Below are 113790 nucleotides of genomic sequence, written 5' to 3'. Positions count from 1 at the left end.
GGGTAAAAATGGCAAAGAGCTTCTTCTGTTGTCTTTGGAGGTGCCAAAATGGGACGGAGCTGATGGGCAACAGGCACCTGGGGATGAATGAGTTGTGCAGGGGGCAGCAGGAAGGAGAAGGGGCTGGGTCTTCACCTGAGGAGCCTGGTGCCCATGGGGTGGGAGCTGGCAGTGCTCCTGCTCCAGCTGTGTGAAGCCAGGTCTGCAAAATGGGGAGGAGGAGGAGAAGGGGGGAGTTAAGGGGAAGAAATCTGCATATGGTGTGTAATGCGTTTATGAATTGGGTCTTTAATAATTTACATTACCAGTTTAATACTTTGAATACAAATTATCTTGCCCATATGCTGTGCTGACAAACATAAAAATGGAGTAATCAAAGCTGTAATAGCACTACAGCAAAAAGACATAAAATGCCACTAGAAGGCTTAGGATAAATTATTGCATGCACACACCAGCTCTATGGCTCCCTGGTGCCAAAGGATGCATTGCAATTTCTTCCTCAGACTTTGCATTTGGGCTTGAGGACTGATGCAGTACCAGGGGTACTGCTCAAAATTCTGCAAGACGGGCAGCATTTAACAAAGGAGAGGGAAGAAAAAAAGGCTCAGACTTGTTTGATAAACACCACAATTTAAATTCTGCTCTGGCATTCCATGGGCTGCCAAGAAAATATAGCCCTCTTATTTGTAGGGAGCCCCTTTCTCCCTCCAGCAGGGTTATTTGCATGTATTATAAACTGCAGTGCTGGCTTGCCATCTTCAGGCAGATGCCACACACTGCACAGCATCCCTGTGCATCCCTGTGCTGCTTGGAGGTGGTGGGTGCAGCCTGGGATACCCAAGGGAAGAGGCAGCAGGTGACCCAGGCAAAGGGCAGCATCAGTGAAACACAAGTTTCACCTCATCCCTCTTCCCACCTGAAGGTGTTCCCCTCTAATGCCTGAGCTCTGAGGGGCAGGAGGAGGTGGAGAGGATGAAACAGCCCTTGGTGCTGCCTCTTGGCCCCTCTTGGGCTGCAGTTTAGGTACAAGGGAGCAGCATGGGAGGCCTTGGGAGCTCATGGATGCTGCAGATCACTTGGTGTTTGTTTTTAGCAGTCTTTTGGTGCACGTGTGTGTGTGTGTACCAGGCACAGGGTTCTGCAGCAAAAGGAGCAGGTTGGCAAAACAGAGATGCAAGTTGTGCTCACAGGGAGCAGCTGCATTTGTAAATGTCAGCAGAGCTTGTGTTGTACCTTGTGGCAGAGCCTCTGCTTTGAAATAAATACCAGCCTATTCATTGGTGCCACATCTCCAACACATCCCAGCTACAGGCAATCTTTCACAGAAAGAGCCATTTAGGGCTCACATTTGCATACACTGAATTTCTCAGCTATCAGGGTTACTCCATGCTGTAATCCATTCAGTGCTTCTAATACGATCAGTGAAAAATGAGGCTTCTTCCCAAATAAATCATCACCAATGAAGGAAATGGTGGCTTTTCCACAAGGCCTGAGGCTCCTGCAGCAGCAATGTCGTTTTTCCAAAAGGCAGAGAACTCTGGGCAGGCTCATTCTGTGCTGCATGAGCTCACTGCCACTCTCCCCAGGATCTAAGCCCTTTGCATATGAATGAGTTTTTCCTCTCTTTGCCTCTCCCAGGATCTGCTGCTGTCTGTCTCCCTGGAATGTGGTGCCAGCAGCTCAGGAATAGTGACTGGGGTTGCCCCTCTTTGTCTCATCCTTTATTCCATGCACTGGTGCACCTCCCTCTCACGTGCTAAGGGAAGAGGAGTGATGCCAGTGTTTGGCATCCTGTGTCCTGGCAAGGTGGGTGCTCAGGGCTGCAAGAAGTCAGAGAGAGAGGAAGAGGGCACCCTCCCCCTGCCCAGCCTGGCAGTTCCTGTGTTCCACCTTGCTCTGCTCCTTGTCTTCCTCCAAAGCCTGATTTTGCCTGTGAGCAGGGGCTTTTGGAGGAGCCCCACTCCATCCCCTGGCCCTGGGGAGCAACCACACGACAGAGCAGGCCTGTTACTGCAGCCAAAACCCCTTGGTGCAAAGAGGCAACCAGAGCTTTTCCTGCCAGAGCAGAGGGACCTGTGTGAGCCAGGATGGGGAGAAACAGGTGGGCATCCAGCCCCCACTGAAAGAACTTTTCCCATTGCCAGATCTTCTGCAGAATTAGGCCCTCACTGATCCTTTTGATCCACAAATAAATTGGATGGATCAAGATCACAATGAGAAATATCCCCATTCTCATCCAGAAGGGATTTTCAGCATAAAAAGGCTTTATGTGACTCATAAACTTTAACATTTATTTCTGCACACGAGGTAAATATTTCCCCCTCTGAACGTCTAAGCAATGCAATTTTGTTTGAAGCCTCTATTTGTTTAAGTCTGAAGGTGACAATAATTCACCTGTTTTCCCTTCATGTATTTCCCCAAGCAGTGGCACGAGCCAAAATAGAGCAAACTCAGCTCTGGCTGTTTGTCACCTGTCAGCTCTGTCCCTCAAATGTGCTCAGACAAGCTTTGTCCTGGAGTTTACATTTGGGCACCTTCTGACCTCTAGCTGCTGGTAAATAGCCCCACGTTCTCCTGTTTAGAGGAAGAAATACAGCATACCTGCAAGCAGCCACTGCCAGGGCAGGCAGGAGAGAGAGACATAACTTAATCTAACTCCAGATAAATCATGATTTCACAGCGATCTGCCTGCCACAGGCTGTTGGGAGTCCCATCTCCTTGGCACTAAAGCAACACTTGTCATCCAATGTCCCAAAGAGACCCACTCATGGCCAGAGATCACAGATGACTGGGAAGATGCCTGGAGTTGTAAACACCATCAATCTGGAGAAAACAAACACTCCTGAGACCTGGTGTCAGGTGGGGATGTTTGAAGTCAGCACTTGTCTCTGCAGAGCAACAGGATGTCCACATGGGCTGCACAGATCCCCCCTCACATCTCCCCAGGTCTGGAGCTCCAGAAAGTCCAGGAGACAAAAAGTGCTGTCTGTCCTCTTCCCTGGGAGGGCTTGGCTCCCCAGATTCTGGGGGCTGCAGCCCCCCATGCAGCCCCCAGCCCCTCGCAGAAGGGACCAAGGTAGGAGTGAGCTGCTGTGGGGCAGGGGTGTTGGGGCTGCCATGTGGCTGTGTGCAGCTGCTGTGGGGCAGAGGGGTGGCTTGCTTTGGGGCTGCCATGGGGCTGTGTGCAGCTGCTGTGGGGCAGAGGGGTGGCTTTGGGGCTGGCCATGTGGCTGTGTGCAGCTGCTGTGGGGCAGAGGGGTGGCTTTGGGGCTGCCATGTGGCTGTGTGCAGCTGCTGTGGGGCAGAGGGGTGGCTTGCTTTGGGGCTGCCATGTGGCTGTGTGCAGCTGCTGTGGGGCAGAGGGGTGGCTTTGGGGCTGCCATGGGGCTGTGTGCAGCTGCTGTGGGGCAGAGGGGTGGCTTGCTTTGGGGCTGCCATGTGGCTGTGTGCAGCTGCTGGGCTGCAGCCCCATGCCTGCCAGGGGCCCTTTGCCACCCTCCAACCTGCTCCTACCAGAGAGGGAGGCTGGTTTGGGAGAGGTGTTAAAGTTTTGGTTTTAGTTCCCCACTTAGAGGCAGAGATCCCCAGTGTGGGCAGAGAGCTCTGTGTTGTCCCACACCAGCTTTTGGAGAAGCTCCCCATCTCATCACAGGCAGTGTGTTTGCAGTACAGGTACCCCACTTGGTTTTTGTCCTTTTTGGTGTCCCTTTGGTGCCTTTCCTGGAGGAGTCCTCCTGTACATCAAAGGAGTCCTCCTTTTGGAGGAGTCACTTTGATGTACAGCTGGTGTCACATGGAATCTGAAGCAGGTGCTCTCCTTCTGCCCCGCTCCCACCCAGGACTCCCCTGCAGCTCCCAGTGTCTCCCTGGGTCTCTGCCTGTCCTCAAGACATCTTCATGTCCAAGCCTAAATTCAATGCTAACATGCACAGGCTGTTTCTTTATCTGTCTGCCCTTTTTTTTTCTTTTCCCTTTTTTTTAAAGGAAACTGAATCCAAGGCTGCCATGTAATGATGGCATTGTTGTTAGCAGTTATTTCTATTTCCATAGTTCCAAGAGGTAGAAACAGAGTCCCACTGGGTTAAATGCAGCACATGTTATAACAAAAAGACAGTCTGAGTGCCAAACAACTTGCAATCTTCTTTTTAATGCAAGGAATGTAAAATTAAGATTACTATAGCAACATCTTGCCCACGATGAACACAGATAGGATTTGTTGGTCTTTATAAATATATATGAGTGTGTGTGTGTATATATATATGTAATGTACACATACAAATCCTAAATATCTCTGGCAACCTTTTCTGTAGTTGAATTTATATTTAATTTCAAGCTCTCTGTATTACAGATCTAATTTGCATTCAGCTTTCTTTTTTCATAACTTCAGCAGCCTTGCCTTTTTCCTTCAGGCTCTTTTGTGCACACTGCATGCCAGGCTGGAGTGCCCACTGCCTGGGGCGAGTGCTTACTCCCTTCCTGGGAGCAGGGACCAACTCTGACTGGGGGAGCTAATCCATCTACTGGGATTTCATTTTAACTGTATACAACTCTGTTAAACCTTATAACTGACTTAACATCTCCAAATTTGCTTTCTTCAATCACATCTTAGGAAAGTGGGGTGAACCTGAGACACGCACATCCTTCCTTTTTCTTCCCATTTCTCTTCTCTGAAGTTATTTGTTCAACTTTCAATGAATTTCCTCTGAGGTATGAACTGAAGCTCTCATTTCTTCCCCATGCCTGAGTAAAACCTGGGCCCTGGTTTTATTAAGAAATGCCTGTGGGGAGGGCAGAGCACAACCAGGAGTGAGGAGCTGAGGGAAAGGCAGCAGGAGGATGGATGGTCCTACAGCTCAGTGTCACTTAAATTCTCTAGCAAAGCAGCAGAAATTCAAGCACTGTTTTCACCTTGTTGCAGAGGTAAGTGGAGTTACTGATAAAGAAGAGCTTTAACATCACCAGATCTGAAGAGAGCTGCCTTTGCTTATGAGCCTGCAACTGGGGAGGAGGGGAAAAGCAGGCACCAAACTGTGCTAAGGAGAGCTGGAGGATACCACTCTCTGCCAAAGAAAGACACACTGGAGGGATACCCTCTTCTCTCAAGGAGCAGGAGGAACTTGCAGCTCACTTGTAGCAGCTTTAAGGCTGTGAGTTGAACGTGCACAGTTGGAGGGTTGGTGGATCCACTGTTTTGGGACCAGACTGTAATGGAGATCTGAGAACCAAAACTGAAAACGTCTGCTGGCAGGTCTGGATGGAGAAGCTGGAAAGCAGCCTGGAGTTGCCAGCTGCAGATTTCTGGTGCCTATGACTTAGCAGAATTAAATACAAGGAAATAAATCACAGGCAGCTCTGCCTGCAGGGTCTAGAAGGAAAGCAAGGGGCTGGGGTGAGGAGGGTAAGCAACCCAGTGGGTCTGTGGGGATGGCAGGAGTGGAAAGGTGAAGAATGGATCTGCAGGGCACAGAGAGGCCCACTTTCAAAGCCCACCCAGGCAAAACCAGTAACTTTCCTCCTGACAGAACTGCTCTATGAGCCAGAATCAATGCCCTCCTGCAGAGCCTGCAAAGACACTGACAGGTGTAAGTGTGCAGGGCTGATGCCCAGAGGAGGTTTCTGGGTGCAGTTATTGCAGAGATGGGTGGGACAGAGCAAACACGAGGGGTTCTTCACACGTGCATTGGGTGTTGGTGTGCACCTTACAGTGGCAGGCTGAAGATACAAGGGCAGCTGAAGATCAGACCAGGCAATGGGGAGTGGCTTGGAGACCAGTGGAAGTTCATGAGCAATGATGCATTATAGGGCAAAGTGATTTTTGTAGGATGGGCACTCAGCTGTTTGCTGCAGGAAAGTTGTTCCTTTGCTTATTTGTCCCTGACCCTGGGCTGACCTGTAGGCAGAAGAGACTTTGCTACCTCCTTGCCCAAAGGAAGGAGTAAAGGCAGGCTCCAGGGGTCCAGCAGGGCTGTGAAACAGGCCCAGGAGGAGTCAGCAAGGTCTGTAGGGCTGAACAAACCATCTTCAAGACCACAGGTTAAAATCCACACACACTTTCTCATCCTGTTCACTGGAATGGGCACCTAGCAGGACAAGAGTCTGTTTATGATGGAAGTTAACCCTGGGCTCCCTCAGGTAAGAGCAGCTGCAGTGGGCAGTGTGAGCACCAGTGCTGTGCATGGGGTAAAGGTTTGTGTGCACCCCCAGCCCAGAGACCTGGTTGCTTGCCTCTTGGAAATGCTGCAGAGCTGTGCAGGTGTGCTGGATGGTCCAGTGAAATCAGAGCTTTTAGTGGGACTACAGCAAGAGAAGAGAATCATTTCCCATCTATGGGCTGCACATTGCTGATATATACCAAAGTGATAGCCTGAGGAAAGGGAATCTCTTCACTGCAGAAAAAACATTGGTTGTGGAGTCAACTGGCTGCAGCTCCTCTGTGAACTACCAGCACACTGGACTGTGGATGGCTGCACTTCTGCAGGGGCAGGTAGGTACCACATCCCCCTTGGCTCCACAGCACTGCTGTGCCAGCCACCATCACCTCTCTGCTTTTTATTACTCTTGACCCTCCTGTTCCCATCAGGTGTTTTTAAGCAGGCCTGCCACCAAGGCTGTAATCGGTTCTCATGTGCTCCTATTTATGCTCTCACCCAGCAATTTGCACAGGGCTGTCGAGCTCTCTGCTCGTAATTGACAGGGGAAGGCAATCTGCTTCATGAGAGGAAGCATCTCCACAGCTGCTGGATCTGAGCAGGCTATTTCCCATAATGAGGGTGAGGTAAAGCAGGATCTCACTAACAGCCATGGATGTAGCTGAGCCCTCATTACTGCAGGCACAGAGGTGCTGCTTGGGACATAATTAAGAGCTCAAAAGTGTGGCACTGTCCTTCCTGCACTGCTGCCTCATAGCAAGATGCTTAGTGCCAAGTGCTCCTGAAGTTTGCTCAAGTGACAATCCAGGCTGCAGGAGGGGCTGCTCCAGCAAAGGGAAAGCTCCTTGTCTTCTTTCTTAAGACAGTTCTTGAAGAGGACAGCCATGGGAATTCCAGCCTTAGCACTGGAAAGTAACTGCCAATGGCAATGGCTTGTGCATCCCCAGCTGGAGAAGCAGCTTGGATGTGGTGTGGGCAGAATGTTTGCAGGTGGGTGTGCATCCAAACACAAATGGGGCTGGGGAGGCAGGGAATGTGAAGGGGAGGGTCCCCAGAGCATCTCAGCAGTTTCCATCTCACACTGTTGCCCCTGAACAGTCAGGATAAAATTAGGTCCCTTCTCCCCATACAGGTGGTGGTGAACTGGGTAATACCCTGATCTTTCCAAAATTTTGGCCAGATTCCTCCAGCTGATCTCTAACTGAGATGAACCCTGGGCTGGAGGAGGGGGAAGTAAGGGGAGAGAGAGTGAGGTGAGGAAGGCTGTGAGAGCTGCACTGGGAAAACTGAGAGTAACTCAGCCAGCATCCCTGCAGGTGCTGATGTGGGAAACTGTGAGAACAGCAAGATTTTTGTGTGCACAGCATGTTGGGGCAAAAGGGATGGGCTGGAAAGGGAATGGTGAAAGGAGACCTGTAAGGAGCAGGAATGGGTTTGGTTTCTACAGGTAAGAAAAGGGACTGGGTGAGGAATCCCAATGAGAAAAAGTATGCAGTGCTGCTTTTTTCCTCCCTCTTTTTCTCCTACCATTCCAAGAAGTTTCTATGGAAGGGAAAAGTCTGCCCCAACCTCACTTGAGCACATTTGGGGGATAGTGTGAGGAGAATGAATGGTCTTTCTTCTGCTTGAGTCAAAGGCAGATCTTGAACACAAATGGTGTGAGGGGACTGGTCTGTCATGAACAAGCTTTCCTCACTTTGCATTATATTGATTTGCAGAAGTTTCTTACTTGGATACTAAAACAATTAATTGTTTAGGTTTTGTTAGCTATTAAATATATCAATTAAATCCTTCCCTGAAGGTTTTTCCCCTCAACAAACCCCACCAGCTGGACCATTTCCATATCTTTCCTTCAGCCATGATTGTCACCTGGGAGAGTCCCATGCTACCTCTCAATTGTCATCTGAACCTCCTCCCTGAGCAGCCTACACAGCAACCGGGCTGTCTTTGCTGGGAGCAGGCCCTCTAATTTGGTTTTTTTTTTGGGCAGGATTAAGTAAAGTGACTGAAAAATCCCACATTCTGTCCTAGCATCTTGAGACCTGCAGCAAGACTGGTTCCAGCCATGGGATGCTGCCCAATGTAGCTGGTGGTGAGAGCTACCACAAAACCCAGCACGTGTGTCCCCAGGGATGCAGAGCTGGGTTCGAGGCACTGATGATGCTGCAGGAAGAAGCCTGAGTTTCTGAGTTTCTTCACACATATTTATTTGTCAGCAGAGATTGTACAAATCCCATGCATAATTCAGCCACTGCCATACAAATCATCCCACCAGTAAAAGCCTTTTCTGAAAGCACGATTTGATTGCAACAAACTTTGACCTAAATGTGCTGCAGCCCCGTATGACAGGTTTTAAACTTTTGCCATCACTTCCTTCCGAGAGGCAGAGTGAATCTAGGTCAGTCCCCCCTTGCTTGTTTGTAATGAGGCTAATTCTGATTTCATTCATGTTGCATCCTCGAGTTTGAGATGGGGGGAAAAATTGGGATATTTGAAAAGGCAAGTCAGCCTCAAAGTAATTCTTAAATCTCATGGTGGAGCAGAGGAAGTGGCTTGATGTTGCATCGAAAGGCAACATTGATGGTGCCATTTATTATTCAGGGTGCAAAAGGAAGGCAGACTTTTCCTTCTTTCCCTTTTCATTTAGATGGCAGCGTTAAGCCGGGCTGGATGCAGGGGCCTGTGCCGGGGCTCTGGCGGTGATTAGCAGCCAGGGCTGCTCCGGCCAGCGGGAGCTCTGAGCGCTGCTCGCTGCTGCTGCCGCTGCCCGGGGACAAAGGGGGAAGCGGCTGAACACGATGTTCGCCGTTTGTCTGGAGCTCCTGGGCGAGCTCGGCAGCATAAACAGAGCCGCTGGTTTGCTGGCCTCCTCCAGGATGGCAGCTCAGGGCAAGCGGCTGCATTCATCTCTTTAGTGCAGCAGCAGCCAGTGCTGCTTTTCCCAGGACTGGGGTTGCTTTAGCCGTGCACAGTGCAGCTGTGCTGCCTCTCTGTACCACAGAAAAGTTTGGGAGAGAGAAACAGCTCCTGAATATGTTTGGCTAAAGAGCTGCAGGTGGGCAATAGTGATTCCCCTGTAAGTAATGGTTTGGAAATAATTCTGCCTGCTAGCAACGTGCTGGATTTAAGGGCACAATTGAGATAAGGGATGGGGGTGAAAAGTGTTTGCCCTTATTTTTATGCTAATAGTCATGATGCATGGCAGGACTAAATGACTTATTTTAGCCATGTTTGTGGGCTCAGTGAGTCTTAGACTGCACAGAGGAATGAACCTCTATTGTCTGGGAGGTCTAGATCAGAATCTTAAGCAAACAAACCAGACTGTACTGGAAAGGCATGTGCTGAAGCTCTCCACTGGCTGAGCACTGCATCCTTGTGGCCTTTCAACACCTGTGGGCTGCTGCTATCAATATGGGAGGCAGCAGAGACCTCTAAGCTCTCACCCAGTCTGTTCAGGGCTGGAGGAAACCTGCTCTGCCCATCACCAGGAGCAGCCTAAAGAGTGCAGGGGCTGAAGAGTGTGGAAGTAGTCCATGTGGCAAAGGATTTATCAGCGTCATTTCTGCTTCTGCTTAGTGTGTCTCCCAAAGGCCATTGCTTGAGTCAAAATGCCCATGTATTGAGAAACTACAACTTTCATTGCCTGCTGTTTTTGTTAGAAATAAATACAAGTACTTGGCTAGGCTGGTGTGGTGGGAGAAGAGGAATTCAGCTTCATTCAGCATCTTTGCCCTGCGTGTGTGTGGATCTGGGGAACAGAGCAGGTGTTTGGTGGGACATGGGCAAGGGAGACACCTGAGTGTTACTGCTTGGGGACCTCAGTGTCAGGAGTGACTACAGAACTGCCCTTGCAGCTCACTGGGAGTTCTTTTCAGTGAGGAAACCACTAACCTGCCCCATGGTCCAGCTGCTTCTCCAGCTGGGGATGGCACTTGGTGGTCCCTGTGGTCCTGGTGCTTTCTTTTGCAAGGAGGGAATGACAGATCAAAGATGGCTTGCCTGCACCCTGTCTGCAACTGAGACAGGCAGCGTGGAAGTTGAGACTCTGATTTTGTATCTCTCTCCTTTCCTTTCATGTCTCCTCCCTCCTTTGAAGTGGGACACCAAGATACCTTTGAATGAGCTCATGTTCATGTTGGAATTCTGAAATTTCCAACCTGGTGTTCCTGATTCAGTGCTAACCTACCTGTTCCAGCAGGTACCCAGGGGGCCAATAATTATTTTCCTAAGTGTGAGGAGTTCCCCAGGTCTGGCTAAAGGGAATGGGTACGTCACTGTCACTAAGCATGCTTAGTCAAAACAGTAAGAAAAATTGGTCTTAAATATGCCAAATTCAGTATAGTAGTGTTTGTAGAGAACAGCTATTATTTTTGTATATTTGACAAAAGTTAATTGTCTCTGTGACAATCAGGGTAGTAGTCAGCCTGTCCCTGTAAAGGAGGGGAAAAAATTCTTCATTTATAAGCGATTCATTAAGTAGCATTAAAGCTGTCTCTGAAGACAAAATAATCTTTTTAAAGAGGACTCAAGGTAGCGAGAAGGGAGATTAATGCCTCAGCTATTTTTCAATTATGTAAGCTTCCATTTATTACAATATACCTGGATTAACTCTTACTAAGCTGTGTGCCCTGGTAGGTAGGGATGTGAAACGGGGGTGTTTTGCTCAGGGAGGGATGAGAGGTGCTCTGCACAGGGCTGCTGTGAGAGGCATGGCAGGAGGGTGCCAGGCACTGCCCCTCCCAGCCTCCCTGTCAGCAAAGCTGTGACAATTTTGCACATGCAGTGTGCATTTATGGTGCTGGAATATTTTGCACTGATTACATTCTACTTGGTCTTCCTGTCTGCATGCATGTACCTACTCTCCCTGGTGTAGTTCAGGTACTGAAGGGTTCTGGTTTCTGGCCCTAATTCAGGTGCCTTCTCCTGTGATCATGTGCATGATCCTTTCAAATGAGCCTAAATTCTTCTAACACACTGGGGATACTCTTATTTCAGCGTGATTTATGTCAGCAATTCTGGTAAAGTGTAATTAAAAAGGTCTCATTGATACCTCTACCTTAATTTTTTTTCCCTTGCCACTGCTTCCTAGAGTGCTTGCCTTGTCTTAATTGAAGCAGTGAAGAGTCCATTTAGCAGGAAGGTGGGAGGAAACAGCCTGAAGATCATTCATCTAAATCACTCCAGTGATGAAAACAGTTGCTCACTACATCTATCATAATTTCTTCTAAGTTTCTTATAGAAGATTAGTTGCTGCAGCTATGCAGATGCACACATGCCTGGTAGAGCTCTGCAGACCTTCCTGTGTAGGGCAGTCACTCTAGGCTGTGGAAAAAGAGCTGCTTTTTGCAGGTATAAATTACACACCAAAAAAAGTGTGCAGATTAAAAACCCTTTTTATGTTTTTCCAGTTGCATTTGTTTAATGAAATGTTACACCCCCTTTACCTCGCACTGCTCTGTGAACCAGGTTTTTTTAAGTGTGAGGCTAAAATCTTTTTTGGGTAGCTTTGGTGCTTTTGCCAAGACACTTTTATGTAAAGTTCAGGTCCTTTGAAGTCTCATCCTTGTTCTCCACAGCTGAAACGCTCCTGAGAGCATCTTATAAATGGTGCAAAACTGACAGAGAAGAGCAGAGTGAAGGTGAAAGGGGCTGAAAGGATATGTCCATGAGAGTTCACCTTACTCCTGTCTGCAGGTATGTCCTGAACAGAGCAGCTGAAAGTCCATGAACAAAACTATTTGATTTACACGGAAAAAATATTTTCAAAACTATGCAGAATGTCAAAAGGAAGCCAAAAGAAGCTACATATCAAGCCAAACTGCTGTCTTTAACAACTCAAGGATTTTGATAGCTCTGACCCTGGGCCACCAGGCCAGGGCAGACCCTGTTTGCTGCTGGTCTCTGCTGTGCCTTGTGCTGCTTGCACTCTGCTGGCAGGGAATGAGCCACCAAAGGCTTTGCTTTTTGCTTTGTTATTGACTCACTCGACCAGGCAGCAATAAAACCCCCATGGTGGGTTGTGACACAACCTTAATGTTTGCCTGGATACTTTGACCCGCACACAGAGGGGTGGCTTTGGACAGGAGCAGGAGGTGGTGCTGGACAGACTGAGCATGGACCTGCCCTCTGTCCTGCCCATGGCTGGTGCTGAGCACCTCTGCTATGAACACAGGCTGAGAGCTGGGCTTGTTCAACCTGCAGAAGAGAAAATTTCAGGGACACCTTATAGCACCTTCCAGTCTCTAAGGGGGGCTACAAGAGAGCTGGAGAAGGACTTTACACAAGGGCAGGGAATGGCTTTAAACTGACAGAGGGTGGGTTTGGATTAGATAAAAGGAAGAAATTTTTGACTGTTGGGGATGATGAGGAATAGGTTGCCCAGAGCAGCTGTGAATGCCCCATCACTTGAAATGCTCCAGGCCAGGCTGGATGGGGCTCTGAGTTCCCTGGTGCTCCTGAAGGTGTCCCTGCCCAGGGCACTTGGAACTGAATGATCTTTAAGATCCTTTCCAACTCAAACCATTCCATGGTTCTATAGTATCCCTATTTTCTCTTTTCTGATTTTGTTTTCTAAACAAAGCTGAGAGCTCATATGGTTGCGGCATTGCAGCCACAGCCTGACCATAGCGGTTTGGTGTCTTCTTGCTCATGGTGGTGTGGAATAAAGCACAGAAAGGTGCCTGGAAGCTCCAGCCATGGGGCTGGGCTGTGGGAACGAGGTATCCCAGCTACGGGAGCCGGGTGTCCCGGCTGAGGGAGCTGGGTATCCCGGCTGAGGGAGCTGGGTATCCCGGCTGAATGCTCTTTTCCTGCGGCTGAGGAGCCGCTGAGTGAGAGGGCTGCTGAACTGACATTACTGCTGGGGATTCTGCAGTGCACACGTTACGATGGGTAAAAAGCATTAAACCCAAAGTGAATGGTCTTATTCTGGCGTAATTGGTTGAAAAAGTCCCTGTGGGGATGGGTTTGCCTGAGGGGTGGCTGGCTGGGAGCGGAGCCGCGGGGCGATGGGAAGCAAAGGCACCGGGAAAGGCTTCAGCGACTCGAGGTGCGAAACTTCGCCTCGTAATCTCTCCCTGCCGGCACCTGTGCCCGAGGGCGGGAGACGGGCGAGCAGCGGAGGCGGGCGGGGTGCGGGTCCCGCCGTGAGGGCCGGCGGGGCTGCGGGGACCGGCGGGGTGCGGGTCCCGCCGTGAGGGCCGGCGGGGTGCGGGTCTCGGCGTGGCTGAAGGGCTGCGGGTCTCGGCGTGGCTGAAGGGCTGCGGGTCTCGGCGTGGCTGCGGGTCTCGGCGTGGCTGAAGGGCTGCGGGGCTCGGCGGGGCTGCGGGGCCCGGCGGCTCCGAGAGGGGACCCCCGCCCGCCCCCGCCCCGCGCCGCCCGCCGCCGCCGCCGCGCGGTGGCGCCATCGGCCCGGAGAGCGCCTCAGTGCCCCCGGCGCGCACCGGGCACCCCCGCCCGGCCCCCCCGCTCCGCCCCGGGCAGGGCGGCGGCACCGCCGGGGAGGGGGCGGCGGCACCGCCGGGGAGGGGGCGGCGGGCTCGCCCCGGGACGGGCCGGGCCGGGCCGGGCTGGGCCCGGGGGTGAGAGCTGCCGTCGGGGCGGGAGGAGGAGGAGGAGGGGCCCCGGCGGCGGTGGGCAGAGGCGCGCATGGAGCGGCCGGGGAGCAACGGGAGCTGCCCAGGCTGCCCAGGGCTGGAGGGGGGCCCGGCGGCGGGAGCCGCCACCGGCCTGGCGGCCGTGCTTATCTTCACCATCGTGGTGGACGTGCTGGGCAACGCGCTGGTCATCCTGTCTGTGCTGCGGAACAAGAAGCTCCGCAACGCCGGTGAGCGCGAGGCGGGCGCGGGGCGGGCGCGAGGGGCGGGCGGAGCGGAGCGGCCCCGGCGGAGCGGAGCGGAGCAGCCCCGCACCTCACCGCACCTCACCGCACCTCACCGCACCGCGCCCCGGGCTCCGCCGGCCCGGCCCCGCACGGCCCCGCTGCTGGCGGGGCTGCAGCCCGCGGGCAGCGGCGGGAGCAGAACGGCAGCCCCGCACCGGGGCGGTGAGGGCACCTCCCCTGGGGAGCCCCGGGTCCGGTCTGCCCCGGCCGAGGACTCCGAGCTGCGCTGAGCCGGAGCAGTGCCCGCCCGTCGCTTCTCTCCGCTGGCCGGGCTGCCGCGGGGTTCCCGGCTCGCTCTCTGCCCGTCCCGTCCCGCTGCTGCTGCTGCTGTCCTCCGACTTTTCGAAACTTTTGTCCCCCAGAGGCAGCTGCAGACGGAGGAGCCAGCTCAGGTAAAACCCACGTCCCTTCAGCGACCCGCGCTGGGAGGAGCGGGGCAGAGGTGCAGGTGAGGACGACTCCGAGTGCCGCGTCAGGTGCTCAGCAAGAGTGCTCGGGTTTTTAAGACAAGTCCGTTACAACGTTGTACACTTGCTTTTGTGTTCCAGCCTTTCAGTGTTTTAGTATTTTTATTACAAACCTGCTATGCTGAAAGCAGAGTGTAGAATTTATGTGTTTTTTCCACGGGTAACTTGGAAGTCTACTTTGTAACCTTATGTACTGACCTCCCTAATGAATTCATCTGGGAAAATTGTTAAACTGATATTATTCAGTGTTTTTAAGAAGGCTGTATTATGCGAGGGTGTAAATTTCTTTCCTTCAAAGTCTTATTATTTTAGCAAAGAAATACTGGATATCAGTATTAACACAGAACTTATGCTGGATAAAAATTGCTATGTAAGGAGTTTCAAGTAATCTGTGTAGTGCTGCTTAAATTGTACCATAGAGTATGTTTTACTGAGGACTATATCACTGTCTGCTTTTATAGAGAGACATAAAATGACCTTCAGTTTTATAGCTTGTAAAATAGCTTTAATGAAATATCTGTGGTGTTTATGATGTGCAAGTTGCAAGTATTTTGAGATGCTGATGTCTCACTGTCTCTCTCAGTCTCCTGTAAATAAGCAGTAACTCAACAAGGTTCAGTAAAAGTACTGGATGGATAAGGCTGAGAGGACAATTTCACTCCAATGCCTCCAACATTTGATTGATTTATTAATGAAAGAAAGCACAGAAATGGCCATTGGCTTGGGCAGGCACTGGATGCAGTGACCCTGAATAGTGAGTGGCTTTTTAACTGGTACATAAAACGCTGCCCATAGCTACAGGCAGGCTGTACTGGATTTATGAGAAACTGCAATATAGCTGGAAAAGCTCCTCTCTTCAGCTTTGCTTTAAAATGTGGGTGCAGCAAGCCTGTAATCAGTGGTTCTGAGGAAGGAAAGCACCCTACCCTTCTCCCAAGATAACTAGCTGTTTATGTTATCTGGCTGCAAGCAGACTTGAAGCTATTAGCGGCTTTTATTACCTTTCACATCGTTGATCACTTGAATGCATTTCATGTTTTAAGACTGCCTCCACTGTGAGTTGAGTTAAAGCTGCTGTGAAAGTGAAAAAGAACAGCTTTGAGTTGAAGTGATCACGGAGATATTTTCCAGAGCTTAGTCCTTGTCAGTAGCCTGTTGTCTGCTCTCTGTACGAGCTGTCGGCGTGTGGGAATAAAGTCAACACAAGTGCAAACAGTGCTAATCTTCCTGATCTGAGGGGACGTGGCTCTTGTTGCACACAGAACGTGAGTGTGACTAGTGGGGAATTCAGTGTGACAGACTTTGAAGCTGTGGTAAGTCCCAGGACCCATCCTGTTTTGTTCACCTGAGCACTGTTCCTCCTTCAGTCACAGCCTAAACTGGGAATGCCTGTGCTAAATCATGAAGGTGTTCAGCAGCAGGAGGATGAGGTGGTCAGGCCAGTGGTGGTGGTTTTATTCAGTAAAGTAAAATGTCTAACCTGCATCTAAGTGTTGTCATCTTGTGTTGCTAAAAAGATCATATGTGCTTAGGGTATTCAGACAGTCCTGCATCTCTCTGTGTTGGGAAGTAAGCAGTCTGTCAGCCTCCCTGGATGCAGGACAAAAAGTCAGGAATCTCAGCTCAGTTCATGCTCCTCCTGACATGTGAGCAGCCACGTGAATGAGAGGGGATCCAGCAGCCAGATTGAAGTCCTTTGGACAAAGAGTTTATCTGCTCGTGTGCAAATACAGCCTAAGCCAGTTCAATAAATGAAAAGGGCACCTGTGATGGCTGTGTCAGCTCTTGCCAAATCCTGGAAGGACCAGGTCTTCGTTTCTGGAGCAAGCTCACTCAAGGTCACCCAGCTGGAGCTAAAACTGTATTGTCAGGCTAAGCTGGGTTCAGGCTGGGATGTGTAACTGGCACTGCTTCAGGAGCTCTGGTGGGTGGGCACTCTTGTGAGGTGGGGTTTTTGGTCTGTTATCCTGGATGCTTTTGAAGAACCTGTCCCTTGTCACTTCAGCACTGCCCACAGCTGCAATGGCACGTAGCCACAAGAGTGTGGCTGTTGGGCAGCATCTCACCATCAGCATTTGCCTGGAACTGAACAAAGAGAAGGAGGTGGGTGGTGCCTGTGGGCAGAGGAAACTGGGATTCACTGAAAGCCCCAGGTGTCCTTTGTGGTAGACAGTTCACATCAACAGCTGGCTGTTCAGCCAGTCATGCTGGAGAATGTCTGGTGTTAGGCTTTCCCACATCCAGCTACTTGGACACTTGGAGATATTTGTGTGGTCAGACAGGTTCAAAAACGCTCCAGGCTTTGGTCTGTATGTCCACAGTGCAGGGCAGTGACATGACTGAGGGTGAAGGGTGTGAGGAATAACCCTGCTCCTCTCACAGGAAAGATGTCTGTATGTCTTTATGGGAGGGGTGAAGTTTTTTGGCAGCTGAAAACTTTGACAAACCTGATCATCCTTCTATTGTTCTGGACACTGGGGGAGTTGGGAAGAACTTGCTCTTTCCAGAGAAATCACACTGCTTCTCTTTCCATCTGGGAAGGTGTAAGGTAAGTTGATGTGCCCAGTGTTGTTTCTGGGAGGTGCTCAGAGTGCTGAGCACAGATTAGGACCCAAGTAAGAAACAATGATAGTGAGCTGTGCATAATGGGGCACGTGCGGGATCAGGACCAGCCGAGGGCTGCTGGCATGGCTGAGTTTACAGCTTTCCATTCTGCCTCTGGCCAGCTTTACAAGTGTGAAAATCAGCTCTAAAACCAGCCAGTATTTTTCAATGAGCTAGCCTGCTCCCTAGGCAGAGGCTCTGGCAATACCCTCCTCTAGTTCTTCTGAACTCAGTGCAAACTCAGGCACGCAGCCCAAACATGCATTCCCTGGAAACCCATGTCTCCCAGCAGTGCTGCCTGGAGCTTTGTGTGCAGAGAGCAATTTCTGCTGCCTCACAGGACCTTTATGCTCTTGGGAATGTAATTTCTAGGGATCCAAAACCTCTCTAGGGGCAGGCAGAGCAGGTACAACTCTAATGAGGTCATTGGGCTCAACTGGCTTTTAATCCTTTGGATATACACTATACAGGGCTGTTTGCATAGCGAGGGGATTTTGTTCTTGAACTGTCACCCCAGCCAAAGTCGGGCGTCACGCAGAAGTCTGTATGTATTATGTCAACAGTTACCTTTGTCAGCCAAATGCAAACTCTCAGAAGAAATCCTAGATCTGTTTGACAAGCCCTCCAGCCAGAAAACTGTGTTGACTAACAGGAGTTGTGTTTCCATCCCTGAGCACGGGCAGGGAGACCAGCCTGCACTGCCCAGGTCAGCCGTTTGCCCTCTGGAAATACTGGCACTGGGCTAAGTTTTTGTTTGCTTGAGCAGGGCTTTTTATTTATTATCCCAAGACCTCTGGAACTTCCTGGCTGGCCTGGGACAGGCTTCTGGTTTGTTTTTTTTTTGAAGTCAATGTTAGGAATTTGGGTGAGCTCCTTCAGAGGCTCTGAGTCCAGGTTTTCCCGTTACAGATGTGAGGATGGTTAGCAGATGGTGTTGGGGATCTTCCCAACTTGCTTCTCAGAGACTTTTGCTATAGCTGAGATTTAAGTCATCCTTATTTGCAAAGATAAAAAGTAATACTTATACTTTCTGTATCATCTATATCAGGATACTTTCACTGTACTTTTTTAGCATCAAGCCTAATGTATTGATAGATGGTTGCTTTTTTCCTGATAGAACTATTGCCTCTAGGTTTTTTTTTAATATCTTTTAGCTTTCTTTATAAAATTGTATTGAATTGTATGAAATTTGCTCTAGTTTTATAGCAGATTTAAATTTTTTTTACTTTTTTTTTAAATTTGGCTCTTGTCTTAATTTCTATTTTAAACCAAATAATTTCTAAAAAAGATACTGTTGCTTTTCTTGGTGGGAAAGAGGGCTCTACTGAGGCATCTTTAAACATCCTCCAATAAGCATTGTCACACTTACTTATATTTAGATGTTTTCTCTCAGTTATTTTTGTGTCTGGTTCTTTCTAGTTTTGTGAAACTGACCTTTAGGAGATGTTGTTTTGGACCATGTTCTGTTTCCTTACCTCAGATGTAGTTGGGAACTGTGATTGGTTTTCTTCCAGCTACTGCAGGATTTCCTTGTCCTAGAAAGCTATCTATTATATGTAGGTGTTGAGATTTATTTTTTTAAATTTTTTTTAGCACCACAAACCCTCCAGCATCTGCCATAAGCCTGAAATTACATTTCTTCTTGCTGTACATTGTGGGTAGATGCTTCAGGAGCTGCTCATCTGTTGCACTGATTCACTTGTCTACAGCAAACTCCTACCAGTGCTGCTGGTGCACCCAGCCCGTGGCCCCTGAAGGGAGGGGGGCCCTGCTGCAGGTGGCTGGGCTTTCAGGGGGCTCTGCTGAGGGGAGCAGGCTGTGTGTTGGTTAAACGGTGAGAAGGTTGCTGGGTCTCCCCTTCCCCACCTGCCGAGTCCTGGGATGTGAAGGGTGGCACCCAGCACCCCCTTGCCTTCAGCAGGGATGGCACCTGTCACATCAGAGGGGTGAGCTGCTGGCAGATGTCTCTGCTCCAGAGGGGGCCTGTCCACACCAGTGGTTGCTTTTAGCTTTGTTACTGAAGCACCAAGAGCTCGGTGATGAGTTTGCCATGCCAAGCTGGCTGCCAGTGCTCCCCCCGTGCCCCAGCCATGGGAGTGGCACCGTTAGGGCTGCAGGGGAGCCTGGCTGGGGCTGGGGCTCAGCACAGCGACGGCCTGGGCTGCAGGGCTGGTGCAGAGAAGTTGTTGAGAGTGGTCTCTTGGGGGGTGTGGTGGGCTCTGGGAGCAGGAGGGCAGGGGGGGATGGATCTGTCCCTCTGCTGCAGCCCCCTGCTCCCATGGCTCTGCAGTGGGTGCTGGAGTGGGGCTGGGGGAGGTGGGAGAAGCAGGAGTGACAGTGCGATGAAACCTGTGAGAAAATCAATTTGGATTAAGGTGAACTGTGAACTTTAACTGCAATAGGAGCATAAAGTGGAGAACAATCTTGACCTGTCTTTTCCTAGAAGATGTCTTGCACAGTGAGACACAGAGACAGGGCATTTGTTCGGGCTGTGTTGGAGCCACAGGCACAGCCCCATGGCCAGACTAACTTGGAGAGGTCTCTGATGACATCACCTTCACCTTCACCTGCTCCTGCGTTGGTGAGGGCTCAGGCTGCATCCCCATCCAGGCCCTGGCACATCCCTCCTTCCAGCAGTGCTGCTCCGGGCTCCTCCTGGGCTGCGTCCAGAGTGCCAAGGAGGAGGCTCAGCCACTGCCCTGTCTTGCTCCAAGTGGCATTTCTGGTCCCATGCTGTGCTGCTCCCATGCTGTGCTCCCAGGGCTCTGGAGGAAGCAGCAGCTCACTCAGCCATGAGCAGCTCCTAAGTTGCTTTGTAGCACAGTAGCTTCAGAAATATTTCTAAATTGGTCCTTCAAGCAGCTCCATTGGGGTTCCCAGGGGGATTCCATCCTATCAACTCTCTGAGGTCAAAGCTTCCAATATTTGGGTTTGGTTTTTTTTCCTTTTCTATTTTTTTTTCCAGGGAAAAAAGTCTTTATGTGGATGTGAGTATTTTTAGGAACACTGGATCTCAGGAGCCCCTTTGTGAAACTCTGTGTAACTCCCAGCATAAATTTTTGCTCCTCCCACTCCCAAACCCGGGGTCGGAGCAGGACTTGAACACAGCACTGTAAATCATGGATGTGTGGCTGGGGAGTGGAGTTGAAGCACTGTTAGTCATTCAGTAAGTCAGCAGTGCTCAGCATGCACTTCAGGTGTACCAGTGGTTTGGGAGCCAGATGGTATGTGGTCAAGTGATAAATATGTGATTTGAGAGGAATTGTCATGGTTTGATGCTGGCCCAATGCCAGGCACCCACGAGAGTCTTTTGCTCACCCTCCCCTGCTACAGCTGGGCAGTGGAGAGGGAAAAAAAATTGACAAACATTTCGTGAGTGAGATAAGGACCAGGAAAAACACTTAAAGGACAGAACAGGCTCAATTTATGGTTGCAAAATTAATTTATTACTGACAGAATCAGAGGAGGATAATGAGAAGTAAAATAAGCCCCTAAAACACTGCTTCCCCCCAGCCCCTGGCTCCTTCCAACTCACAATGCAGGGAGACAGGGCGTGGGGGTTTGGTCAGCTCATCATGGAGATTTTCTTCCTCTGCTCAGGGAGAGGAATCCTTCCCCTGTGAGACTGTGGGGTCACTCCCACGGGACACAGTTACCCATGAGCTTCTCCAGAGTGGGTCCACTTTCATGAGCAGCAGCCCTACCACACCTGCTGCAACATGGACTCCCCTACGGGCAACAGCCCTCCCAAAACTGCTGTGACATGGCTCTCTCTTGCCATGGGGTGCAGCCCTCCAAGGACAGACTGCTCCAGCCTGGAAGAAGGGTCCCTGTTTCTCCATCAGGTCTTCCACTGGATCACAGCTTCCTCCAGGCATCCACCTGCTCTGGTGTGGGCACCTTCCCCCATGTGCTGTGGGTGGATCTCTGCATCCCCCTGGGATCTCCACAGGCTGCAGGGGCTCAGCTGCTTCACCATGGTCTTCACCACAGCTGCAGAGGAATCTCAGCTCCAGTGCCTGGAGCACCTCCTCCCCCTCCTTTTCCACTGACCTTGGTGTCTCCATGTTGTTTTCCCTCACATGTTCTCACCTCCTCCTCTGACTAGAAGCAAAACCTGTGACTTTGTTTTGATTTCCTTCTTAAATATGTTATTCCAGAGGCATTACCAGCCTCTCTCATTGGCCCAGTTTTGGCCAGCAGCATGTCCATCTTCAGAGCCATCAGAGGTTGGCTCTGTTGGACATGGTGGAAGCTTCCAGGAGCTTTTCACAGGAGCCATCTTTGTGGCTCCCCTGCTACCAAAAACCAGGCTGTGCAAAACCAATGCAGCAATGAATCAGGTTTCCACTAGAAACAGTAATTCTGGCATTTCTGAACTGAAGATTATGTGTCTTTGCAGTGTTTGACAAAAGTTCTGTTACACATGGGTAACAGGTCTCTATACAGTTGAAATTAGTTGAAACAAAACTCCTATTATTAGGCAGATCTGTGCAGATTTGTGTCTTGTATCATGTAAAATAACACCCTGCCTCCCCAGATGGCCATCCTGTGGACAAGAGAGCAAGCCATGTTCAGCACACTGCTGAGCTCCTGTTCTCCCTTTCTCAGTCCCCCTAGCCCTGTGCCCTTCCCTGTCTCTGGCAAAGGCTCTTCTTTTCTTTTCAGCCCCAAAGAGCATTGCTGCCCAAGGACTTGATGTTCCTAAAAAATCTCAAGAGCCAAGTACTGGCGTAGATAATGGTAAATAATTAATTACCTTGCAGACAGTCCTTCAATATGAGCTGGAACATCTTTCAGGAAAAGGGAAGGTGGGCATATGTGCTCAAAGTAACTCTTCCCTGTGATTACTTAAAAGGCTTAGAAGGACAACTGTCATGTCATGGCCTATAAATAAAATGGAAATTAATTCAGGGGTGGGTTTTGTATACTTCTATCTTTTTTTCATTTTGTTTGCATTTGTGCAGGATGTTTAATTCCTTCCAAGTCTGTCCCACAGCAGAGAGCAGGGTTGGAGGAGGACAGGACAGTCCTTAGGAGAAGGCTGTGCCCCAGTCCCAGGACAGTCATGTCCACAGCAGCCCCAGTCTGATGGAACTGCTTTTTCTGGTGCTGAGCAGGCACACAGCCTGCAGTTCCCATGGGCTCTATGAGCTGTAACTTAAATGGAGTTTAACATATTTCATCTTACTCTTAGCCCATTGTGTGGCCTTCTGATCTCAGCTGTGAGTTTTATTTCTGCAGATACCGCAGTAGAAAATAGATCAAATTGAATCTTAATGGGATGGGTGAAATCCACAGCAGAGTTGCATTTGGATGCATTAGGAAATGGAGCCCTGGCTATGTTGCCCCAGGGAATGCTGCCTGACAGCCAGGTGGGAGGGAGCAGCCTCCCCAGTGTGCCCACAGCATGAGCCAGGATGGGGGCACAGGGCTCCTCTGCTGGCCTCAGCTCTGCCCTGCTTGTGGGGAGATTCAGAAGGAGCAATTTAGGAAAGGGAGATGTTCTCCAGGTGGTCCAGGATTTTCCAATGACTTTTGCAGAGTAACTAACTTTCTGTCCTATGTCTCTGAGGTGAGGAGATCCTATTTCTTTAGGTGACCACTGCAGCTTAGGCTGTCCCTGGACTTGGATACAAACATGGCATAGGAGGGTTGTTGGAGTGAACAGCACATAGAAGGTAAGAGGGAGTAGAAGACTGGAGTCCTGGTGCCTGGATATGGATTTGGGCTCTGCTTTTAGGGTAGAACTATGCCGGGAAGACTGGGAGATGATGATCTGTGCTCAGGGGTGGTTCTTCTGCACCCACCCAATCCACCTGCTTGTCTCCTGCTTTCATCTGCTGGCCGGTTTCAATGGCAAGAGCCACCCAGATCTCAGTGTGCCAGTTCTTTGGCCCTCAGTCCCACCTGCAGGTTGCTGAAATACCCCTGCCCAGTCCTTTTTAGTGGCTTGCATTGGCCTTCCCACTGCATTTGTCAGCACTCGGCTTTGGGGCTTCCATGGGCCGATGGAGGGTCCCTGGCTCATAGGGGAGCAGGGTCAGGATCAGCAGGAGGGATCCAGGCTTGCCTGGAGAGGGAGAGCTGATGGGAGCTGTGTTTTTAAGGCACACTGATGGAGGAGGGAGGCGTGTGAGGCTCCTGCTCGTGTCCCTGAGGGAGCAGTGAGACAGGGATGGCAGCATGGTGGCACTTCCCTTGTGCTGCTGTCAGTTTTTCTTGGCAGGTTTCTAGGAAAATGGATTATACCACATTCAAAATATTCACTAGTGGATTTAATAATATTTCAAAAATAACTTAAATACATTTCTTTCAGAAGTGGTATTCCATGGAAATCCTTTCTGTTTATCTGCTGGCATTGCCAAGCACGTACTCCAAAGCCAGCATCCACACGAGTCATTGCTTTTTCAACAGAATGGGAGAACAATAGCCTGTGTCATTAGCCTGGCCCCAAGCTGTCTGAGGACAAGGGCTGTGCATTGTGTCATTCCCTACCTGCAGCTTTTCCCTGAAGTTGTCTGGGACATATCTCTGTGTTGGCACTGCCAGAGGTGCCTCAGGGAGCAAAGCCAGGGCTGAATGGCTGGGCAGTCTCCCCCTACTTCTACAGCTTTGCCAGCTGAGTTTGTTCTTCAGCCTCAGTACCTCTAGAGATAGTTCTTCAGTCTCTTCATGTCAAGGTTCTCCTTCCTCATCTCTGAGATGCTCTGGAACTTTCTGAATGTCTCAGTTGTGGAGTGCTGGGAAGGTGGTGGAGATCTCTCAACACTGGCCTGATTTTCTACTGTACCTAAGATGTGAGCATTAAGTCAGTGGTGAGCTCTGCCATTATGGCTTGTGTCTTAAACAGTCTTTCTACTAACCAAAAGTGATTAGTCAAAATTAATTGGACTGAGTGGAAAGCTTGCTGACAAAACACTTCAAGAGTAGGTGTAGCTGACAGGCACCAAAATGGTCAGACATTACAATGTGGATTGCAAACTCTGCCTCTGCCGTGCTCATCCGTGGGAGTTTCTGTAGGGAAGAGAGAAGTGTGGTGTGAGGATTGCAGAAAAACTCAGGTGTGATGGGAGAAGGAGGGGCATGTATGGAACAGGAGGGATACTTGTGGTGGGAGGCTGTGGGTGAATCCCTGCCTTGGAAGAGGCAGTCCTGGCTGCTGAGAGTTATTGCCATGGCCAGCAGTCAGAGCAAGGAGGAGCAGCAGCAGCCACAGCTCTGCTGGCTCTGACCAGGCACAGGTTTGCAGCTCCTGCAGAGGATCCACCTGCACTCCCTGCTGAGATACATTTGGGCCAGAGCAGTTCAGCAAACACAGCCTGCTGGAAGGTGCCTGACCTCAGGTCACTCCTCACCTAGGTTAGGAGCATTGAGCATCTCAGCACGTGTACTGGAGGGATAGAATTAGAGAATGCTTTGTTTTGGAAGGGATTTTAAAGATCATCTCATTCCAACCCCACTGGCACAGGTGTTACCCTCTTAGGAAAACAGAGAATTTGTAAGACAATGCACTCTTGTTCCTGACAGATGCTGATGAGCCAGTTCCTAATGACCCAAGACCTTGCTGGGGACTCGAGGGGCCCCTGTTTTCAGAACAGCTGCAGTGAACAAAACATTCCCTGCCTGCTCTAGGCTCTCATGGAAAGGTGAGGCAATGCTGTCTGCCAGCTCCTTGCTCTAAGTCCTTCCAAAAAGCAAGTGAGGACAGAGAAGCCAGGACCTGACGTGAGGCAAAACCTAGGTGGGAAAACCAGGGTTTCCCATACAAGACAATGAGGAAGTAAAAGTGACTTGCCTAATTAAGACAATAGACTAATTAGCTAATGAGAGAAGTCTTTCCAGTGTGGATGTACCATTGGAAGCCATTAATTAAGTCTTGCTAAATCCCAGACTAGACAAAGCCTTTGATAATAGGGAAGAGGAAGAAGTAGTTAGCACTGTGTCCCTTAGCACACACAACGCCTTCTCCATGGAGTCTTTAAAATAATAAATTTGCTTTGGAATAAATTATACAGATACGGAAACAGAGGAGTGGGGAAGCAACAAACAGGGCTTACAAGGAGCTAGACTCTTTCAGTCTTGCTGTGGCAGCATCTGTTCTTCCTGTTCTTCCTTACTGGTATTTTGACTCCAGTTCTCTCATTTGTTATTTCCTTTTTGAGATAAATTTCTCCCAGGAGAGGTTGGATTTCTCCTGATTGATCGTGGCATTACAAAACCAGTTGCTGCTGCTGGGCTGTTTCCATTGCTTTGGCAGACCAGTCTTTCACAGTTTCCTCTTACCTTTAAAAGTGATTCTTTTAATTCTTTCTAACAAATCTGTAAAGATACCAGTTTTTCCTCCCATGTAGAATGAAGACAAATGATCAAACTCTGACACCTTTTTCCTGGAATATGATCCTGGTTTCTAACCAACTCTTCTATTTTTCTCTTCCCTGGTTTTAAATGAGTTTCAGTTCCTGGTAGTCAACAAAACTGTCTATGGCCTGGCCTGCAAGAGAACTCGAGAGGGACTTTTTACAGGGGCTGTGGGGACAGGAGAAGGCAGAAGGGCTTCATGCTGACAGAAGGCTGGTTTAGATGAGATACTAAAACAAAATTCTTCAGTATGAGGATGTAGGGGGATAGAATATAAGAAAATAAAGATAGTGTAGAAAGTAATCTTACCCCTAAGGAGTTGCAGCTGGGCCAATTATCAAGGATTAGAACAGGCCTGACTCTACCAGGCCACAGCTGTAACCAGTGAGAAGAAGATGCTATAAAAGAGTGGGGTGGCTGGGTGAGAAGGGAACTGGAGTCAGTGGCTGCTTTGTGAAAAGAAAGAGTCAGTGCTCTGAGGAGATGCCCACGAGAAACACCAAGAAGGTGTGAAACTTTTGTGATAGGAGACAACAGTATGGAACCTCTGCAATAAGATGACAACATGAGGATGGTGAGACACTGGCACAGGTTGCTCAGAGAAGCTGTGGATGTCCCATCCCTGGAACTGTTCAAGGCCAGTTTGGACTTGGCTTGGAGCAACCTGGTCTAGTGGAAGATGTCCCTGCCTAGGGAGTTGTTGTGTCAAGCCCTTGGCCACAAGCTTTCCTTAGCAGGGCTAAAATTGTCCCCAAACTGGAGTGGGAGGATATAGCATGTCAATGAAGAGGAAGTGCTCAGCAGCCCTCTGTTGAGTTTAACTTTCTGCCATGGACATGCAAGACAAATTCATTCTAAAATAGCAAGCTGAACAGTTATTCTGCACTGTGTTGTTCTAGAAAAGCACTTCTTTTTTTAAAGAACAGACAGAGAAGCCAATTTCTGCTAAGCATTCATTTTGTATTTGTCCTTTCACTCACCCTTGCTTCTCTAATTCCACTGAGACTGATCTTTCACCAGGAAATGAGGAAGGCTGGGGAAAGGTGCTGTGTGTGGGGCATCTAAATGCACTTGGTTGCTGACTGCAGGTGGATGAGGATGCCAGCACAGATGAGCACGTGGCAGTGGCTTGCACTTCTTCAGAAACCAGTGGCCCTTTTTGTTCTGAGGGACCTGTTTTAACTCCTGGACTTTCTTGAAAGCAGGGTTCTCAGTGTGTGCTGAATCCTTTTAGAGTAACTGGGTTGGATTTGAATTGGGAGCCCTCTAAATACTGTGAGTAGTTGGTGGTACAGCTGTATTTGTAGTGGCATCCTGGCTGCAGTGTCATAGCTCTGAGCTGCCACACCAGCAGGGACTGGGAACTCCCTGTTGGGACCAAAGGCATTGGGCACAGTGTGTGTTGTGTCTCTGTGGGGTATTGAGTGTCTGTCCTGTTCTCCCACTGTGCTGAGTGGTCCTTGGGGGCAGCAGAGTGGGGGAAAACAGAGTGGAATCAGGAGAGAGAATGACTCCAGTCATCCTAGAGCTCAAAGCAGAATTGGAAAATCTCCAGGATCACTGAGTCCTACGATTGACCTAACACTGCCAGGTCCATCATTAATCCTGTCCCTAAGTGTCACATCTACACATTTTTTGAACGTTTCCACCAGCCTCCTTGTCCTTCTTTGGACACAAATCACTTGAACAGCTCTGCTCTAATAAGAAGATAGATATTTTGCAATCATGCTAAAACAAGACTGTATAAAAGTCTTCTGATTCTGGACCTTTTGGCCTGGCTGGTGCCGACTTTGAGGGTGAGGTCTCTGCTGAAGTGGCCCAGGAATAGAACAGGGGAAGCTGTTGTGGAAGTTCCCTGCAGTGTTGGTAAAAGGACAGCCTGAAGCTGAAGTGTCCTTCAGTGGCAAAAGAGATGAAAGTAGCTTTTGCTTGTATACAGCCCCTTTCATATGCCTCTGCCTGTGATCTCTGTGCCTGTGTGCTTGTCAAAAACAGTTTTCAGTTTCCTTTGGTGGAGGGTGTGAGTGGTTAGAAAGCTCTTGTGCTGGCTTTCTGGGCAGCTGTGAACAAACCCCAGTGCTATTGATATCTCTTCCACAAAACTGGGCCTGGTAATGTTTATTCTTATCTTTCACCCTTGTAAAAGGAAGACCGAAGATGGGATTTCTTTAGGATGATGGTGAGCTGTGGACTGTAAGCCTCCTTTCCAGGGGACTGCTGCCAGACCAATACACTTCAGACAGACCATGTGCTGCTTTCTCTGTCCTAGACAAGGAGATTTTTAGAGCTGTGGTACCTGAAAGAAGCTAAGATGTGTTTGTGTCCATCTGTCCTGGTTTCAGCTGGGATGGGGTTAATTGGAGCCCGGTGCTGGGCGTTGGATTTAGGATGAGAATAGTGTTGATAAGACACTGATGTTTTAGTTGTTGCTAAGCCTGAGTTAGTGTTTACACTATCTCAAGGACTTTCCAGCTTCTCATGCTGCCCTGCCAGCAAGGGGGGCATAAGGAGCCAGAAGGGGCATGGCCAGGGCAGCTGACCCCAGCTGACCACAGGGATATTCCAGATTGTGTGGTGTCATGCTCAGCCTAGAAATTATGGGCAAAGCTGGCCAGGTGCTGCTGCTCAGGGACTGGCTGGGCATCAATTGTCAGGTGGTGAGCAATTGCATTGTGTATGATTTGTTTTGCATATTCTAATTCTATTATTGTTATTACTTCCCTTCCATTTCTGTGCTATTAAACTGTCTTTTTCTTAACACAAAAATTTTACCTTCCCTCCCATTCACTCTCCCATTCCACTGGAAGGAGATGAGTGAGCAGCTATGTTGTGTTTAGTTACTTGCTGAGGTAAAGCATGACAATAACCCACCATCTGGTTTACTTTATTTCTGTCAGAAGTGCCCAGTTTGCACTTTAGGAGCTGCATCAGGGACAATGCTTCTTCCTTGTGAGAAGTGCTGGTGGTAGGATGTGAGACCTGTGGAGCTATAGTTTCCCCTCACATTGTATTATTTGCTTTGTCTCATTCTTTCTCCCTTCATCTAAAATTATTTTAGCTTTTAAGTGCATTTCCAAGCTGTGGAAAGCTACTGACATTCAGAAACTCTCAATCTCCCCCACCAAGAGCACAATTCTGCATTTTCTATCAAAAAGTGTATTATAACTCATCAGTCCAGTAACACCTAAGTTTGCAAAGGTTTATGGGTTGTTTAAATATATTAAGTCTATGAATCCCAAAAGTAGATATCTGCTAATGCATCAGATCTGTTCCTTATGCCTCTTGTACTTCCCTGCCTTCCTCACAATCCTGCTGTAGTCATTTTTTTCAGGGACTAACAGTGTCTGCCTGTAATTGTGTTGTGAGTATCTTGAGAAGTAAGAAGCCAAATAAAATTCAAAGCAGGACAAGGCAATCTTCTTGCAGGTTTTGAAAGTGCTACAGGATTGTGCATTAAAGAGATCAGGCACCTCTGCTTTTGCCCTTTCCCTTCTGTAGTAAATGATCTGCATTAAAACAGTTTAGCACAGCAACAAAACACAGCTAGTTTTAAGCAGCAAAAAGGCAGAAATAGAGCAAGAAGAGTCCAAAATTAATTTGTGAAGCTGCTTGTTGTCTTCTGACTTAAGATCTGTGTTCTGAATCATTGTTCAGAAACATAAGCCATTGTCCATGTGAGTGGATTTATACAGGGTTTAAAAGGAAAGGGTGAGATCAAGTCTGGTGTTTAGGTTTGCCTGCCATGAGTCTTCATCTCAGTTTCCCTCTCCTGTGACTCTGCCATGGAAGTAGGCCAAGACAATTTCACTCTGGGAAGCAATGTAAAGCCAATGGGCTGGGTTTCACAGCATGGAAAATATTTGCTCTCTTCTGCCAGTCTTCTTCCTTAATCTCTGAATATCTCCATGCACAATCTTGTCTATAATTACAGCTGCACTGGAACCTGAGAGTGTGATACCTATTACTTACTTCATATTTATTTATTCATATAACATCTATTGTCTTTTATCTGTGTTGAAAACCAGATTTTTATTTTCAATTGTTCAAAAAAGTCAAGTGTTTAAAAAACACACAAAACCAACCCTGTTGGCCCAGGCACTCATACACCAACACGAGTGTGTCGTGTGCCTTGTCATCTTACCAGAAGTTGTAACTTCTAAAAAATAGTAAATTGTTTTATCACTGATTCTGGCAGCTCAGGCAGGGGTTTGTATGAAGAGATGCTTTAAAGGCTAAAGGGACCAAACAAGGGTGCATGTTTCAGTGCTGTTCTGAGACAATGGAGATATGACCAGCCAAGTTGTTTGAGCTAAACAATGGACTTTTTGCATACTAATTGATAGCCTGATGTTTTCTTGAAATGTGCTGGTTAACAAAAATAATGACTGCATCACTAGGATACCAATACATCAGAGAATCATAGAGTTGTCTGGTTGGAAAAGACCTCCAAGATTCAACCATTAACCCAGCACTGCCGTGTTCATCACTAAACCATGTCCTAAATGCCACATCTACGCGTCTTTGAAATCCCTGACAGGATAATGACTTTACTATGTCCCTGGGAAGTGAGTTCCAAAGGTTGCCCACCCTTTTGGTAAAGAAATTTTTCATAATATTCAATCTAAACCTACCCTGGAGCAACTTGAGGCCATTTCCTCTTGTCCATTGCTTTTTACCTGGGAGAACAGCCTGACCCCCACCTGGGTACAACCTCTTTTCAGGCACTTGTACAGAGTGATAAGGTCCCCCCTGAGCCTCTTTTTCTCTGGGATAAACATCCCCAGCTCCCTCAGCTGCTCCTCATCAGCCTTGTGCCCCAGACCCTTCCCCAGCTCTGTTGTCCTTCTCTGGACACACTGCAGCCCCTCAGTGTCCTTCTTGTGAGGGGCCCAAAACTGAACTCAGCATTCCAGGTGTGGCCTCACCAGTACCCAGCACACAGGAACAATCACTGCCCCATCTTTCCAGCTTATGGCTTTATCTAATTCATGTTTGATTTAGATTCTAATTTTTCACACCATTCAGAAAAAAAAGGTTCCAAACAAGCAGTGCCTCTTAACATACATGTAACTTCATCTCCTGCTTTGAGTAGAGGAAAGGAGTATAACAGGGAGCAGGTGTTGCTTCTCCCAGCTTTACACATACTTGACTGTGATGCTTCTTTTAGAAATGTTTCCTTCTCCAAAGAGCCAAGTAAAAACTGTCATCCTGAAAACGATGACCAATTAAGAAATGGCAACATGGAAATTCCAGGAGAGGGAACAGCATATGACCCTTATAAAGTGCTGTAAGCACTGTGGAGAGCAGACAACTGTACTTGGTTCCTGGCAATATCTTTAAAAATTAAAATACGAAGTAGTCCAAGAGGAGCTGGTTGTAGAGCTTTGTACATCATCAGTGGTGTAGTCTGGTTTTTCTCCAACACCTTCAAGCCAGAACTTTGGATGAATTTCAGTACAAAAACTATATTTTAATTTCACAGTGGTTAAAAAGGTATCATTTCTTGACAAAAGTCTATCTAACCAAATTTTAAAGACTTTTTTCTCTTCTTCCATGGCTAATTTTGATTAAGACCTGCCTTGCAACAATGCCAGTAAAGCCAAAGCTTTTTTACTTCAGAAAATGGAGAAAGGTACAGCAGGTTTATTGGCAAGGCTGGATGTATTTTATTAACACCATGATGGGGAAGTCTGATTCTGATTTATTTGCAGAAATTTCACAATTTGGCAGTGCTGTCTGGCAGACTTTCTCTCGATAGTTCATTGTCTGAATATTAGGATTGGCCTGAATAGAAAGTTTTGTTTGAATGGGAGCTTCAGTGTGTGCTGAATCCTTTTTAGAACCTGTGAACATTTTTGAGAACCTAAGGCACACAGGTAAATGTTAGAGAGTTTAGAAGAAACCCGTAGCTCCTGATCAATGCAGTTCTAATTCACATATCTGTTAGAAATAGAACTTTTCCAAAAGCTTCTGTCTAAATTTAAATGGACTGTTTATAGCAACCAGCCAGTAATACAATATCATGAGCAAAATGTGCTGAGCATGTGGAGCAAACAGGGTTATTAAGCCATGAATAAATCATTGGTTCAAATCAACTTGCACTAACGATGGTGCCCATTTAAAGAAAATGTACCTCGTAATTCCAAGTGTTTCAGAATTTATAATAATAATTACAGTCTTAATCACCAGGAGGCAATGTTTCTTTCCCTTGCTGGCAGAGGAAACCTTCGTAATGTAGGGCTTCTCATTCTCTAGATACAGGACTCTAATTTCCCCATGACAATCATATCAGACATGTGCCATTTTATGGGGTTTTTCCCCTCTGCCAAATGGGGAAAGGCAGAGAAAGATGACAAATTTGGCCTTGTATATTGTTTTAGGGAGTGAATGTCTTTGACTCTTAATTTCTGTACTATGGGGAATTTTCATGTCCAGATTTGGGTTTTGGTGTTTAAAATTGGAACAAAAAGTCAAAATTCACTGTACACTGGAGGTCGATTGCAGCTTGTCAAAACACTCTATTAGTGCTGAAAAATGTAAATGTGCATATAAGGTAAAATGGAACTTTTCCATGAGGCAGCTCCTTCTGGCAGTGGTGGTGCAGGGCATGGCACCAGATGACCCTCAGGCCTGCTTTGATGTGGCTGTTCTCAGGCTCAGAGCGTTCCTCAACCCTTTGGTCTCCATGAGGTATGAGAAAACACTGCCTCAACAGACCTCTGTGCATTAATTCCATGTGGCAAATACTGACCTTATTTACCTGGCTTTTGAAAACTTCTTGCTTCTGGTGGCACTCAGAAAGTCCAAGGCATTTTTTATAGAGAGACCTGAAAATGCAGGGTACTGAACCAAAAGGAAAACAGTCAAAATGTAAGCTTTCTACAGCTCCATGTATTGCAACCCCTTGCATTATTAAACCTTTTATTTATTATATCAGACATAACTATGTGAATTCACACACTTCAGATGTATACAAGTATGTTCCCAATCAACAGGAAGAATTTTAAGATACTTTATGAGTGGGTACTTTCTGCAGTTTTTATTTTTTAGGGTGCTTGATGCTCTTTATCCTCCTTAAACTTGAAACCAGGACAGTTAATGCTGTGGGATGGGATGAGATGGAGTTTGAAGAATGGAAAAGCACAAGAAACAATTTCTTATAAGGTTACCTATAATCCCCTGCTAAATCTATCCTTCAGAAACATCTTGAAAGGGATGGTGCTGATGCTGTTGCCACGGAAGCAGTGTGAGTGTTCATGCTTGCTTCAGCACACCAGGATCAGCCCTGTTGGGAATGTCCCTTCCCATAAAAGGGGAAGGAGGGAATTTACCCTTGAGATTTGCCAGTAGTGGGAAGGGAAGTACCAAATGGGTTAGTTTTCCTACCACATCAGGTTTCCCACTGCACTCACTTTTCCTATTTTTTGCTGAAAAATAGAAGAAAGCACCAAGGGGGTGGGGTAGAAATGAGAAAGAGAGGAATAGTAAGGATTCCCTTGTCTGTGGGATATGGATTTATGAGTCTCATAAAATGCTTTTCTGCTTTTCCTAGTGAGAAATAATCATCCAATTCTTTTGTCTTTAAGAGCATGATGATTTATGCTCTCAGAATGAGTGCTCTTTCCAGTTTTCCACATTTTTTCAGTGCCTCAAAAATGTCTTGGGGAGATTTCTTTTTCCCAAGAAAGGGTGGAACAGATGATCCTTGGGGCCCCTTTCCAGCCTGGTTTTCTATGATTCCATGATAAAGTGTGTTTAATTTTTGTTATTTTTACCCCATGTAGTTGTGTGGTGTTCTCCATTAAGGGCTCTGTGATTGTGTCTCAGGGAAATGTGTGTAGATAGATAATCATTCACATGATACTCTGTGCCAGAGTCAAAATCTGTGTAATTATCTGAACAACTGCATACTCTAAGTGTTACAGAGTTGAAGAAATTTGTGGCTTTCAACCTGGGCTTTATGAAAGATCTAGTTTTGTCTTTGATAGTATGTGGGTAATTCACATGATGTCATTCAAGTTTGCAAAATACATCTCCAGAGTATTGGTTCTGGCATCATTAGTAATGAACATTAATCATAATTAAAGGAATGTCATTATTTGAACTTTTGAATTTTTGTCCTTTCGATGTTTATGTGACTGTTGCAGCAGCTGCAAGTATTGTTGTAAACATCTGACCACATCCATGGAAAGAAATCTGTAAATGATCAGAAGACTACTAAAGTAGGGCTTTCTTTTCCTGGACTTTAAATGGTGTCAGCAGCATAGTTACCTTCCCAACGTGTTTTCCCTTTTCTTTTTAATATATTGAGGAGCCAGCTTTGCCTTCCTTTACAACCCCTGTCAATGGATAACAATCCAAATTAATCCTGATACCATCTTTATTTGCACATGGCAGGAGAATGTGTAAGTGAGGGAGGGTAAATATTTGGAGCAGGTACTGTCATAGTGTGCAGCCAGTGGGTGTGGGTTGTGGACACGTCGCCCCAAAACGTGTTGTAGGATGCACTGTGGTGAGGTAAGGCACAAAGCATCTTTTTTATCATGTGCCCAAAGAGGCTGGACCCAACAATCCAGGAAATAGCAAAGTTGGGTTTGTTTCCAGAGGGCTTGTTCCCATGCAGTCTCCAGCACGCTCACCCTGGCTCAGGCTGCGTGTACTGGACAGAGCATTCCAATTTCCAGCTCTGCCTGTAGGGAAATGAAGGAGCATTTTAGGACCTACTGCTTCTCCTTGCAGAGGTCAGACTAGTTCAGACTAGTGAGAACTGGGTTTGGCTTCCCATGACACAGCAATCCGAGGGGAAAAAATATGTGAATCCTGGCTTAAATGGATAATGTGAAATGCAGATGTGTCATTATGCCTTGCCCTGCTGTCTGCAGGGGCAGGGCTGAGCCTCGTGCTTCTGCTGACAGGGGTCTTGCATGGTTCCCAAAGTGTCAAAAGTTGAAGACAACTGTACTTTCTGGGTCTCCAGAGAGAGTGTGCAGTGCCCCCACCCCCTGACTCCCCTAGCATTCCATCCATCCTGGTCCCCTTCCTCCCTCACAGCCTGTCTCCTGGGCTTTGTCTGCCTTCAGCCCAATCCTGTATGAAAACAACGGAGGGAATTGGGAGGGGCTGTCATTTTCCTTCTGCTGTCACATCCCCCAATGAATCTGAGGGTGACTTGTGGGTTTAAAGTGAACTAGCAGCAGTTTTAAGCATGGTCCTGCACGTTCTGCTCTTACTCCTGATTTTTCTCTACTCATTGAATGCAGCCTCATGTTAGAGAGGGAACTGTCCTGCTGACTGCAGCAAGCAGGCACTGCAGACAGAGGGGACACTTCACTCATCAGCTCCCACTGCTTTCATTGGTGATGCCAGGCCTTGCAATCACATCTGGGAGTTTTGCAGGAGGGTGGGAATTCCACACAGTTGTATTGATGAGGCGTGTAGTCCAACCTATGTGTTTTCATCAGCCTTTTTCTCACTAAAACCCTTTCAATTGAACTCTTTTTGTTATTCTTGAGCGTGTTTCCTCCTGCCCTACTTCATGTCCCAAGGTAAAAGTTACCATTAAAGGTTTTACAGATAATTGCATGTTTTTATTGCATCCTGCAGGCAGAGCTCAAAGGTTGAGAGGAAAGATGTGCCAAACTGGGCTGTCCCTGAGAGGATTTCCTTTGTGATGGAGCATTCTGGCTCTAGCTGACACGTCAGCCAGATTTTCTTTGTCAGCCTTCATTTTAGAGTGTGACCAGGTAATACTAGAAGAAAATATGGCCTTTAGTTCTTACTCCTAGGTTTTTCCCTGTTGGCTTTCAAACCAATGATGTTTCTGAAATGTTGAGATGCAGATGTGTTTCTGTGTTTTCTTCCAGGGAGTGAGCAATGGCAGCACTGCAGGTCCTCAAATGAGTGCAAGGTGATAATATTTTACAGAAGAAACCTTTGTTAGTGAAAAATTATGTAATCAATTTCCTAGATTCTTTTTTGCAGAAAACAATTTTTTTTTGTGTGTTATGAGGAAGAACAAAATAGTGGTTTTGACATCTTCAGAAATTAAGGTTTTCATGTAAAACTTTCTTGAAAAAAGTCCCAACTCAAGACTTTAGTTTTATAATGAAAGTAAAAGAGCTTGAAGTCACGGTGAAATATTCTGCTCCCAAATTTCTTCTTGTTTGGTGCACTGGAAATTACATTTTCTGAGGTAATGAAGAACAAATTGTGTAGTAGCAGGAGCCAAACACTCTTGTTCCAAACAAAAGGTTATTTTTACAACCTGTGTGCTGGAGTGTGCCAGGAAGTGTGTGAGGAAAGAGCAGTGACACTCCAGATGCCACACTTTACCAATCCTTCAATTTTCAGTTTTTTTTGAATTGCAAAGTTTATCTTGTGTTTTGGATGGAATAATACAGACCCAGATCCAACAAGCAGTCTGTCTTCAGTGGCTTGATAAATTGTTCTTAATTTTCTGGAATAGGTTAATTTCATTTAGGTAAGGAAAGGCAAAAAAGCAGACTTTTTAGGGCACTGCCAAAAAGAAGATTAAGTCAACATCAAATCCATTAGTCACCCGATTTATCTGTGTTGGCTAACGCCATTTCAGCCTCTTTGTCTTTTTTTTTTCCCTTAGGTGACAATTTAGGTAACTCAGAATTTCACTGCTGTATTTTGCAGCATTACATAGTGGTTGCTCTGCATAAAACTAGGTTTACTGCCCACTTAATTTTTTTTAGGCAGATTTTGTTTAATTTTATTTTTCATGGCAACTTTTTCTTCTTCTGTGAATGTACCAGTTCTTTGAAAACTAATTTCTGGGACTGTGCAATCCTAATTATTGTTGTAGGCTGCTGCAGAACATGCCTGTAGTAGAAGTTGCCTCTATTAATTGTGCATTTTTATGTGCCCATCATTATTCAGTGCTAGTTCTGGGTTTCCTTTCAGGATGCCTGTTCCAGGCTCCATGTTGTGCTTCCTTGGGGTTGTCTTGGCAGCCTTTGTTCTCCTCATTTTAGTTTCTTATGACAAAGGATTGGAGATTCCTCATAGACAGAGGTTCTGGTGTTAGTTGAAGTCTAATCACTGATGGAGACTTTTTTCACCTTTGGAATATCTCTAACATGTCCATCCTTTGAGGATTCTTTGCTAATTCCCTGGTGTTATATTTTTCAAATTCTTCCAAGAAACATGTATGCCAGCTATTATCCCTGCCTTTGCTGGTGTCACTGAAGCCATTAGGGATTTAGGGGAAAATACTGGTTTAGAGGAGACTTCTGCTAATAACTTCTTCCCAAAATGAGTTTTCATCTTCTAACCTGAGACATTGAAGGTGAGTTAGTTTCACTTGAAGTCAGCAGCAACCTCTCAACAGGAAATGTTCCTCTGGCACCACGGTGGGAATGACTCCACAGAGTTGATGGGAAGAGTGTTGCCTATGAAATTTAAAGTTGCATGTGCTACATTCAGCATTTCTCATCTAAACTCCTCCCAGTGTGGGGGACTGTGGGGAACTCCAGGGCTGGTGAACAGGGATGTGCTTCTGCCAGTTATATCCCATTTCTTTGGTTGTTCTTGCTGTCACAGCCCCTGAGCCCGCCCTGCACAGAGCTGTGCACAGAGCTGTGCAAAGTGCTCAGTGTGGGAGGACTCCCCAGAGCCAGAAGGTGAGCATGCTGGAAACGTTTCAATTTCTGTTCTGCCTCCCAGTCAATGACATCCTCTTACTTGTAGATACCAGTGAATCCACTGGAGGCAGATCTTTTGCTGGCAGGGCAGGAAGCTGGAACATGCAGAGGCAGCGGTTTGCTCGTGCTGCGTGGCGATTAACTGGAAAAGTCCTTGCTTGGAACAAGAATGTGTCTCTCGTTTGTCCTTACATTCAGTTCTCCAGTATAAGACTATCTTTTACTAATTAAATGCAGAATTACACAGTGCAGTCACCTTCTGTCCTCTAAAGAAATAGAGAACAAAATGTGTCAGCGCTGCACTCTCCTGCTGTGGGATAATCTGGAACTGGCTGTTGGTTATGTACTTAATTTGTTTGGGTTGTCAGTGTTTATTAGGAGCCTGATTGAAGCAAAATCATTCCATCCGTTCTGGAAATCAGCATCCTTCTAGCAAAATGTACAGCTTGGCTTGCAGGATACTTTTTAGTCCCAAGTATTTCCCTGTGGTTTCTGTGGTACCTCTACAAAATCAACTCCAAGTGTGACTTAATACAGTCCTGTTCCCCCAGCAATCCCAGCTGCTTTCATAGTGTAGTCACCAGTGCCTGGTGGCATGGAGAATTTGGGAGTGCTGAAAGGTGGTGACAGGAGTGGCCTTGACCTCTCTGGGAAGAAGGAAATGTATGGTCTGTTCCAGGATGGCATTGCTGCATCAGGCCCATCAGCATCCTCCATGTTGAATACTTCCATGTTATAATGGAATATTGTAACACCAAGTGAACAGCAGTAAAATTCAGTCTGGTAAGATTTATTACTTTAATATTGGAGGGCTTAAGCTGATACCAGATTAACATATTCATAGGGTTTTAGGAACTGCTTGGGTATTAACTGCTTCCTTTTAAACTGAAAACTTTGCAAGGGTGTTGCATCTCCTCTGCGCTAATGACTCAGTCTGTCTTTGTAAGAGGTTGAATTTCTTTACATGATGTTTTGAGACTAAATATGAAAGAGGGGAAATGGCCCTTAATTTTAACAAGTTCCCATTTGGTTTAACAGCTGCTGTGAGATCTCTCTTGTCTTTTTGGCTGTGTTTGCCACTTTGGCAGTGTGTTTCTGATTGTCAGAGTCATACAGAGTTCTAATGAAGTGCAACACTTTTTTCTTTTCCCTACAGCTGTTATTTGTCATTTGATATAACTCTGCCTTGTGAGAGTTTTATTCCTGTATAGATGATAAAAGGACAGCTAGTATCAGAAGGCAGTGCTGGCATGAGAGTTTCTGCTTTGTTGCTAACATAGAAGAACCCATCGCTCTCCTTTTAAAGGATGTGTTATGTGGCTGAATTTGGGAAAGCCTTTCAACTCCTGAGGGAGCCAAAGCCAGCCTCGTCCCCTGTTCTCCCCCTTGCTGCTGTCCTGTCCTAATTAGCAGTTAAACTCCACGCCCTGTGCTCCCAGTGCCAAGACACTGACTTCTGGCAATCATGGGAGGTTTGTTTTTCACTGCAGTGCAGTAAACACTCTGTGTTTCTGCACTGTGCTCCCAGATCAGGGCTGTCAGACCTGCTGAGTCAGCAAACATGGCCCACACTCCGTGGGGTTCATCCTCCTCCTCTGCCCCAGAGGGGGAGATGTGGCAGCCAGGGCTGGGTGATGTGATGGCCTGGGCACAGCGTGACCCTGGAGAGGCTCTTGGGTGGTCCAGACTGGAGAGTTTGCTGCAAGAGCTGGGCTCTGTTATTTTGTGTAAATCTATTATTGAAGCTGCAAATCCTGGTTCTGCTAGGTCTGACGTTACAGATAACCCCCTGATTCCTTGGAGTACATACAGAGCTCAGCTGAGCTATTTCAGTGTTGCACATTTCACGTGGCTCTTGCACAAGGGTGATCCTGCTGGGCTGAAGGTGACTCCCATACTCTCAAGATGTTTCTTGAGCTGCCTAAATGCACGTGCAACCAACACTGGTGTGCTGCCATGCCTGACAGGGAAATACACACCATATCATTGCATGCTGCCAGCTCTGCTTGGGAAGCAGACTGTTTGCTGGACTCCACTCATTAATGTGCAAAGCTGTCATCCATTGCTAGAAACGTGCCAAGCAAATTTTTGGATGGAATTTCTGCAAAGCTCTTTGTAATGCACACTAACCTTGCCTTATGTCTCCCTGTTCTCTCTGTGTTTCTGTGCTTTTGGGGTTCCCTTTGAAGGAGGTGGTGGGAAACATGCTGTGAGTTTCCATTCCCTGCCTGGATATGTCTGTGTTACACTGCTGCTGAGGACTAGAAACCCTCTAACCCTGCCAAATCAACCCCCTCTTAGAAAAGTATCTTTAATGATATGTGATATTCCCACTGCCCTGAAGATTTCATGGTGAATGTATGGCATTGGTATTTGTTACAAATACTTCTCCCTAGAAGATTCTGTATTGAGCCCACGCTTCATTTAATCCTTAGAACTTCTCTTACTTTGGAGTTAGTTCATAAACAAAATTGCTTTACTGGGGACAGATAACAACATGGGGTTTCAGCAATTAAATGAAAAGTAGCAGGGAATCCTAAGGAGAGGAAATGGAGGGTCATAAATGGCTCTGAAGAGACTTGAAGGCAGGAATTAATATCTTATGCTTAATGAATGACAGCCCTTCAAAAATGCTGTTAGATAAAGCAATATAGGAGTGGAGAAGAGGACTTTTCAGAAATTGCACAGACTGATAGATGGTTTTTCTTTTAGAAATTTAGCAAACTTGACCATTTCTCTTGTCTTTGGGGAGGGTGGCAAATGAAAGCATGACCTCTAAAACTGATAGAAATTCCAACACTTCAGGAGCAAAAGGCAGTGTGAAAAGCTATAGCTTTTTCCTCTATTTTGCCCCTGCCAGGGGAGAGATCTCACACTGACTGAAGGTGCTGAGTTATTCCTTTGTTTCTGACTTTATTCAACCAGCACATGCCTAAAGCTTTTTTTATGGTCGCAAGTAGGGTGGAAGGTAGCTTGGATTTGAGTAAGGGCAATGTAGTTACAGAAATCATAGAATCATAGATTCATTTAGGTTGGGAAAGAACTCTAAGGTCATCAAGTCCAACCATTAGCCCAGCACTGCCACGTTCTCCGCTGAGCTATATCCCCCAGTGCGACATTCTCACACTTCTGGAACACTTGAAGGGATGGTGATTCCACCACTTACCCAGGCAGCCTGTTCCAAGGGAAGAAAGACTCCTCCTTTTAGCAGTTTTTAAGAGCTGTGGCTGAGGGGGATGATCAGTTGACCTCCCAGGGTCCCTCCAGCTCTGTTGCTGCTGATGGTTTTATAGTCACACCCTCGGCTACATAAACATGGAGGTGGAGAGCAGATTCTCCTTTACCAACCTCCAACTGGCTTGAAAGGTCCACTCAGGGTTAGCATTAAAGGGCTGCATGCAGCCCTCCCCTCTGGGTTCCTGATGGGAATCATGAGGCTCAAGTGAACACATTATCACTTTGAAGTATGGAGGTGTGGATGCGGATGCTAAGTAGTTTCAGAGAGAAGAAATGTCGGTGATTTATTTCTTGCTGAGAAATTTCATTAGGGAGAAAAAGGAAAAGGAGGAGAAAAGTTTTAGGGGGACACTGAAAGCATCATCAATTGATGGTGGTTATACAACTCTAAAAGTAGGCCTGCCCTTATCACTACAGATTAGAAAGTAGGACTCAGGGGTATTCCAGGATTAGGCAATTTAGCTAAATACGTCAGAGTTTCTTTGCCTTATGTGGATGGCCTTTTTTACAGCATCTTTTATTCTTTATGGAGCTTTTTTTTTCTTTTTTGCTGAGGGCAAAATATAGTTTGTAAGAGCAGAATCCAGCAATGCTCTTCTACTGGAAGCTATTGATAGCAAAGTGTCTGCCAGCCTTTTCAAGTATTATCCACAAGTGTGAGATCTGCCCTTGGACATATGTATTGCTGTCTGTAAGTCTGATTCCTTACTTCCTTCAGTAGTTTAGGTGTCACTGTCCCATGGAGTCTTATTTGCCTTCAAGCCACTTGGACATTATCCACCACTGACTCCCATTGAGATCAGTGTTGGAGCATACTCACTTGAACCGTTTGTTCACACAGGCTTGTGCTGGAACACATTTACTCTGGACTTTACCGCAAAAGCATCTTTTCTCCTTTTATAGACCCACACATTGCACCTCAGTGTTTTGTAAGTCTTTAGGAAAAGAACAGTAGCAGATGCCATCCAGAAATACATTTGGGACTCCCTAGTCCAAGTTTCTCACATCATTGATTGTTTCTTGTTGTTCATCCTGTACCCAGGCTTGACATGAGGTCTGTAAACCCTGTGGAATATCTGGAGTGAAACTTTTGCTGATGTTCTGGGAAACAATGTTTTTGGACTCCTTTCTGGGAAAATGAAGGCATGAGAGCTTTTTTTATTTTCCAGTATCATTATATTCTTACTGAACCAACTTTAACTGTTTGCATTGGACTTTTGCCTATGTAAAAGGACTTATGCCTCTTTGTATCAGAGTCCCTAAAGTGTTTCCAGGTGAAAGTAACTCTCCATTTCCTGTGGGATTAGTAAATAGTTATGAATGAACCAGGAGGTCCAGAACAATTTTCTTTTACTTTCTTTTCTCCTATTTGCATGCACTGTGTCTCTCACAGTTCACACAGTCTTGATGAAGCCATGACATCTTGGGCCTTTCTTTGCTTGTCCATTTTGTAAGGAATATTACTCCTCTTCCTAGCAGATTGTGAAAGCTGGATGAGCAGTACTTCAGGTATCTCAGCCCTTTTCATTGCCCTCAGTCATGCTGCTTTCCTGTCTCTCATGGCATCATTTCTCTTCCAGCCTCACCTCCACTGCTTGTGTGTACTGTGGCTGTACCTGCTTCATGCCAGGTTCAGCATGAGGCCACAGGAGAAAAAAATGTGGGCTCTAGGGAATTCTATGATCTAAATCTAGCTCATGGGGTTTTTTTGTTGTTTGAAAAAATATGTTAAGGTCTTCTGAAGAAAGCCAATCAATTGGGGCACAGCACTCCCTGTAAGGCATACCAGGACTGTGCTGTAGCCTACAACTAGGCTATCACCTTGGAGATAGTTTGGATCCAAATTATATTTCTTTTTCCTAAGTATAGTGGCAAATGCTGTGCAGAAGCACAGGTGATCATCACCCTGCTACTGCCCTAACACCCAAGCCTTCATTTAGGTAACCTAGAATTGGTTCAGAATGAGTTAAACAGTGAATGGTCTTCATCAACGGAAACATTTTTGTATAGTGAGTGTTTCTTTAGCGGCTTCATTATTTCCATATGCAATTCAAAAGAATTGTATGGGAAAAAAAAACCACCTCCCATTCTCCCCAGCTAAGAAGGAAGAGCTGGGACTGTAGAGAGAATCATCCCTGCTTTGTCAAGACAAATTGTTAATTGTGGCATCTGCTCCTTTGCAGTGGATGTCCGTGGTGGTAGTGACTGGTGCTGGCACTAAGGTTTAGTCAACAAACTGTGCTGGTGAGGCACAAGGAGGAGCAGGAGCAGCTCCCAGGCTCAGCTGTGGTGGTTCAGCAGGGCTCTCCAGGGCAGTCAGACAATGTTTTTAACACTGAAATGAGCTGTGTGTTCATAGCTGACTGTATGCTCTGCCTGACAGCTGCCTAGGAGTTGGTTGCTTGCACACAGCTCCTTTCTGGGAGCACACTTTGACCAACACCAATAGCAAAAGAGCATTATTAAGTCTGTTAAGCCTGAGTTGGCAGATTTTTTTTCTAGAATAGTAACAGATGGCAAATGCTGGTGGTACAGCTGCTAGGACTGGGAGAGGACGGATGTTGGTTTGTCATTTCAGTGGATGCTGGCAATAATTCATATTTATGTTTATACAGGGTCTTTCCTCTTTGAGAGCACTTTACAAACCAGGTGATAAATAATGGCCTGGAGTTAACGTGGGCTGGTAGAGCTCATCCCTGAGCCCATGTGGCCAGTGTGGGAGGGTAAACATAAGGGCATTGGCCTGTGCTTCCTACACAGCCTGGATGTGGATGGGGCAGCTGCTCTACATAACATAGTGCCACTCAGCAGGGGTTTCAGGCTGAAAAGGGGGGCAAACAGCTGGAATTCAGGGGGTGACACTGGTATCCAGGGTGTCAGGTGCTACTTTGGGTACTTGGACTGACCTCTGGCTGTGTGGAGTTTTGTGTAGACTCTTCCCAAAGACATCTGTGTCCCACAAGAAGCTGCCTTAGGGTTGGGTAGCCACCAGCCATGCTGTCCTTGTGGCAGCCTGGGCTCTGCAGATCACCTGGCTCTGGCAGAGCTGCTCAGGCTCCCTCTCACTCTGTGCAAGTTGGGGGGTGGCCCCAACGCCCTCTTGACTCTGACACTTGCTCTCCATCAGCCTTGCTGGGATGTGCTGTGAAGGCAGGCAGGATTTCCAGGCCCATCTTTAATCCAAGCATTTGGAATTGATAGGAGAAGGAATCAGGATTTTTTGTGGATTGGCTCACTGTCTCATGGTGTTACTGAGGGTGATGAGTTTGGTGGATATAACAGTGAAATGACAGAAACTGGGGCTCATAAGCAGAAAGAGCACTTTTTTAGCACTTCTTTTGTATTTATTAGGAGCTGGATCAAGACCACCACTTACTCCTTCTTCATTACTAGCAGATTCACTTGCCATAATTGCATTCAGGAAAAAGATCCCACTAGCAAGAGCTAAGTATAGAAATCAATAAGAATTGCAGCACTGTGGTTTTCCCTAATGCGAAGGGTCAGAACTTCCAGGAAAACACAGGAAGAAATCATTAAAAGGCACTTAAATGAACATTAAATGGTATTTTAGAAACTTGAAAAATGTTGAAGGTAGGTAAAATGTCAACTTTATATCATTTTTCCTTTATTTATATTATATTCAGATCACCTTTTCAGGAAGGAGTGCCTGAGGTGAGCAGGATGTGTGAGGATTAATGGGTAACAACATTTGGAAACTTGCCAAATACAGTTTCCCTAGGATGGTGTAAAAGCTTCTTTTTCTTTATAAAGTATTTGAAATTCTGAAGATGGGGAAGTTGCTCTGCATTGGTACCAAAAGAGGGCTGACCATTTTTTAAGTGTTCAGAAGAAGATAGAATTTAATAATTTTTATTCATCTGAGAGTGAATGTCCAGCTACCATTTGTGTAACAGCAAAAGAAAAATCCTCCCCTTTACATTGCTTCCAGTGTAATGGTAAGTGATATAAGGAAGGATATGAAATCATGTTAACAGGGCTGTTCTCTAATTTCTAGCTCATTTCCACAGACTTCTGAGCTCAGCTGAGGCTGTGAATCTGGCTGATCTTAGCCAAATGAGACTTATGAATCTCTGGGGTGTGAACACTGCCAACTACTGCCCTTTTCTGCATTCAGTTAGAGTGGCTGAAGGCACGGCTCAAGTTTTGGCTCTAATTGTTTTGGCAGCAAAACAATTAGAAAGTCATGACTTAAAAGTCTAAAATCCAGTAAATCCAGTCCTTCACCTGGTAATGTAAACAATTCTTGAGCCATCAGCCATGATAATATATGGTGCATAACAAATGTAATTGAAGCCCTACAGGGCTGGTCCTTCCTTCTCCAGTGAATACTCTGAGGTTTTTCTCCTTCTCTCTCAGAGTCCAGAGGGAAGGGCAGCTTTCACAGCTGAAATGATGTACTGATGAGAGGGCTCATGGAGTCAGGGGTGCCAAACCTACACCAAAGTGTAGGTCACAACAAGGCAGAGGAGGAGGAGGAGAGTTTGCTTTGTGGACTGCCTTGGCCTTGCTCTGTGCATCTGCAGGGCTGGCACAAGGCAGGAGCAGCTCTAAGTGCCCCCAGTTTTCCCATAGGGAATGATGCCAGCAAACCAGATAACAGTTGGTGGCCCATACCATACTGCTATTTTCTGGCTTTGTGGTTGTGCTGAGAGATCTCAAAGGACTGTTTTCAGGACTGAAATTATTCTGGCGTTTAATGCATTTTTTAGGACTTTCATAATGTCCTTAAATTGGATATTTCCACATTGTCTAATCTTATATCCTAAGAATGCTGTGGGTTGGCAATACCTCCTGCCCTTTTTGTTATTATCCTGTGTATCATTTTATGCAGCACAGTCAGGATTTGAGAGCAGCTGACAGCCCAACTGCACTGTCTGTTTAACTGCAGGAAACCACACTTTATCCCTGTCTGAATGCTAATGCTAATGGAGTAATGATAGCAGATAATTATTGAATGCCTTTTCCTTTCTTTTGTTTATTCCTCTCTTTGAATATACTCCCTAAATACACATATAAAATCCTCAATTAAAATTTATGGATTAATGAATTGAACAACAAATTTTTTTTTTCTTTTTTTTTTTTTTCTTTCTGCCTGGATCTCAGTGAGAATTTTGCTGATTTTCACTTGTGCTCCCCTGTCAAACATTTTCAGTTGTCATAATGGGTAAGTATACACTGGGCTGTCATGTGGGTACATCAATGTATCAGTGCTTATCAGAATGGTGGAAAGACATGACAACAGTCTGGGATTCCTCCTGTGTCATTGTGTGTGGTGTGGAAGCCAGGAGCTTGTAAGGATCAGTGCAATGGGTCCCAATCCTCTACAGAAGGATCATTCTTAATGCACTTTGATGGGATAAATATTGTCCACCCAGGAATGACCCTTTAGAGTTTGTGATGTAAGAAATGCTTGTCAGAGTGAGGGCTGCAGGCTCAGCATCCCCCAACACCACAGCATGGTCATCCACTTAATTACAGCAGTACATGAGCAGTATGATTGCACATGCTCAGTGGTATCTTTATGTCATAAAAAGAAGAAAATTGATCTGAAAGCGTTTCCTATGAACTGCCACTTAGCAGAGCTGAGCACACACTTTACATCTGCAGGCTGGAGGTTAGTGACATACAAGCTATCACACAGCAAGTGGCAGGTAAAAACAAACAGGAAAAGGAGGCCATCACGGCTAATAAAGAGTCTTGCTGCATGCTGAATAAAGCTTTTTATGACTTTATTTTTTTTGCTTGAAGCAAATAGTACATTTTGTTTCTGTTTTGCAGTGAGCATAAGCTTTGGAAGGTTAAACAGAGTATTAGATTATGGTAAGTGGTCATCAGAGGCTTGCTTTACAGTCATGGCCTGTTAAATTGTTTACTGAACCTCATTATATATATGTCTCTGAGGCTGATGTGTGTCTTAAATCCCATTTTTCTGGAAGACCTGAGTCTGTTGATTTTTTCATAAAGCCTGAATGAACAAACATAAAATTTAAGATTCTCTTTATTATAAGCTGTGATTTATAGTATAATTATAGTCGTAAGAAGTCACTGCAAACATAACAGTTTCATCAATAAACTTCCAGAATTTTGTTTAATATCTTCACTGACAATCTGGATGAGAGGATTGAGTCCACCATCAGTAAATTTTCAGATGGCACCAAGCTGGGAGCGTGTGTTGATCTGTTGGAGGGCAGGAGGGCTCTGCAAAGGGACCTAGACAGGCTGGATGGATGGGCCAAGTCCAACAACATGAAGTTTAATAAGTCCAAGTGCCAAGTCCTGCACTTTGGCCACAACAACCCCTGCAGTGCTACAGGCTGGGAACAGAGTGGCTGGACAATGCCCAGGTAAAAAGGGACCTGGGTGTGCTGGACTGAACATGAGGCAGCAGTGTGCCCAGGTGGCCAGAAAGACCAATGGCTCCTGGCCTGTGTCGGGAATGGTGTGGCCAGCAGGCACAGGGAGGTCATTCTGCCCCTGTTCTCTGTGTCCAGCTCTGGCCCCTCAGCTTAGGAAGGACGTTGGGACACTTGAGCGCGTCCAGAGAAGAGCAACAAGGCTGGTGAGGGGCGGGGAACACAAACCCTGTGAGAAACCACTGAGAGGGAGCTGGGGGTCTCCAGCCTGGAGGAGACTCAGGGGTCACCTCATCACTCTCTACAACTCCCTGAAGGGTGGTTGTAGTTAGGTGGGGTTGGTCTCTTTCTCCAGGCAGCGACTGACAGAATGAGAGGACACGGCCTTAATATGTGCCAAGGGAAGTTTAGGTTAGATGTCAGAAGGAAATTCTTCACTGAAAGAGTGATTGTGTGCTGGAATCAACTGCTCAGGGAGGTGGTGGAGTCACCGTCCCTGGAGGTGTTTAAAAAAAGACTGGACATGGCACTCAGTGCCTCCTAACACCAGGAGGTATTAGGTCATAGGCTAGAATAGATGATCTTAAAGGCCTTTTCCAACCTAGCTCATTCTGTTATTCTGCAATTCTGTAATTCTGTTATTGTGTATCTTAGCACATTTTCATAAATACAGGTTTTTAGTCCTCCTTTTCTACAGCTGTCAGTTAATCTGGCAGAAGCTGGACAGAGACCAGGGTCTGATCTCACTGCTGGGAAGAGGTTGGAACAGCAAGGTGACCAGTCATGCAGTGAGCCCCATGGCACTCATCCATTGTGCTCATGGGTCAGCTTCTCCCTTGCTCCCTCTGAAGCTGTTGTGTGGGGTTTTGTTTGCCTCAAAATGCTGTGCTGGGCACTGCCTATTTGGGAGCAACTCAAATCCCTGAACAGAGAGGGGGGAGGAAGCAGCAGCCTGGACAGCAGGCTTACCTGGAGTTAGACTGTTCCAGGTGAGCAGAAGTTGATCCACAACTGTGTTTCTGCTTTGGTGCAAATCCTGTCACTCAGGACAGTTCAGTTTGAGCACTGGGTGTACAGGTAACAGTGCTAACTTCAGGTTGCATTGAGCATCTGTCTTGTTCACCTGAAGGAAACAGATTTGTAGTTCTGTAATACTTCAGCAACGAATGTAAAAGAACTTCATATGAACAACAAAGAAACAAGAGGTTTGGATGTTTGGACATTTTGAGATGTACAAAAAGTGACAACTTTCAGAAAGATATTTTATCTCCTTCTCCCCCCTCAGCTTTTAACTCTGGTTCTAGGTTCGGGATATGCAAAACCACAGCCTGTAAAGGACAGCCCACAGCTGCTGTGTGGGAAAAACAGGGAGAGGCTGGATCTGTGCAACAGGAGCTTGGGCACCAGGGGATTTCCAACAGCCTCTTGAGGCAGGCAGTGCCAGTGACCCTGGTGTTTGCACAGTGATGCTCAGTTAAGCTCTGTAGAATGATACCTGTTTGGATGAGTCAGGTGCTGTTGGGGCAGCCTGCCAGTAAAGACTTTTACGTATGTGGTTTATTGATTTGCAGAATTCATTGAGGTATTTCCACATTTCCTAGAACCAGGGCTTGACAATATGTCCTCAGATAACCTGTGTTGTTGGATAATCCAGGCAGAATGAGAGGTAGGGCCGGGGAATTGCTGGAGTACAGGAGCAGACTGCTGGAGTGGGCAGAAATAGGTTTATGGGAGCAGAGGGAGAACTCAAAGAAGTGCTAAGGCACGAGATGTTCTGGGATAAATTCCCTTTTGCATCACTTGCACATGCCTGTAATCTGCTCTGCAGCTGGGCTTCAGGTTTCTTGGAGTTGTTGTTTTCCCCTAAGCAATTGTGGAATACACTGTGAACAGTGTGTTGTACCTCTATAATTTGTAGCTTTGTGTTGGACTTCTGTAATGTAAAAGAATTTGTAATTTCTCTGAAAATGGGGAGAAGTCTGTGTTACCAGTGTTACACTTGCCTTTCTCCCCCATTTCTGCCTCTTCATGTATGACTCTGTAACTGGGGGATGGAGCACAGTGGCACATGAGCCAGTTTATAATAAGTAGAAATTAAAAAAGGGATGGAAAATGTGAAAGCTAATAAGGAAATATAGTCGCATGCCAACAAAGAGAAAAAGATTCATCTGAAAATATTGTTGCAGAAGCAGATAAATTTAAATTGGAGATAAAGCCCTACTGGTATTATTTATGGGCCAGGCTCCTTTGTTTTACAGTGGGAAAATGTAAAAAAGCAGTACTGGGGATCACTGGCAGGAGACTGCTCTTTACCTTTTCTAAAAGCCACAACATATTAGATGGCTTCCCATTCCACAGTGTCTTTGGGAAGGGGGGTCCCACCTCATCCTACAGAGGGGAGGACACAAGCTGTTGGGGCAGGGCTCAGCACACGGTGGTCTCACAGCAAACCAGGGACTGCAAGGCTAAAGCAATGTTTAACTCAGACTGCTCCTGTTTTAATAATTAGCCAATAGCCAGTTCCCATACTTTGAAGGGCATGTTCTGCTTTGGTGGCATGCAACGTGCCCCCTCTTTTCAGTACTCAGCCATTAAAAATGCACTGATTTCCAGGACTGACCTGCAAGTGGCTGTTTTATGGGTCTGCCTTGCCCCTTCATGTCACCAGAAGAAAAGGATGAAGTTGAGCACATTCCCACCTAAACTGGGAGATGGGTTTGTTTCTGTGAATGAAGTGAACCCTTCTGGCTGTATTTCAGGCACCCAGCACCCTGCTGGGCCATAGGTCTGGTGGGTAGGAGAGGTGAGACTGTGCCATTGAAGGTACAGAGCAGGGCAGGTTTGCTCCCTGAGTGGAGGAGATGATTATTTTCTTGATAAAACCATCTCATTTTCTCCCTGCAAGGAAGTTGTGTCAAAATAGTACACACAATACTGTGCTCTTGGATTGAATCCAAACTATGAAGTTCATCCTGTGAATATTATTTCTATAGATTTTTTCTTTATATTTTTGCTTTCAAATATTCAAGTTGGTTAAGAAAGACCAACAGAAATGGCTTATTTCTTCCAGCAGCTGGCAGTGAAGTAAGATAGTAATTTTCCCTATGATTTTCTAAGCTTTGGATTAAATCCATGGATGTGGTGTTTTAAGTAGGGAATATTCAGCTTTGTTCTGCTCTGCCTAGTTCAGAACTGGACGTTGAATATGTCTCTTTCATGCCCAGCAAAGGCAGAGACTTGCTTTCTAGCTGCTTGTGTATAAATGTGTATCCAAGCTGGACAGGTCTGGTGAAGAGGGAGAGTTGTGGTCCAGTTAGTGGAGTCTGTCTCCAGTATCCTCTGGAAGTCTCCTAAACTGGATTGCTGATCCCTCTCTGTCTCTGTTTCGCTCTCTTGAAAATTGTTTTAGAAAAGGAAATTCTGGTGCTGGGGTCACATTTTCTTTTTGTTGAAGTGCGTGTTTTTGATTGAGTGAATAAAAGTTTTGCTGCAGAAGAGCATTCCCTCTCTGGGGTGCCTGCAGCCTCACTAAGCCTGGCCACAGTTGGTTCTGCCCTTGAAAATGGGCATAAATGGAATTAATTATATGGGGGACCAGGTTCAGTAACTGCATTTTAAAAGGCTCTCAGTAAGTTATTAAATCAGCAAGAAAGCAGCACTGAGGCCCAGCAGATGCAGAAGCTGTGTGCTGTGGTAAACCTGTGTACGTAAAATTTCTCTAAAAAGATTTTAGCACTTCACATGACCTCTGCTAATACTTATTTTGAAGTGACAGTCTGTGTCAGCTGCCTCAGCTGCACACTGCCGGGGGCTGTTCTCCAGTCTGGACTGCTTTCTGGTCAGCATGAAGTGCCCTGATAGAAGCTGTTGACTTGTCCTGATAGTTTTTGTTGGCACAAACATAGCCATGACCCAACTGCAATGGCAATGCAGCCATGCTTTCCAACAGCCCTTGCATGTTTTTTCCAAATGCTAAAGCCTGTGACCTGGTTGAATCAAGATGTAAGAGAGTCCTTTCAGGGATACTACACAAAAATACCTCTTTTTAGTAATTTTAAAAATAGATATCTACTCCACTAGACAGCGGGATATGAGGGCTTGAAGAGGAGGTGTAGGTGTGATCAGTTGGATGGGACGTTGCCTCTATCACATAGGGGCACAGGTCTTCACACCTCAAATGTGTTACATACAACTGTATTCTCTATATATATTCTCTCTATGTGTATATATATTTGCTGTCTAGTAATATTTTTCTTCCCACTGCTGCAGCTACACCTGAAAGTTGCAGAGTTAGGAAAACTGTTTTCTCTAGCATGCTGTCCTCTAACTGAAGTGGTGAGCTCCTGCTGAAATGACACTCTCTGTGGTCATCAAAATGCTGAGTATTGACAGGTGTCCTTTTCAACATTATAGCTAGTCCTGTAGTTACACCAGTTCCCACAAGACCTCAGGGTCCTTTTCTTAATGCAATCCTCTATGCTGACTGGCAAGCTGAACAGAAAGGCTTTTTGCCTCCCTGAAAATACGCTAGACTGATGAAATGAGCAGCAAGTGCTGTTAGAAGGTCACTGGTCACCCAAGTCATTGGAGGCTGCTCCTCACAGTGGAGCTGTCCGGTGTTGTCCCACACAATACAGCATTTTCAATTCAATAAGGCTTAAATTATTTTATACTTGCTGAGACTCTCAACTCTCTGGTGTAGAGCCTAAATGAACAAGCTTCAGCACATACTCTGCAGAGATGACTGACTGCAGCTTATTAATCACATTCTCTGCCCAGGACCAGAAGTGAAAAAATGACTGGCCTTCCATATTGAACTGGACAATTTTAACATTAAAAAGACGGGAAAATATGCCAAATAAGATAAGCACATCAAGGCTGCCTGCACCATGATTCCTTGAAAAACACACAATTATTAGCATGAACAGTGCAGAAATTCTGGTGAATGCATACCTGCTTACATGCAAAAGAACAAAAGAGACTTTTCCTGTGCAACTGTTGTCAGTGAAATGAATACACCACATAACCTGCCTACCATACTCCTTTGGCCCATGACGGTCAGAGAGAGTCAAGCTGGCTGGTTAACAAGGAGAACAAAATCCTTCTCTCCTACACAACTTAAGAGGACCACAGGTACCTGACTCCCAGCTGTAGCCAAGAGCCAAGTTAAAGGTAACACTTTTAGTGCAGACTGTTCCTAAGAAGGAACGTGCAGGTCAATCATGCCTAGTTACTCTCCATTGCTGTCACTAGTACAGCAAAGTCTTATTTTCTAGGGTTTCACATTCCAAATGGACAGTAGAGTGAAGCCCATCAGAGGACTTAGGGCTAAAGAGGAGTTTGGAATTGCAAGTTGTCCATCTGGACCTACACTAACCTCTCGTGGTCTCTTCTTTTTTGTAGGCAACATCTTTGTTGTCAGCTTGTCTGTTGCAGACCTCGTGGTTGCAGTTTATCCATACCCCCTGATCTTAAGTGCCATCTTCCACAATGGATGGACCATGGGAAACGTCCACTGCCAGATAAGTGGGTTCCTGATGGGCTTGAGCGTCATCGGGTCCATTTTCAACATCACGGCGATCGCGATCAACCGCTACTGCTACATCTGCCACAGCCTTCGGTACGACAAGCTCTTCAACCTGAAGAACACCTGCTGCTATCTCTGCCTCACCTGGACACTCACAGTGGTGGCAATTGTGCCAAACTTCTTTGTTGGCTCCCTGCAGTATGACCCCCGGATTTACTCCTGCACCTTTGCGCAGACGGTGAGCACGTCGTACACCATCACGGTGGTGGTGGTTCACTTCATCGTCCCACTCTCTGTCGTGACCTTTTGCTACCTACGGATCTGGATCTTGGTGATTCAGGTCAAACACCGGGTGAGACAAGACTGCAAGCAGAAACTCAGGGCGGCTGACATCCGAAACTTCTTGACTATGTTTGTGGTTTTTGTCCTTTTTGCTGTGTGCTGGGGACCATTAAACTTTATTGGCCTTGCTGTTTCAATTAATCCTTCAAAAGTGCAGCCACACATTCCAGAATGGCTTTTTGTCCTGAGCTATTTTATGGCCTATTTTAACAGCTGCCTCAATGCTGTGATCTATGGGCTTCTTAACCAGAATTTTCGGAAGGAATACAAAAGGATATTGCTGACACTGTGGACTCCCAGGCTGCTGTTCATTGATGTGTCCAAGGGTGGGACAGAAGGGATGAAAAGCAAGCATTCTCCAGCCATAACAACCAACAACAACCATGCTGAAATACACCTATGAGTCAGGACTACTATTTATTCTGGATTACAGTTGTGTATATAATATATAAGAGCCTTTCTAGCTGTGTTTATTGCACAGCTGGTGTTGCCCTCATGCAAGGAAGGAGTCTGCAACCTTTCATGCTTAGCTTATTGCTGTGACATCAAGGCTTTGAATAAGGATTTCCAGAACGGAAATAACTGATTTTTTTTTTTTTTTTTAATATGTCATCTTTCACTGTGTGCCTAATTAATCGGTTTGGTTGCTTTTGCCACAAGCATGCCAATACCCGAAAAGGGAAGTGTTCAGAGTGCATGGAGAAATGCAGTTATGCTTGAAATGCAACCTTCAAGAGGCAGCAAAATTGCCATTTATTACACACAAACCTTTCTCCCCTCCCTCTGAATTCTATTTTTCTAGCATTAACTTAACCTGAACTGTATCAAACAAAGTGTAAACTGCATGGCTTTTTACATTATAGATAAGTAACCGTATTAGCCAGCAGGTGTATGTTTGGGCATGCTGTGTGTTTTTCTTTTCTCTTAAGGTTTAGGAGCTAGCCTGGGCTAGATGTGAGGCAGGCAGAAGCCAGACCAGTGTGTGTCTGATGCACTCATTTTAATTGAGTATCTACAGACATTAAGTACCCCTGCACTCTCCTTCCCAGGCCATGAGTAAGTATATGACATATGACATAATCTAATTGCAGTAAGATACTTGGAGCCTGATTCTAATTTAGGCAGTATCCTATCATGGCCAGCAGTCATTCCAAACATCTTCAAAAGTCACTGCTACATGAACATCATAATAAGAAAGATGAACATAGCACAGTCCCATTTGTCTAACTCGGATTGAGACTTTTATGTACAATTTACACTTGTAGACAAAGGCAGAAGGGGAAGGCAGTGTTGTTACAAAAATCCCTCTTTTTGCCCATCACAGAACATGAATTTGCTGATTGGAGAAAAAGTGGAGGTTATTTTCCCATTTTATTCATGTACAGAACTGTAATTAACTCACAGATTGGGGAGACAAAAGCTGCTTAAGCATAATTATGCATCAGTTCTGTTTGAGCCTGGACTGTGCTATCTGTATCACTGGAAACAATGTCATGAAGTTCTGGGGAGGCCGGTATCACATTAGACATAAGCACATGGGTGAAGATAAGGCTGTTTCTTTAATGGAGTATGAAAGGGGTGTGTGTGTGTGATGGCAGCTGTCTGTAGATAGGACTTCTTTGTTTCCTTAGCTTCATTGTGAATTCATCTCTTTATGGCTTTAAATGTGGATCCTGCTTTGAAACAATCCCCTAAAATGAACAGGTAAGACTCCCCTGGTGCAACTCTACCTTCAGGTTGTCACCCCTGCCTTGATGCCGGTGTGCTGAGGGGCACAGCAGGGAGAGGGGCAGGTCTGAGCCCTGGGGGTCTAAGGAGGACAAGCAGGCAGCCCTGCCCCTGGTCAAGGACTGCAGTCTTCTCTCTTTGGTTCTAGTCAAGGCAGGACTAGTTCCCAGCACTGAGCCCTGAAAGACTGAGACCAGACTTCATAGGCTCCTGGAGATGGAGGTATGTAGGATTTCCCCAAAGCCTGAGCAGGCAGTGTGCCTAATCCTTAGTGAAAATAATAAGCCATTTGTGCACTGCTTTCTGAAACCAACTTGCTGCTGATTGTCCCTTCTGATGATTTTTTCTGGGGGGAGAGGAATTGAGAGAAATTAAGGCTCTTTCTGAAGTGGGCCTAAGAACTTTGCATGCTGCATTGCCTCCATGAGGACTGAGTGTCTCTGCTGCTCTGTTGCCATGTCAAGGTCACTGCTGTAACAGGGGGGCTCTGCATTAATAGGGTGCCCTGGCACTTAGAAAGTTTCAAACTTGAACATCTCAGCCACTTCAGATGAATGTTGTTTTAAAATGCACTGCAGCCAGCCTCCCATAATAGGAATCAAACTGAGTTCTGTTTTGGCCTCTTAATCTGTCTCAGCATGGCCAAATAAAGGTATTTTGACCCTCAGAAATAACTGTTGTCTGTTCGCCTTCCAGAAAAGCCACCCTGGATGAATTCACACCATTCCATGCAAGCAAAATAATTTTGAGTTAAGCTTGGATAAGAAAAGCACTGAGGGCACATAACTGCAGGGAGTGTTTGTCCCCTCACGCCTGGGAGATGTCCCGTGTTCCATGACTAGTCTTCAAAGTCATTTGCAATTAGCCACAACAGTGTTAGTTAGAATCACATTAGCAAATAATTTGAAGCATCTAGTGCCAATTGAAATACTCTGCTTTAAGACAATTGTGAAGAATCTTGTGCAAGTTTGCCAAATATCTCAAATACCCCAAAGCTGGGGATTCATCTTGGGATTCTTGTCTTTTTAACTGAATGTTCAGTGGAAGAAATGTGGGGGGTTTTTATTATTATTTTATTCCTTAAGCTTGTATTTGCACTATTTCCTATTCAGGCTCCAAATTTAACAGCCAGCAAGTATTTGAACCAAACCAAGTCCAAAGAGGTCCTGAACAGGCAAGCTGTGAGAGTCCCTTCTCCACCTGGCAGGAATGGGAGCAGCAGGAGCACGATAGGGCATCTCCCCAGGACTCACTGAGTCACCACTCAACCAAACTATGCAAAACGATCTGCTCCTCTTCTGCCACAGGCTCTGAGCCCAGCTGCTGCCCAGATCTCTGCAGGGGCCAGGCAGAGTACCTGCTGTGCTGGGGTGGCTCTGGCAGCACAGGGAGCACAGCCCTGGCACGACCTGTTCAGAAGGGCTCTGGGTGTCCCAGGGAGGTGCCAGGGCTGGGTTGGTTCAGCCACCATGGTTGGAGGCTTGAGCTGAGTCCTGCTGGAGCTGAGGTTTGCAATATGAACCATGGGAAGCAGGGAATGTAGCCTCAAAGAGGAAACACTGTGCTGTTTGTTTGCACTTTGAGAGAGGCAGCGCTTAGGATAGGATGGAGTTTTATATTGACTTACTTTAAAACTACCCAAGCAGCTCCTTATTTTTATGTTAGGAAATGGTTAACAGGGTACAGAGAGTTTATTTTTGTTAGCATTTGTTTACAGAAAAAGGAAAGTGTGTTTTAGCTGAGAATTCTGAGCAGTGTCACAGTTTCCCTATGGGAATCTAGCTTTAGTCCAAATTTGAGATTTCAGTGAGATCCTACAATTTCAATTGCATTCTGCCAGTTCCACCTGTTGCATATCTGGCCTTAAGTCTCATTGAGATCTCATATAAACTAATTTCAAATCACTTGCTCTGGGTTTGATATGGTGTGTTGAATACCTGTTCTAGTCCCAAGCTCTAAAATTGTTGTGGTGGAAACTTATGGAGAGGCAGTATTGCCTAATATTGAAGAAAGATTAATCTCTCGCCACAAAGAAATATTTTTGGATGTTGCTAATGAATGTTGTTTCATCAATTTAAGAAGAATGTAACCAATATATTTATATATAAATGTATATTGTATATGCTGTTTCCATTTTAATGTTTAATTGAGAATCCTTCAGTATACTTTCCTATTGCCATTTTTGTTCATAAAATAGACTAATTCCCTTTACCTGTTAAAAATGTAATAAATCTGCCATTGGACTACTTACTGATTTTTTTTCTCCACTAGCAGTTACTTTTTAATAAATATTTGGAACATCAGCTTGAGTTTTGTTGACTCCCAGAAAGCAGATTGAATTGACAACCGTGTTTGAGTTCACACATATCTCAGCAGCCCCGCTTGGACCTGGAGGTGAATGACCCAGGGCACCTGAGACATCTCCTTGGATCCACATGTTTTCTTCCACTTGTCTTTGAGCCAGCTGCCTGATGCACTCTGGCCTTCCTCATCAGGGAAGAAACCTTCTCCACACAGCCATTGCTCTTCTCACTGTGTGCCCCTGCAATGTCTTTTGCCTTTCTTGTCCCTGTCCGTGTCCACCCTTGTGTCTGTCCAGGGGTGCTATGGAAGCAGAGTTTGTCATATCCTTTCCCCTGCTCTTTCCTGGGAAGGACAGCACAGCTGAGCTGCCAACAGGAGGCTGTGGGAGCCAGGGTGGTTGCAAGTCAGGGCACAAGGTGGTGTTGGCTTGTAGGGAAGGGATGGGACAGAGAGGGTCACCCTGGGCTGGGGGCACAGGGAGGGCTGACACACACGGAGCTTTGTGAGGATGCTGTGTCCAAGATGTTCTATTTGTGCTCTTTTCCCCACCTCTGTTTTGGAGCAGGTTTTGCTGTACTCATTCAGTTCTTCAGCCAATAGGTTCTATCCACAGGTTGCACTGATTATATTCCCATGCTGACTTGACTGGAGCTGTTCTGGGGGAGTCTCTGAGCTGGTTGTGAAGCAGGGAATATGGGAGTATGGAAAGGTCCAATGGTTAACAGCAACTTGAGCTCCTGTTTCCTAACCAGATGTCACATAGAGTCATGGTGTTAAGGTACTAGAGACTGAGATTATCCAGTAAAACAAAGAACATCTGTTAAACCAAAGAACTGCTGAAAAGCCATGGAGCAGACATGTTGAATGAACAAGGACTATTCATTCAATTACATCCCCAAGCAGTTTTGTTACTTTTTTTCCTAATCTTTTCCAACACGCACTGGATTTCCCCTGCTGCTTCTACAGTGAAGCCTGCAATGCTTGGTGGTGTGACATGCTGAAAACAGTGTTTATGATAGTGGCAAATCTCAAAATGGTTCTCTGTGCAGGGCTGCCAGAAAACCCTTTCATGGACTTGTGTCTGCTGTTTCTACCATGTGGAACAGAATAAATTGAACTGTCAGAAGTAAGGCAGTGTTATTTATTTACTTACTTGTCACAAAGTATAGTAACTGGGAGATAAGACAGAGATATAAAACACAAGAGGTGTGGAAATTTAATACCAGGATAAAATCTCACTCATAGTGACTATTTAGAAACCAATATTTGTCCTAATGTATTTACCTCCAAGCTTATAATTTATAACATGAAACCAGTCAGTAAAGAGCTACTGCATATGTATTTAGAATTTTATTGAAAAAATGTAAATCACTGGACTTAATGTAATACTTCTTAGCACAAAAACCCTGAGATAAGAAATGCAGAATAGGTTCTCGTAAGAACTCTGTGATGGGATATGCAAATTTTTTTCATTGGTGATAAGAACCATAAAATTCATATCACCCATGAACTACACTTGTGAATGGAAGCTCCATAATATTGTTAACTGAATTTTCATTTTCAAGTGCTTGTTTATAATATCCATTATTCATGGGCTATAAGTACTGTACAGCAGAGATAGAATTTACAGTACAGGGTCGATTTCCAGAGCAAACAAGGTGGGTCTGAACCATTAACTGAAATATGTTTCCATATTTTCTGCCAAGCATGGTCTCCTGATAAGGTTTTTAACTCAAATGATTGCTTCTAAGAGATCAGGGAAACTTTAATGTCTTTTGATTAGGTGCAATGTCTGAACAGTCATGGCTTGCTTAGATTACCTTTTAAATAGACTTGAGCCCTCAAACCATTTCATGTCTGTCCAGTTGAAGCACATAATTTATTTTGTATGTGGAGTATTTTATACATAGCACATTTAATAAACTGTTATGTCCTTCCTTCATCATTGTGCTTCTCCTGCAAGCAAAATTTCTGAATTTCACTGGAAATAGGATGCAAAATTGTTTTCTCAACTGTAAGCAGGTTGCTTTGCCTTGAGGTGGGTTTCCACTGGTTTTGATAAGTGTGTAGGATAGAGGTTTAATGTGGCATCAAAATACAACCATCTTTTGGCTGAAAAGTGACAGCTGTTTGCAATTTTTAAAAAAAGGGTGTGGAAAAAGCACCAAAACAACTTGCAGGAAGTAATTGTAATAGACATTTCTGGTTGAAATAAGAGAGAAATATTTGAAGGGATTTTACTGAACTGGGACCTGACCAGGACAATGAAGTTAAGAAACCCTGTAATATAAAAAATGACCCAAGGATTTTTATGGCACAGGGACATGCAGGTGGCAGGGAATGTGTGTCTGGCTCCAGAGTCAATACAGTCAATACAGTAAGGAAAACGAAAGAAACCTAGAGAAAACCAGAGCACATTTTGGAAACTATTAAATGAACACATGCATTGGTAGTTTAGTAAGATTTTGCTTTTGGTCTTTCTTCTCTTTCCCTCCCCAGCTATGATTTTGTTGTAAATAAAATGAAGTGGTTACTGTCAAGTGCTCCCAAAAGACAATTTGCTTTTGGTTTGTGTCTGGCTCTAGGGAGCCCCAAGCTGTAGGAATGGCAACCTGGGCACAGCTTGGCCAGCAGGGATAGGATGGGGCTCATGAGCTGCCCCTGGGCAGAGTGGAGCCCTCAAGGACTAAAATCCCCCTGGGGAGAGGCTCTGCTTTCCCAGGCAGTGAATGGCTGGAAGAGGAGGATGGATTGTAGAAGAATAAGAGATTGAAGATTGAAGAATAAGAGACAGTGCAGCAGGCAATCTCACCCCTGAGGAGTTGCAGCTGTGCTAATTGCCAAGGATTGGGAACAGGCCCCCTTAACAGGCACAGGTGTATGCAATGAGGCTGAGTGTTAGAAAAGGATGGGCTGGGTAGCTCAGAGAGAGTTGGGGTCGGTTGGCAGTGCTGTGGTCAGGAGGAAGGAGCCAGCTGGCTGTGAGGAGCTACCTATGAGACTTCACAAAGAAGGTATGGAAGTTTTACAGTCAGACAACAATGCCAGGTTGCTGTGCCAGCCCCAGGGGCACTACAGGGCTCCAGCACCTTGAGGTGGTGCAAAACTGGGCCCACATCCAGTTCCAGTGGAGTCTGGTGAGACTGAAGCAGGAGAGAACCACACTGAGGTAGGAGGGGGCCGTTCTGCTGGGGGTGAGAGGGAGGATTGCTTCCTTGGCACAATGCTCTTTGTGGGAAAGTCAAAAGATGTTCCAGAAAGCAGATAGCTGCTGTGGGAAACAGAGCTGCTCTGTGCTTGTGGCCTGAGGCTTTCTCTGCCCTGCTGGTGGTGATGGAGGAATTAAAGTGGTGACAAGGGGTGTTTTTCACACCCAGAACCTGTCTGTGCTGCCCTGCCCAGGCTGTGCCCCTCCCAGCCCTCCTGTCCTCACAGAGCTGCTGTGCTCCTGACTGAGCTGATGACACCAAGCCCTGCCTGGGGGGTGTGAGAAACATTAAATATTTAGGCAATGACACCGGTTAAACCCTGCTTGGGTTAGTCATAACCAAGCCCTGCGTGAGAGTGGTAGCAGGGCCTTTGTCTGCAAACCTTGAGGGCAATTGATTCCACGTGAGACTCTCCTGATGTCTCCTAGACCAGAAATTTCCCTCCTTCCTAGGCTCATCCCTTCCCTGTAGGCCACCACTGAAAGAGAAGAATAGACAAGTGAAGGAAAAAGAACTGTGCTTTGGCTTGAAGCCCTTTGGATTCTAGAGTAGCCCTTATACTGCTTTCCTCGTTGAATAGACATGTGTATATGTAGGATTATTTATTTATTTATTGACACAGCCTGGGTTTTCCTAGAGGAATTAAGACCAGTCATACATTTAAAATAATTTGCTACACAAAAGTTCTGGGTTTTTTCCTCCTGGGTACTTCAGAACAGATGGAAAACGCAGCAGGTGCTGCCAATGTTTTTCTACCCTTGGGAAAACTTGTCACAGTTACCTGTTTATCTTGTTTATTTTGACATTTTGCTGCCTGAAACTGCTCTGTAACATAAAAGCACATGCAGAGTGGTTAGAGGTGAAGTCTTACAGATTCACATATTCTTGAACAATTGAAAATCAATAGCTTACAAGCAACAAACAAAAATGTGGGGTTTTGTGCATGTGGAAGACAGCTGGTATTTTTATTTTTACTGAGGAAATGCCATGGAATTATTTGTGTTGGAAGGGGCTATAAAGCTCATTTAATCCCAACTCCCCTGCCATAGGCAGGGACACCTTCCACTGGACCAGGTTACTCAAAGCCCCATCCAGTCCTTGAACAGTTCCAGGGATGGGGCAGCCACAGCCTCTCTGGGTAACCTGTGCCAGGGCCTCACCACCCTCACAGGGAAGAATTTCTTCCTTATATCTAATCTAAGCCTGTCCTCTGTCAGTTTGGAGCCATCATTCCTTGTCCTGTCATGCTATGCCCCTGTGAAAATCCCTCTCCAGTCTCTTTTGGCTCCTGTAGCTACTGGAAAATGCTCTAAGGTCACCCTGGGGACCCTGTATTTCCATCAGGGAATGCAGGGGTTTGCACTTTGTGCATCACTGACTGAAAAGTGTAAAATGAGCTTTGCTTTAGTTGCCATGCACAAGCTTTTCCTTTGCTTTTCAACAGGAAGCTGAAGCCTCAGTTTATTTTTGCCATGTTCTTAGGACTGTGCAGAAAAAGAATGAGGAGGTTGGTAATACAGACACTGAAGGGTTTCCTGTGCTCAGCATGTTTAAAAAGTGACGTTTGTGGATGAAAAGCAAGGCCAGTTGTGCTGGCTGCTGCTGAGTCCTGTTCGGCTGCAGAGCCTTTGTAAGAGCTCAGGAGTGGGGATGTTCCTCCCCTGCTGATCCCTCTGAGGCCTGGAGAGATTGGGCCAGGCTTTACTGCCAGAAGGAAATAAAGACTTTGTTTTAACTGTGGGTCCTTGGGCTGACAGAGTCATTTCAGATGCCAGACCCTTCCCTCACTCTGTTTTCTGATGCTGAAATTTTGGAAAACAATGAATAGTCTTTACTGCTCCCACCCTAAGAGGCAGCTTCTTGTGAATGCCTGGAGCTGGTTGCTGCCTTAGGGTGTGTTTGTGGGTATTGTTGTTTGAGGAATTGCTGTTACCCCTTTGAAGGGGCAAGGGGCTGGGCTGGAGCAGCACAGCTGGGATGGCAATGGCTCAATGTCTCCATCTCCATGCTTTGTGCAATATGGTAATCAGGCTCGTGGGTAAGGAACAAGTTGCACCTCTCTAACTTCAGTGTCCCCTGGGGCTGCAGCAGAGAGTACCTATTCCAGCCTGAGATGGGGGTGGGATGGCCACTTTGGAGCAATTTCTGTAGGGCTTCTCAATTCTGAGCGTTGGTCTCTTCATTCAGACTTCTTAGTTGTGCAGTTGCATCTGAAATTTACCTTTGAAGTGAAATGAATCCTGAAAAACTGTCTGAATTCAGAGCTTTCAGCTGAGTTATGTCTCAGTGTTTAACACAAATTAATACTAGCCATTAAACATCTCAGCTGCTAATTAAATGGAGTATTTCTATGTTATATGTAAATCCATCCATATCTTCACTTTGCAGCCAAATAGAATTTCATTAAGACACTTCAGTAACTGTAAAGGGACAGAAACAGCATTTTGGGGTGTTTAGTGAATTATGTAACTGTCTTGTAGTGATTACTAAATACCTTAATGGTATGTCTGGTGGAATTTGTTCTAGTTTTGGCAGGGTCATTAGGATGATAAAGAGCTCAGCAAGGGAGAGTAAATTACAGCTGAGTTCAGAAATGGTGCTTGAATCTTTAAAGTCCACAGTTGCTGTAAGTTTTTACAAGGATGTGTAAAAAAGAGCTAGATAGCTTTGCACACAAGTCTATTTGTCAGACATACTGCACATCAAACACTGCCTTCAGCTGCAGTTCCTTTATATGACCAACGTGGAAAGGCTCCTTTTCCCAGCCTCTGGTCTCATATTTTTAGTTAGCAGCTAGCACTGGCTTTGGTGTCCTGGGTTTTGTGTCAGCTTGAAGAGTGGATGCTACCTAGTGGTTGAAGCAGGGGACTGAGTGGAGGTGACAAGCCAGGACATCTTGCCTCTGTTCTTGCCTTTTTCTTCTTGTTTTGTGACCTTGAACTGAAGTGTGTTTTACCTTTGGTTCTGAGATTTAGTTAATTACACTGCAAAACACTGAGGATGAGACAATTAAGTTATCTAAGGGAATTGCACAATGATTAATCCTTAATTTGCTTTGTGGTTTCATTGTTTCTCATTAAGCCTGCTGAAGCAGGACCTTTGAAGTGAAAATCAAAGGTGAGTATTGGTTTTAGAAGTGTGGAGGACTGAGTAAGTCAGCTGTGAGAAGGCTTTGCAGAGCCCATGGTTTCATATTGGCCTGGGACAAACCCCAGGGCCTGGGTGTGTAACAGGTTGGCACCTGCTGCAGTCCCTGATTTTTTAATTTTTTTTTTTCTGTATCAGAACTGTTGTGAGAACAGTTAAAAGCAGTGGGGGAAAGATCAGATCTGCAGGCCATGCTTGATTTGCTTAGATGTGCAATTATCTGTAACAGATTAGAGTCCAGTCAAGCTCATTTATCATTTCCCTTGTGGGATTTGTGGAGTTGTTTCAATGCAGATGTAGGACTGATTTTATTTTGGTTTATTTGGTGTTCATACTAATGTCTGCTGTCTAATTCTAGTGTCTGCAGGTGGTGTGATAACTGAAATGAGCCAGTTTTCCTGGTGAAAATACTTAGTGACAATGAAACCTCAGATTTGCTGCAATATTCTATGTCCATACTGATTAATTCTCCCTCCAGCACTGGATCATGCATATGTGTTTGTGGACTAAACTCCTCCTGTAAGTGTATAGGGAGGAAACAGTAGGACTGATTCTTTTTCTTTGTTTCCCAGCAAAGTGAACAAGACTAATTTCACTGAAAGCTGTAGTTATGCTAATGTAACATTAGTGTAGGAGGAGAACTGTGCCCAACCCAGAATGATTTGGTTTTATCAGTTAGAAATTAGGACTGTTGGTGGTAAAAGTGGCAATAAAAAAATGAAAGTGAGAAGTGATTTAATGATAGAAATAGATCTTTTTTTAAATTGGAGATTGCTCCAGCAGTCCACGTGTAGGCAAAATTAACAATATCCATGATGTCTCACTATACCATTAAAAAATAGTATATATATAAAAAAGGTATTAAAAATTACCTCTATGCTCTACAAAACTACATCATGTCTGTATTGAATATTCTTAAATGCAATGAAAGACTATTTGGAGAGAGAAGTCAGAGATATTACATTAATGTATATATATACACATATAAACTTGCACAGGTCATATTGTTACTGCTAGAGCCTCTTAATTTGAGGAAAAATAGCAGTGGCTGTGTGCACTAGTGAGAGATGTTCATGTAGAAAATGTGTATTTTAAGCTACAGTGAAAGCCTGTCAAAACTGAGGCATAGGAGCTTGTGTTCTCAACAAGAATATCTCATCACTTAGATTAGAACCATTGTAACTTGGAACAGACCAAGTCCAACCAAGCTCTGCCAAGTCCAGCACTAATCTGTGTCCCCAGGTGCCACATCTGTGTGTCTTCTAAATCCCTCCAGGAATGGCTGTGTTGGAGGTTTTCACAAACTGGGATACATTCTTTGAGTTTTATTGTGTGTGTCAGTCTCACTAAATGGTTGAGACAACTGAAAGATGGCAACAGCTCATGTCTTGCTAAAGATTTCTTTGTTATAGAGTATTTTAAATACTTTCTAGCCATTGTTAAAGCTTACAGAGGATTGTTCTAGCTAATCACTAAAAGCTTATGTGCACTTGCTTCAAACAATGCTTGCTTGTCTGCTTTTCTATTAACAATACACAATACTCTATTATTAAGTTTAAAACCTTCTACTATCTTGTTAGGCATATTTTTCTACAGTCTTAAGGTCTATCTTAGCTAAACCTAAAACTCAAACTATTGTTTCATGTCCTTGCTTGCTATACTATTGTAACTTTTCTATTTCAGACTTTGCAGCTCTAAGTTCTCTGCTCTTTCTGAGCCCTACTTTACAGCTTTCTGAAAATCTTCTTATCTTTACTATGTTTCCCACAACTGTGATTCCACCACTTCCCTCTTCCAGTGCTTGACAACCCTTCCAGTAAAGGAATTTCTCCTAATATCCAATCCAAACATCTCCTGGAGCATCTGGAGTCCATTTCCTCTTCTGTTGCTTGTTACCTGGGAAAAAAGACCGTACAACTGCCTGAAAGGAGGTTGTAGCCAGCTGGGAGTCAGAGTGATAAGGTCCCCCTTAAGCTGCTTTTTCTCCAGGCCAAACACCCTCAGCTGCTCCTCATCAGCTCCAGCCCCTTCCCCAGCTCCATCCCCTTCTCTGGACAGGCTCCAGCCCCTTCCTGTCCCGAGGGGCCCAGAGCTGAGCACGGGATTCCAGGTGTGCCCTGCCCAGTGCCCAGCATGGGTGGATGGTCCCTGCCCTACTCCTGGCACAGGCCAGGTGTCACTGGCCATCCTGGCCACCTGTGCACACCTGGCTCTGTTCAGCTGCTCTCTACCAGCACCCCCAGGTCCTTCCCCTCTGGGCACCTTCCAGCCCCTCTGCCCCAAGCCTGGAGCACTGCAGGGGTTGTTGTGTGTGTAGGATCCAGCCCTTTGCCTTGTTGAGCCTTCCACAATGGCTCTGGAGCCACCAATCCAGCCTGCCCAGAGCCTGCCTGCCCTCCCGGCCAGCTGGGTGTCAGGTGCAAACTCAGTGTGCTCTTGATCCCCTCATCCAGATAAGTGATAAAGAACATAAACAGGACTGGCCCAAACAGAATTTGTCACAATTAGCTGTAAAATTGCATCCACTGCTTTGGTTTGTCAGCTAGACTGAGTTTCTGCTGCTTCTAAGTCACTTGGGTTGGGTTTTATGTAGTTGGGATGAGACACATGAGGGGTGAATGTTTTGCAGGTGATTTCACAGCTGCTGTGAAATTAGATATTCAATTATATTATCTGCTGGGTTTCATTATTCAGAAAGATATCCAGAGCCTTTGTAACTATCCTTTTCTAAATAATCTAACTGATTTTAGGACTTGTTGTCTGTGTGAAATTCCACCTAAATGCTCATCCCTGGCCAGCTTCAGGTGAGCAGCTTGTGCAGTGACATCTTGACTCTTGGGCAGTGCCTTAGATATCTGTTCCCTGCCCTGTCACTGGGCATGGGTGACTTCAGTGCTCAAATACAGCCCTAAAGTGATAGATGGAGTTAGGCAGCAATCCTGAGAAATACAAGCCTGAGTTAGGAGCACCTCAGTGCTGGGCATGGGGATATTTGAGCACCTGCCTGGCTCCCACTGCACTGCCTTTGGCCCTAGGTGAGATATCATATTATTATGTCAGTAAAGAGTAATTACTGTGGTGGTATTTCTTCTTGTAAAGGGAAATGCAATAATTTCTTCATTTGTCTTATTTCTAAATAGCTGGTTAAATCAGGTGAAATGAAGGTGTTGTGTTTTAGGCCTGTTTTAAATTCTGTTAGCAGTGTGGAAGGTGTCATCAAAAGGGAAGGGTAACACCATAGAGTCTGCAGAGAGGATGGTTCATGGTGATTGCTCTGAGGACTCCCTGGTCACAGGATTCACGTGCTCAGGCAGGCAGAGCTTGCAGCCACTTGTGCCAGTAGCACCATCACCCTGGCCTGGCCTGTGGGATGCAGTTCTGCACAGGGCCCTTTGCAGGGCCCAGCAGCTCTTGGGAAACTGAGGTTTATCACATCAGTGATGCCACCACCTGATGTTCATTTTTGGGCACTGTTGGAATAAAATGTGCTTGCAAATCTAGTGCTAGGAAATGGGGCTAAGGAGTCTGACAGAAAGACTGAAATACAGCAGGACTACTGCTCCTGTCTTTCCTTGTTTCTCCATCTGTCCCAGGCCACTTGCAGATTGAGGGGATGCCTAGAGCATCCATGACCAGGTGGGTCACTGCTGTGGGACTTGAACAAAGCCAAGTGCAGGAAAAGCTAAAAAATACCAAGTAGCTGTTTGCAGTGATGAAGTGAAAAAATGTGTTTATTGATTACTTTTTAAGGTGAATCAATCCTAAAAAGAAGAGCCATAAAAACTCTTTTTATTATAACATTATTAAGCCTTAATGTGGGCAAGCTGCCATTAAAACAATTACTGTACTTTGGTACACTTAAGGCTGCCTATTAGACTGGTTTGAGAGGTGAAACCATTTGTTATTTCCTCCGCTACCCAAATATAAATTGTGTCCTGTAACATTTGGTAAGGCTAGATTTTCAGAGAAATCAGGAGCTCAATTATTCATGTCCTATATTAACATCAATATTTCATGGTTAAGAAGAGGCATTTATGTGAGCCCAGTGAGATTTTTAAGCCTCCTTTATTTTGTGTTGTATTTAGGGAAAGACTTTAACTCTGGAAGCAGACCAGTAGGCTGATGCATGGGCTTAATTCATGTGAAGTTGTTCTGCTCAGCTGGAGCTTTAAAAAAAGATGATGTGGCCATGCTGTGCTTGATCCTCACCCTGCTGCAGATCCCTCTTGTGGCTATGGCATGGGACATGGAGCTCTTGAGATGATGGGGAGTCTTGCTGTTCACTTGTTGGGATGCTGGAGCAGGTCCCATCCTGGCTGATGTCAGCTCAGCACCTCAGCTTTGAGGGTTTTGTGCACACAGCTACAAATGATGAAGGTGCCCAGGGAGAAGCTTCACTGGAGGACAGGTCACAGAGCCCAGCAGTCTCACTCAGACTTGCCTTGTTCATCTTTGGCCTCTAATCTTGGAGAGTCACAGGTCCCCTTGGCCCCCATCTGACAAATGAGATGGAGTTTGTTGCTCTGCCCATGTACAAAGATGCTCAGACCCATCTGTGCTTAAACTTGTAGCCCTGAACTTGAATTTGAGTGCCTCCTGTGAGGGGAGATTTAAATACCTGGGCTAGCCTCAATTTGTCTGTGGGTGAGCACCATAATCAAGTTTAGATAAAAGGAAAGAGCATTTCAGACAACCCAGGGGAATTAAAACCTGGTAATTTCTACAGGGGCAAGATTCATGGATTCATGGAGGTAGAGAGCTTTCACTGCAGGACTTGTTTTGGTGTTTTATCATCCCTACCATGAGCATATCTTCCCTCTGGCAAGCCTTGGTCCTGCCATAGTGACGTGTTGAGGGGACAGCTTGTGACACAAGAGGGAGATGAACCAAAGCACTTGGTCTCTTCTACTGAAACACTCCAGCATTTCTATTAATGCAAATATTTCCCTTTTTTGAGTTACCTTTCTTGTCTGCACTCTTCTCTCTGTTATATTAAGGAAAAACCCCACCAACTGATTTTTGGCTAATTTGATTATGATCAGGTCACAGCCATTCAAAAAACAAAACAACAAAAACCAAAACAAATCCTCTTTTTGAAATCTTCCCTTTGTGGCATGATTCAGCTTTGATTTTGATGTTTTATTAGAGCAGCGGAGCTCACACTGCTGTAATCAGAGGCCAATTGCTAATTCAGTACAAAGCTTGATTCCCAAGAGTCTCATAACTTGCCTGCACAAGTAAATAGCTGTTGTCCTGCAAAACTGAGGTTATTTTCTTAAAAGTATTCATGCCTTCTCACTTCTCCTTTCTGTTCACCCCATCCCTTCCAACCACCAAGGCTTCCCCAATACTCTTGCTCAAATTCAAGCACACTTCAAGCAAGGAGTTGCTGTTGGCACAAGGAATGTACAAGAGGTCACCCTGCTCCTGGGTCCTGCCTGTGTCCCTGCCACTCACCACTGCATCCAGCTATGTCACACAAACTATCACAGGCAGAATAAAACTCTATCTTAAAACCAGAAAGGCAACTCCAGCCCTTCCTAGCTCCCAGGAGGCTGTTCTAGTGACTCTCGTAGTTCCCAGTGAAATTCCCCTGCATGTCAGTGCTTGGGAGGTTTTGCACTGTTCATCTTACCGGGCTTTTCCCCCTTCAGTGAGGTTGTCTTTGTGCTGAATTCCAATAAAGTCACTGTTCCTATCCTTACTCAAGCCTTGGTTCATGCTGGCACATTCTGCTTCCAGGTGAGGTAATGCCAGAAGTACAAACCTGGAGAAATGAAGCTCTTGTGCTCTGCCTGTGCTGTGGGAAGCCTTGCTGGGAGCAGAGTCTTTTCCTGCCTTTGGGAGCAGGTGAGGGAACAAAGAGGAACACACACAACTGGAACTGTTTCTGTTCAGTAGAGCTGTCCTGTGCACATTTCACTTGGTTTTAAAAGTGTCTGTGGCATCTAAACAATTTATGGCAAATGGAAAAACAATTCAAACTTGAGTATTGCTCTAGAACTGATAATGGCTTCAATCTTTTGGAGGCCTCTTCCTGCTCTAAGAGTTGAAGGCTCCTCAAAGGGTTGGAGAAGAACCTCCCAGTGTGCTTTAACTGACTTCTCAGTGATACTCCTCAGTGCTTTACATCATTTATGCTTCTAATACTCTGCAGTGTCAGAAATGGCACTAAACATTAAACAGAATCTCTGCAATGTGCATACAAGTTTGCCCTGACTGCACACTTCACCTGTAATTTTGGTTAGGTTAGGTGCTTCAAAAAAAGAAAAAAATTTGTTCTGTCAGTCTGCTTCAGAGTCAACTGAAATGTTTAATAAGTCAAATAACTTTTTAAAAATTATCCTTATTTCTGCTGGTGTCCCTGGGGTTATATCTGTATGCAATACTGACTGACTACAGCTGTGCAGTCTAGAGAATCTGCACTTTTTTTGTCAATTTTCTATTCATTAGCTGTTGCTGCTAACAACACTTTCTTCACATCCTTGTCTTGAGTCACTGTACTCTATTATTTGGAATAGGGGTTGATTCTTGATGTGTTTTTGCAACAATATCCAGTGTCATTAGGCTTGAACTTAGCTACAAGTCTTGTTCTGTGTTCCATTGCTAGCACTAATTGATGTCAGTTTTAATTCTGTGGATCCCTGACTATTTGGCTGTGTCTGTATATATATAAATATAAAGAATGCCTGGCCTGTCTAAAACATCATGTACTGGTGTATGTGGGAAGCGCTGGGATCTCCTGTGAAGCATCTTAATTAGTTTTGCCTTTCATGTTGACATCCTAAATTCTAGGCTTGATTTATGGATCAGATTTTTTTTCTCCCTCGTTTGTCAAAACAGAACAACTTCTTTAGAGCAGAACATAATGCAAATACTAATTAAAACTGACAAGTCAAATTGATGTCACCTATTTTTAAGCGGAAGAAAAAACTGACTAAGAAAAATCTATTCTGCCCTTGTTGAAGTTGGCTGAAACATGATTACTGAAATCTAGGAGCACAGAATGAATGTTCTGCTTTTGCCATTTCTTGAGGCAGGATCAGCCATCCATGGGCTGAGAGAGCAGAGCTGTTGCCTGTGGGGCAGGACAGCAATCCCAGCTTCTCTCCAAGCTGCTGTGCTGCTCTTGCTGACAGCTGGCCTGGTGCTCTCTGCTTTTTGGCCAGATGTGATCCCAGATGTGATCTCTGCAGATTGAGCACTGAGGCTGGCAGTCATCAGCCCTGTCTCTGCAAAGTGCTCTGGAGATTGCTGGGCATGAGCTCCTCAGAGTGAGCCTGGCAGTTTGTGTGGTGCAGGAGGAGGGTGGCCCATGCCAGAGTGGTGGAAGCAGCCTCGCTCAGCTGCTGCTTGGCAGGGGAGAGGACAGGTGCTGCCCACAGAGAACTGGCTCTTGTCACAGATGACAGGAGCGTGGGAGCCCTCTTTGTGTAGCAGGGAGTTTGGATGGCTGATAATTACTTCTTCCCCTCCCTCCCTGGGAGGCAGGAGATGTTACAGGCACCTAATTATCATGAAAACTTTAGAAGTTTTTTGGTTTAGATCTGGTTTTCTTCCAACAGAGAGCACTGCATCATTTCCAGTGCATCCTGGTGCTGTGCTGATGGTGTTCTGCTGCTGAATAGCCCAATGAGAAATAAATACCCACACTTATCTGGTGAGGTGCATTTTCTGGATGGTGAGATGCATAGATGCTAACAACAAAACTATTTTCTGTGTGGATAGACAACCACTAGGGTACAGTGCAACCATAGTATGCATAAACCTTTATAAAAATGGAGATATGTCAGATATATTCTCATCACATCTTAAAATAACATTTGTGGTATGGTGCATTGCATTCCCTTTCAGTCTGTATGCATCTGCTAATGATAGCTACTATTTATATGCTTCCCCCCCATGTCTTGTGAAGATTCTTCTGCTGCTCTCCAAAAGCCTGAGTTCCTTCTGATGGCCTTGCTCTTTTAACCACTCCTGGGACCCCTCAGTCTGTCAGTGCAGCTTCAGTGCTCAGCAAGTTGCTGAGTGCTGGAACTGTCCTTAGCTCAGTGGGTTCTTTTCTTATTCTACTCCCATCCCTGTTTGCTTGGGGAAGTAAAGGCTGCTAGGAAAGAAAGCCATTGCCTTTTACTTCCTCCAAACCAAACCCTGTTTTTTCACTGGAATGATGGAGTATTACCTGAGAAAAACTAATTTTTCATTTTTGGCTTTTTATGGTTTAAAAAAAATTCACCACCCCTTTTTTCCTCCTGAACCCTTGTTGCTGATTGTGCTGGCTGAAATGGGTTGGCTGTCTGTAGCTTGAGAATGAATTTCAGACAAATATGAGTATCTTTTTAACTAGAACTTGTAAAAATCTTTTGACAAGAAGTACAAGAGTTTTAGACTAAAAATCTTGTAAACAAGCTTTCCAGAGCTGCTCTTGCTGAGAGCTGGCTTGGTGCTGTCTGCTGGTGGATGGGCTTTGGCCAACAAAACACTTGAGAGAGGCTCCATGACCCTCCAGGGAAGCAGAGTGGTGTAATCCATTTCCATGGATGACACTCAGAGGGCAATAAGGAGGCAATCTGCTGAAGGCAAGTAATGGCTCACATTTTTTTGATGTCTGGGCTTCTGTGGGGTGAATGGAGTATCTGTGTTTTTCAGATGAGAAATAGAGGCCAGATGCAGGGCTGGGCTGGTGCCAGTTGCAGTTTCTAGAGTTTTGGTCTGGAGCATGAGATGAGCTGCAGTGAGGCATGTGGAAAATCAGATGTCTCCAAGGCAGAGTGGTGATCAGTAACCTGATTAGAAACCATGGGAGGTACTGGGGACACAGAGATCTGCAATCCTCTCTCTGTGGAAGGCAACCACCTGTGGTTATTAATTGTTGCAATGTTGTTGTTGGTCCCAGGACAAGGTGAGAGATGAGAATTGACTCCAAGTTCTCAGAAGGCTGATTTATTATGTGATGACATTATATTATATTAAAAGATAATGATATACTAAAACAATACTAAAGAAAGAGAAGAGACAGCAGAAGGCTAGAAAAGAAGGATAATAGAAAACCCATGACTGACCAGAGTCCTGACACAGCTGGACTGGGATTGGTCATTAAGTAAAAACAATTCACATGGAACCAATGAAAGATGCACCTGCTGGTAAGCAACCTCCAAGCCACATTCCAAGCAATCAGATAATTATTGTTTACATTTCATTTCTGAGGCTTCTCAGGAGAAAAGTCCTGGCAAAGGGATTTCTCATAAAATATGCCAGTGACAGCCCCCATTCTGGGGTTGCAGGAGAAGCTCTCTGCCTGGGACATGAGGCCTGTCTGGCTGTGCAGCAGGCACCACCCAGCTCAGATCTGGCTCTCAGCTCTTCCCACCACCCAAGCTACCTGAGCGAGGCACTGTCAGGGGTGTGACAAAGCAGATGTGAAGTACCTGATGTCAGCCAGCATGAATCCACCTCTTGAAATGCAGCAGTGAAATTGAGGAAGAGGTGGGTAGGTGTTCATGGACACCTTCTTTAGAGCATGGCAACGATGCTGCAGCTGAGTTTCATGGGGTAAGATGTGGTGGTAAGAGGCACTGGGGAGCAGGAGGAAGAGCAAATGGCTCTGAGAACTGGAATATACATGAGCAGGTTAATGGGTCTGTAAGGACCTTCCCAATGGTTTGTGTTTAGAACAGACAAACTGCTCCAGCAGCAGCAAGCAGCAGGAGAATGGAATACTGAGTACAAAACTAAGGAGAAAAAACCATTTACTGCAAATGTACTCTTTGTGATCCTTAGGGAGCTGATTTGTTCCTAAGTGAAGCCCCATGGGACTTGGATCCATCTCCAGGGAATCACTGCAGTACAAGTGTGCCAGACTTCATGCTGCTGATCACCACAGGACTGGTGACAGCAGCTGTAAGAACTGGTCAGGACCTGATCCCTCTTTACTGGAATAAGGTGGCAGTGCAGCCATGGTTCTTTACATTTTTGAAATAGGTGAGCACAGAGATGTGGGAGTTGTCTGGGCACTTCCAACTTCCCATCCGTATTTTCCCAGTTTCAGCAATGAGAAGTTAAAGCTTTTCATTGTTTGGTAGCAGTTACCAGTGTGATGTGAGCCTGTGTGACTCTAACAATTAGTATCACATTAAAACCAACAGGCAAGAAACCTGTTTTAAGTAATAGTGAAATCTCTGGTGAAAGTTATTGTGACAAAAACTTTGTTCTTTCATCACTGGCTGGGCTGGGGCTGGGTAGGGGCTGGATGCCCACCCATGACACAGGGCTACCCTCCCTGGCCTGAGCTGGTGGCAGGGACAGCCACAGGACTGATGGAGGGAGCTGCTGCTGTGTCAGAGCAGGGCAGGCTGGGCTCTGGCTGCTCTCCCCACCAATCCCTTCCCACTGCCTCCAGCCCAGCATGGCCTATGGCAGCTGAGTGCTTTTGCACCACAAACATGTCATGGGGAGCCTGGATGTTATCACAGCAATGGCTGTGAGCCCACAGCTCTCCCCAGGGCTGGGGCATTTTCTGGATGATGATAATAACTGGGTGAATCACTTGGCAGGGAGAGGGCAGGTCTAGTGCAAGGAGAGCTTCATGGCAGAGCATGGCTGCCACGGCCCAGGTGCTTTCAGCTCCCCAGGTGCTGGACCCAGTGCCTGTTTTATCCCAAGACATTTTTTCCAGGCTCTCTAGCCCATTGTGGTGGTGCCATCCAGCTGACAAGTCCCACTGGGATGCAGATAGATTTGTCTGAAGCTGCACTTAGTGAGTGCTTTATTCTGAATGAGTCCTGGCAAGGAGCCCGTGTGCTGTAGCTTGGCCAGCTGACAGCAGGCTCAGTGTGTGTCAGCTGGCTGGGTTAAACCTCAGCAAAAGCAACTGGAAGATGTTCCTAAAACATACATAGGAGAAACTGTCATTTTCCCATGGAACTGCAGATAAGAGCATTATTCTTTGGCTCAATTTCCTAAAATATGAAATTCTGAAGTGTTGTCATTGCCGGTCATTTTTGAGTAGCTCAGCCCACCTATTGTCAGCCCTCCCTTTTTGCCAAAGTTGTACCAGCACCTTGGTGAAGGTCTTGGTTTGTGACTGGGTGAACCAAGGAATCCATTTACCAGAAGCAGAAAAGATTTGTTCCAACATCTGTCCAGTGTGCCAGTCACACAAAGCAGATGGAAATCACATAGCTTATTGAACTGCACTGGGTAAAGTGCAGTTACATTGCCAAAATATACATTGCCCAGCTTTGCACTTCATGCAATTTTCCAAGGTTAATATTTCTGCTGTTGTATTTGATTACTGGAGGTAGTGAAGCAAAGATTATCTAAACCTGCAACATTTTCTGTTTTAATCATCTTTGACAATTTGCAAGTAATACTGGAGATCTGAGACTACTGAAATGTTGCTTTTTAAATCAGTTTCATAACCAGCTTTGCACATGTAGCCCTACTAACAGCCAAGATACTAAAAATTATGTGTAGTGATGTCTTCTTAGAGGTGGGGGGTGTGTAGTTACACTGTGGGTTGGATGCTGTTATTTTCTAACTGTTTTTTCTACTGTTCAATTACAAGTTTTCTGATTCTCTCTTAGCACTGCTTGCTGCCTTTCTTGCTCTCTGATGTTTTACCTGGCAGAAACCTCCAGCTTTCTTTGCTTAACAGCTCAAGTAATGTTCAGAGTAGAATGTTGTTAATAATGACACCAGGGATATATCTTTCTGAAGGGAGATACTGGAAATTCAAAACTAGAAGACACAAGGAGAAACCAGCAATATTTGAATCTAAACTCTGGCATCAGTTTAGATGATGGCTTTATTGCTGATAATCTCTCAGCATTGTTAAATGGTGAGATCTTGAGGATAGTTTTGCTTTTACTCAAGTTGAAGGGACAGGTTTGTCTGGAAATTGAGTACTTAAATATTTAGTACTGATTCATACATTGTTTTTTGAAGTGAGAGGCATTTTACCATCTTATTTTTGCTCATGTGTACAAGTGCTACACAGGTGAAATCCAACTTCCATCTCCTAAACTGAGAAAGTTCTTTAGCAGTCAGTGTTGGCAGCTGCTGAGGCCCCAGTGAGCTACAGCAGGAGCTGGGGCAGTCTGAGAAACAGCAACGTGGAGCTGCTCAGCACCTGGGGGCTCCTTCAGGAGGCTCCCTGCTCAGCTGAGACACCCTAATGACTCGACCTCAGTCTAGTTTCTAAAGACTTCTGGCTCAGGATCAAGGGTGGGTGTTGTTTTGCCCTCAAAATGCCTGAATTACGTCAATGACTCGGATTTAGTTGAAAACTTCGGAAGGAAATGGAGCAGTAGCAAGGGGAAAGGCAGCTGAAAAATAAGGATGTGGCCCGGGGTCAGTGAGATGTAGGGCTAATCAAGATAATATTTTTGAGATTACTATTAATGCTAGAAAGCTGTGTCTACACTGCCCCCTGATAGTTAACCCTGAATCCCCCAGTAAATCAGGACATGGTGCTTGCTGAGGTGCTCACAGCGAGGTCAGGGATCCATGGCTGACCTGGGGGGCTCAAAGGCTGCCTCATGCTCAGGCTGGGCTCACCAGAGGAGGACCATGCCCCAGTGATTCAAACATGAGGTTAATGTAAATCAACAGTAGCAAATTTTGTTGTTCTATGGTTTTATGTTTTCCCCTTGGCTCCTCTATGAGGAATTGGCTTGGTTTTTCTGAAGGAAATTCACAGCACTGACATTTCTTTTGCAGGGGACATAATTGTCATTTCAGCCAGCTCTGCCTTTGAATGTCACAAACATCCAGAACCTTTCTTCACTACCTGGAACTTGCAGGATCGCTCTGCAGAGTACACATGACCTGTGCCTCAGAGAGGGTTTGTTTAGACTGAACTCTTCTAAAACAATAAAAGGAGCAGAGCTTATGATGTGAATGCCTTGGAGCACACATCCACTGCATGTTTGCAGTGAAGGGTCAGGCTTGGGTGGAATCACTTGACTGGGTTAATGAGGCTAAAATCATCTTTTAGTCACAGTTCAAAATTCTGGATGAACTTTCTGCAAATGAATTTGCTGTAGCTTCTCCACCACAAGGGGTTGGAAGCTTAGAGTGGCCTGGTGTGCCAGTCTGTTCCTTAAGAATTATTGGAGACCTACAATCAAACCCTTGATTTGATTTCCTCCCATTTGCCTCTACTGGTTCTATCCCTGGGCTCAACCAGGGACCAGCAGTGATGGAGATGGAGATTAGTGGTGATCAATCTAATTTACTGGTTGGCACATTTCCAGTGAGCTCAAATGGACTATAGTTAATCTAGTTTTCAACTATGCTTGTGTTGTGAGTGCAAGTTAAAATTTGCTTTATATCTCTCTTACCAGATGGCCTTACAGCTAAAAGTATCAGAGTGGGAGGAAGGAGATCTGGCATTAGTTTGTAGCTTTTCTGCAGCTTTTCTATATCATCCTGGCATGCCTCTGTGAGGAATTCTCCCCAACACAGTGACTGAAGACCTTTTATTTTTTTTTTTTTTTTAATAAGAGCAGCACATACCATTAGCACAGCTCATCTTGCATGAAGCCAGAGTCACAGAAGGGCTTGGTTGGAAAAGACCTTGAAGATGATCTTGTTCCAACCCCTCACTGCCCTGGGCAGGGACACCTTGCCCTAGACCACGTTGCTCAAAGCCTGGAGCAGGCTTGACCTGGAGCACTTTCAGGAATGGGGCACCCACAGCCTGTCTGGACAGTGCCAGTGCCCCAGCACCCTCACAGGGAGGATTTTCTTCCAAATACCTAATCTGAGCCTGCCCTCTATCAGCTTGAAATCATTTTCTCCTGTACTCTCACTCCTTGCCCTTGTCCAAGGTCCTTCTCCAGCTCTCTTGTGGCCCCTTCAGGTACTGAAGTTGCTCTCAGGTGTCCCTGGAGCCTTTTATTCTGGGATGTGTGGCACCACTGCCCATGTGCAGCACAGGGTGTCCCTCTGGTAAGGGGGAGTTTGCTCTCTCTTTTGCATTTGATTCTGCATCAGATAAGTTTTCTTGTTGTGCTAGTAGCTGGTATTTTTAATTAGTTTATTATTATTCCTTTTTTTTTTCTTTGTTACATATATTCTCAGATAAACCTAGAATTAACCTAGATCATCTTATAAACATCCAAGGCTGGGTTGGATGAGGCTCTGTGCAACCTGATCTAGTTTCAGATGTCCCTGCTTATGGCAGTGACATTGAACCAGATGACCTTTAAAGATCCCTTTCAATCCAAACCATTCTGTGTTGCTCTGAGTTAGCTCAGTGTGAGGAGGACTAAATCCTGGAGATGCCAGCAGGGTCACCTCTGAAGCCTTGCAAAACTTGGCCTTGTATCTGGCTTTCCAAAACCGCCAGATGGGAATGAGAACCATAAGAGGCTCCTCATTCCCTTTGTTTAGCAAGCCCTTGTCAAGGACTGGGATGAGTAAACCACTCCCATGCATCTATAAAGGTGCTAAAGCAACGTGGGGCTTGGCTCCATCTGGTAGCAGATGCCTGCATGTGTACAAGTACTGTGGAAAGAACAATCTCCTTTTAATGCTGAAAATGAAATTCTATATTGGAAACAAAAGTTGTCATGGAAGTTGCTCTTCCTCAGTGCAGCTCAGTCATTGCTGTGCTCCTGGCTGAGGCAGTGAGTCACAGCTCCCATGCAGCTCCAGCAGGAGAGCCTACGTGATGACATCTGATTATTGTTTGGTTTAAACTTTTTTTTTCTCCTGCTGGTTTTCAGCAAGCAAAATGAAAGGTTTGTTTCAGTGCATGTGTCAAGCATGGAGGTGGGGGCAGTGGGCTTGTTTGCCCTCTAACATTTCTCACTATACAGAAAATACTGTCTTTTCCTGGGAGATGCTTCATGTCATCCTGGGGTTTTTTTCCAAGAATCACTTGAGAGCCACAAAACAATGGGCTTCAGCAGTTTGTGTTTGGAAGTTCCATCAGGCAGGAGAAATATGGATTTATGAGCTTCTTTGGAGCCTGGTGTTTCGGGGCAGGGGGTTTCCAGGTACTGGGATGTGAGGCAGAGGCTGCAGAGTGGGGTGTCCCAAGGAGCAGCTGGCACAAGCTCTCTGTGCAGGTGTGGGGGGACCAGCCTTGCCTGCCCATCCTTTCCAGGCTGCATCTGTAGGAAACCCTGCACTCTTCCTGCAGGCCCTGGTGAGGTCTTGTGGAGGATGGCCATGCTGCCAGGCATGGCTGTTGTGTCCATCCAAGGCATCCTCTTGGGCAGTGTGGATGAAGGCTTTGGTAAGGGCTACCCTCCATTTCTGGCATTTTCTATTATCTTTCTCAAACTATCAGTTAAAACACTGGGTAATGGCACTGGGTGTGCACGTGGATTTTCCTCAAGCTCACCTAGAGAACAATCTACTTTCAGGTGTTTTGTACATTTTACCTTGTTCTTAATATTCACTTTGTTATTCATCAGTTATAAAGAAAAACATAATACATTAATTATTCTGCTGGTTTGGGGGTTCAGAGCCAGGTAATGAAAAAGCTGACAATTGTGCAACCATAAATTCTCTTAATTCACAGTCAGTATTATTTAAAATATTTAAAAATAAAACTCCACCATATCATTCATTTTAACTATCTCTCATATGTCATGATTTGGTGCTCATGTCTTCCTTCTCAGCAGCAAGTCTTCACATTTTATTGTTTAGGTCAGAAGGGAGTAATAAAATAAAATCTTTTTTCAAAAATAACTGGATTGTATCATAAGACTATCAGCCCTGATTTGCTTTATGGCTAACCTTACTGAAAGTCACTGTTTCAAATGGTGGCATGAATTATAACAGCAAAAAAAAAAAAAGTATGTCCTGAGGATAGCAAAAAATGATGGCATGTAAAATGTTTCTGGGAATTAATTTGCTGACATTGTGTCATGTTTCAATAAAAAGTAAATCATATGTCTAATATAAAAATAATTAGGCAAGGCATGCAAATGATTATGAGATCCAAATCTTGTGTATTGATCCTGATTTGTTATATGGTTGAAAGGGTCTGGAAAGTTTAACAAAGATAGTTGATAGTGGTGAACTTCAAAGTCTCAGCCTTTGCTGAGATTTCCCTTGAGAATTGTATGTGATTCAGAATTTACCACCTTAAAGAGATTTTTTTCACCTGAAAAACCACTTACATGTAACTTTTAGGGGGTTCTCTATGCTGAGAAGGCTTCTTCCAGGCTTTTGTTTCTGCATGTAAACTCTTTGAACTTTTTGATCCATGGAAATGGTATCAGTAATGCCAGCATCCCCTTCTTCTCTTTGAATCTCTGTCACCCCCTCAGTGCCCAGGGCAGGGGTTGTGTCCCTGCAGGAGCTGTGCTGCTTTCTGGGCAGGGTTGTGTCCCTGCAGGAGCTGTGCTGCTTTCTGGGCAGGGTTGTGTCCCTGGGTGAGTTGTGCTGCTTTCTGGGCTCCTCCCAAGCTCACAGTGACAGCCAGGCTTTGGGATTTGAACCTGACCCCGACTTCTCCCCACAGATTCCTTATCTCCAGCCTTCAGTCTGGAGGTGTGGCTGCCCTGGGAGGATTTCTGCATGGCCCAGCACTTGGGTCTGGCTGGGCTCTGCACCCAGCACAGTCACCTGCTCTCCTGGGGAGCACAAACCCTTCAGGTTATGGCAAATGTTTCATGTGAACTCAGATGTTTTCCTGCCTGTGTCTCCTTGGGGTCTGCAAATTACCTTCCTTTGATGGATTCCAACATGTTGTACCACATCCATTCTGACATTTTAATTATGTATTATTCACATTGTCAAAGAAATTAACAATTGGAGCAGTTGAAGCTTTTCAGGATATTTTTCCCCAAATAACAATTCTGTATTTTGAGCACCGGCCAAATTCTCCATATGGCTAAAATGTGCTAGAACAGAAAGACATTAGCATGGCTTAATAAACTTCATGCATGGTTTGTTATTGCAATATCAGAAAGAAAACAAATATAGCCACTAGTTCTTGGAATAACTCTGTTAAATTACTGTTGTTTGAAATGAGCTCTTTTATGGCTTATGGCTGATATAATTTGCATTGTGATAAGTAAAGCAGCATTCTGTATGTTTAATACCTTTCAATTTGACATAGGCCTGCTTGGGTCTTGCATAAATCTTCTCCCCAGTGGGAGGGGAAGGCAATAGCTTGAGTTTAGGCATGCATCAGGAAGCACTGGGTTTGGGAGACACAGGCTCTGTTCCCAACTGTACCATGCAGCACGAGTTTTGTTGATAGACCTTTAGCCTGTTTTCAGTCTTTGTCTATTTACCTTTCTTGGTTAAATGTTCTGAGAGCCAGACCTAGCAGGGTGCACAGACTGACTTTGCCCCTGTGTTTCACCAAAAGCTGCAGTGCCCATGGTCACATTTGTGCTGGGGCATTTTGTCTGTCAGCAGAGGAAACTGCAGAGCACTCAGCTGCTCATTGCTCCTGGTCAGCACCTGAGCCTGGTATGTGCAGTGTAGCACTGGGGGAAAAGGGTGATCCCTGTGTGCCTGAACTGTGTGACTTCAATGAGCCTCACACAGAGGAGCCTGGCACTCCAGTGCTTGTGAGAGCTCGTGTTTGGGGTTTAGGCATGCATGGTCTGGAGACAGCTTTGTGTGTGTATGAGATGTGCAGGGCTCAGTGTTCTCCTGTATGTTATGGCCATGAGGGTCCTGTGAGATCCAGGGATAAACTGTGCTCCTGGAACATCACTGACCCCTGGACATGGCCTGCCCACATTCAGGTCATGCTCTGCTAGGAAAACCTGCTCTGCTCATCACAGCTGATGCTGAGTGTGGGCTACACACCAGGAGCTTCTAGTGGTGAGTGCCACAACAGAGCTGCTGCTGGATCTTGTGCTCCCAAACCACTTGACAGCAATTGACACTGGAGGAGGATAAGCTTGGGCTTTTTCCACCTGAAAGAATGGCAGATATCTCCTTGCTAGTGATGCCGTCTGTCTATGTTTTCATGAATGAGAGTACCTATGAAAAATGTTTATTTACAGACCACTGGTTTGGAGGCACTGGATGTTTTAACTAACTTTGAGGGGTTATGGTCAGAATGGTTCACACATTCCCAGTCTATTCCCAGTCTGATCTGCACCTCTCTGGATTCAGAGCACATCCACCCCAATGCCTTCAGAACACACGAGTGAGGTTGGATTGCTGATGTGCACAGGATGAATGTTTCTATTACCCCATGATCGTTATCATCAGCATTTTACTCCTTGCTGGAGAAGTGACAGTGTGGCTGTAATTAGCTGTGATTGTGCAGGATGGCAGCAGTAATTGGGAAGGTGTTACACGAGAGGGGCAGGCTGTGGCTCCCTTCCCCTGCTGCTGCTGGCAGTCTGTGAGTGCAGTGCTATTTGCATTTGTATATTAAAAAATGAGGAGGAAAATGCTGCTAGAAAGCAATCTGCCCTGGGAACACATTTTCCTGGCACTCTGGGTTAGGAGTTCACAGTTCAGCCCTGGCAGGATGTGAGACTCTGGGCTGCCACCCACGCCATGGGCTTGGGAGTATTGCTCTGCTGATTTCTGTTCTGCAAAGGAAAACACTGCAGGTAGGAAAGCATCTTGGTGAGTACAGTAACTGTGTAAGGTTCCTTAGCTCACCATGCTGAAGGCCTGTCCCAGGCTGGTTTTCTTGGGCAGGAGATCTGCACCATTTCCATGCTGTGCCTGCTCATATCCCAGTGAGATGTCTGGTAGCTTTTCCCTGCAACAATTGTATCCTGATGTTTCATAATACATTTGGTGGCTTCATTCCTACTGCCAGTATGAGAAGTAACAATAGCAAAGTATTTTCTTTTCCTGCAGGGAAAGCAAGCTGGCACCCCAGCTCTGCAATGTCTGAGCTAAACTGCTCACCACCCCTTTGCAGCTGCTCTGGAAAATGCTGCTTTGGCACCAAAAATGGTGTGATTGCCACATGGGCAAACCTGTAGAGAGAGTCCAGAGCTCTCAAGCTCTGTCTCTGGGCCTCAGCTGTAGCCATGATATTTTCTGAAAAATCTCTTTGCCAGGATTTTTCCTCCTGAGAAGCTGAGAGCCTCAGAAACAAAATGTAAACAATGATTATCTGCTGCTGTGGAATGCAACAGGTGCATCTGGGATTGGCCCATATTGGTTGTTTCTAATTAATGGCCAATCACAGTCAGCTGGCTTGGACTCTCTGGTCAGTCACAAAATTATATTATCATTCCATTCCTTGCTAGCCTTCTGATGAAATCCTTTCTTCTATTCTTTTAGTATAGTTTTAATATATCATTTACTTTTAATATAATATATATCATAAAATAATAAATCAGCCTTCTGGAGTCAACATTCTCATCTCTTCCCATGTCGTGGCTGCCTGCAAACTTCCCCACTCAGCCTCAATGAGTCATTTAGAGATGTCAGGTGGTGGAGCAGAACCCCTCTGGCTTCATGCAAAAGCAGAGCTGTGGGGAGGAGAGGCCACCCAGTGAAGCTGGTGAGGCTCTTGTGATAGTGCTGGGCTGAAATCTGCCTTCACTGCCTTGGCATTGCTCAGCAGGGGCTGCAGGATGGATCAGAGCTGGTGCAAACCAGAGGAAAGTGTGGCTGAGTGTGTGTTGGCTGCCTCTGTGAGCCACAAACCTGCTGGATGGAGAGCAGAGAGATAAATGGCATGTCTGAACACAGAGCATAAATAATTGTATGGGAAGCTTAGTGCTCCCATGCCAGCATGTATAAATATTCATATTATTCCATGAATCTGTCATTATGTGCAAGTGCTTCATCTTCCCAACTTTACTCCTGCCAAAAGTCCTCACTCATGGAAACACTCTCACTGGAGGCAATCAGATGATTGATGTGAGTAAAGGGTTGGGGGAGCTCTTCTAACAGCCTGATTTACAGCAGTATTTCATTCCTAATTTCTGCACACTGGGAAGCAAAACCCAAACACAAACTCAGCTGTTTTTGAGAGACTTTCTCACTGTAGGGTTCTTACTTCATGAGGACTGAATGAAACCACAGAGCTTTTTCCCAGTCACTAATCATCTGCATCTGCTTATTATTATCAGTGATGCTGGTGAAGGAATTTTTGGGGGCTGAATTGTCTCCTGAGCTGCTGCTTTCCATGGTCTCAGCCAGGCTTCTGGCGTGGCCCATAGGAGTGGCTCCCCTGTTATTGCTTGTTGTAGTTGTTAGTGCAGGGCAAAATAGCTCTGAACTCTGATATCTCAGGAGCATTTATGGGCACAAGAATGCTAAAGCTTCTCTCACTCCTGCTTAGAGCAGAGCAAAGGTTTGCCTACTCCAGCAAGTGGCTTCTCTTTGAGGTTGGCAGACACAGAGGCTGTGGTGGAGCTGTCCCCCAGGTCCATCCATGCCTAGAGAGGGGGTGAGGACCAGACCTTCTGTTCTCTTGCCTCCTGTTGACAGCAGAGCTTCAGCAGACCCCTGTCTGCCACCCTGGACGTGGCATTTTGAACATAAGTTGGTCCAGCCATATTCTAAATGATGGCATGGGAGCAAAGCAGGTGTTATTACTGCCCATCAGCTGAGGTGCAGCATGAGTGTCTGTGTGCTCCTGACTGACTGCAAATACCATCTTTGCTGCCTTTGTGTAAACCTTGAGTTGCAGCAGAGACACTGGAATACATGCAGGCTGGTACTGGAGAGAGAAGGGCTCAGCACTTTCCCATATGGCTTTCATGGTCACATGCCTCATCTCTACCATTTCTACGCCTTCTCGTGCTTAAAGATTCGGTGTTGAGTGTAGAAAAGTGTGGCTCAAAATGAGCACAAATGCTGGTGCCAATTAAAAGTCTCATTGGAGATAAAGGGTGTTGGCAGTTCTCCCAAAAGTATCCTTTTCTCTGTTTTCATGGTTGTATAGGGCTGCTAATTTTCCTGTGATGAGTCACTGAAAGAATTTATAGAGGTAAGAGGGATTTCATGCTCTAAATATAGCCTCAAGTCAGCCCACAAGGAGCAGCCACAGGAGCTGGCTGCTGAGCTAGTAAATACAACTCAGTGCTGCTCCAGCTCCTCCTGACTGCTGGAGCTGGAGGGGAGGGAATGGAGAGTTAGAGCAGGAGGAGTCAGCATGTGTAGGCTGGGGCACAAGACCTGAGATCACAACACGGTGAGGCCAATCACAAGGGCAGATGAAAGTGCAACAATGGGACACCTTTTGAGATGGCCTGTTCCCAGCTCCTCCTTCCTGCAATAGTCAGATTCCAGCTGGCCCCACCTTTCTTGGCAGTAGCTGTTACCTTCTGTAGTTTAGTTGGAAGAAAGGAATAAGGTGATTCCTTACTGTTGACTCAGTACCTGCTTGGATCTTGGTTTTGGCAATCCAAAACTTTTCCCAAGTGTTTTATTCACCAGGATTTCATTGCAGCTGCTTGCTCACATCCCCTACATTGGAATGGGGGAGAGAACTGGGAGGGTAAAAGTGAGAAAGCTGAGTGGGTTGGGATAAATGCAGTTTAACAGGTAAGGCAAAGCAAGGCACTCATTGCCCACGTGCCATGGCAGGCAGGGGCTCAGCCATCCCCAGGGCAGCAGGGCTCCATCACCTCTAACAGTGGCTTGGGAAGGCAAACACCATCACTCCAAAGGTCCCCCCTTCCTCCTCCTCCCCAGATTGCCATGCTGAGCTGGTGCCATATTATGGGATATCCCCGGGGTCAGCTGGGGTCAGCTGTCCTGGCTGTGTCCCCTCCCAGCTCCTTGTGGAGCCTCTTGCTGGTGGGGTGGGTGAGGAGCAGGAAAGGCCTTGGCTGTTAGTGCTGCTCAGGAACAACAAAAACATCCCTGTAATATCAGCACAAATCCAAACCCAGCTTCTACTATGAAGATAATGAACTCTACCACAGCCAAAACCAGCACAACAAGACTACAGGTGATCTGAATGCTTTTTTTGCTTCAGCTTTAATGGACTTTTCAAAGTTACCTTGAACTTAGTGCAGATAAAAAATTGGCTGCTTGCTTTATACTATCTGAAATCCATATGATGATTTTAACCAATTTAGAAGTCGTTTAGGCAGAACTGGCTGTAAAATAAGCTAGAAATATTTCTGAGTTTAGGCAGGCCCTTAAAATCAATTTATAGGAGCGTTTATCAATGCAGAAATTATCTACTCGTGAACAAACCCAACAAATGCACGAAACTTTCTTGCCACTAGGAAAGAATGAAACTGTACATTGAAGTAGTACTTTATTCTTCATTAGTGCTGCTGCATTTTCATCCCTGGCCTGTGACTGCTCCTCCCAGGCCAGGGCTGGGCACAGGCAGCTCCTCTATCTCCACCTGCATAGCTGAGCTGGCTTTCCCAAGCAGGAGTGTTGCTGTGATCACATGAAATCTGTGAGCCAGAACAGACCATTACACAGGTATTTGCACACATCAGCTCCTCCAAGAACATCACTTTTGCTGTGCATCCACTGGAGGGAGGGTGTTTTGAACTACTTAGTGAAGTACCTGATGTGGGGGACAAAGGCCAAGCAACTGCTTTTTCCTGCTCTCCTATCCCTGGTGGTGTGATCTGTGAAGTGTGAGCTGTCTGCAGCTTTGGTGGTGCTTATTTTGGTTATTTTGGTTTTCCTAATCAGTTTGCTTACTCTTTGGCTGTGTAACGATGTGGGTCTCGGTGATTTTCCAAAGAGGTTCTCTCCAGGCTGCTTTTGTTTGCTGTTACAAGGTCTCTGTGCCTGTCAGGAGTGGGGCGGTTTTCCCCAGCCCTTTGGGGTGCAGGCTGTGTTTTGTAAGATTTTATCAATGTTCTTCAGCAGAGTTGCTGGCCAAGGCTAGCACATTTGGTTTTTTCCTCTGAGACCTCAGGTCAGACCCTTTTGGTGCTGAAAGGTCCTGAGCTGTGAGCTCTGGTAAGAGCAACACTTGCTCTGCTTTCACTGACCCCTTCCCCAAGATGTGGCTTGCTTCACACCCGAGGTCTGAGCCTGCTCCCTGCTTGCAGAGCAAATGAAACCAAGGATTCATTGATGTGTTTAATTTCAGATGAAGCCAAGCAGCTCAAATGGGAGAACCTAGCAAGCTGTGAACACAGGGGGCTGAGGGATGCTCCACCCCAAAGGTGTATTGTGCTCACTCAGGTTTAGTGCCAGGAGATGAACCTGGTGTTGGACCTGTGTCCTGGGGAGCTTTGAGCCTCCAGACTTGTTTAAATTCTGAGCCTCTCACTTTAGTTGAGGGTAACACCTGTGTCTTGGTTCAACAAAAGGTAAAGGAGGGAAAAGCATTTTATTCAATTCAGTTTATTTTTCAGGCAGTCTGGTGTTGGCACAAAGACAATGCTGGAAACATAGGTGGGGATGTGGGGCTCCTGTTCCAGCAGGGAGGGCAGCCAAGGTCAGCTGAAACCAGTGTCCAAGCTCAAACTGGGAAGCCTGCCAAGTCTGTTCTTCACTGCCCATGCTGCTCATTGCTGCCCTGGGCTCTCCTGGCACTGGCAGAGCTGTTGGGAGGCTGGGCAGGGCAGGATTGTGCTGAGAATCTACTGAAAACCAGCCTGCAGGGAAAACAGTTGTGATCTGAAGAAACTCTTTGGTGCTGTTTTTCTCAGAGTGCAGGAGGGGAGGACAGGAGTAGAGGGGAACCAGCTCTTTCCTTTAGGTGCTGCTTTGTGTCACTCAGGAAACTCCAGGGCAGGCAAATGCACCTGGCTGTGATGGGAGCTGCCAGCACAGGACAGGGACCAAGGAAATGTGCAAGAAATGTCATCTTGGGGAGGATTAGGGAGGCCTGTGGTGGCCTTTGTAGGTGTGCTGCTCGTGCCCCAGTGTGTGCATGGCTGGAAGTGTCACCTCTGATCCAGCACTGATAGAGTCCCTTGCTGCCTGGGGGGCTACTGTGACCATGTTCACAGGGGTCTGAGGATGAGGGAAGAGATGAGGATCTGACTCCATGGTTCAGAAGGCTTGATTTATTATTTTATGATATATATATTATATTAAAAATATACTAAAAGAATAGAAGAAAGGATTTCATCAGAAGGCCAGCTAAGAATAGAAAAGGAAAGAATGATAACAAAGGCTTGTGACTTGGACAGAGAGTCCAAGCCAGCTGACTGTGATTGGCCATTAATTAGAAACAACCAATATGGGCCAATCCCAGATGCACCTGTTGCATTCCACAGCAGCAGATAATCATTGTTTACATTTTGTTCCTGAGGCCTCTCAGCTTCTCAGGAGAAAAAATCCTAAAGAAAGGGTTTTCAGAAAATATCATGGCTACAGGCTCCAGCTGCCCCACTGGTGACATGGGCACACGAGAAGTCCTTGAGCTGCAGTCCTTGAGGGCTGGCCTGTAACTGCAGAGCAGGGCCAGGGAGAGCTGAGGTCCTACTTGATGTTTATGGCTGAAAACACAAAAAAGAATAAGAAATGCATCCCTCTAATTACATCGAAAATGAACACAGCTTTTTGTGGCAGCCTTGCATGTTAAATGGGTACACAGATTTCTAGGAGTCATGGTTTTATTTTCAGAACAATTCAGAGCAAGAGAAAGAAAAGGTTAAATCCCTTGAATTTGATAAAACTGCCAGGGAACCTGCTTTGCTTTTAGCACATCCTGGCTTCTGTTTACTTGGGTTTTCCATGTACGGTTTGGGGAGTGTGCTCAGAGTGTAGATCATAAAAGCAAAGGTCATCATCCTTCTGTGAGAGGACTCTTCCCACCCTCTGCAGGCTTTGCTGTGTTGCACAACTGCTGTGTTTGCTCTTAGTGTGGAACAACTTGTTACTTTCTGGGAAATCAAAGAGCTGCTCTGCTTCCAGAAGCACAGGAGCTGGCTGAGTGCAGGGGTCAGTGCTCAGGAGCCAGGCAGGTCCATGCAAGTCCTCACAAACAGATCCACAAACAGATCCTTTCCTTCTGCCATCCTGGCTTTGTGTGCTGTGGCTCCAGAAGGCCTGTGCAACCTCCTTGTCCCAGTCCACCCATGCAGCACCACTGCATTCAGCAGGGACTGCAGGGCAGGAGCAGCTTTATACTCTGCTTTTCCTTTAAGTGTCTTTGAATTTAACTGCCTTAATTTTAATTTAATTGCCTTTTGATTCCTAACTTCAGGCAGCTCGAGTCTGAGAGATTTGTCCCTGGCAGGAAGGGCTTTGCTGTGTACCTGTGGCTGTCCCCTCTGAGCAGGGTCAGGCTCTCCCTGTCACAGCAGCACCAAGTGTCAGCTCTTGGGGCAGGGCATCCTGAGGGCTGTGCAGGCACTGAACAAAGCCTCACTGACTGCCAGAGGAGCTCTGGTTTGCTGTCCTAGCCTTGCCCTCAGCAGCAGCCTGGTCATTTCCCCTGGCCAAGCAGGGGCAGAGGGGCTGTGCTGCCACTCGGACCTGGGATGGCTTCCCCTCCCTCCTGGGACAGGGGGAAAGCAGGGACAAGGAGGCCCCACTAATTCTGCCCAAATGTGACAGTCCTGTTACTTCTCCTACTTTCTTTCCTCTTATTTTCATTTTGTATCAACCTTCTGATGCGTTTGGCTTGTGTGGACCAGTGTGGAGAAGGTTCCATCCTCAGAAGGATGCTGCAAATCAGTTTGGGGGATTGGTGCATCCCCATCAGGTTGTGCTAATCAATCCTCAGCATGGAACTTTTGAAAACCTAAAAAGTAAATAATTGCAAATGCTGCAACTCAATACTTACTTTTCCTTTCAAGTTTTCTATCCAATTTTGCTTCCAAGTCCTGAATTAAATCCACTTTACTGGGTTGTATTCAGATAGTGCTGTTATGATGTTGTAATTTTTTCTCTTTAAATCAGATTACTTTAAAATGGTGGCCTGTTGCCTGAACACAAATATTCTGAAGTTACTTTGGAAGATTTTTTTTGCAACACTTCCCATAGACAGTATTATCTTTTCTCCCAAGTAAAAGTCACTTTTATGGCTCAGACAGAGTAATTGTAGCAAGTCAGAAAATAAATATTGTCTTTAGTCCACGGTGTAATTAACAGAAAACAATCAAGTCATGGCTGGAAATATTTTTGTGCTGATCACTGGGATTTTTGTTGTTGTTATTGCTCCTGTTGTGCTTAGAAAGTTGCATCAATGAGTTGTACTGGGAATATTCAAGGTCAGGTTGGCTCTGGCTCTGAGGTGTTTGAGTCAAGGATGTCCCTGCTCATTGCAGGGGGGGCAGGACTGGAAGCTCCCAAGTTCTGTTCCAACCAAACCATTCTGATTCTGTGATCCACACTGAACTGGTAAAACACAGGTGCTGCAAGTGGCAGTATTTACTTCAGAGATGGAACCAGACTGTTTTCCTAACACTGAAATTTATTTAGGAACAGATAATGTCAATTTTTCTTCCCTCTAGTTCTTTGGTAAATATATCATCATGTTAATTATTGGCTTTATAGTCTGCTCTTTGGGGGGAGACAAAGCATTTAGCAGCAGGTCTCAATCTTAATATATGAGAGTCAATTCAGCTTAGAAGAATTCGCTTTTGCTAAATGAGTCTGTAATGTTTATGGTCTCCTGAGAAATTTGCTCAAGTAATTTCATTAGTAAAAAAAATTTCAGGGAGAGCCAAGCTCAGGAAAATAAAATAAAAAAAAAATTAAGTGCTGCTGTCTTAATTTAGCACAGTTTATGTGTTTATATTTTTAAGTCACATCTTTGATGTCTGAAGCCAGTTTTTAAATGTGGGGACTGTTTTCCAGGAGTGCCAAGCTGGTACATCCAGCTGCCAAAAACACGTTGGCATGAGGCAGGTCAGGTCTGGGACTCCAAATTGAATTGTGTGCCAGCAAGCACACAGCTGCCCTTGAGCATCAGAGCAATATTTCACTAATCAAACAGGTCTTTGAGCTGGGTGGGTTGGTTGAGCAGTCAGTCTCTAGATCCTGGAAGCCTCTTGGAAAGAAGGGGAAGCCTGAGCCCCTGGCTTGGCTCTGTGGGGTGTGGAACCTTTCTGGTGTGGCCCTTTGTCACAGGTGCAGTGTGCCACAGGCTGGGCTGGCTCCCCTCTGCACTCAAACTGCTGTGCCCCAGTGCTCTGCCAGCAGCAGCATCTCTGGGGTTTGGGGACAGGGGAGGATGGAGCCCTTGGAATTTGCAGGCAGCCCCAGCAAAGGAAGAGATGAGAATTTTGACTCCATGTTTCAGAAGGTTGATTTATTATTTTATGATATATATTATATTAAAAGAAAATGATATATTAAAACTATGCTAAAGAAAAAGGGAGACCTCAGAAAGCTAGAAAAAAATGATAATAAAATCCTGCTTACAGCCTCGACACAGCTGGCTGTCATTAGTCATTAATTAAAAACAATTCACGTGCAGCTAATCCAAGATGCAGCTGTTGGTAAACCATCTCCAGACTACATTCCACTGCTATCAGATAGTTATGGTTTACAGTTCTTTTCTGAGGCTTCTCAGGAGAAAAATCTTAGCAAAAGGATTTTTCAGGAAATCTGTCTGTGCCACCCCTCCCTGGGCTTGAGGGGCTCTCCCTGTGCCACCTGGGGCTGGTCACACCAGCAAGGCAGGGACTGGGTAAGGAGCAGGAAATAGAGATGATAAACCATCAGTTGTCATCATCCTTAATTCAGATTGTGAAGGGGCTGCCCCTTCATCTTCCTTGCCATGAGAAAGGTTTCACAACCTCTCTCCAACTCGCTGTATTTAGTGGTGAATTAAAAATGGAAATGGAAAGAATTTGCTGAGGGTCTCAAGAAGATGAATGATTGATTGTTTCATGTGTTAGCTCTCCTCTCTCAGCCATGCTCTCCCTTTTATTGGTACTTACTGCTGGAGTGATGTAGGGTAGGAAATCCCACAGCTGGAGGGAGGCCTCAGGTGTGGTGTCCCAGCATGTGGGCCCTGGGCAGCTGGCACAACTTTGGGTTTTCATGTGTGCAACTACAGAGCTGCTTCCTTCCCTCTTTTAATCTGGGTACATTTCTCAGCTCTCTGTTCTCTGTATACAAAGATATTTTTGGAATTAAGTTCATGAAATGTTTTTTTCTTTGGTGATTGATAGATCCATATCACAAGCTTCCCAGCAAATAAATTCCCCCTTCCCCTTTCCCTGCTCAGCAGTCACCCAGAGGACTCATGCTGCTGCATTAATCTGTATGCAAGCAATCAGGTTGGTGATCTGTGCCAATAAAGGGATTTATGGTCTCTCAGAGCACAGAGGCTACATTCAATCTTGCTGACAGCCCTAGGGTATGCCCCATTTAGTTGTTGGAAGACAGCAGGGTGTTTTTTCCTTGCTGACTTGAAAGTGATTTCTGTGACCTAAAGGACATGAGTGTGAGGAGGACTAAAGACTTTTAAAGCCCTTGGTACAGAATCTGTTTTGGAGTGCAGAAGGTATCTCTAACACCTGCATGAAACTAATAACAATAGTCCTTTACATCCCTGGAACTAATCCGAAAATATGATCCGATGCCTGTACATGCTGTGCTTGTCTATTCTCTTTTGATCTCTGCCTGTTATACCTTGCTCTCACGGTTCTCTGCCATTCCCAAACCAAGCTCTACATTAGGCAGGTTCCCCAGCCTGGTTTCGGTCATGTTCTTCAGCCTTCCAGCTCTTTTTTTCTAATTACAAAAATATTTATTTATTACAAAAATTCCTTTGGACCCTGCAGTGTTTGCTGATGAGCTGGTTCTCCAAGGAGCCCAGACCCCATTTACATTTGGGATATGGGCAAGGAACTCTCCTCTCAAGCCATGTCCAAAGATATGGTTTCTGTTCTTTTGGCTGCCCTGGAAATATAATTTCACCTGAAGTACAAGCTTGCACAGAAAATATTTTATTTCTCCACACTTGATAAACTGGCATTTAAGCTGTTAAAATTTGCCTATAGTATTTCAGGTTCATTCAGGCTGGGATGTGACTTTCAGCTACCTTAAAGTGTTGCATGAATTATTGACCTGCTGTGATTGTTGCACTAAGGCTGGGTTGCTCTCGTTTGTTTTTTGGAAGAAACTGGGCGAGTCTCTCCATGTCCTCTGGCAGATCCCATGAGAGGATGGCCAACACTGAAGAGATGTCCCAGCTCAGGGGAGTCAGGAGGGCCATGTTCCTGACACGTGTGTCGCTGGGGACAGCTCCCATCAGCAGTGGGCAGTGGCATTGTGTCCTGCAAATCCAATTGAATCCGGATGACATTTAGGTGACATTTAAATGGAAACAGTTTAATGCCTTTAAGAGATTGAAGGTATCAGAATGCTCTTGGGGTGACCAAACTGTCTGGAAAGGGGGGAAAGGCTGTGTCTGAGAGGGACAAGTCAGGGTAGAAAGAGACAGTGACATTTTCTCATTTTCCTGTCAGCAGCAGGGATGTGGGAGTCCAGCCCCATAGGAGACTCTTGTAGGGATCTGTTACTCCATGCAATTTCACCTGTAACCATTGTGTCCAATGCATAAATCCTAACATTCCATTACCAGAGTACCTGCTTCACAGACTTCTTGGTGTGAAAACACAACTGAATTGAGCAAAAAGAATAAAATCCCTAGAATTTCTTTGGTGTCATCCCTCCGTGCTTCATCTCGTGCAGGATGGAGCTCCTGCAAGCTTTACCTCCTTCTTCAGCACACAATCACTCCTTCCTCATGTTGACCTTTTCATTTAAACTACCAGGAAGCCCCAGGACTCTGGTTGGGACAGAGCCCTCCCGTGTCTATAAACAGTTTAAGAAGAATGAAAAGCAAAGGTTAGCAAGAGGCTTGCGGAGACTTTGTTAAACAGGTGGCAATGTCATGGTTTCTTATTAAATAAACAGAGCTAGTCTGGAAATCATCCAAGAGACCAAGAGGTGTTGGCATTCTCATTTTCATTGCTGCAATTCAGGTTTTAACTGTTTCTTACCACTGAAAAAATGAGGCTGTGTGCTTTTTGAGCATTGGGGACAGCACAGTGTTACTAAGCAGATTTTCCATCCAAGCACTTCCTGGGGGTGACTGCTCCTCCAGACCTGTGCCTTCATGTAGGAAACAGATGAGGGAAGAGATTCCCCATGCAGTGTGAATTCAACAAGAATGAAAGACCCAGTTCTGGAAGAATGTCTGACAATGCCAAGGATCTCAGAGCAGTTGAGCTTTCACACCTCTAGAAAGGGGAATGAAAGCAGAACTTGCCAGTACAGGCAGCACATAAACCCAGGGCAGACAGACTACCTGGGACAACAGCTTCATCACTGGGGTGGGAGAGATGTGTATTGAAAATAAAATGAGCACTCCAGAGAGGCAGAGGCGTTGCTAATGGCCCAAAGCTAAGACAGTGGTTAACACAGCATTCATTTTATTTGCATTTTATTCTATTCTTTTCAAGCTATGTGGGGAAGAGAAACGTCTGGGGTCAGAATGAGGAGCAGATTTTCAGTACCATGCTCAGTTGAATGGATGCATAAATCCCATTAGCAGTAATGGAAATCAGTTGTCTAGCCCAAGTAATTGAAATTGTGTGCTGAATTTGCTTTCTTCCACAGTATTGGGTCTGAATTCTGCCTCTTGGCTTGCTGTGGGTAAATAAAATGTGTTTTGTTGCTACCAGGACTACGCATAATGGAAATATCATCTTCCAGATTTGAAGGTGTAGTGCAGGTTTGCAGCTGAAAACTCATCAGGACTTCTTGGAAAATGTTGTTTGCCTGAGGAAGGTGGGGACAGGGGAATGCTGCCATAAGGGAGGTGCTAGGCTGTGTGGGACAGGTGTGTGTGGAGCATTGGTTGGTGTCCAGGACATTGTATTTACATGGCTCATCTTTGTTTCTTGCTGAGGCAGGATTACATGTGTTTTCTAAAACACTACCATTGTGCTGTCCTGCTGTGATAAGGACAGGAGCCTCTAGGCTAGGCATAAAATTGCTCCAGGCCAAGAATTGGTACTTTAAAAATTTTACATTTAACTGGTCACCTTCTTCCTTTGGTAAAACTGGTTCTTCTTTCTTTGCTCTCAGCTTTCAGTGGGATTTTAATGTAGTCCAGGCTTATGTGAGTAGAGTAGGACAGCAGTGAGAGGTCAGCTGAGCCTTTACTGACCCCAAAAACCTCCCTCCAGTGAAACTGAGTAGCAGAGGAGTCTTATAGCAGGTTACAGGCTTTGAGAACCATGGAGCCATGCATTTTTGCTCAGCAATTTGCACCTGGAGTACTGGGGGAAGGACACCCACCACTTCAGGAGGAGCGTGAGAGTCAGAGAATACCTGGTGTGGGTGCCCCAGGATTGGACAATGCTGATTGTCACAGCTTCTGCTGGATGAATACATCACTAATGTGGGGTTTTTTCTGACAGCTGAAGGGATGGTGTGTCAAGCAGCTCTGGGGGCCTGCAGGCATGTTCCGTTCTGTCCATCAGCCCTTCTGCAAATGAGAAGGAGCAGTGTTGATCAGGACAAGGTTATTATTCCTGCTGTGTTAACGCTCACATGAATAGCAAATACAATCCTAGTGGATCAAGAAATTACTGTGAAAGTTGCAGGTCAGACATTCAGGTATGACTGGGAAATTTTTTACCTTTTTTTCCCAGTTTATAAACCTGGGAATGAAACCGCAGTAGGAATATGTGTAGAAGTTAACAACCCCTGTTAGATCATATTCTGCAGAAGCATGCAGGGCGAGATCATATTTTGCAAGCTGGAAGGAAGTCAGTGTTAGTGATCCAGATGTGGAACAACCACCCAGATGACAATGTTGGTTAGGTGAAGGTGGAGAAGAGTCTGTGCACTGAGTTTAACCTGAAAGAGTTTGCAGGATTCCAGCACAGTTTGACTATGAGACCACAGGAAGTTCATAAAGTGCTGTATTATGACCAATTAGAAGGGTGACTGGTCCCAGTGGGCCTTTGTACCTTCAGGTAAAAGGAGAGGAGGTAAACAAGTGGGCTTGGCAAGGAGAGAACCCACTCAGCCCTTCACCCAACATATCTCTAGGAAGAGAAGCCAGCCAGGTAACTCTCTACAGAAGTTCCTCCACTGGCAACACAGCTGGGAGGGACAGATGAATGTCCTTTTTCTGCAGGAGGACAGATGAATGTCCTTTTTCTGCAGGAGGATTGGATCAAGTACCAGGCTTTGTAAACCTGTTGTCTTAATTTCAGCTCTAATGTGATTCTTTGGCCTGGAGTTCACAGGCCTAATGAGGCTACAGCTACCTGCAGCTGTTGGTGTCCCTGTGAATCTCCTTATTGCTGGGAAATCAAGAGTGACTCGCCTGAGCTCCCCTTGCAGTGTGAGTGGGTTTATAATGTTACAACTGCTGCTTGTGGTTTATCAGTTAATGGTCTTTCAGTTAATTTTGATTTACATTGGTGTATCCATAGGGCTGACTTTAGGCCATATTGTCCTGCAACACCAGCAGGCTTAAAGTCACTCACTTGAGTAAAAAACCTTACAGAAGCATGTTGAACCAGCAGGGTCATCTCTATCAGCCAGAGCTGAGACTTTCACAGCAGAGTTATCTTGATGGGACATTTAGTTATGTTATAATTTTCATTCTTTTGTGTTTATGTGGCACATTAGCCTATTTGTGTTTTTGCTTGGGTCCATGCAAGATTATGGTTTCATGTCCATCTGCTTATTCTGGCCATCTATTTTCTTCCAGTCCTCTGGAACACCCATAGCATTCCATTTGTCAGAAGTCAGCACTGAATGATGCTGGTGGGTGTCAGAGAAAATGGAACAGAAACTGTTGCCTGGTGGTTTCTCTGTCCAGCCACATTATTCTGCCGTGGGATCCAGAAATGATCAGGTGCAGTAAAAAGTGCTGTTTTCAAAGTCCTATTTTACAGACCCTTGTGCAAAGAGAGGAGCTCTTCAGAGGATCATGGACTTGTCAGCTCTCTCTTGATTTGGGACATTTGTGATCAATGCCAATGTCAACTTTCTCAAGGCAGTTTTTTTAAGCTTTTATTTTTCTGGCAACTCTAGCTTATCAACTTTATAAGGGTTGTGTTCCAAGTTTGACACTTATTTTCCATGGATGAATGTTATTTCTTCACAGCAGCCTGTAGCTGAGTGTAGGAGATTTTTTAGATCATTGCTTTTAGGGAAGACTTTGACTCATGTGTGGTAGTTGAGGAGACAATGCCTGTCACTGGTTGCCCACGGATTTATTTAGGCTGAGATGCTGGCGTACCTTTGACTATGACTAGGTGTGAAGAGGTCAGGAGTGAGCTGCCTCCCTTGTGCAGGCCCTGCTAACAGAAATATCTGCCTTGCCCATCCTAGTCCAGCTCTTCAGGAGTCCCAGGCTGGCCCTGTGTATACAGCTCTAAACAACCAAAAAACTGAGTGTGTCTAAGAGGCAAGTGAGTTATTGCTTGGCTCACCCCAAGCAGTCGAGACCTTCTGTGCCCTTAGCACAACAATTTGTGTTGTTTTGATATAACTGCATTGAGGGTAGAGAATGTGCAGCAATGGGGAATGGCCAAACCCAAAGGACACTCTGTACCTTACTAAAAACAGCTCATTTATCAAAACCCCCCTGTATTTTTGCAGTTCTGTTAGGGGAATGATAGGACAACTTGACCAAACATGTTTAAAATGTGGGCTTTGGGATGGGGCTGGAGGACAGAAGGCACCTTGTTTCTGGTTGCAGTGGACCCAAATGAAGACTTGGCATAAATAATCACAGAACCACAGAATGGCTTGTGTTTGAAGGGACCTTAAGAATCTTACAGTTCCACACTCCTTGCCATGGGCAGGGACACCTTCCACCAGGCCAGTCACACCCATCAAATCCATGTTTCTCCAATTTAGAAACAAGGATGCTGTGCAGGACAGTGTCAAACACTTTGCACAAGTCCAGGTAGGTGTCAGCTGCTCTTCCTTTGTGTACCAGTGCTGTAACCCTATCCTAGAGGGCCACAATTTGTCAGGCATGATTTGCCATTGGTGATGCTGTGCTGGCTGTCACCAACCACCTCCTTATTGTTCATGTGCCTTGGCACAGAAAGGAGCATCTGCTCCATGATCTTGAGGCACACCGAGGTGACACTGACTGTTCCTGTAGTTCCCTGTGTCTTTTTTTTAACCTTTTTTAAAATGGGGTTATGTTCCCCCTTTTATAAATAGTGAGGGCTTCAGTGGAGTGCCACAACTTCTCAAATATGAGGGACAGTGGCTTAGGCACTCCCTCTGCCAGTTCCCTCCGAGCTTGTGAAGATGTTCTCAGCAAAATGAATGCAGAGGACAGATTGTGCAATTACCTATCTCTAGTAGGGACAGAATTGGAGAATTAGTGTGATTTATTAATATGGAGGGGAGGATTATTTTGGTAGTAAAAGTTGAGAAATCAAACACCAAAATACAGAGCTAAGATCAAATTTAATTATTCTTTTCAGTACTTAGAACATATTGGAGAGGTTTGCCTTCATTTCTATATTCATTTAACAATTTGCATAGCACAACACAAAGTAGAGGTGTTTATGGAACCCTCAGATATAGTAAATTATCAGGCAATGCCAATTTATCTTGATTAAATTGATATGAAGTCTAAGTACAAAAGATGAAACTTTGCTTCTGGCACTGTCCTTTAGTGTTCTGATTTGAACTGAAACATTTTGACTGAAAAAACCACCCTGAATATTTGACAGGTCTGTAACAGGTGTTGTGCTCCACTCCCATTTCTCAAGTGCCTTTCTATTTTAAACAACGTTGAATTTTGGTGCAGGGCACTAAATATGTGTGGTATCACTGCACACTCAGGGAAATTGCCTCTATGTTTTCTTATGCATTAAAAGGAAGTTAATTGCATTGCCAGTTGCTTCATTTGATCTTTTTAAGGGATAAACACAGTCCATTGTGGCTCATACTACAGAGTGAATCAGGATTTTTATGAATGTGAACAAGATATCTTAGTCACTTAAGAATGAAGGTTAGCATTTCTCAAACCCATTGAAGAATATGGGTGTGTTTCGAAAACTCAAAATTTAAAAGCTGCAATTAAAATATTGTCCTCAATGTAATTTTTAAAAATCTGTCATTCCTCCCTTCTTCGACTCTAAAAAGAATGAGGAAATAAATTATCAGAGCAGTAGTTCTTTCAGAGTGAACCCTTGTCCCTAATGCAGGCATGATTTAATGCTTATGCCAACTTAATTCTTCTAACTTTTGGCATGTCCAGAGAGTGAAGTCAGTCCAGATTCCTTCCAAATGCTTCTTCATTTCCAAAAGGGTGTGTGATTTATATGGCCAACCATGACTAGCAGAGCTAGGCTCAGGTATGGGGGAGGTAAGATGAGGATGCACTCTCAGCAGACAGCTGCTGCTCTAAGGGGAGGTTACTTGTCCAAGTCAGCAGCTGGGAGGACCTGAAGCTGCATGGTGCTCTTAGTATAGGAAAAAATTTTGGGGTCTTAATGAAACGACTTTGAGAAGTGCTAAGTTATGTGCAGGGTTTCTGTTGTGTCTTTTAAGCAGTGTCCTAGGTAGCTGCACATACAAATTACTCTGACTTCACTTCTCCACAGTCCTGCCCACACACTTACAGTGGTGCATTGCAAGTAGGTGCTGATGGCACCATGTGAGAAGCCTTTGCAGGAATGGCTTCTGAACACTGCAGCTAAAATGCCCCAAATTAATATCATTATTATTTTTCTGTAGAGGACAGGCACTGCAGCAAGCAGGTTTGTACAGATAACCTCCAGCTCCCTGCAGACACTGAATCACTTTTGTGGGCGTTCTCAGCTGAAGGTTTTAAGTTCTGTTTGAGATTTGCTTTCTGCACGGAGTAAATCCCTTGTTTTAATCAAATGCCAAAAATGTCAGAATGTTTTGGGGGAAAAAATAAATCTGAGTGTTTTTTAGTTAAGAATAAAATTTTCAGGAGTGCCTAAAGGAAGATGCTGTGGGTTTGATTTACAAAGGTGCTGAACTGGTTAAATTAGGGAGGAGGAGGGTGAGAATTACAGAAATGCAAGGGTACCTCCTGCTCCTGGCAGTCACACTTGCTAGGATGTTTTGACTTTTTCCTGTCATTCTTACTAAGCACTGCTGTGACCCTTGAGGGACTGAAATCCTTTTTGCAGAAGCAGCCCAAAGCCACACAGGCACAGTAACAAATTCAGCCAGCTAGGCAGCTTCTCCTGAGAGCAGCCTCCTACAGCTTGTCTCAGCAGTAGTATTTGCTGAGGGATGTCTTGGTGGGTGATGTTCACAGGCACACTGTCCTACACTTTGTGCAGCTTGGATTCTGCTCAGATGGCTTTCTCCTGGTTGTTTGCTTCTTTGGAAGTGTGTCAGGTTTTGTTTTTCACTCTGCAGACAACTCCACGTGCCATGGGAAATCACTGCATAAAGATGTCACTGCAAAGCCAAGTGCTATAGTCCCTACAGCTGTTTCTCACTTGAGTAATACTTTCACTGCCCTTAAAAGCATTGGTGTTCCACACAGACACTTTATTTAGGCGTCCTGGATCGTCAGTGGGAGGGAATTTCACCCACTAGATGGTACTTCATGTTTAAAAGTGCTGATCTCCAGAACACTGCCTGCCAAGCACGTGAGCAGGAGTGGAGAGTGCTGGAGATAGCAAGGTATATCCATGCCATCTACAGGTAGAAGAATGAAGCTGGCAATGTGCAGCTCTGGCATCTCCCACGCTGTCCAGGCTTGCCCCCGTGGCTGCTGCTGAGGTGGCCACAGGCAAGGGCAGTGCTCTGGGGACAGAGCCCTCCATCCTCCTCTGGCAGGGGCAGCAGGGAAGCAGCAGCCTTGGGGTGCATGGCTGAGCCCCTGTGTGAGTGAGAGCAGCTGTGGCACTCGAGTCCCTCTGTCACCTTGGCAGGAGGGGTGAGCAGTGCCCAGCTGTGGCTGCTGTGGTGCTCCTCGTGGTACAGAAGGGTTTTCTCCAAGCTCTTCTGTACCACGAGGAGCACCACAGCACCCACAAAGCTCCTCTAGAAACCTCCTCCCAAAACAGGCTGCTGAGAGAGGGAGTTCATAAAACCCCTGTGGTCAAAGGGACCATGTGAAGGTGTTTTATCAGTAGGAAGTGGAGCCCAACAGTTTGTCAGGGAAGAGAGAACTTTTTAATTGACTGTCAAACCATAATTGTGGAAACCTGAGGAGAAGAGGCATCAGCAGGTATGTCAGCACAGATAGGCATCAATCTTCCCTGGCTAGACAGCAACATGATTACTTCTGGAATACTGTCAACAATCTGGAAGTGCAGTAAGCTGATTTGGCCTGTTCCAAATGGAGGGAGGAGGTGGGATGCACCTCCTCCCCTCATTTATTCAAGCTGTTTCATTTAAATAGATTGTTTACAGCTATTTTTTAATTAGGAACAATTCAAACCTGTGCATCTGTTTTAAAAGATTTACTTTCATTTTGTTATGGCCTCTTCCAAAATAAGGTCAAACTTAGGACAAATACCATCTTAGCCACACATTTCTGTGTTTCTTAATGTTTTTGTGATTTCCTTCACCTTAGCCTAGGAGCTCCTAGCAAAAGTTATGGATTGGTTGATAGGAAACACTACTAAATAGCTTAAATTTTATCAGCAAAACAAAATTTTCTTACATTATCAGGAAAATTTTACTTAGGAACAGTTCAGTAAGTGCAAACCATTTGGGACCAGTCAGTGGTCCTGCACATGCCATGGTGGGGCCTCATCTCCTGGCCAGCACTCAGTGCTACTGATGGAGCACCTGGCAGGACATCTGTCCCCTCTGCATGGGTGTGTCACCAGTGCCCGTGGTTTTGGCTGAGCCACAGCTGTTGGGTTTAGCTTTGGGGTTTTTTGTCACCCTGCTTGTTATGCTCCAGATACAGCAGTTCTTCTGAAGGGGAAAATGCACTGAGCTGTTGAAAAACCTTGGACAGACAGGATTAGAGATGTAATAAACAGTGACTGTGTGACATGAGATTTCTGCTGCTGTCATTCTGCCTCAGGACTGTTTTCTGCTACTGGAATGTGACCATTGGTGAGCATGGTCTCTGCTCTTTCTCTTCAGTTCTGCAATCTCTTATTGGTTTTGGAGCACCTCTGTTTTCCTATGTAATGGCAAGGGCCATGCAAATGAGGTGCATTTTTAAAGTGAGATTATGTCAAGATACTGTGATTTATAACCATAATATCACAGTCTTGTCTCAACTTCTTTGCACAACTTATCCTAATGGCATCTACTGTTATCTGGGAGGAGAAACAGAACCTTAGCTTACAGCTCAATTTATATTAATTGCATTTCCTTCTTATGTCCCCGGACCAAACTTTTGATACTTGTTTTGCAGGAGTTTAGGGAAGGCAATCAGCAATACCATGTGCTGCTGTACAGCACATTTCAAACAATTAATATGACATTTTCTGAATTAAAAATTACTAGTAGCATAAATGATCAAAGTGGTTTGTCAAAGAGGAAACATCTGTGCTGACTGAAAACCTTTGAAGGCATCAGCCCATTAACACCCATTAAATTGATGATTTATGGGGGTGTGCTGGAGAGGAGGCTTTGTGGGCATTCTCCAAACACCTTGGGGTATGTAAATTTTATCCCTGAGGTGCTGACAATCAGTTAAAAAGCCCTTTGGTGTAACATAGCTTCCTCATCCCCCTCTGTTCTGCTTTTGGAAGGGCAGCACTTTGGCTGGAGGCTCCAGGGTGTGCAGGTACTGTGTCCAGAGATGATGTGAGGGTGTGAGCATGGCCTGACTCTGATATTATTCCCAGCTACAGGCTCTAATAGGCAACTTCTGCCTGTTCAAGCTCATCTTCAGTTGCCTTCCCAGCTGCTGGTGGAAGGAGGAGCTGAATGGCTGCAGACAGCAACCACCAGTGACAGAAGGACTTAGCAGAAGACCTCAGACAGCCAGCAAATATCTGGTGTAGAAGGCAATAGAAAAACAGAGCTTTAGCCCCAAACTCTAGGTATGTTGTGCCATTAAGGCATTTTTATTCTATCTGCTCAGCTCTATCTCCACTGCATAAAAATTCCTACCAGCCCTTTTAAATTTAGGCGAATTAAGGGCACACACTGAACTACTTGTTATTAATATCTCAGCACTATTTTCTAATTCCCAATTCATACTTGAAATGGATTAAAGCTGCTAATCCTTGACAAGGCAGCAAAATGTGATGCTAATTTATTGATATGGTCTTTTAAGAAACTTTGGGTTTCTTGTCTATAAATTAAATTTCAACAGAGCATTCAGGGCCCTTTCCAAGTTAGAGAGTGGAGCTCTGTGTGCTGACACACCACGTCCTTGAGCTGAGCACACAGTGTGGCTGGGGAGGGCTGTCTTTGTTCTAAAAGGATGTGTTTGTGCCTTGCTAGCTGTCTCTTAAGGCTGACTGTGCCCGTGGTTTCAGCTCTTACCCCATCAGCTGCCTTGGCTCACCTTGGAGAGGGCTTTGACCTCTCCTCTTGCCCTGAGCTTCTGCTCCCATCCCTGGCCCAGGCTCTGCTCTGCACCCTGGGTGTTTCCAATGAGCTGTCCCACGTGTGGGATGTCACTGCTGAGCCTGGCAGAGGCTGCGTTGTTCTGCTGGGAATTGTTTTGAGTCCTTGCACATTTTTCATTACCTTGCAGCTTAATTTCAATATTCCCCCTGTACATTTGTTAGTAACACGCTCCTTTATCAAAGGAAGTGGATTATTTTCAGAATATTGCAATTATGTGGCAGTTGTTGCTTTCCTTGGTTGTTGTTCTCTTGTCTGGGAGGGAGTAAACACTGGAAGCTTAGAAAAAGCCTGCCATAGAAATCTGTGCTCTGTGCCCTTCTGAGAGCTGAGCAGAGCTGCCCCTTACTGGAACCAGCCCTGTCCAACCACATGGTTCCTTTTCCAGCTCTGGAAAGGCAGCAGGAGCAGTTTGTGCATCCGTGCCAGGCTCCAGAGCCCTGCTGGTTGGGCTGTCACAGGAGAGGGCACCTTGTTTGTGCTGGAGCCATTGCAACTTTACCTAAAGCAGGTTTTCAACAGAGACATCCTGACCATGGCTGATGTTACAGTGAGCCCTGCAGCAGAAGATGCATTGAGGCATCAGTGCAGCTTCCTGTGGGTGGTTTGATTTCTTGTCAAACCCAGTTCTGAGGGTTTGACATTTCTGCCTCGTGTAAGGTCAAGAACATGAAATTTTTGAAGTTATTTCAAGCCACCACTGCCTCCTTCATCCTGTCTGTTATCCCAGATATTTTTTTGTTTGAAAATGTAAAAAAAAAAAGGAGTTGCTGGTTTTAAAAACATCTCATGATTTGACAAATTTAATTGAAAGTTTTTCTGAACAATATTTTTTAATGGCAATTATCACTTCAGACATTTCTGGGAAACTGACAACAAGTTTTATCAAATCTAAATGATTTTGCGCTTAAAAAAGGCAAATTGCTAATGAACCCAAAAAGTTTCTGACAAATACCAGCCCATGTTTCTGTCCCTTTATCGCACTCTCTGCATCACTGCTGTGCAGAACTTCTGTCTGACTGTCCTTCAAGGGCTCTCAATTAGTCCAATAAAGTTTTGGAAATTCAGGGGAGAGTGAGACATGTAACTCCCAGGGTTAATGGGGTTGGTAACTGGTGAGATTAATGCTTGCACAGGGCTCTTTTGGTGGTGGATGGGAGCTCCTGGCAGTCATTTTTCATCCTGAGTGCAAACACTTTCCCACCTGTATCAAGCACAGAGTGAGCTCAGCTGAGTTGCCTGGAGTGCATTGTCCCCTCCCCAGACAGCAGCTTTTAAGTGGAAAAGCAAATAGTGTCAGAGCCTGAATGTGGCAGGGGTGGGAGTGAGGGCTGAGAAGTGATTCCTGCCAGGATCCTCAGCCTGGAAAGTTAAATGCACACTAAATTGTCTCAGTACAGTGTTTGTTTGACTGCTGGTGAAGCTGCATGCCAGGAAGAGGACAAGACTGGATCTGCCTGGCATTTGAGGCAGGTTTTCACAGCAGGCAGAGCTGGCTCCCATTTACACTGCTGAAAATCCTCTGTCAGAAAGCCACTGGCTAAGACACGTAGTGTTAATTACAGATAATGTCAACTGAAATACCTGGAGGAGACAGGCAATAGCTGCAGTCTGCAGAATCCAAAGGGACTTGTTCTGAGTGGCATTAATTTTTAATGCTTTAATCAGGATAAAATCCCTCTACAAAGTCTTAAGGGGAGAAGGAGTAGTCTGTTTAATTTTTTTAATATGACCTGAAGGAGAAAGCAATAATTTCAGCAATCTCTAGTGATGACAAATTTCTTAACTGGACAACAGGAAAAAGAAATGCCTCAGTTTTGCCCTGGACATTTGAAATTCAGCTGAAGGCATACAGAGAGCACCAATTCCACTATCTTTATAAGCCATTCTCTAAGATTTAAATCTCTTGCATGGTCTTTCTTTTTTTTTTTTTTTTTTTCTTTTTCTAAGTGAGATTTCATGCTGCCCTGGTAGACAATTCCCTGCTAAAGCTGAAGGGGTTTTGCCTAGGAAGAGGCAGGTTTCTGCCCTCCCCTGGTGGTACATTTGTGTCGCCAGCCCTGGGCTGAGCTGTGCAGGGAGCACATGCTCAGCATGGAAGGGGAGCAGTGGCAGGGGACCCTCTGCACCCCCAGCAGTTCCTCATCCTGCTCTGATCAGGTCCTCCCTCACCAGAACACAATGGTGCATTAATAACCTTTCAAAACCCAGAGCTGTATTCTACAGGTGTGCAAGGCATATGGCTTCTCCCCTATTAGCAATGCAAATTTAATCAACTGGAACAATATTCAAAGGGTTGGCTCAGCACGAGCCAACAGCCAACAAGCAGTTGTCATTTTCCCCTGCTTTTGACAAACATAAGAAAGATCTTTGATTAAAACTTCAATTCTCCTTAAAACCGATATCCCTTTGAATGAAAGGAAGCAACATCCTCTAGAAGTTCTATTGTATTTCTACTGTCACTTCCTAAGAAAACTGCTTTTTATGTCCAGATTTCAGCAACATCAGAGAGAAAAAATCTGTTACTTTCCAGTTGAAAAGCAATCCCTGTCACCAAACGTGCTGGAATTCAGCAAAGTGACAAAGTTCAGGATGATCTGCATATTTTCCCATGTGAGACTTTTATTGCATTTCAATTTAATTTCCTAGCATGACACTGTTTGTTGTCCCTGGCTCTTGCTAACAGCTCCAATATGCTGGGTGTCTCCTCCTCTGTCTGTCAGGCAGTGTCAGGTCACTGGGTTTACTGCAGAGCAGAAGCCTGAAGAGCTCCAGTGCCCTACAGCAGCACAGCCTTGATGGCCATGGTGGCACTCCTGGGAGGCAGCAGCAGGGTCACCTTTCATTTGTGTCACATCACAGGCACCACAACCCAACAGGAGATGCCCTTTGCTGACCCCTCCCCAGCTTAGCAGAGTGGCATGATGCTGGAAGGGGATGTCCTTGTTCCTCTGGGTTTTCTGGGGGCTTTGCAGTGTTGGAGCCACCCAGGGACTGGCATTGAGTGCCTGTAACTAATGAACCTGCTCTCTTTCTTGGCTGACACCAGGTTTAGCCTGATGGCACTGCACTGGGGCTCATTGACGTTGGTGAAGACAAGATCTGGTCCTTGCCTATGAAATAGTTGCATCCTCATCCTGTGGTAGGTACAACTGCCTCTCTTTTGTGTTTACCTATACAATGCACACGGTGCTGCACCCCAGGGTGGCCTCCTCTTCCATCTGTGCAGTTGGAGGAAACCCTGTAGGGTCACACAGTCAAGTGGGCTGGGAGGCTTCACTAGGAATCTCAGATAATTGTGGTCACTTTATTTTTCATTCACTTAATAAAAGAAAATGTTAAATTACCACAGCAGATAATTATGGGAGTAGTTTTCTCATATTCTGGTTCATTAAATGCTGATTGGCAAGGGTTTGCTAACAACTTTCCTATTTCAAAAAATGCCATCATTTACAGACGATGACAGATTTTTCAGAAAACAACTTTTTCATTGAAACAACTTTATCTAGAAGGGCCCTGCATGACACATGCATTTGATCATAAAAAGCATTCAAGTCCATCTGACTGTTGCAGAAACCTGAAATCCACATTGCCTGAAGATGGGGAGGTGGATCCTGTGGTGGGCAATAAGGTTGGGCCTGTCCTATTGAGCAGCCTTTCTGCTCCAGCACTGAGGATTTGTACCCCTTGCTGCCTTCCAGGAGCAGCTGGGCACAGTGACTGAGGGCTGCACGGGGGCTGTGAGGGTGTTTGGGATGTGGAGGCACTGTGGGGATGTGGGACAAACCTTGGAGCTGTGTTTTCATGAGGGAAATAAGAACAAGGCCAGCCTAAGGAAAATGCAAAGCTAAAACAGGAATGCTGGAGAGCTTTTGTTTTTGTTTTCCTGGAGGAAAGTACACTTCAGCATCTCTTCTTGCTTTGTCACTTCTTCCTCTTGTAGCCAGGCAGGGAAGAGTGAGTGCCTGAACATCTGTTGTGATTCTGGGGTAGTGGCTTGGTTTGGATTTTTGGTTTTATTAAAACTTGTTCAGTACTGAGAAGCAGTGAGCAAAGACTCTTTGGGCACTTTGATTCCCTTGATTGCTGATTTTTGTTTACTTCAACCTCTTGAAAAGCAAAGCACTTCTTATCTCTTCACAAGAAATGAAGCCATTTCTTCAGCTGCAGCCTACTTAAGGGTGTTTTTCTGATGCCTGTGTTTTCCCCTGAGAAAACATGAAACACAATGCAAGGAGTTTAAGCAAAAAGCCAAAGTCCTTGGACTCCAAAGGCATCAAAGCTGAGCTACTTTCCTTTGAAAATAATCTTGGGTGGGCTGTGATTATTCCTAGGCATTTATAATGCCACCCATCACACAGGTTTTATCCTAGCTAATTTTGTCTTGCATTTCTTGATGTTTTTGTCTATTATTTTTTACTTTTGATGCTAAATAAGCTCAAATATGCTCCCAGGAGAAAATGCAGCTCTGGGAGGTGGTGTAGTTTGGGATCAGGCTGTGCCCAGTCTTCCCCAGGCCAGCAGAGTGGCTTCTGCATTGGTCGTGTGTACCAGCAGGTCTGTGTGTCCCCTTGCTGCCACCACCCTGGGTGTCCCCTGTGCCCTAAATGGACTCCTGGATAGCTCTTGACTTTCCCCCTCAGTTTGAGTGGCTGCAAACACAAGTGGCCCTGGCTGCTCTCAATGTGCTCTCGTGAGCCTTGGTCAGGCAGCACAAGGAGATGGTTCTGATATTTGATCTCCTGAGTAAAACCAATGGAGTCCTGCAGGTGAGACATTCACCTGCTTCAGGACTGGCATGTGCCCAGCTCATTTGGATCTGGGAAGGAGACCTGGACTGCTGCAATAACGTGGCAGAAAGGAGGAGAAAAGGGTTAATAGGTTCCTCTGCACAGAGCTGAGCAGCTGCTGTCTGTCAGTCTGTCTGGGGAGTGGTCTGCAGAAGAAGCTGTAGCTTTAGCTGAGCTGTGTCCTGTGAGGGGGCTGAACTCTGCAAACCCAGCTGCTTTTTGGGGTGAAGGTGGCATGCAGCCTGAATAGGGCATGAAAAGCCACAGCCCTGGGGCTCAGCCATCTCAGAGATGACCAGACTGGACTGAGGCACTGATCCCACAAAGGGATCATTGATCCCACAAAGGGCTGTGCAAAACTGCCTGGGTTTAGTGAAATTCAAGCATTAATCCAGTCACAAGGGAAAAGCATCTGCAAGTCAGTGTTGAGCTGAGCTGTGCTCAGCCAGTCCCTGCAGGTGGCTTTGGGAAGCACCAAAACTCTTTGGGCAGGAGGAGGCATCAGAACCATCCCCATGTGCTGCAGGGCTGAAGGGAGGGTGTGTGGCCAGGCTGCCTGGATGCCCTTCCATGCAGTGCCTGGAGCAGCCTCATCCCTCCCTTCACCTGGCTCTTGCTGACTTAGACTGGGCAGGGGACATTGAGGATTTGCTGCAGAAATTGTGTTCACAGAGTCAGATCTTGAAGTGGGGTTTTCTTATGGGCCTCACTCATGCTGGGGCAAAATCCTCATGTTCCAAAACCTCTCCTGTCCAACTGGCCTCTAAATACAAATCGGGCAAATGTTTTCTGTTTTCCTACCTAAGTTACCAAAGCAGCTTTTCCTAACATTGCTTCTTTTCTTAATATTCTCTCTCCCTGTCAGCTGCCTATGCAATCTGCTTGTTTGCATATAATTACTTCATTAGACCTTTTTTGCTCAGATTGCTAGTTTTTAGTTTTGAGGTGGTTTTTTTAACATTAAATTTTTAATCTTGTAAAATGGCTGTTGTCAGGATAGCTTCAGACCAAGTGAAAGTAATGAGTACCAGAATAGAAATAATGAGATCAGAAGTAAAAAAATCCCAGTAAGACAAACAGTGGCAAAAACCCCCATGAAGGGCAGGTTTTATTTTCTTTATCTCACTGCTGATCAGGAATTTATCCTGCAGGAAACCTTGCTGGTATCAATGGAGTGAGTATGGTGGGTGTAAGCTGACCTAGAGAAGAACATGCTTCTGCTTTCATTGTTTGGAATTCTTTGGCTTCCAGAAGCCTTTCTGAAGGTGGTGATTCCCCCTGTCAGTATATCAGGGGTTGGAAGTCTCCAGAGCTGCTCCCTGTGACTGTGGGTGAGTGATATCCCTGCCTATGGATGTGGGTTCTCTCTCATTCCTCTGTAGATGGCAGGGTGCTCTTGTAGGGTTGCATCAGCAGGAGTGTTTGCTCCCTTCTCAAGGGCCATGGGCAGTGCTCTGGCACCTGAGGAAGCAGAAATGCTTCCAGGCAGCTGCTTTGAGGATTCTTCCTTCTGGATTTGCCCCTTTGTGCCCACGATGTCAGTGGAGGACAGACATGATCCCAACAGGTCCCTTCTAGAACAGCAGCCCCTCACAGGGCTGGGAGGGACCTGTGGCTTGGCTAAAATATTCTGTGATAAAACAGAGGAGCAGCACACCTTGGGCAGCTGACTGTGATGTTTGATCCAGCGAGGGCATAAGTGAAAAAGGGTTTGGAAAAGGGAACTTTCAGGGAAGTTTAAACTATAGCTGGGGGTGCAGTGGGTTTTACAGCTCCAAACACAGTGAGCTTCTGATAGCTAAAACAATGAAGGGTGTAAAAACAGTCACTATAGGAAGTACCCATGACTTCATCACCCAGCCATCTGTGCCAAAAAAAAAAAAAAGGGAAAACAGGCAAATTGAAAGAAGTTGTTACTGCTGGTGAGTGGCACCGATGCTGGGTTTATGTAGAGCCTGGAACAAGGAGCTGTGCTGAATGATACACAGCTGATTTGGGTGGTGTATGAATACAACCCAAGTTCAAACATTTCACAAGACAGTTTCCAAGGCAGAAATGGTCGAGGGGTGCCCTTTACACATCACCAGCTAAAGGGTGTGTGCTCACTGTTTGAGAGCTCCTGTGCCAGCTGGACAGCTGCCAGGCTTGCAACGCTGCTCTAAAAGGGAGCACTCGCCATGCAGAGATTTTGCTTTTTCTGCTATCCAAACAGACTCACTTGAATGTTAATTTGTTCCCAGCTGCCTGAGACCCATTTCTGCGAGGAGCTGAGCCCTGTGCCTGCTGAAGGCAGGAGCCAGGTGACCGTGGCTTGCTGCACTCAGGGAGCAGCGTGGCCCTGGGGCACAGAACCTCTGGCCACAAACACATTTCCTTCTCTCAGAGTCCAGTGCTGTGGCCTGGGCAAAAAAATGGACAGCAACTTTTCTGTCTCATGGGAGGTGACACCTGGAGAGGGCACATGGGAGTGTTTGGAAAGGAAAAAGCCCCTTGGGTTTTGGAGCTGGACTATTGTGATGTGCCAGGGGACAGCAGTGACATTGGGAGTGTGGCACTTGAGTGTGGGTGATCCAGCCCTGCTAAAGCCACCAGGACTCCTGTGCCACCAGCTCACTGCTCCCACAGTGTCTGGGCACACCCTGGTCCTTCAGGGGCAGGTTGGGGATCTCTCTGGCTCAGAGGGGCCCCCATAAACTGATTTTCATCCTTCTTTTTCCCTTGTCATATTCCAAGTGGCAAAGTAGCAGACAATGGCCTTGGCCTGGGTTCCAACAGGACTGTTTGACATCCTCTTTCTAGTTCTTTTAAATGTTTGCTATATCTTTTGATGGAAATTTATAGGTTTTTCAAGTCCATGTGGCAGAAGGGAAGACAACCAGGGGATCTCCTGAACTGCTTGGGGGCTCCATCAATATTTAGTGGACACCAAAGCAGGTGGGAGAGGGCAGCAATGCAGAAGGGTTGATGAGAGGCAGAGGGGGCCTGTGGTGAGGCTAATGCACAGTGTGTTTGTTCTCTTGCCAGCCTCATGCCAGGGCTCTCAGCTCTCTGGGGATGGGTGGTGAGAGGGCTCCAGGGGCATGCAAGGGAAAGAATTCCCCCTCTTTGTGTCACTTGTGGCTGTGTAAACCATTGGAAAGTCAAAAGGCACAGGCAGATCTCTGTTGGGTGATGTGTTTGACAGGGAGCTGGGATCTGCACTGAAGCTTCACTGCTTTGATTAGAAGGAACCTAAATAGGTTCAAATTTACCTAAATCTTCCTTCTTCTGCCTAATTTCTCTGTCAATATTTTTGGATGCTTAAAGAAAAATGTAAATTTTTGTGGTTTTTTTTAGACAAGGAAAAAAAATAGAAGACTGTTCAAAATTTGATTAAATATTTAAAGCACAGTTTTTATTTAGAAACTAGCACTTTATTGAATTAAACAACCCATTAAGCTTGTAATCATGCTCTGTCATTTGGGGCACAATGCCTTTTGCATCTTTGAAATGAGAATTTGTGTCATCACTCAGAACGTGCAGAGGAGAAAATAATCTTCCATTGCATTGTTTCATTTTTCTGCTGTCTGAAATAATATTTTCAATATCTTTTTTCATTGTTTATTTGCATTCTTTTTCTGACAAGTGACTTACAGAGGAAATTTGAAATCAAGTCACAAAATTGAGATCCCTGATAAGATTCTGAAACTCCTTAAATATTCAGCTTGAATATTCTTTCATCAGTTGGTTTGAGTAATTGCTTTTTCACTGCTAGCAAAGGCAGTCATTGCAGCTTTGAGCATTGCTGGAGTCCTGAGGCTTTTTTAAGGTTAGGTGATCAAACACTTCAAGGTGTGGCTTTTGCAGAGCAGCAGTGGCCAGTTCTGGGGGATGGAGCCCACAGAAAGCCCTGTGAAGGCCAGGAGGAGGAATTGAATCCTGGATTTCTGTAGGCAGCAGGGATGTCAGAGCCCCTGCCCAGCCCTGGATGAGAGAGGGGATCCCTGGAGCCACAGCAGCTCCAGCCACCAACAGCTGCGGCTGTGCCTGCCCATCCCCAGGACTGCCTCTGCAGGGAGGGAATTGAGGCCTCTCCCACACTCCTGATGCCAAGCAAGGCCCCTCTCTGTGTCAGCTGGGTGATCACTGCAGGGCTCTGTTTGCTAAGTCAGGGTACACCTTTATCTATTATTTATTGCCATTCATCAGCATTCCTGTGTGCACAGTAACAGTGGTTTGAGCAGAATTGTTCTCCTCCCCAGTCTGACATTCAAGGAAAGTTCTTCTGGTTTTGTTACCTCTAAAGCTAGGAGAGGCAGGCTGCTGTTTTTTAGAATGGTGTTTTTTGAATGGTGTTTTTGAATGGTCTGCTTCCTATGACAAGGCAGACTTAGAAATGCATGGCATTCATAGGCTGCAAGATGTGACAACATTTTAAAGCCCTGTATCCTTCTGCAAATGTAATCTCTTTCATGGAATAACTACAAAAAGTGTGTTATTTGCATTAAGAGATTCACAATGAATGTTTGGCCATTAGTCTTATAGCTTATTGTCACTTGGGGATGGATAAAGACAGACACAACACTTCAAAGTTCAAGTTGCAAAAGCAGAATCTTTATTACACACAGCTTATATTTATATGATTATTTATATGATTATTTATATGATTATTTATATGATTATTTATATGATTATTTATATGATTATTTATATGATTATTTATATGATTATTATATTTATATGGTTATCAGATGGCATCATGGTTAATTCCAATTGCTCAGCAGCTCCTTGTAGCTCGTTCCATCGGCTGGTAGTGGCCAGTGTAGATGTTCATCAGAACTTTTCTCTCTAGCCATGTTTGCCAGGTTTTACCTCAATGTGACAGCAGCTAAGTGTGGCTGTAAAGGATGGTGACTGCAGCAGCAAAGCCATCACTGCACTTTATGTGTTGGGAGTGATAAGGTTATATCAGCAGAGCAAGCAACTGAGCAAAACCTCTTGTTGTTTGTGGGTTGGAAGGCAGTTTGATATTGAAGCATAAAAAGACATGCAACCAGATCATTCTTTGCTCTGTGCCTCATTCTTGGAATTAGTGCCCAGCTTCTCAAAGTTGTTTTCTGTTACTGCTGACAGTTCATTTACCATGAGGAGTCCAGGCATTTCCTGGCATCCAAAGTTAGATCCTGCCTATGTCCCAAATCCCTGAGAGCCAGGTTTCCTCAAAGGGAGCTTGCCAGGACAGACTTTCTCTGTCAAACCTCTCCCACAACAATTCTCTTCAAGACAGGGTTGGACCAGCTCAGACTGAGCTGCTGAGATCCCCTGCAGCTCAGCCCCCTCAGCCTCTGCCCTTCAGCAGTGCCTTTACATGTGTCACACAGGTTTGGGTTTTTTCTTGGGTTTCTTGTTGCTTTGTGGCAGTTCCTGTGAGAAGCCTGATCAGCTTGTCCCTGCTTGTTGGTGTGTGATAAGCAGGTGTGCAGTCAGGATCAGCTCCAGGGCCAGAGCCTCTGAGGATCACTGTTACTGCTGGTACTAATTAAGTTTCTTTATTGCTATTGATGACAAGTAATGGAGCTTCCTGCTTTGGCTCTCATGTTGCCATTGACTATTTCCAGGTTCTCATACTGGTTTTCCACAAACCTCATTTTTCCCTGCAATATAATAGTCATACACAAATCTTTCCAGTGAGCAGTGTGCAAGAAAACATGCTTCAAAAAATACCCAGAGCACAGGCCAAGTCTCTTACACATGCAGTGCAGTTTGGTTTCTTTCTGAGCTAATTCCCAGTTCACAGAGTAGGAGGAATATTCACAGGTGTCACTGGAATGTGCTGGTTCTTGGAAATTCAAAATGATGTTCTTTCTCAAAAACTGGGGAGAGCATATGTAACCTTATGCTAAAATTATGCAATGCATCAGTGAGCTATTCTTTTTTTCAGAAATGAATATTGTTTATTAGATGAGGTATTTCTTCATCCCAAATTTTCAGAGCACAGTTATTTCCTTGGTGAATATGAGTAATTCACACATATTCTGCTACATTTCCTGTTTAATTCTAAGGGAAATACTTGCAGCATCCAGCCTAGAGGGTCTGATCCCCAGTGGGAGGCTGACATGACTTGAAATACCAAAGAACTGAGGAAAAGATAAGAAATATGTAAATATTGCAGTTGTTGCTGTCAAAACTCATAGACTCATTTAGACTGGAAATGATCATCGAGTTCAAACAACCCAGCACTGCCAAGGCCACCACTAAACCATGTCCCCAAGCACAACATCCAATGTGCTTTAAATCCCTCAGGGATGGTGAGCCCACCCCTGCCCTGAGCAGCCTGTTCCAGTGCTTGATAACCTTTTCTGTGAAGAATTTCTTCCTAATATCCAATCCAAACCTGCCCTGACACAGCTTGAGACTATTTCCTCTTGCCCTACTGTTTGCTCCTTGTGGAAGAGACCAACCCCTCCTTGTCACACCATCCTTTTGGGTCCTTGTGGAGAGCAGGAGGGTCCCCCCCAAGCCTCCTTTTCTCCAGGATAAACAACTCCACCTCCCTCTCCCCAGCAAATCTTGCACTGTTGTAGGATGCTATTAAACACTGAAATGACAGGGGTGAGGTGAAGTGTTAGCAGCACGTTTGCATGGGTGGGAAAACCAAATGAGCACTGTTAAAATTGAAATGAAA

At 45.6% G+C, this 113790-nt stretch overlaps 1 protein-coding gene across 4 annotated transcripts; it reads left to right on the top strand.

Annotated features, from left to right (window-relative positions):
* The first annotated feature begins 13695 nt into the window (after positions 1 to 13695).
* On the top strand, positions 13696 to 56643 carry GPR50 (G protein-coupled receptor 50). 4 transcript variants are annotated; one of them, XM_071442493.1, is made up of 4 exons: positions 13847 to 13974; positions 45494 to 45554; positions 46169 to 46210; positions 52147 to 56643. In XM_071442493.1, exons 2-4 carry the CDS (start codon positions 45551 to 45553, stop codon positions 53013 to 53015), a joined length of 915 nt encoding a protein of 304 aa, XP_071298594.1. In that variant the 5' UTR covers positions 13847 to 13974; positions 45494 to 45550; the 3' UTR covers positions 53016 to 56643. The 4 variants fall into 4 exon arrangements, with proteins under 4 accessions (XP_071298592.1, XP_071298593.1, XP_071298594.1 ...); XM_071442491.1 differs by lacking the exons at positions 45494 to 45554; positions 46169 to 46210 and adding an exon at positions 14394 to 14423 and having other exon boundaries at positions 13696 to 13974; XM_071442495.1 differs by lacking the exon at positions 46169 to 46210.
* Positions 56644 to 113790: the final 57147 nt, after the last annotated feature.

Source organism: Agelaius tricolor, unplaced genomic scaffold, assembly GCF_023055355.1.
Source record: "Agelaius tricolor isolate 1412-34295 unplaced genomic scaffold, bAgeTri1.0.p SCAF_17, whole genome shotgun sequence".
Lineage (NCBI taxonomy): Eukaryota > Metazoa > Chordata > Aves > Passeriformes > Icteridae > Agelaius > Agelaius tricolor.
This window is presented reverse-complemented; position numbering and strand designations above follow the sequence as displayed.

Bases quoted from the DNA above. Each gene is read 5' to 3' on its own strand.
- GPR50 (XM_071442491.1), top strand. From the start codon at position 13,797: ATGGAGCGGCCGGGGAGCAACGGGAGCTGCCCAGGCTGCCCAGGGCTG. The intron at 13,975-14,393 runs GTGAGCGCGAGG...TTTGTCCCCCAG, and splicing joins CAAGAAGCTCCGCAACGCCG to AGGCAGCTGCAGACGGAGGA. The intron at 14,424-52,146 runs GTAAAACCCACG...TCTTTTTTGTAG, and splicing joins AGACGGAGGAGCCAGCTCAG to GCAACATCTTTGTTGTCAGC.